Raw genomic sequence first — 140,421 nt, forward strand, 5'->3', positions numbered from 1 at the left:
CCCCTCCACACACAGCGTCTGCTCCAAAACGACCTAAGATGTGTGGCTTCTGCCTGCCCCGCCCCCACCTCCCAGGCCTTTGCACGTGCTGTTTACTCCTCAGGTAACAAAGACCCCCTTCCAGGCTCCTACTGGGTCTTACTGCTCCCTGCCCCCATTTGCAGCGCCATACTGGAATGTAGCCTTGAGCTCAGTGTTGCTGCCTTCGCCTCGCCGTGCAGTGAGGCGACAGTGTCTTCTTCTGAGTTTTATGGATGCTTAGAGGGGGCTTGGTGGGTGGCTAAACCTCACATCCAGCACAGAGGCTGCCGTTTTAGGGGACTTTTTTTTTTAGGGGACTGTTTTACCTGCCCCATCTGAATCCTCTGGCCTCCTCCTCCAGACAGGCGTCCCCAGAAGCTGGGGGTCTCTCTCCCCCTCACACCAAGGGTTCCTCAGACTCTCTCAAGACCTGAGCCTTGCGGGTTGGGCCATTTGGAGCCCATCCCTTGGGATCTCCTTGATCTTCAGCGGGAGACACACAGAGAGCCACGTTCCACAGAACTTCAGCGTGAAGTGGATCCATGGGAAAAGCGGTCTGCTAAAGACCAGGCAGCCCAAAGCGGTCAAGGACAGCCAAGTGCTCCCCAAAGTCAGGGAGTGGGGAACAATTTAGCCTTTCCAGGCCCACCAGAAATAGGCCAGAAATGGGTTTTCTTTATACAAAATTTATAAAAGCTGGGAGGAAACAGACCTGGGATTTGGGGTTCAGGGTGGAGAGAGAAAGGCAGAAATATCAGGGTTGGGGTGCCTGGGGGGCTCAGTTGGTTGAGTGTCCAACTCTTGGTTTTGGCTCAGGTCGTGATCTCACAGTTTCCTGAGTTCAAGCCCTGCATCTGGCTTTGCACTGGCAGCATGGAGCCTGCTTGGGATTCTCGCTCTCTCTCTCTCTCCCTCCCTCTCTGCCTCTCCCCTGCTCACATTGTCTCTGTATCTCTCAAAATAAATAAACTTAAAAAAAAAAAAAAAGTATCAGGGTTACTGGCTTAGTCAAACTTTGGAATTTGCACAGGTGTGCAAATGCAGGTGTGTTGGGGCAAAATGGGGGGCCCGGAGACCAAGGAGACCCAAGACCTGGGGTGAATGGGAGATACGCAAGCAAGCGTACTCCAGTCTTTGTGGGGAAGGGGTGTGTCCCACAAGGGTTCTTGGGTTTAGGATGGAATGTGTATCTCAAAGACAGGTGTCCCTGAACCAGGGTAGAACTGTAGGGCCCAAAGGCTGGGGTGACATAGTACAAATGAAGGGACTAGAGTCAGGAGACCTGGGATCTAGGATGGAATGAAAGGGTCCAGAAGCAGAGAGACCCAAGACCTGATTCATAACAGGGATCCATCAGGGAGAGGAAACCTAGGACTTGGGGGGAGAACACGGGATCCTAGAGGCAAGCATCCCTGTACTTTGGGGTCCTGATGCATGGGACAGAATACAGGTCTCAGGATCAGGGGAGACCCAGGACCAAGACCAGGCAGAATGCCTGGATCTGGGACATAATGCATGGACCAGGGACCACGAAGCCCTATGGAGCTGGCTGGGGAACCCCAGGGGCAAGGGAGACCCAGGGCCTGGGCGGTAATCCGGGAGTGGGGTCTGGGGGCGGTTCCCAGATGCAAAGCTGACTCTGATCCCAGGCAGAAGGGAGAACTCAGAGGGAGGGGACACATGAAGGTATTTCAACTTTGGGGAACCAGTGCCTGACAAAACGCGGCCATGCCTCTTCCAATTCCATCCACCCTCACTCACCCCCTTTCACAAGACACAAGGTGGCTTTTTTTTTTTTTTTTTTTTGCTTTTTTTCATTTCTTTTTAATACAAACTTGGATCTTTGGGTGTGTCCTGCCAAAACAGAAAACAACAACAACAACAGAAGAGAAAACCCAAAAGAGTGAAAAATAAGAAAGAAAGAAAAAAAAAAAAAAGCTCCCGCAAGAGGTTCTTCTCCCTCCCCCCTACCATGCGAATTTGCACACCACGGGACCACAGCAGGTTTACAGAATGCAATATACAATCCACGATTTATAATAAAACAGTATATACAATAAATAGGATATTGTTCATTTTTGTCAAACGACCTGTAGATAAATTTCTCAGTGCATACTTGCAGGGGCTCTGGACACCTCGGGGCCCCGCTCGCAACCTCTTGCACACGCTCGCTCTCTCTCTCTCTCTCTCTTTTTTTTTTGTCTTTTTCTAAAACTGTGTTTTGTTTTTAAGTTTTGTACATTTTTAAAAAGTATTTACAATTGCTGGTTTTGTGCAGAAAGGGCTCACCTTCGGCTTCTGCGTGGAGGAGATGGGCAGGGAGAGGTGGGGGGATGTGGGAGTGCAAGGGGTACCGGGGGGGTGGGGCGGGAGGCAGAGGGGCAGGCGCTCCTGCCGGAGGACAATGTGGACGCTGGGAGGGGTCTTGGCGTTGGTTTTCTGAAAGCTGCAAAGAAACACAAAAGAGGCAGAAGTCAGCTGTAGGCACAGACATGGAATTCTGAGAACAGGGATGTTAAGAGTGGGACCCCCCACCCACTTCCTACCAGCATCCTGGGAGAAGCTAATGACATCGTTCCTTCTCCCAGAAAACTCCAAAGAGTACCCCCGCCCCCACCGCCCCGGCGACAATGACTGCTTCTGGCCTTCTCTGAACTCAGTTTCCCCATCTGTAAAATAGGTTCGTATCTAAGGCCCGTACCACTGAGAGGTAAAGGAGAGGAGTCAGGGCTCCAGGCAGTGCAGTTGGTTAAGAACTTGGGCTCCTGAGTCAGACACAACCAAGTTCAAATGCTAGCACTACTACCGGATAGCTCTATAACGTTGAGCAAGTCGGTGAATCTCTAGGAGCCTCAGTTTGCTCATCTGTAAAAAAGGGGATAATGAAACCAGCCCATGTGTTTGCTGGGAGGACTCAGTGGTTTAAGGTAGATTAACCCTGGTACATAAAACATAATAAAGGATCCTAATTACAAGTCGTTATTATTTTCCTGGGACCTGGGCCAGCTAGGTGCCCCAAGCCTCAGTTTCCTCGTCCAACAATGAGTTTAGGAATTCTGTTCTGAGGAAGGACACGGTGGGGAAGACGGGGCTTGAGCACAGCACAGGTGTGAACTGCACACCCGTGCACTTTCGTTTCTTCTAATTCCAACCCTTTCTCAGCCCCCCCCCCCCAATGCTATTCTGTTCCTTACAGAGGCTCGAGGTGAGGAGGAAGTCTGTCTGAATAAAGGAATAAAGAAATTGCCCAGCACAATACCATCAGTGTTTGGCTGTACCCCTCGCCCTCCTGAGGCTCAGAAACTCCCAAGTTCCCAGTCTCTACGATCACTAGACATTGGAGGTCTGAAGTACCCCTTCTCCAGACTTCCCCATTCAGAACCCAAGGTTTTGCTGGGGCTAAGTGGGAAGATGCCCAGAGGGACAGGGATGGGCTGGGTTATTCTCAAGACCGGCAGTCGTTAGCCTGGCACTTTCTGAGTTCTGGGGGCCTCCTCGCAGAGCCCTGAAATTCCCATCCCACACTTGGTGAGTGACCCATCCCATCAGAAATAAGGGGTGGGGGGTTCTAAAACTGCCTTCTAAGACCCCTCAGCGGGCCGTCCTCCCTCCCCCACCCCTGCAGGAAACAGGCGGCCACAGAAAGCCTTTCCTCCCTTGTCCTTTCTTGGCTTCCCTTCGCAACAGGGCCACATTTAAATTCTGCTCAGCCTCGGCTGCTGTCTGCTGGGCAGTCGGCCCTGGGGAAGACTTTTGTCCTGAGGCTGGACTTGCCAGGACTCCCCCCAGGGCCAGGGGAGCCAGGTGGGCTCTCACAAGGCTGGGGCAGCCCCCATCCCGGTGTATCACCCAGGCAGGCAGCAAGCAGAGGCGGGAGGGGAAGGGCAGGAGCTGCAGCCCGTGAAGCCGTCAGGTCCCCTGCAGTGAGGGAGGGTGGTGGATCAGCCGCAGGGGGACGGGGTGCGCCTGTCAGGGGGCAGCTGTGTTAGAACTAGGGTGAACGGTGGGAGAGCAGCTCTTGGGGCAGGGGGTGCTGCTGGGAATGGATGTCAGTTCTCCAGTTAGGGTGGCAAACAGGAACAGCTGTAGGGATAAGCAGGGCATCCACGAGGGCACAGGACTACCGTATCTGGGGGAACGGGTGGGTTCAGCTGGGGCCTGGGGGTACCTATCTGTAGGGCAGCCTTGCTGCAGTTGAGGAACAGCTGGCAAGCTGAGGAACCGCCGTTGGGGAGACGGGTATAGTGTGCTGGGGTGACAAGTGAGGGGGAGATTCAGGACCAGCTGCTCCAAACCACTCAGCAAGTGGACCATACCAAACCCCAGTCTTCTCTGCTCCCCCTAAGGGCCCCGGGGCAGGCTGGGAGCCTCTGCACAAATCCCTGTCACCCCCGCCCCCTCCGGCCCTTAGCCACTGCCAGTGACCCTCTCCAAGCCAGGTCTCCATGGTGATCTCAGCCCAGCAGGCAGCTCCTGCCAGAACCATTCCCGTGGTGCCGGCGGCCAGGCAGCAGGGAGGCTTTCTCACCCCTCGGCTCAGCCCTCGCTGTCTCACCTTCCTCCTCCCTCTGCCCTCCCCAGCTTTCGGGACTGGGCCAGAATCTGGGGGATGGGGAGAGAATCAAAACCAGAGGTTCCTGAGCGAGGAGAAGGGAGGATGCTGTAGCCATGTAGAACCCTGACTTCTACAAAACAAAACGAATGCTGCCATGCCAGGCAGCCCTGTGCTGGGCACTGGGGACAAGGCAGAGGAGACAGATCTGAGCAGAGCAGAGCAGAGACTGAAGCAAAGCCGACCCCCAAAGCAGGCAATTTACAAATGTCGGGAGATGGGGGCTGTGCTAAAGGCAGCCGTTGGTGGGGTTGGGGGTGGGGGTTCAGGGAGCACAGAGGGGGCACCCAACCCAGCTTTGGCAGGAGGGACTATGGCTCTTCAACTCACTGCTGAGCGCAGCGCCCAGCACATGCCGGCGTCAAGAGTATGTGCCGACCCAATGCCAGAGCGACGACCAGTGTAAGTCCAATCAGCATGTCAAGGTCCAGCTCAGGTCTTGCACATCTCCAGGACGCCTCCTTAGACCACCCTGTTACCATAGCTACTGGTGCACTTGTCATTCCCTTCCACGCTCCTCCAGGGCAGAGACCTGTGTGTGGTGCCTCTACATCCCCAGTGCCAGCATGCACCTGGCGCCCCAGGACACCAGCCATTGTTCATGAGACTTAACCTTTTAGTGCCTCCATACTGAACAACTGCAGAACCACGTTCCACTGAGTCCTCGCGCTCCAGCAGTTTTACTGGAGTCCGAGGTGCCAAGGCATGAAATGGTCTCTGCCGGTCAGTAGGGGCTGGCACTGGGAGCATGGAGGGATAGCAGAGCAGGGATTCACAGTGCTGCAGATCATGCAGATATCAGGCTGTCCAGGCTACTCTTCCCCGCAAAGGAGCACATGTTTTGTGTTTTCGTTTAAGCAACCAGCAGACATGTATTCACACGAACTAACTCCCAGGCTGTGAGCCCTGGTCTAACCCCCCCCCCCCCCCCCCCGCTTCTGGTCTCTGCCCTCCAGGAGGGGGTCTCAACACCAAACAAGGCAGTGGAGCAGAAGGCACACAGAATGCATGGAAGTTTGAGAGACTGATTTGCTGTGTGACCCAGGGCAAGCCCTTTCCCTCTCTGGGCTTCAGTTTCTATGTAAAATTGGGGGTTGAATAGGTAATGGAAGAGATCTTCAGGCCCCAAAGAAAAGGGGTTAGAGGCAAACCACAGTTGCCCAAAGGCAACCCCTCTGACATCTTCAGGCAAAGTCAGGCCTGCGAGTCCCTCAAATGTAGAGAGGATACTGCTTCCCTGGGGCTCAGACCACACTTGACAGATGGGAGACAGTCTGGCGGGATGGACTGGCTATAGGGTGTGGGTGTGGCTCTCCTCCCCACTCCAGAACATTTTTTTCAAAATCTGTGTCCACTAGTGACCATAGGCACTCCTTAAATTCTGGCTCTGCCAGCCATTCTCTCCTTAGGGATCTTTCCCCACTTCCTCTACTGCTGGGCATAGAGGGGGAGGCTATGGGGACCAAATAGGGTTCGTATCCATGGTCACCCACCAAGCTTGTGTGTATCTCCCACCTTGCTGCTGCACACTGCTTACCAGTCCTAGGAGGCTCTATACCCAACACCCGTACTCTCTGCCTTCCTGATCAGAGGTGACTCCGCAGGCGGGCACTAGCGATGTGTATATGTTGGGCACGTGACCGAGTGATCCCCAAGGGCCCCTCCTGGCTCTGTCATTCCATGTTTCCTGCTAGGGTGGCTGTTGTGTCTTTGGGCGAGTCCCCCTCCCTGTCTGTAAACTGGGTGGGGTTGTACTTGGAGAACTCCAAAAACCTAGTTAGCCTGCAGAGTTCAGACTGGTTTATTCATACACCCCTCCCCTGCCCCATCTTAGGAACCTATGTGAGGACAGCAAGGGGGAGAGAGATGGTCTCCTACCGACTCCCAGTGCTCACCTTTCCCTCCCTCAATTCTCTATGGTCTACATGCTCCTCTTTGGTTTTTGTTTTGTTTTGCTTTGTACATGCTCCTCTTTGACTCAAGGCAAAAAACAATGTCCCAGGCACGATGAGACATCAGGGAAGGCAGGGAACATGCACAGAGACGAGCAGCCAGTCTAAAGGAGCCGATGAGGACGTGATAAGGAGGACATTCCCAGGAAGGGCTGTCATGGATGCATAAAAGGCTAGAGATTAAGTGCGCCTGGGAAGGATCCTGGAACACTTCTTGGAGGAGGTGATGTCTGAATGAAAGATAGGAACTGACAGGTGGGAGATGGATGGTAGGCAGGAAAGGGCAGCCCAGGCCAGGGACAGCCAGAGGAAAGGCACAGGGTACCCTGGGGAAAGGCTGCCCCGGAAAGCTCCCTCCTAATTCCACATTCTAGGGCTGGAAAGGGAGAGTGTGTGAGGGGGTCAGAGATGAAAAAAACCTGACTACCTGGAATACCAGGCTAGGTAGCTGGGCCTTTATTTTGTAAGAGTGGAGAGGATGCAATCAAAAGATGTTAAGCAACGGAGTCACAGGAGCAAATGTACTTGAATTAATTCATCCAGTAAATATTTGGCGGGGAGGGGGCTCCAGACACCATGCATCCAGAAATGCTGAGCAAGCACTTTGGTGGCCACAAAGGGGAGAATGCACTCGGGCTGGGGGCAGGACTTAGGGCAGAGATGTGGCAGGCACTGGTTGCACTGACCCAAGGCTACAGCTTCTGGAGCCTGAAATTTGTTCAAGACCCATTTTCTGCCTCCAGGAAGCTCTTGCTGCTCGCCCTGCTCACGGATCAGGAGGGCGGCCCCTGGTATATCCGGTGGGACTGTTTCAGTCCTTGCCCTGGAGAGTGATGCCCACATGGAGGCTTTCAATGAACACCTGTTTATAGGCTGTAAACTCCATGAGGGCAGGACATTGCTTGTCTTGTTCAGTGGTATCCTCAGCACCAGATGCAATACCTGGCCCAGGGCAGGTGTGGCTGGCTCGTGTGTGTTGAACACAGAATTAACCTACGTCCCCTTGCCCTCTAGCATAGAGGGCACTATGGCAGCAAAAGTCATGATGACAAAGATGGAAAATCTGCTGGGAGAAAAAAAAACCACGATGTATTACAAAGTCACAAGGCTATCTTTTTCAGATGATCTGCACTGAGAGAGGGGACTGGTGCGAAGAACCGCATGGGAAGCGTGTCTAGCTGACCTGGGTCATTTAGAAGTCTGGGTCCCGTTGCCCATCAGGCTTCAGAGGCCTTGGGGTGGAGCCTGTGACTTACCTTGTCTCTGCACCACTCCCCTCTCCAGGGACGAATCGGCCAAAAACTAGGTGGTGTTTGTTTCACAGCCTCCCACCAAAGGCCCCAAACCCACACTAGATACAAAATCCTTCCTAGGAGACAGCAGGGACAGCAGGTGAAGGAAGCCTGGCTACAAAGTCCGGAGCAAGGAGGAAAGGGTCAGAGGTGTGTGTGTGTGTCACATAGACTGGGTGACAGAATTCAGCCGGTGGGAGGCATTTATCCACTCATTTACCAACCACTGGCTACGTGCCTATTGTGTGCCAGGGACCGGGCTAAGGGCTTCAGGGGTAATCTCATTAATTCTACAAGATATGCAGCAAGGTGATGTGACTCACCAGGTCACATAACTGGTAAGGGATGGAACCAGGCCCTGCACGGAGGCTGGTCTGCACCTACACGCATGCTCCTTGCCACGATCCTCCCGTTTCAGGGCCTCACCCCCTCAGGTTCTTCCGGGTCCACAGGGATGTGGGGAAATGGGGGAGGAGGAGCATGAGAGGGCATGTTCACAGAGAGATTATATTTCCAGGAAATGAGGGCTCAGAATGAGAAGGCCTGGCCTGAAAATGGCTGTGCGAGAGGCAAGAGATAGGATGGGAGGGAGGACAGTGTGAAAAAAGAGCTCGCAAGAGGCCGGGGAGAGATGGCTGACCCCAGACGTGAGGGCTTCTTGCTCAGAGCCGGAGGCAAGATCAAGCGACCTCTTGAGGTTTCAAGACACAGAGAGACAAAGCACAGAACAGCCGGGGCCTGGCCCAGGTCCGGGCATGCCTCCTGACCCTGGCTGGCTTAGTGGCCTTGGTTGGAAACTGCTTCCTGCTCTGGTCAGGCCCCAGGCTGGTGTAACCTTGGAAGACCTGTGACATTTCTCTTGGCCTCAGGTCCAGGCCTGAGAGGGAATAGGGAGGACAGGGAGACTTGACATTCCTGAGCACCTTGGAGGGCCCTTCCTGATCCCATCCCCATCCCCAGGGTCTAGGTAGGGCTGATCTTCAGTCATGAGGGCCCAGTGTGGAGTCAGGCTCCCTGGCTCTGCTTTCCATCTAAGGGACTGGAGATGGGGCCCAAGCGCTCCCCACCCCCTACCCCTTCCCTCTCTGTCCCACCAGCTCAGTTCTCTGACCAAGGGGGTCCCACATTTCCAACTCTGGCTCCCCTGAGCTTTCCTCTTCTAACTCACAGTGGGGTGTGACCTCCCCTTGCCCACAGTTCCCTCTGCCTGGAATGCCCTCCCCCCCCCCCCAAGTCTCTGGCTGTCCAAATCCTGCCTATTTTTCAAGGTCAAGTTCAAATGCTTCCATAGAACCTCAAAATCCATTTAAAATGTCAGACCCAGAAACATTTGTAGGGAGTGTCCAATCTGTCATTTGGTGGATGGTGAGTCAGTGGCATGGGCTGGAGGGGGAGTGGCATGGCAGGGTACCCAGGTTCTGGGGAAGCAATACTGAGTTCAAATCCTGACTACACCATTCACTAACTGTGGATACCCTGGCAAGGTTCAGAGCTGCACCTGCTTCCTCGATTCTCTGATGGGGTGCCAGGGGGAGGGTGCAACCATTTCCTGGCCTGCTGTGAAGGGTCAGCGAGGCAGCAGTGCATGAAGGCCCCAGCACAGATATGTGTCCCTTTTTTTACCAGAAGTTCTGAAAGATGAATTCTGACCCTAACACCCACCTTCCTGGTACATAAGCTTTGTTTCTCCCTACGTCTGGGCACCTGCCACTTTCCACCAGGTACTGGTTTTAGCTTCCTGGGGTGGATGCTGAGCTCTGAGGACAGGAGCCGTGTCTGCTTTGCTTCCCCTATGCCTGGTACTGGGACGGGCATCGAGGGGCTCAAGATGTGAGGCTGAGCTGAACCACTACTTCTGATACTTGCTCGGTGGGGGGGGGGGGGGGGTGCGGGGCTGAGGTGGGGGGAGCCTTCTGGCGGAGAACTCCTCAGTGGTTCCCACTGGTCTTGGAATATAGTTCAAACTCCTTCCAATGCCCTGCCTGCCCTGCCTGCTCAGTCAGTGTTACTGTTCTCCTATCAGTTTTTCAAATCTGAGCTCCTTCCTACCCCAGGGCTTTACCCATCGCTGTTTCCCCTGCCCAGAATGTTCTTCCCACTCCCTGTCTAGCTGATGCCCCTTCAGGCATCAGCTTCAGGATCTGGTCAGCCTGCTGCAGGCTCCCACGGCCTCCTACCTTTTCCTCTTTTGCAGTCCTTTGTACAGCAATCGTTACCAAATGATTATCAAATGTCCTTCTTTCTAAACTGGAAGCCCCCTGAGGACCAGGACCTCCTCTGTGGTGTTCACTGTGGTGCCCCCCAGCCCCCATGCCTGGGTCACAGTGGGTGCTGGACAGATGTCTCTGGAGCAACTGAATGCATCAGTCTGAGGACAGTGCTGTCAACTCCCAGCCCTGAGTAGGGAGCGTGGCCAGAATGTGGGGCTGGATGGCATCCCAGTTCCTCCTGTGTTCAGGCCTCACTGGATGGCTCCATTATGTATCTCACTGAGCTGTGACCTGCTCAAACACCCAGCCCCCACATTCATTTATTTTCCCACCCAGAGCCCAGGAGGAACGGTTTTTGGATTATTTCACATTTCTGGATTATCCGTGAGACATCTCCCCTCCAGTGAGAAGGATCAAGAGTTTGACATTTTAAACCCTAAGCAGCTTCTCCCTGGCCTGCTTCAGATCTGCAGCACTGCTGCTTGCAGTGAGACGCATGGGGAATGGAAGGCCATTTTAATCTTGGCCTGGCTTCATTAGGAGGAAACTATGCTGCCAAAAAAAAAAAAAAAAAAAAAAAGGTTGGTCCACTGTCTATGCCATGCAGAGTTGGAACACCTAAAAGATGATCAAAGTCAAATTTCTTGAACAGATGGGGAAACAGAGGCCCAGAGCTGGAGGGAGTAAAAGCGTGGTCAAGGGCATACAGCAAGTTGATGGCCAATTGGGGAACGGTCCTTCTCCAGGCCGCCTGACTCCCACGTGCTGCCCTTTGCCACCTCTGGGCACCAAGGGACGTGGGGTCAGGCAGAAAGGGAATAATAAGTTTCCACTGACACAACTTCAGGACCCTGAGTCACCCTGGCCTCGAATGGCCTCCCCAGAGCAGGGATGGGACTTTCCAGGAGCCCTGCTATTCCTCCTCCAGGAAGAGACACTCCCAGGAGGCTGCGGTGGCAGCAGAGGTGGAGGGTGAAGGGCTGAGACAGGCCCCCAGTCCCCTTCCCCACCACCTACCACATCTGAGCCACTTTGGTGACGGGTCTGTTGTCCAAACAGTGAAGATCTGATGGACCAGCTGTGGCTGTCTTTCTGGAGCTGGTTGTGCTTCAAGAAAATGACTCTTCCAACCCTGTCTCTTTTTACCATTTTGGAGGCATTTCCCCCTCGTTTATTTTCCTTTTCTTAAACAAAATCTTAAGAATACTAAAATTTTTGACTCCACCTAATGAGGACACGGTGCCTAAACATCTAGCGAAATTTAGCAGAACTCTTGGAAAAGCATTCGGCTTCCGGAAAGGGACTGGTCAGGAAATATCCTGCCCGGGGATAGACCCACTGGGTGCGGGTGGTCAGGCACAGCAGGATCCCAGCAACCTTTCTCCACTCCTGGATCCCTAGCCCGCCTGCCTCTGACCACTCTGAGCCCACCTCAGGTCGAAGATATTGACAAATAATCTCTGGGTGCACCCCGAGGGACCAGGAAAGACACTTCAGGCCATTCTGTAAAAAGCCCTCGCAGAGTGTGACCAGGACATAGTGACCACACCCTCGGCCTGACCCCTGCCAGACTGCATCTCGGACTAAATGAAGCTCCTAGAGAAGTGTGGGAGGCTGGCAGGGGCCGTACCCTGGATGGGCCCTGGCAGTTAATTATCACCCTGCTTCACCTTTCCCTCATCTCCCACAGGGCCCTGCACATGCCCTCCCTTGCGAGAGGTCAAGTGGTAGGTATTTCCTGGGACTCAGGCAGTGCCCGCCTAGGAGCTGGCCTGGACAAGGAAGATAAACATTTGATGAACCAAACCAGATGGCCACATCCAGTCCAGGGTTCTCCAACCATTTCAGTAACTCAACGTCCAAGCCTCTTGCTGGGTTCCCCACCTAAGCACCCCATCCCTTCCTGAAGACCGTCCCCAACACCTAATCCCAGACTCCTTCCTGAATCCCAACTTCCTATTATCGGGTCCCTGAGCTTGTCCTTAAATCCTTCCTGCTCATCACTGCACCTCTTCCCCTTGTCCAAGCTCTAACGTCCTCATCCTTCCCACCCCCCAGGCCTCCGCCCACTCCACCCGCATCCCCAGACTCACCCAGGAACAAAACCTCGAGGTCCAGTCGGCACTTCAGTTGGCACTACAGGGAGGTGACGGTGAATGTGTCCTCAGGGTGAGGTTCCGCCATGGGCCCCAGGAAGCCGCTCTTGGGGCCCCCACCCAGGCCGGGATGCGCCTGCGGCATAAAGCCTGGATACCTGTAGGCGGTATCCTGCAGGGGCAGCAGCGAGTCCCTCGGCACAGGGGACAGGGTCAAGTCACTAAGGAGTGGGCAGCCATAGCCAGCAGCGGCAGCAGCGGGGCCACGGGGTGGGCCAGGCGGCCGGGCCATCTCCAGTGGCTCCTTGTCGGCCTTGGGCGTGGCCGGCGGGCTAGCCAGGTGTGGGGCACTGAGGCACGCGGCCTCCGTCCTGCCCAGGAAGTCAGCCAGCAGCCCCGTACCCACCTTCCCTTCATAGGGCGGGCTGCGGGCAGCTGAGCCTGGCGGGTACCAGTAAGCTGTGCCCTTGCAGCTGGGGGAGTCATAGTGGGGCTGGCCCAGTGGCAGGTCCCGACAGCTAAGATGGGCCTGGGCTGCAGCTGCGTGGCCCAGGCTGGCCCCCTGGAGCCCATGCTTGAGGGGCTCGCAGGCAGCCAGCTTTGTGGGTGGCGGCCGCAGCTCCTCCTTGAAGCCCAGTGTGGGTGAGCAGGTGGGTGAGTACGCCTTCTGCAGGCCAGCATCAAACACCGTGGGTGGGTGGGCCAGAGGCGGGAAATGCTTGCCGTCTAACTCAGGAGCACCCAGGCTGGGCGAGTCGCAGTGGAAGCCTTGGCCGAAGGTGCCGTCAGAAGGGGTGGACGGGTTCATGGAGTAGGGTCCCATGAAGTCACAAGGGTCTCGCTCACCCACACCAAAGGCCCTTGACTGGGACGGCAGTGGCGACATGCTGCTGTCTCCACTGTAGTAGTCCAGGCCAAGGTCCGGGCTGTCCTGGAACAGGGGGTTGACTGGCTGCGGCTTGGGGATGAACTTGGCTTTGGCTGCTGCACCGCCTCGCTCCTTCTTGGCTGAGCAGGCCCCACCACCCCGTCCACCTCGTGGTTGCCGGGGCCCGGTGCTCCGTTTGGACGGGTAGCCTGAGGCAGTGGCCGAGGCGGACGATGGAAAGCCCAGATGTGAGGCCTCGAACAGGTCCACCTTCTTCCGCCGTCCACGGCCCGGCTTGGAGCTGCTCTGGAAGAGGACGCTCTGGTTCCAGTTGTAGCCGGGGGCAGAGGACGCCTCATTCCAGTCCATCATTAGTTTCTCCAGGCTGGACAGGCTTGACTGGCCCTCGCTGCTCGAGGCCTCGCTGTTGGCACGCCGAAAACCGCCGCCGACCGGTTGATTGAACTGGGTGCTGTCGGAGGATGATTCGGAGAAGGTCTCGGACACGGCCGTCTGCTGCTTCACCTTCTGCGGCGTGTAGTTGGAGATGTCCAGGATCACGTTGGGCTCGCTGACGTGGCAGTCGAAACCGGGATTGTAGAGCTGACTGAAGGCCTCCGAGGCCCAGTCCAGGCCTCCATAGCCCTGCCGGAAAGGCCACTGAGAAGCCCCCGCAAACTGCCGACAGTTTTCAGGCGAGGGCTGGAAGGAGGAGGAGGAGGAGGAGGCGGCAGAGGCAGCAGAGGTGGCGGAGGCGGTGGTGCCCTTGGGTACCATGTAGCCGCCGGGTGAGACGGTGCTGGCCCGGCTGTCACAGCGCAGGGGTGTGGGGGCTGAGCCAGAGAAGGGGGCCCCCTCAGAGCTGTTGAAGAAGGAGGCTTTGCTGGGTGGCAGGCAGGGGCCACCAGTAGGCGGTGGGGCGTAGCCGGCGCTGTGGGCGCTGCTGGGAGAGGCAGGCAGGCTGTTGCCGCTGCCGTAGGCGAAGCTGCAGTCCTTGCTGTTAGCACAGTCCTGGCCCGTAAAGGGCTTAGCCGGGGCAAAAACGCTTTGTCCAGCCCCGTAGCCGCCATACTGGGGTGGGTAGGTGTTGGTGGGTGGGTGGGTGGTAGGTGAGCGGGCCACAGCTGAAGGTGGGGGAGCCAGTTTCGGGAAGGTCTCGGCTGCCCGGCAGTCTGAAGTGGCCGGAGTTATCCCATAGCTCGCTGCCCGGCCTGGTGGGAAGGTCTGGCGAGAGGGCAAGACGGGCTGGAAGGAGGGGTCCGCACCAGCCCCACTGCTGCCCACAGCCACTGGGCTGGCCTTGGCTCCCCGGCTGGGGAAGGTGGCCAGGCCCCGCTGGGAGGGCAGGGTGCTGGTGGGGGGCCCTGCGTAGGTGCCGGATGCCTTCCGGGACTCGGGGCGAGAGGCTGAGAGGGCAAAGTCTAAGAGGTCGGAGGAGTCATCCGAATCGAGCAGTGAGCGAAAATAGCCGGTGAAGAGGTTTTGGCGCTCCTGGCTGAGCTCGGTCTGACCCGCAGGTGCACCTGTGCTGTAGTAGCTGCCGCGGCCTGAAGCCCCGCTCTCTAGTCCAGTGGAGGCAAAGGCCTGGGCCTCGGTCCCCTGGAACCCACAGTTTCGGCCGGCTTGCCCGCCTGGGTGCCCATGGTGAGGGGCCCAGCCGCCACCCTTGTCCCCGGCCCACTCGGCGCCTGCCTCCCCAAAGCCTGGGCCACTAGGCACCTGTTCTGGGAACAGAGTCCCGTTCTTCCGGGACCGCCTCTTGCGCTTGGGCTTCCCAGTCATGGCGTCCACCTCCCCCCGGCCCCGTTTGCGTGGGTGCCCCAATTCGGTGAGGCTGGGACCCCCAACGCCAGCAGCTGTCACTGCCACCACTTTCTTTTTCTTGCCGATGCCCTCGAAGAAGTCACTGAAGGAGCATCGGGCTGCCTTGGCTGCATGGCCCCCACCCCGGCCACCAAAACCGCCTGCTTTACCACCACGCCGTCGGAAGCCCTGCACACGGTGCAGGAAGTGGGAGATGCTCTGGGTGTCGGGTGCCTGGTGTACCGACTCGGGCTCGCTGGGTGTCCAGCAGCGGGGGGGTGAGCACCGCCCAGCGCACTGGCTCTGGCGGTTCAGGAAGGCCAGCTTGGCGAGGACGTCAGAGTACTCGGCCTTACTGTCATTGGCGTCTGCTGCGTAGGATGGCTGGGGAGATGCCAGTTTCTGCTTCCGCCGCCGCCGTTTCTTCACCTCTGGCATGGCCATGGTGGCCGCTGCCACGGTGGCCGCTTCAGCCGCTACCACCGCTGGCTCCTTGGGCTTGCCGGGACCCAGAAGCAGGTTCTTAGGAGGGCGGCCGCGTTTACGCTTAAGAATAATGGGCATCTCCCCGGGCGGGAAGACCACCACCACGTTCCGTCCATTGTTCTTCATCTTCAGCAGCGGGGTGGGCTCGGCTGACACGCGCAGGCCCAGCTCCTTGCCCTCCACACTGAGGCTGCTGCTCAAGGATGACACCTTGTATGTGGTCTTGTTCCGCCGCCCCAGTGATACAGGGATTTTGGCCATCTTCACCACCATGCGCCGCACACCCCGGCACTTGCCTTTGCGGGTAGGGGCTACTGGAGTCTGGGAAGATTCTGGCTCCAGCTCTGGGACCGGGCCTGGGCCCGGCAGGGCAGGAGGTGGTGGAGGTGGCGGCGGCGGGGGCTCGGCCAGGGCAGCTGCCAGCCCTGTGGGCATAGGCAGGGGCAGCAGGCGGCCCTCCGGTCCAGCGTCTGCCTTGCGTCCCCGTCCAGCTTTCCGCCGGCGACACAGGATCTTTGGCCTATCAGTGCGCCGCAAGGCGTACTTGGGGTGACCCTCAGGCCCATGGGGGCCGTGGGGTGAGCACAAGTCCAGGCGCAAGGGCTCAGCCAGTGGGCAGGGCCCCAGGGGCTGCTGAGGCTCCAGACGGCGGCCAGGGACATCAAGCAACTTGGGCAGGGGGTCAAGTGCCTGAGGGTCAAGCAGCTGCGACTCCAGGGAGTCGGGCAGGGTATCCAGGGCCTGGAGAGCCAGGCCTGGCAGCCCCAGAGGATCAGCAAGAGGTTGCAGGGGTGGCAGCTCCAAAGCTTCCCCGAGCGGCTCTAGAGCCTGTGGGTCCAGGAAGCGGGGCTGGGGGTCCAGGAGCTGAGGCTCTGGCTCAGGAGATGGTGGCTCGAGGGCCTGGGCCTCCAGCAGCTGGGCCTCGGGGCAAGTTAGGGAGGCCAGCTCGCTAAGGATGTCGGCGTCAGCAAGTTCTGAGTAATCAGGGCCGTCTGGCTCAGGCTCTGGGGGCAGACCGGTGGCCGCGGCCGTGGCTCCGGGACTATGGCCTTGACCAGGCTGGGGGCTGTCCCTAGGCTCGGGCTCAGGCTCATAGAGTGGGTGGCTGGGCCTCTCGGACTTAGCATGGGGGGTGGCCCGCTCCTCAGGGCTGCGGATGCTGTTGGCCAGGCTGGGTGAGGAGAAGAAGCTGTACTGAAGGTCACCAGGGGGCGGGGCAGGTGGGCGGCTGAGTCGGAGGCCACCGCAGTCCAGGTGCACACCGCTATGCTGCAGGTCTTGGGAGAGTCGCGTCAGGTCCTTCATGATGTCAATCAGCTGCACCACTGGACGCAGGTTCACCCGCCCGTTGTCCCAGCGACGTCGGGAGCTGTTGCCGTCTCCCGCGGGTGTGGGGCAGCGGGCCTGTGAGACGGGACGGGCCGCCCTTGGGGGCAGCGGGTCGTCCCCCTTGGCAAGGACTGGTGGGCGCCGGGTGCTGGGGTCCCGGCGTGGGGGTGGGCGTGGGTTCTCGGAGAAGGTGTGGGCGAAGGCCTTGTCGGGTGGGCTGGCAGGGGGCCGGGTAGGAAGCAAGGGCCGTGGGGTAGGGGGGCCGCCGGGGTAGTACTTGGGCTCCCGGAGGTAGTCAGGAGAGCTGCACACGGCACTGGAAGTCACCACCAGGCCCTGGGGCTTCACACGCATCCTGACCTTGTCCTCCGCGGGCCGCCGGGCGGGGCCGGGGCTGACATGAGGGTGCGAGAAGCCGGGACCAAGACCTGCCGGGCAGGACAGGCAAGAGAGCCCTCACTCAATGCCCAAGACCTTCTCAGCTTCCCACGTCCTCAGTGAACCCCTGCACCTCTCCCATGAGTCCCTTCAAGCCCAACGTCCCGTTGACTCCCAGCCCTTCCCAAACTACCCCATGCACCATGAACCCCTCAGGGGTCCCAGTTCTACCAAGTAACAGCTCACCCACTTCCAGACGCTGGCTATGGGCTCAGGGAGAAGAGGATGCCTGCCTTTGAGAGGGAAGCCCATCGGCAGACTGGGGCGGCCACTCCAGATCAAACTTACGCAGAGGGCCAGGAAATCCTATCAAGGGCATGACCTCTTCCCTCTTGCCCCCATCCTCAGGACTCCAGGAGAAGCCTGGCCACTCACCCTCGGCTCTGCCGCCTGGGCTGTCACACTGGAGATCTCTGTGGACAACAAGACAGGCAACAGAGGATCTGAATGGTCTGGTGGCCACAGCCCAACCGCTGCCCGCTGGCCCAGTCTTCTCCGCACACCACCCCCGGCTCCCTCGGTGCTCCCTCCAGTGCACACACCCGGCTGACCTGGGAGAGAGAGGGCCCCCGTGCCTGGGGGCTCTGCCGGTTGCTGGCTGTCAGCTGGGGGTGCTGGGGAGCAGCTTCGGCCTGAGCCCAGGCCTCGGGGCGTGGACAGCGCCTGGAAAGGACCACCGCAGCTCAGGTTTAGTGAGCACCTACTGCGCGCCAGGCGCTGGGCTGGAAGCTGTCCAGGCATCGTTTCATTTAATTCTTCATACAAATCCTGTGAGGTAGGGGCTATTAATAACCCCATTTTGCAGATGAAGAAATGGAGGCTCAGAGATGAAGTCACATCATTCATTCATATACTCATTATTTACGGAGTGCCTACTTTGCACAAAGACCGGGTAGACAAACAGTGATCACATAATCATAACTGATTTAATTATTACTGGGATAAGAGCTGCAAAGAAAAAGCGAAGAGTGCCTCAGGTCAGAGGTTTAACAATCATACCAGAGAGTCAACAACAATAAAAGCTCACACTCTGGGGATACTTTCTCTGTTGCCAGACGATGGGCTAATAAGCACTTTTTGTGGGTGATCTCATCTAAGCCCCCTGCAAACCTGAGATCAGTGTGATTATCATCCCCTCTTTTACAGGTGAGGAAACCATCTACTGGAAGGTGGTGAGAACCACGAAGGCACTTTCAATCCAACACCCGGATCAGCACGTGGCCCACAGACATGCTTCAAAAAATATTTACTATTTCTTATGAATGAATGAACGAGGTACACAGAGCAATGAGCCCGGCCTTTTTCCATGTAGTTCTCTCTCGCCCCTCTCCAGACCAAAAGTGGAACCCAGGAAGGGTGCGGAGTGAGGGTGAGAGACAAGAATGTGGAAAGGGCCGTTGTCTGACCCCTCTCTCACCTTTATCAGACAGACCCTCTCTGACCCTCCACCGGCCCCACGCACCTCTGGCCACAGTCTGGCCCCTGCTACCTAGTCTCAGAGTTGTCTCCACATCCCCTTCATAGTATTTATCACAACTGCAAACAATTACTTGTATGACTGGCTTTTTGGTGTTGTCTCCCCCCAGAGCGTGGGCCCTTCACGAGCAGGGACTGTATGCGTCTTGTTTACCACGGTATCCCCTGACCTCAGGGCCTGGGCTTCGGATGCTACGTAAATATTTACTGACTGACTCCCTGAGCTGGTCAGGGCAGAGCTGGGATTTAAATCCAGGCGTGTCTGACTCCCAAGGGAGCCTGAAGACTCAGGGCCCTGACCACGGGAAGGGTCTTAAAAGGTGGACCCCGATCACTCCTTGATGTTTGGCTCTGACCTGATCCCGTGGGTCGACCCCCCACAGACACATGTAGACTCCTACCAGCTGCTGCCCAGTGCTATCATCCCACGGGAACACTGCAGAGCCAACTCAGGGACAGGATGGTGTGGAAAGGAACATTCTTTCACTCCCCTGCGGTGGGCAGCGATTTGCAATCTACAAAGCACTTCCACACATATGACCCATGGAATCTTCCCAGCAACCCAGGAGCCATGGTTTACGATCCCTGTGTTACAGAGGAAACAGGCTCAGAGTGGTGGTTGCAGAACTTGCCTGATGTCACATAGCTGCTTAAGTGGCAGGATTCCTAATTCTGCCCTAAGTCCGAAGTCTCCTTCCCCTCCAAGCTCCTGCAACTTTCCTTCAGCCACTCCTTCTTCTAGAGCTGTGGTCTAATTTAAGGCTGGGAGGAACCTTAAAATCGCCAAGCCATTTGGCTTCCAAACCCTGGGCCTGGGGAGCTGTGTAACATTCCAGATACCCAGGCCCTGGTCCAGGGGAGTCTGACTCACGGGTCTGAAGGGACATCTGGGAATCTGTATTTTTAATCAGCTCCCCCATGGGTACCCTGTTCTAGTGCCACCTTGTGCTCTTCCCATTTTACAGATGAGGAAACTGAGATCCAAAGAGGGAAAGGGACTTTGCCCAAGGCCACAAAAGAGCACGGAGAGAGCCCTTCTGTCGCCTATCCAGCCAGACAGAAAACATCCCTCTGTCCACTGTCCCTTTTCTCTTTGCAATTCCCAGGCCACAGCTGCGCCTCCCTGCCCTGCCTACTCCATCACTCAGGGTCCTACTCTCTCCCATGACTGGTGGTAGACTGTGGACTGGCCCCTCCCAGGCCAGGCTCTCTCAACTGTTGGTCTTGAAGGCAGGACTGTGGGTAAGAACCTCACAAAGGAGGGAAGGGGCTCAGACTGTGGAATCTCCAAGTCCTATTTCCAACAGTATGGTTGACCCATGGCTCCCTGAGAGTCTTTGAGATGTCTCCCTTCCTGAGGGTGGGGCTCACCAAACCTCCCTGCTCTGGAGACCTCCCACTTGGGGCCCAAGGGTGTGATCTTGGCAAAAGAGAAAACCTCCTCTCCAGTGGTTGCTTCTGTTCCACCCACCCGTGAGGACCTTTGGGCATGTCCTCCTGCCAGACCTCCTGACTCTGTCCACTGCTCTCTCTTGCAGCCTCCAGGATCTGAGGGAAGCAGCTGGCTCCCCTCCTCACCACACCCAGGCAGCCATTTTCTTGGACCCCTCCCAAGGGCACCACCTATCCCATGTCTGTGAACAAAGTCAAAAGGGTCCTTCTGTCTGACAGTCTGCTTCTGGGTCAGTGTGTCTGAGCCTGCCCGTGGGGACACCAACAGGCTGGGAGGGGGGCTGGGGGCCCCAACCTGCTGTGCACAGTGCCGGGAAGCGCCAGCCCACATCCTTGAGTCCCCAGCCCCACCCTCCCCCGCTGCGGCTGTGACCACCCCACCCCTTCCCCAGCCCGCCTCCCCCTCCCCCACCCACAGCCTCCCCAGGGGAGCCAGGCTGCCAGCCCCAGCTCTCACTTCCGGCCTCATGACCCTCTCTCCAGCCGGCACACTCCTCCCCCACCCCCCCAACACCATTTCCCTCCCAGCCTGGATTGAAGGCCCAGGGATGTCCTCAGAGGGAAAACACTGTATCAAAGGGGCTATTGCTACTGCTGTGGGCCCTTCCCCATCACCTCCCTTGGGGCCTTTATCCCCCAGGATATGCAGCCCCCCTCTCAATCTCCTTTAGCCCCCTCTCACCTACCCAACGGTGCCTAAAGATTCTCTTCCTACCAGACTCCAGCCCAAAATCCTACTAAGAAGAATAATGATGAAAATAATAACGGCAGCCATCACTTATTTGGCATTTAAATAAAGGCACAGAGAGGTTAAGTAATGCCCTTGAGGATAAACAGCCAGGACATGGAAGGGCTGGGGTCTGAATTTAGGTTTGTTGAGCTCCTCTGATACAAACTTCTACACTGTCCAGAGAGTGAGCCCCCTCCCCTGCATCCTACTCCAACAGTCCCAATCCTCATCACCAGTTCTAATTTTTGCCTTCTACTCTACCCCCTCCCACCTCAGTCATCCAAATGCACTACCCTCCCTTGCCACTAGGTGTCCCCTTAGAGCCACTGATGCCCCCAAGGGGAAGCAAGTCCTGCCTGGCCTCCTGGAGTCATCAGGGCCCCCCCACGGTATAGCACACCCCACCCCACCCTACCCCCAGCCACACAGAGCTCCTTTGTGCAGCCCTCGCCCACCCCCTTCCTGCCCAGAGCAGGGCACCTGGCAAGCAGGTCTTCCCTAGACTCCGCCCCCTGCCAGCCCCCTGCCCTGGGTGCCAGGTGTTGCGGGCACCACCGCCAGCTCTGGCTGAACCTGAGGGTCACCCTGCCGGGCGGCCCTCCCTTCCTCCCTCCGAGGTCACCCAGGGACTGTGCTTCCCGCCCTGCTCCACCCCCATCCCCTTCTGCCCTTGGCCCTTCCAGACTCCTGTCCTAGTCTTTCCTTCTGTCTCCCGGAGGACACCCCTCCTCCAGCCCCACCAGGCCCTCCCCGCAGCCTCTCACCCCCGCCCACCTCCTTCCCCTGAGAGCTCCTTGTTCCACCCCCCCCCCTCCCCGCCCAGGTCTGAAGAACTCCTCCTCCTGGAAAGTTGCTGCTGGAAAGGAAGTGACTTCAGCGATTTGGCCACAAGGCTGGGCACTGCTGAGCCCGGCTCAGCTGAAGGCCTGCCCAGCCCACCTCCAAAGCACAAATGGAGCCACATGCACACACCACCCTCAAGTGTACACCCAGAACCCTGAACACAAGCTTCCCCAGGGACATGCGGGAGAGATCCTGTGTGCACGTTCCACACCATCCCAGGGTGCCCACATTATCACCCCAGTGTGTCAGATTCTTGTCTAGACACCCCTCCAGCGCCCGGCACACATACACCATCCAGTGTGGTCCACACAACACTGCAGCATCCCCGCAGCTACCCAGTATACACTCTGGATCCTGCACACTCACCTCTCCAATGTAGTACATACCGAGCCCTCGAACGTCCCTTAGCCCAGTCCACTTATTTAACTCCTGTATACAGAACCCTGTGTACCCAAGGACAGAGCCCTACACACACCTGTTTGCACACAGCCTGAGTGCTGGCACACAAGACGCCCTGTGCATTTACAGTTGGGTACACACAGCCCTGCATCCTCCCATAGCCACACCTCCCACCCTTACCATCCCAGGAGGCCCCACCCCCAGACCTCAGGCCCCAGGAATGCTCTTTTGGAAGTTGGGTGGAGTCCCCAGGCAGGCCGGGCTCTAGGGAGCTTCCTGGAACCCCGGAGGCTTCATGTGTCAGTTCAGGGAGTTGCCTCTGCAGGGCAGGGCAGCCCCACCTGGCCTCTGTGGCTCTAGAGCCTGGGTGGGCTAAACTGGGCCAGAAGCAGGGAGTCAGGCAGTACCCCCACCCCGCCTCATCTTATGAGGGTAACCTAGCATACTTGAACGACCCCGGTCCTCCCAGCACCTCACCTTGGCCTCCCAGCTCTCTGCTTCCACAAACTCCAGTAGGGTTGGGGGGTGGGGGGAGTTCAGCTGCATACATCAGGCACTCTGGTTTCCATCTCTGCCCTGCGTTCTGGTCATTGTCACAACCCCTTTCTCTTCCCAGTTCTCTCATGTCAACAAAGTGTCGGGAAGAGTCCCCGGACTAGGAGGCAGGACTCGTGGGGACTTGCTGTATGTCCACGGGCCTCAGTTGCCCTTTCTGGATAATGGGGGAGTTTTGAGTAAGTTGGGTTAATTAATATATTTTGATTCTATCCAGGGCCTCTTTTTGGCCTAAGCTGGGGGTTGGGGGGTGGAATTCCTGCTAAAACTGGGAAATAAGTCCCCCCTGATCCCCACTTCCTGGTGGTGGCCCAGGCAAAGACCTGGCTTCCCTGTACACTGTTACCTGAGCAGGCTATGCAGACAAGGTCCGACTCAGCAGGAAAGGCCTGTCTTCACCAGTGATTCCAGGGTAGTCCCTGCGGCAGCCTGAGAGTTGCCCCGAAACCGGGGCCCTCTGCACGCACTTAGCTGGGCAGGCTCTGGGGTCCAGGCCAATGGGTAGACAGGTAGGCAAGCTCCCATCTGTGGAAGCAAACACAACACCCCAGGCATGAGCACAGTCACAGGATGAGCCAGCTAGAGGGACCAGGAGGCTGTCCTGGATGGGGTCCACTCTTGCAAAAAGTGGAATCAGGTACAATCTCATTTCGCTGGGGAACGGCAAGCCTGTCTCTTGAAACCCCAGGTTCCTACTGGGAAACAGTATCATTGGATATGTAGGTACCCACATGCATGAACATGAACACACATGCTACGGTGGAAAGAACCTGACCTTTGGGAGTCACAGTCCTTGGCTCAACCCTCACCATATGATCACGGACAAGTCAATTACCCTCTCTGGCTCTTGGTTTTCTCATCTACAAAATGGGGAGATCTTATGAATGGGGAGGAATGCTTTGGGGAAACTGTATATTGCTAACAGCTTACTTATAATGCAGGTGTGAGAATTGCTGTTCAAAGCGATGGTGAATGCAGATTTCCACGCGGGGTGTATATGCAGCTGGCGTGTACTCTTCTCCATCAGCAACTTGGTTAGGTCTCTTGTTTTCTTTAATAACCATGGCCCTTCTCACCACCCTCCTGCTTCCTGCCCATTTGTCTGCCTCCCCGAGGTCTGTACTGGAGCCCAGAGGGGGTCTGGGAACCAGGCCTCATGGACTGCTTACAGGTTCTGGTTGCCTGGGAATTTGTATGTGTGGTAGAGATCGTGCCTGTGTAAATGAACGTTTGTGAATGTTCAGCTGTCTGGGTAAATACACCTGTATGTGGGCTCCTGGGTCTTTTTGGCCTCTGTGTGTTTCTAAATGTCTGTGTGTATACATATGTGTTTAAGAGTGTACATGCAGAGGATCCTAGGTTTGCTCAGTTATAGTCTGTGTGGTCAGCCGTGTGTGTGTGTGTGTGTGTGTGTGTGCGCGTGCGTGCGCACGTGTGAAAGGCTGATGTGTACCTGGGTTCAGTATCTTCAGTTATACGTGTGGCTGTGTTGATCCGGCTCTATTCAGCTTTGTTTGTGTGTCCAGCTGAGCCTGTTTGCATGCCTATGAGGACATAGAAATGTGTGTCTGTCTTTGTGCGAGCACCCTGACCCCAGCTGTGGTTGGGTTTGAGTGTGCCTGTGTGTGTGCACATGCTCTGCCTGGCTCTCTGCATCGCGCTGTGTCAGGAGCTGAACCGGCTTCTGCCTGTCTCAGAGCTCTCTGGATGTGTGTGTGTGGGGCGGGGGGTGTCTCAGAGCTCTCTGGATGTGTGTGTGTGTGTGTGTGGGGGGTGCGCTTGGCTGATCTTCTGCTGTCCCTGCAGGTTTCCAATCTCGAGGCCTGTGACTGCGGGCACTGGTGTCACTGTGGATCAGTGTTACCTCCCTCCTACCTCTGCCTTTTTCTGGGCTTTCAGGGTCATGGTGTGACAGTGTGTCTGGTCACAGTGTCCCCGTGGGTCTGTTTTACTGTGGGTCAGGATGCGCTGGTGCGTGTGTCCACTCGTGTGTGTTGTGTAACCTCGTCATTGGGTGCCTGTGTGTGTGTCAGTGGGTCCTTGTGCCATATCACTGTATGTGTGTGCCAAAATAGCTATGTGTGTCAACATGTGTGTGAAGGTCTGTGTGCCATGGTGTGCCTGTCAGCACAATAGTGCCTCAGTGTTTGTGCAGTACCTTTGTGTAACTCCTCGGTGCGTGTCTGCGTGCATGTGCATTGCATGTGAGACCCTTTGTGAAACAGTGTGTGTCTGTGTCACTGTGTTTGTGTGCCTGCTTCCCTCCTCCCTCCTATCTCCTGCCTTCTCTCTCTCTCTCTCTCTCTCTCTCTCTCTCTCTCTCTGTAGGAGCCAGACAACTCCCCAAGCCTGGATTAGGGACAATTTATCCACAGGCAGAGAAGGAGAATTCCAACCTGCCAGAGCCTCCCTCCTCTGGTCCATCCCCCCTTTCCCCGTGGTTGGGTGGGCACAGAAATGCAGCCCGGCAGCTCCCAAGCCCTCTGGGAGCCCCCACCTCTGCAGCTCTCCAGAGGCCCAGGAGGGCGGAAAAGATGGAAATCTGGGTGGCCCCAGAGCCCTCCAGTGGGGGTGGACTGGCTGTCCCCCATCCAGGCCCCCACAGCTCAGCTCATCTTGGCCCTGTTCTTCTACATATGGTGGTGGTGGTTGGGGGGGGGGGGGGGGAAGAAGTCTGCATGGGGTCTGCCTGGCCCTGCGGGCTAGAGGGACCTAAGGAGCAAAGCTGCTCCCAGCCCCTCCACAACCTGATACTCCCCAACTGATAAATGCCAGCTCCCCCCACACCCCCTGAAATGGGAATAACTGGGGATCTTGCAACTGTGCCCGCACAGGCTGGGGGAGATGCTGGGAGGGGGGCAGTGTGGTGGGGGGAATGCAGGAGGGGGGGCAGGGGGGCTGAGCTGGGACTAAGGCTCCCTTCACGGTGCTCCAGGCGCAAGGCAGAATCACATGTTTCCCATTAGCTGCTCTGGCCTCCTTGTTCAGGGGGTGTTGGCTGGGGGAGATTTGTTCTGGTTGCAGACACCAGCCGAGACCACACAAGAGAGAGAGAGAGAAAGGAAGAGAGAGAGAGAGGGAGAAGGAGTGGGAGAGAGAAAGAGAGGGAGACTGAACCCCAGAGGGAAAGGAAAAGACAGAGAGGGACAGAGAATGATACACAGACACACAGAGGGAGAGAAACTGAGACAGAGAGACATGAGAGACAGACAGGCAGTGACAGACAGAAACTGCGTGACAGGCACACAAGAACACAAAAGCCAGAGAGGCAGAGACTGGTGATGGGGAGGGGCTCAGAGGGTGGGGGACAGCCACAGTGGACGGGAAGGTGGAGACGCAGGTCAGAGGCCCGGGAGTGGGTGTCCCCAGGCACAGAGTGTGAGTGAGACCAGGAGGGACAGAGAAGGGAGATCAGCACTGGTCAAGGGACTGGGAGGGTGACAGCGGGGCGAGATGCAGGGCACACCCAGAGAGGGACTGGGTGAGGGCACGGAGATGGCCCCGGTGGCGTGTGGGCAGGGGGAGTGGATGCTGAGAGCTGGCTGGGTGGGGGCGGCCAGCACGCCCGGAGCCTCCCGCCTCCTGACCCTCGAGCCTCGGCGAGATAACAGGCCGAATAGTGCTGACTTGCGGTTCAGAAATCCAATATCCTCCGCGGCGCACTAATCGACTACCTGAGCTCCCGGCCCGCGCTGAGCTGCCCCGATTAATCCTGCGGCTCCACAGCCTTAATTAGTTTAACAGTTTCAGGGGCAGAAGAGGCAGGGACTGGGGTCCCCCCACGCCTGCAGGGACACAGACCCCCACGCCAACCCTGCCTGGTGCCCCACCTCCCCAGTCACCTCTGTCCCAGCCCGAGGCCGCTTGCCACATCGTCTGAAAAACACTGGGTCCTTCCTTCTGGGAAATAGTCCCAAGGGTTGGCACATGGGTCAGAAGGCAGGTCATGTGGGACTCAGACACCCCCCCCGCCCCCCGCCGCCCTCACACTTGTCCCTGTGCTCACGGCTCTGAATGCTTCCCCTGGCCAGCCCTTTGGGGTCCTGTGGTCTACACGGGAAGGCCCCGCCAACTGTGGGCCCCATACCACTGGGCAACATGTTGTCTCTTTAGGGTGAGAGACAAGCTCCCAAGTTACTGACAACCTCCCAACAGCATGAGATAATCACACATGTCACTCCCCACAACAGCATGAGATGGGCACATGGTGACATCTCACACATACCCAACAGTCAGAGACAGGCGTATGGGTTGGTAACTACCCGCCTAACAGGATGAGCGAAGTACATAACCTGTCACTTTGCCCAAAGTGTGAGATGGGCACATCTGATACCCCCAGACAACAGGAGATAGGGACACAGGTTGTCACCCTCACAATGGTGTAACTAACATGCAGCCAGGCACTCCTACACCCACGATGGGATGTGAAATGCAGAGAACCTCTCTCTCTCTCTCTCTCTCTCTCACACACACACACACACACACACACACACACACACACACACACGCCTTACCTCCCAGGTGTGAGGAAGGTATAGAGGACCCCTGCCCACAACCTCACCCTTTCCCCATGAGTCCTCCCTTCAGACTGCTGGAGGGGCACACAACATATCACCCCCTTACTGCTTCAGAACAGGTGACAACCCACCCCCACTGCTCCCCCATCACTGTCGCCAGCCTGGGTGGTGCTGTCCTCTGCCTGCAGAGGCGTCACAGCTCACAGGGCATGAATGTCACCCCAGCACTGCCAGAGCCGGGCACAGCCGCATGTTGCCCCAGTGATAAACACCACTGGCCCCAGGAGGAGGTGGAGGCGCACAGGGCTCTGGGCGTGACCTTGGTCCCTGGACACCAGGAGGGGAGGCGCTGTGGCCTCCCTCCTGGGTAACCTGTCTGCCTGGCGCTGCGGTAGAGGAGTGCTGGGAAGGAAGCTGCCTGGCCACACGGACGACCTGGAAATGCCACCTCCCCAAGCTGCCACCCCTGCCCCATTTCTAATTGAATGTAGTGATCCTGGAAGGGGGCAGCATGAGTGGTGGAGGGACAGCTATTGCTGAGGCCTGAGGAGCTAGCCGTTCCTGTTAAGACTTCTCAGAGATGGGTGGTGGGGAGGTGGATTAGAGGCTGCTATTACCATGTCCTTAGGGCCCGGGACTGAGGAGGGAGTGTGATGACAGCTTCAGACCTGCACGGAGCCCCTAGTCCTTATGAAGGCCCCCTCTCCAAATTCAGGCCACAGAGCCTGACAAGGAGGCCAAAGTCCAGGGGCATGACTCACCCGGGGAACAGGCCCAGCCCGCTGGCCAGAGAGTGAGGGAGGCCAGGAGCCAAGGGGCCTGGGTTCAAGTCTGAGCTCCTCCCAGGCCAAGCTGAGTGACCTTGGAGCAGCAGCAGCTCAGTCTCTATGGCTTTTGGGGAGGGGGAAGGGGCAGCAGCGAGGGAAGGGCCAGAAAGAAGCTGAGGCTGGAGACCAGCAAGCAGAGCACTGGGGGCCATGGGAAGGAGGACACAGCAGTCCGGTCCCTGACTCCACGGCTTCCTCACAAGGAACCTCAGCTTTCTGTACCTCAGTTTCTTCAGCTGTAAAGCGGGGATGGTAATGTCAGCCTCACAAGACAATGTGATACGAAGCGGGCAGGTGCTCAAAAAATGGGAGCTTCTTACCGAGGGGGGAAAATAGACCAAGAGAGAGGGTAAGAGACTTGTCCAAGCCATGGAGCAAGTAAGTAGCAGCTGAACTCAGTCTCCAGCCCCAGTTTCCCACCTGGAGCTGTTTCTGTTAAGACTGCTTGGAGGTCAATAATGAGTTGGGTGGGAGGAAGGGGAGGCTGTTGGGGTGCTGTTGGCCACAGAGCTGCCCTAGCGTCAAGACCAAGGAAACTGACGGGAGTCTGCTATACATCCCGACCTTTACCCTAAACCCCACTTGGCTCATCTTCAAACACTGGACCAGAGGGCCAGATCTAAGGGAGGAGGCAGCCCACAAACCAGCCTATGACCAGCGCCTGGATCTGGTGCTTAGAAGGACTGGGGTGTCTGGGATGTCAGTGTGCAGAGTCTGCTTGTTGTCCAGGAGCCCAGAGAGGGACAGGCCTAGCCTGAGGTCACACAGCATGACAGCAGCAGAGCCCAGAGCCCTGGCCAGGGACAGTCTCAGAGCAGAGTCCCTCTAGCCCCTGGGGATGGCTGGAGCTGGGGGAGCCCTGGGGGACTGAGCAAAACGTGGCGACAGATGGCCTGCCGAGGCAGCGGCGATCTGGGCGGCTGGCAGGCATGCTCGCTCCCGCGCAGGGAAGCGGCTAATTTTAGCTGAGGCCTCGATGCCAGCTTTGTTCCCCCCCACCCACCCACCGAGGGGGCCCAGCATGCCTTGCGTGCAACCCGCCTCCCCCAGGCACCCCTACTCCCCCGCCTGGCCCCTTGTGAGTAGTGCCCAGACCTCAGGGTCCTAGAACTGTCTGCCTGACCAGGTCCCATCACACCCAGAGGCAAGGGCTAGGCCCTGGAGGCCTGGCACCCCCAACCCAGGGCCTGTTTCCCATGATTCCAAGCTCATTCCTTGAAGAGGGACAGTGAGTGGGAAAGAGGGCTAGAGGCCACTGCCCAGACTGGGAGAGAGGGCTTGACAGCAGGGGCTGGTAGTCCTGGGGGTGGGGCGGTGGGGTGGGGCACAGTCCCCTACTCATACTTAAGATGACCAGACCCTTATTCTACCCCTACCCTGAGACAGATTCCTCTGTGCTGGAGTCCCCGTGGTGTCGATAAGCAAGGGGGCAGAAGTTACTCTAACCCTTCCCTGTTCTGCATAGCTTTAACTTTGTTCCAGGAACCCAAAGTACTTTAAAGAAGTCAGAAATAGAGCTAGGGTAGTACCCTTGTGCCACTGGGGGAAACTGAGGCACAGTCGGAGACAGCCATCATTATAGCAGGGGAGGAAACCAATCCCAGGAGTTGGTGAGGCCCAGACATGCTCTTCTTTGAGTTCTTATAGCCAGGGGGATTCTTGGGCCAGCTCAGCCCCTGGAACTACTCTCTGCCCTGGCCTGGACTGGTAGAAGGTAGACTAGATGGATGGAGTCTGTGCTCTTAAAGCCTGGAAAGGCTGGCACTCTTGGCATCTGGCACCCCATCTCCTATAGGCTCTCTGACCTTAGAACCTCCCTTCCCCACCTCAGATCCAACTATAGATGCCCAACAAGGTACCAGCGCATCTGGCCCCTATTTGAAAGGGGACTCCTTTGGGGTGACTCTTGGGGGGGGGGGGCCCATCCCTGTTCCAACCCAGGGGCCATGAGGGAAATGACCAAATGGAAAATAGAGGAAGACTACTTGAAAGAAATCTATGTAATTAGAGGAGAGAGTCAGAAGAAGAGAAGAGGGAGGGCAAAACGAAGTAAGGAATCAGATTCAGGAAGAGAGAGAAAGAGGAAGAGCACGGGGGCAAAAGACACAGGGCAGAATGATGCTTAAAGAGAAGGAGATGGGGCAGGGAGGGGATGAGAGAGACAGAGGACAGGATGCTGGAGGAAGGAACACAGCAAGAGAGAACTCAGAAGAGAGGGACAGAGGAGGAAGAAAAAGACAAAGACACAGAGAGACAGGCAGGATGAGGCAGAGACAAAGACAGAGAGAGAGAGAGAGAGAGAGAGAGAGAGAGAGAGAGAGAGAAAGGGAGCGCAAGATCCACACAGAGGGGAAGAGATGGAGAAGGAGCCTGCCACAGACAGGGCAAGGCACAGAGAACTAAGGACACCACAGGGAGCTGGAGACAGACAGGGATTGACACACCCAGAGACCAAGAGAGACAGTCGGAGAGGGTGAGACACAGAGAATGGGGCGGGAAGAAGGGGGGAGTCCCTAAGTGATAGAGTGTATGTGTGTGAGGGGGGACAGCACAGAGTGAGGAGGGAGGGGGCATGAGGAGGGGGGAGATGTCGTCGCCAGAGCTGGGGGGGACAGAGGACAGAAATGGAATGTGGGTCTGGGCATGAGGCTCACAGATGCATCGGCTCCGGTTTCAGCTGGGGCAGTTGGCTGATGGGGGGGCGGTGGGGGGGAAGGAAGGAGCAGAGCTGGTGGGGGGGGGCTGTTGCCATGGCTGCAGGCACTGCAGGGGCACAGTCGGCTGGCACTTGGAGTTCTGGGCATGGTAGGGGGCTGACTGAGGGGAAAAGAAGGGGGGGGGGCGGCGATGAAGAAGCCTCGCCCCTGCCCTCGGGGCTCTACCAGGAAGAAAGTTTCCAGACAGAGGATGGAAGAGGTTGGGGCTGAGGAGGGCTCTGGGCCCTGCTCCACCCCATGGAGGCTGCCAGTGGGGCACGGCTCTACAGGTCGCCTGTGGGCATCCCAGGTTCCTACCCGGGCCTCAGGCTAGCCCCTGGGGACCCTCTGGCTCCATCCCCTCCAGTCTAGCTGAAGATCCCGCATGCTGCTGCTGCTGTTTTTGCTTGCAGGGGAGCAGCAAGATTGTGAATTCAGGATCTGTAATCCTAACGCAGAGCCCAGGCCTACCGGGCTCCAGTTGCCAAGGCGACGGAGGGTCAGAGGGCAGCGCGGGGCGCCCGCTCCTCCAAGTCAGAATCCCAATTGTTAAAGCCCAAGAATAAACAGCTGAAGCGGCCGTGGGGGGGCTGGGAGGGGGGCTGAGGTCTGCATCGGCTCAGTGTGGTGTTGTCAAGCGAGATGTCACTAATTGTCTGAAGGAACGGGCTGAGGCAGCTCTTAACTGCTTCTGTGCCACCGGAGACACCTTGGCTGCCTGGCCCCATCCCCCGGGCCTCCCAGCATTCCACTGGGCCAGCTTGGTGCTGGGATTGCTGGCCCAGCATAATCTCTGCCTCTCTTGCACTGAACCCCCACATACTTTGGCTCCCAACACTCCTCCCAACTTGGAACCTCCCACCTGCAAGCTAAATCTTTATGTCCCCAGAACCAGTACCCCCCCCCCAACTACTGGGCCCACAATACGGCCCTGAACTGCCCATTTGGCCTGCAAAACCCCTCCCTGCTCCCCCAGCATCTCCACCTCAGCCTCCCAGAAGTCAGGGATCCTGGTACAAGGTGTATAGATTGCAGAGATCAGACTCTGGGCTCTTCTGATCTTTGGAGGGTAGACAAAGGCCCTCCTATAGCAAAAAGGAAGGTCTATGGCATCTTTCTGTGCAACTCCTGACTCAGTCACACACCAGAACCAAAAACCCGAGTGGGGCCAAGAAACCCCATTTCTAGCTTTGGTTGTTCTACCTACTTTCTGCGTGACTTTTGACAGGGTCCTCTCCCTTCATCTATCATCCATCCTGAACATCTAGTAGTGCCTATGCTGAGCCAGGCTGTGTCTGGAGCCCCTGCCCAGAGGAACTCCCAATCCAGTGGGTGGGAAAGGCTCATAATACAAAGTAGAAAACAATCTGAGATCCATCAGGTAAGATACTCCATGAAAAACACAGAGCAGTTTGGTACGCAGTAAACTGATCAGTGGACTACAGCTAGTTAGTGGTATACTGGTATCCCGTTATTACAGAGAGTCGCTAAAAGGGGGGAGGTAATCAGAAAAAAGACGGGGGAGGGCGAGGCCGGTTCTGGAAGGCTTCCTGCAGAAGGTGGTAGCTGGTAAGATTTGGATAGGTGAGCAAGGTAGAGTGCTCCCTGTGAGAGGTCTTGTGAGCTCCTTCAAAGGGAGCTGAGCTCCAAGGTCTCAGGGTCGCATGCTCAGCCCCTCCCAGAGCAGGAAGGAGGAGGCCCTCTGTGGTCTCCCAGCCCCACACGCCAGGCCCTGCCTCCTTCTCCACCCACCGAGCCTCCGGATAGCAAGAGATTGGTGCCTGGAGTGGGGGCGGAGGGCGTGGGCAGGGCTCCTGGAGATTGGTAGCACCTGGAGTGATGTCACGAGAGGCGGGGTCAGGGTTTCGGGCACTCCCCCAGCCCGAAAGCCCCAGACCCCTGCCCAAGGCCGGAAGTGCGGTCCCCGGGAGGGGGCGCTCAGACCACCTGGCCACCCCTCATCAGGTGGCGGGCGGGGCTGGGGCGCTGTCCGTGGGCGGGGAGCTGGGCGCGGAAACAGGGGATCCCCCAGAGAGGGCCCAGCCCAGCCTGGGGCTGGATGCGTACAAAAGGCGACTTGTTCTTTCTTGGGATGCCTGCGCCTTCTCAAACATACCTACAGCCACACTCCAGGGACAGCTACACCCACACATTGCTGCACAAAGCCTGCCAGGGTGGGGAGTAGGGGGGCTGTCGCCAACCCAAGAGGTCACCTTTAAGAACCTTGCCCCAACCGCCTTTTGCCACAGGCTCAACACCATTCGTTTCACACCATCCCACCCCAAGTGACCTGGATACTCCCACAGCCACACACACAGCTCTGGGGACACTGATGCAGTCACATTCTCATAATTCCCCTCTCTCTCAGACCATCTGTAGCTCACCAACTCTTTCCGGCCCTAGAGTCAGACCAGGAGCTTCAACAGGGTCACCTTAGCAGACGGTCAAGCCCATTAAGGTTACTTTTTACTGAGCCCTTATTCTGTGCCCATCCTTACAATGACCTTTTGTGGGGAGTGGTATTAGTCTCATTTTGTGGGTGGGGAAACTGAGGTTTAGGTTTACTAGCTCACGTAAGGCAAAAGCAAGGATTTGAACCCAAGTCAAACTTGACTTTAGAGCCCGTGTTCTTCTGTGTATTGTCTCTACCAATCATACCACCTTACATTCTAACACCCCACCACACACACAACCGCGGACGGCAAAACAATCTGAGTCAAGGTGTAATTCTCCACCCCAAACACATGTCAATGTCACAGTCTAGTATCAGGCGGTTTCTCTCACTCATCAGACAGTGTACGTGTGCTGAGGGGGAAGAGCCTCTAAGCTTTGCATCTCCAAGGTTGGCCGTCAGTCATTATAAATGGGGCAGAGAGTGAGAGCAGGGCCAGAACAGGCTACCTCTAACCTTTCCAGCAGGCTCACCTCCACCTCCCCTGACCCCGGGATGACAAAGCACTGCCATGCTGGCTGGGGCACCAGGCCTGCAGCTCTCCCAGACCCCTTGGGCCAAGATCCTCCCTTAGCCCCCAACCCCTGCTGAGAACAAGTAGAAACAAACTCCTTCCTGGGGATGTCAAAGCACCTTTCCTGGGGGAGGCGGCTCTGTGATCCCCTGAGCCAGCTAGGGAGAAGGATCGGGTTACTCTTTCCCCAGCTGTGCCTGGACTCCTTGGGGCTGACCTTTCACCTCATCCAGGCCAGGACCCAAAGGGGGCCCGGAGTGCAACCCTCACCTCCGGTTAACCCTCTGCATTCCTAGTCTTTTCATTGTGGGGGTGGGGCTGGGGGTGGGGGTGCTACCAGGACCCAGAGGGTCTCAGGAAGCCCGGCTGGGCTTGCCAACCTTTCCCCACCCTCCCATCCTGGGGTCCGGTTTCCCAGAGCTTTACAGAATGCTCCTCCCTGCCCCCTGCCCAAGCTGCCCTGCCCTGCCAGGATCAGATACCTCCCTCAGCCTAAGCAGCTGAAAATGACCTGGGCTATTTTCGCTCTGGGATCGCGTTGCAAACTCCCCCTTGAGCTGGCAGCTTCCCACATCCCTCCAGACCATTGCCCCCCACTCCTCATCCCTAACCCAGAGCCACTGACTTATAGGACAGGAGGACTTTTAGAGACCACAGGCCTAAGCCCCTCAGATGGGGAGACTGAGGCCATGAGGAGTCAAGCACAGGGCCGGGCAAAGAACCAGGCTTTCTGGGGCTCCGCCCAGGCCTCTTTCTACTGTCTAGCACAGCCTGCTCTGTACCCTAGATCTCAGAGCCTCTGACCCAGCCAAAAACCCAGCCGACCTCCTCCAAGCACCGGAAAGTCACACTGGAGGCTACCCACAAGTCTCTGTGCCGCTCTGCATGTCAGAAACTGCTTCTGCCACACTCTTCTCTTTGTTTAGAAGTGGGACCAGGTCTGTACCTGTATCACAGCTATGTGGATCACGGGAATGTTTTGGCAGGTGCAAACTGGGAAGAAAGACAGGGAGACCGAGGCCCAGAGGAATGGAGGGTAGATTGATTCAGGCTTTCTGGGGTTTATGTGGCATAATGCTTCCATGTTCCCAGCAGCCCCTTGCTCCAGCTTCTTGGTACCCCCTCTCCATTCCTACCAACCCAGCCCCCTCCAGGCCCCTGCCCCTCCACCTCAAGCCCCAGTCCTCCTGGGCAGGAATGTGACTGGTCAGGTCTGAGCTGACCACATGAGTGGCTATAAGGCGACAGACCCCCCCCCCCATCCTCCTCCCATCCCCCCAGCCTGGGGGAGCTCACATACCAAGGCAAGGTGGGGGGGGGGTGCAGCTGCTTTAACCCTTTGCAGCCAGGCTTTTAGGGTGAAAAAGAGAGGTAACTTTATTTCCTATGGCCACTCCCATTTAAGTGGCGCAGAACTTGGAGTTCTGCACTTGGGGGATGGGGGTGCCGGGGGGCCTGGGGATTGCAAGCAGAATTGACTTCACTGAGGAGGTGGAATGAGGGCATTTGCCCTGCTAGTCCCTGTTAAGAAAAATTATCCTTTGCCACCCCAACTGTTTAATCTCATCTCCCATGACATTTGGAAAAACAGTCAGGAGCTGGTACTGAGGAGAAGGAAAGAACAAATCATGAACCCCAACCTCAGGAGCCCCTAGTCTGATGGGAGAAATATAACCCTGCCCTGGGGAGTCTGAGGGGGGGGAGAGCAGGCACAGAGGTTGGGACAAAGAGCTGTGAGCAGAGAAGAGCATGTTGCTGCGCAGGAGTGGGAGGAAGCCAGGGCAGGAGCAGAACAAGCCAGGTGGGGTCAGATCAGGCAGGCTTCCCGGAGGCCCCTCGGCCCACACCCCTCCCCCCAGGCTCTGGAATCTCGGGGGTCAGGGCTGAGGGACAGCCCCGCCCCCTGCTCCCCTCGGGCTCAGGAATTCCACCAGCCAAGGAGGGGGGGGGGCAGCTGCTTCGGCCTCAGTCCAAGTTGGCTCCCACTGGACCGGGAACTGCAGCTCCTCCTTGGGGGGGCCCCCCACCCCCACCCAAGCCCCTGGGCTGGCCCCCAGCCCCCTCCCCTCCCCCTCCCTGGCTGGCACTGTGTGTGCCAGGCGCTGGCAGAAAACAAACCCGCCGGGGTGGGTTTGCAGGGAGCGGGGTAACCTTGACACAGTTGCGGCAGTCGCTAATGGCAGACACACACTCCGCCTGTTCTGGGGGGACTGTTGCCGTTGCTAGGAAACCGGCAGCCGCGTGAATGGAAATGGGTCAGTAAACCTGGGGAGAGATAGTGTGACACTCGAACCACTGCAGCTGCTCCAGCCCACACCGAAATCCCTCCTCTTCAATATTTATCACTCCCGCCTGGGCCCTCAGCTCCTGCCAGACCCTGCACCAGCCTGGCCCTCAGCCCCCCCCCCCCAAAGCTCCACAGGGGAGGGAGGAGAGGAGAGATGGGGGGTTGCTTATCCGCTCCTTGGGGGGGCCCCCCAGGCGGGATGGAACTGGTTCTGGAGGAGATTGAACAGGAAACAGAGTCTAATCCTGTGGCGGGGAAGGGGTTAAAAGGTCAATTCACGCCTGTTCCTGACTTAGGCACCGTGGTAAAATTACTGCAAGTGTGAGCAGGCTAGCAACCGCCTGCTTGCCTACCTGCGGAGGCACTGATTAAGACAGGAGACCTCCCTCCCCGAAGAGATGGAGGGGAAAGAGGCACCCAAAACGCGGCCAGGATTCGCTCACAGCTTGAAAACACCTTCCTTTACAGCCAGGCAATCTCCCTAATGTAGCCTAAGGCTTTCTAACAGCCAGAAACGATGCCTCTCGTACAATCTGATAAGCACCCCAAATGGACAGGAGCTGCTCACTGCCTTACAATAAATACAGTCCCATACACACACCCCTCAAAACAGCCAGACACTCACTGTTCAGGAAACCTTGACGAAACCCCTACAATAGAACATGACAACTGCAATCCCGAACAGTGCGGTTCAGCTCAACACCTGTAAACAAGCCGACTAACCTAGGCACAGGCAAGACCGTACTGTGTCAGACTGTGCTGAATCTTCCGTCACTTCCCAGTAGGGCTGGAGGCTCCCCGCGCTGTCTGCCCGAACCCAGAGCTTCGCTCTCTGGTTCATCTATGTTTCTTTCTTTGCCACCGCCAGCTTTCTTGTCTTGCACACACCCCAATATACGGCCCCTTCGATCGCTCTTCCGGACACACCATCCCACAAGCTAGCTGCCTCGTGCACCGCACCCCCCATTCCCTAGAGGCTGACTGGTCACTGACACACACATTCCCTTCCCCTAGAAGCAAGCGGTCTCACAGCCCCGACTGACACAAGCTCTTGTTCTTAGGCACAGGCCTCTCTACTGACAAGAGACACCCTGGGAATCAGCAGTACCACTCGCTTGGGTGCCATGCCCCCTCCGCCCACCACAATCTCTGCCAGTGTCCCTGAGCAATGTGTGTAGGGAAGGGAGGCACTCCAGTCTTCTGGAGGTGGGGATACCTCCACAGGAATCTCCCATCTGACTGGGTTCTGTGTGCTCCTATCTCCTAGGATACATCAGTCAACAGAGTCTCGGAGCCTGTCAGAGCTGGAAGGTGCCTTAGGGAGTCACTAATCCAGCCTCCTCTGCTATGCAGGAGGAAATGAAGGCCCAGAGAGGGGAAGTGGCCTGCCCGAAGTCACAGAGCCCAACTGTGGCTACTGGTCCCTCTCTCTTCAGTCTCTCACGGAGAGCTCTCTATGGGTTGGAGAGAAATTGAGGGGGTACAGGAAGCCCAGGAGGACTTCCCTGAGGCGGAAGGAGGTGGGGCTGGATTAGTCAGGAGAGGGCGTCTACAGTCCTAGAGAGGAGCTTATAAGAACTGCCCAGCAGTGGGTTCAAAGACACGGACACCTGGCAGCCCTGGAATCTGGGCCACATAAATTTGCTCGAATCTGGACTATGCCAAAATGGTCTGGTGGACATTCATCCCCACCCCACTTCTTATCCCAGGGCCCCTGGCACCCCCACCCCCCAAGCTGCTTCCCCAAACCACAGGTAAAGAAAGGCTCTGTTCCCCATTGCTGGCCTTGAAAGTACATTCTAGGGAATCTCTGGCTTTTATTATTTAAATGAACCTCTGCCAGAAAGCCTCTGGGATGCTCCTGAAAGAAGTGTTCTGCTAGGTAGCTTTTATGTCCACTCCATTTTGCAGAAAAGCAAACTGAGGCTCACAGAGGCACATAGTTTGCTCAAGTTCACACAGACAACAAATGGAGCCTTGAGTTCCTTCCAGTACATAAGGAAGGCCAATCCAACAGGAAACAGGGAGAGCTGGAGGGGGGGAGGGGGTCATGGGGGGAGGGAAGGGTGGGAATTGACACAGGCCCAGGCCCAACATCCTGGGCTGAGGGGGAGCCAAAAGGGATCTTAATTTGAATCTGGGTATCTGGGTTCCACCCCCACCCACTCTAGCAGAGGTGGAGTGAAAGGTCAGCGCGGTGATGGGAGGGAAAGGAAAGCAGGATTCCACCAGACTCTCAGACTGCCTAGGCCATACCCCAGGGAGCCAGGCCAGGGGCTGCCCAGCTTCCCCTGGCCCAGGGCTCCCTGCCAGCCCCCACTCCCACTCCCAAGGAACATTAGAAGGAGTATTATGAAGAGACCTGGCCCCCTCTGTGGGCCTCAGTTCCTCCATCTGTACTAAGAGCTAGCTTAGCAGGAAGGACTTCTAACAGCCCTTGCAGCTTTAACAAAGTTTGGTGGCCAGTCCCCAGCACAAATTCAATGTCTCTTCCCTAGTCTGGAGCTAGCTGAGAACGTTAACTATGTGTTCAACGAATAAATGAACACCCAGTAAAACCAACATCTTTCCACCCTCCCCAGCTTGAGAGGCACTACTTACCTTGAGAAGCCAAAGTTCACAGGGTTGTTGGAGGGGAAGGGGATTCAAATACTTTAAGGGCTCTGAATGAGACTGTATGTTACACAGGTGCCCTTTATTTCCTGTCCTTACTACGTGCAGACACTGTGGTAATTGCTTTAAACATTGTGCAACTTGAAGCTCCACAAGGCCATGGCCTACCTACTATTATCTAGTTTTTCAGATGAGCAAAGGGACTAGCTCAAGGTCACACAACCAGTGGGTAGCAGAGGAGGGATTCCAACTGTACCCACCTCCACTGCTTTTGTTTAACGTGGTGAGGGTGTGCTGGGCTGGGGCAGGAAATGGAAGTTGAACAGGGACCCTTGGCAAGGGGAGAGGTAGTCCACCCCAGGCGAGGGAGGCGCCTGAGTTGCCAAACGGTTCAACAGTTTGCAGAGCGCCAAATGGTATTGGAACTAGCAAAGTGTGGGAAAGCATCCCTTCCCCTCCCCCACAAAGGGCAAGGTAGACCTCTTTCCCTCCCCCTTCCAAAAGTGAGCCCTGAGAGGTCACTTACCTACTCCCCTGGATCTCAGGGCTCCTGTAAAAGGAACCCCCTCCCTCCCGGAGCCCTTTTCTGGACTTCAGGACCTGCAAGGTGCAGAGCTGCCCCCAAAGAAAGCTGCCGCCAACGTCCAGAAAACTGTCCAGGATTTTTCCGGCACGTCCGCCCCCCACCCGCTCGGCAGTTGCGGGGGGGTGAGGGGAGTGGCGGGGGGGGGGTGTTGGGAGAAGACGGCCTCGCCTCCCTCCTAGAAGCCCTGGGGCTCCTCTTGCTCGAGCAGGAGGCTCTGGTCCGTAGGCCCAGCAGTTCTCGGGCCGGAACAGTCCGCCTCCGAGTTTTCCCGCCGCCGCCGCCGCCGCCGCCTCTCCGGCTACCTGGCAGGCCGGCGCTGCCCCCTGATCCCTGCCACCCCCCCACCCCCCTCCCAGATGAGGCCGTGGAGCTTCTGACTCCTGGAGGAGGTGACGGGCCGAGAGGGAAACCAGGCGGCTGGGGGAGGGGCGTTGCCTGCACCTGGCCCCTCTCCGCCGCCCAGGCCGGGAGGGGCGGGACTGGACCCCCGCCAGAGCCGCGAAGAGCGGCGGGGGGAGGGGAGGTGTGCCGCCCTCCACTCCAGCGGCCTGGGGGCGGGTAAAGAGATGTCCCCCCACGGCCCTCGCCGCGGAGGCGCCCCCTAGGGTCGGGCTTCGAGGCGCCCCTTCCCGAGCCGCGCGCTCAGCCCGCTCCCCCGGCCGGCCGCGCTCTCCAGCTGCAGGAAATTCCAGAAGCTCTCCATCATCCCGGCGCAGCGCGCAGTCCGGGCTGCCAAGGCTCCCCGAAGGAGAGCCACATGCCGGCCGGCCGCGCGGCCCGCCCTCGCCCCCCCCCCCCTCCAACCCGGCGAGGCAGCCACGTCGGGCCGGGCGGGGGCCGGGCCGGCCGCCCCTTCCCGCGCCCCGGGCCCGGCGGAATGCGTGGCAGCCCCGGCCGGGGGCTATTTTGAGCGGGAGGGGAGCGGCCCAGCCTCGGTGTTTTCGGCTTTTTCCTGGCCCCCGGCCCGCCCTCCGCCAGCCCGGGCCCTCGGCTGCCCGCGGAGTCGGGGGGGGGGGGGGTGTCACGTGGCGGGGGAAGGGGAGGGCCGCCGCGATCCGGCTCGGGCTCAGGCCCCGGCCCAGGCCCGGGAGGCGCCCGGCGGCGGTCCGGACCTGCGCTCTCGGGCGGGCGGAGCGGCGGGATTATTAATAGCGCGCCTGGCTCGGGCGGCGGCTCTAGGGCGCCCGCTACCTGTACGCCCCTCCTCGGGTGAGCACGGATGGCCTGGGCACTCCCTCCCCAGCGGCGGACTCAGGCCTCACTGGATAGCGCCACTGTGCACCAGTGGCCAATCATCGGCCTCGATTTCCTTACCTGTAAATTGGGGATGTGCTACCTGGCTTTATATGGTGGGTACCAAATAAAGGTTTTACTTGCTGTGTGCCTCTCTGGGCAAAACACCTTCCCTTTTGAGGGCCTCAGTTTTTCCATTTATAAAATGAGGGGGGTCCGAGAGAACTCTTTTCAGGGGAAGAACCCCTTGCATGTGAATAATGTATTTTCACTTACAACTCAACTGAACTTATCAACTACCCAATGGTAATAGCCAACACTGAGTACTTGCCCTGCATGTATTAACTCACTTCATTATAAGGTTCCCATAAAGTAGGTAATATCCCCTTTTTGCTGATGAAGAAACTGAGGCTCAGGAAGGTTAAGTGACCTGCTAAAGTTCACACAATGGCAGAGGCCAGAGTCAGATAAACTTTGGCTCCAGAGTCTGAGTTAACTATTGAAGTACAGTGCCCTGAGATCAGCAGGACAAACACCCTTCTTAGAGGGAAGGAAACAGGCTCAACGTGTGATTTGCCAAAGTTGCCTTTGGCCAGTTAGTGGCAGAGGTGAGCATCCAATGCAGATCTTCCAATTCCTAGTCTAATACCCCACGGCAACCCTCTGAATCTGTTCAGCTTCTGCCCTGGGGTAGCTAGCAGGTTTCCCCGGGATGGAGTCCTAGAAATGAGCACATAGGCACTATCCCCATGGCCACAAAGCTTTGTCTAGGGCCCTGGGGATCACCCTTGGTTCCCAAGGGTCTGACCCAGGCTCCTGGGCCCACAGGGTTCACTAACCCACCAAATTCTAGACTTAGCCTAGCCTCAGAGCCATGGGAGTGAAGGCACCTGGGGGTGAGGGGAGATGGCACAGAGGGGTAACAGCCTGGGACAGGGCATGGAGTTGCTTCCTGCCCCCCCCCTCCCTCCAGCAAGGAAGCACAAAGGCTGGCAGGCCCCCCACTCCGCCCCGGAAACCTGGCAGTTTATTTCTGTCTCTGGGCCCCCTGTTTCCACACAGTCAGTCCAGGAAGGCTGGCAGCAGCTGGCTTGGAGGGGTGGAGCTCCTGCTCCCTCAAGGGTCCAGCTGCTACCCTGCCCCACCCCCACCTGCCAGGCCAGACCAGACTCCAGAGTCGGAGGTGACTCTGGGATGAGGGAGGGAAGAGCTGGAGTCCACTTGGTCAGGACTGCAAAGGAGGGACCCCCTCCCAACTCCCAACCCAGAGCCTAAATGCTCCCCTAGGGTGAGCCAGTCTACATCCACTTCAAGTCCGCTAAGAGTATAACCCCTGGCGTGTCCAACTCTATTCACTCCAGATCATTCTGGCTCATGACTCCTCTGGATCCTGGTCCCAAAGAAAAGCCCATTTCTAAACCTGTGCTGCCCAATATGGTGGAAACTAACTTGAGCACTGGGAACGTGGCTAGTTGGAATTAAGATATGTCGTAAGCACAGAATATGCATCAGGTTTGGAAGCCTAAATACGAAGAAGAAGAAAAAAAGGAAACTATTTTATAATGATTGTATGTTAAAACGGTAAGGTTTTGGGTATATTGGGTTACATGAAATACATTATTAACATCAATTCATTTATCGCTTTTAATTTTGTTTAATGTGACTACTAGAAAATTTAGATTACACGTATGGCTCCCATTACATTTCTATTGGACAGTGTTGTTCTAGATCATATGGTACTCTGGCTTAGGGCCAAGACTTTGCCTGCTCTAGATCAATATCTGTGTGGCTTTAGCTCACCCACTTCCCTATATTCAGACCACAACCTTACGTGTTGGTCTAAATCTCACCACCCCACACCACCCCACCCCAGCTTTCTGTGAATCTAGGCTCAGCCAGAGATTACGGCTTAGTCTGCTTTAAACCACTGTCTAACACATGTCTTGTTCACCAATTTTCAATATCTAGATCCCAGCAAGAGTGTGGTATGGACTGTTTTCCATGTTAACCGGCCTGATAGCCTGAGGCCACAACCTTATTTGCTTAGATCACTGTCTAGTAACATTTAAGATCTAGACATCCTTAGGAAGAATGAGGTTCTAGATCAAGAGTTGGCAAACTATGGCCCAAGAGCCAAATCCAACCCGCTATCTGTTTTTATAACTCAAGTTTGATGGGAACACAGCCATGCTCATTCATTTATGCATTGTCTATGACTGCTTTCAAGGTACAATGGCAGAGTTGAGTAGTCATGACCAACACCCAATGGTCTATAGCCTAAAATTTGTATTATCGAACTCTTTACAGAAGGTTTGCCAACCTCTGTTCTAGATGGCCAAGTCCAACCCACCATAAATCTAGATTCCAGCCTAAGGCTATGCCCTAGTCTAATCTAGATTACCTCCTTCCAGATGGTACTGCTGACCAGGGTCTAAACCAGAGCCTAACATGCACCACATGCTGCTTGGGTCCAGATTCCACTCTCATCTCAGGAGATGGGCCCCAATACTCTTTTCTGGGATGGAAAGGGTGTCTCCACTTCCGAGCTCCCCTAGAGGGATCAAAGCCCACTGGCCCTTCCTAATGGCCTTGGGAATGGGAAGGGAGGGTAGATACCAGAGATTGCACTGGAGGCTGAGTCAATGAGTCAGGAGTAAGTCCTCTCTTGCCAGGGGGGCAGAGCATAATCTGACCTAGAAGACAGAGCAGCCCCATACCCTACTTCTTCCCAGCAGTCTCCAGAGCAAGTCACTTACCTGGGAGTCATGTGGGACAGGTACCCTCCCCCAGCCCCCCCCCCCCCCCAGAAGCTAGACCAGGGAGCTTCAAATGGAGTCTTCATCTCTAGCTCCTCGCTTCCAACCACCTATCACCTCGGGACTGAGTGGTACCACTCTCCTTTTCCACAGTTCACCTCTAGCTGTGCGTTTCCACAGCTTTCTTTGAAAATCCTCCCACATCTGACCCCTCCCTGCCATGTCCCCATCCTCCATACTAGAATCCTAGCCTTAATTTTAGCGGTGATGATCTTGGGCTCTCGAGCTGACAGACCCAGGCTCCAATTCCAGCTTTGACTTTGGGCAAATCACTCCACCTCTCTAGGCTTCCTCAGTTTCCCCATCTGTAAAACAGAATAATAATAATGGTACCTACCTCACAGGGTTGTTGAACAGACTTCACAAGATCATGATGTATACCACTCTGCCAAGCCCCTGGCCTGTAATAAGCATGTAATGCTACCTGCTATTTTTATTACTATTGATCACTTAATTTGGTTCCATGGATGGACTTTGGCAGATCTGTAAACCTCCCAACATTGTAACCAAAAATTTTTTTTTGTATTTTTCTCAAGAGAAGTTCCATCATCTTCTCAAAATGGATCCTTTGCTCAAATGTTTAGGGAAAAAGAAAAAAAGAGAGGGGGTGGGGAGTCTTTAGTTCAATCCAAATGGGGAAATAGATGGGAAAGGACTAGCCCAGGGCCCCTCAGAAAATGTGAGGCAAAAAAAAAATAATAATAAAATAATAATAATAATAATAATAATAATAATAAAGTAAGAAAGAAAATGTGAGGCAGACCCAAAGCTAGCGGTCAGGAATTCATCTCCCAGGTCCCTCTTTCCACTAGTCCAAGCTGTTTCTCCAACCTGACCTCGCCATTTCTTTCTTGCTCAGCTATGACAGTCCCCCAGTGGGCTCCCCACCTCCAAAATGCCTCCACTGAACCTCCTCTGCCTAGTGCCACATTTGTCTTCTTCAGTGTCATTCTCGTGACACAATGTCCCTGCTCCAAAACCTGTAATGGCTCCCTACTGCTGCTGAGGTCTTTAGCCTGACATTCAAGAGCCTTCACAGCCAGCTCTGGCCCCCGCCAACCTCCTTCCTCGTTGTGGCCTCTTGTCTGGTCAGTGGAGCTAACTTCTTCCTCTCCTCTTTCCCCCTCCCCACAGTCTCCATACCACCCACACACTCACTCAGTTCTGGACAGATTCTGCCCCTTTGCTCAATCACACAGTGTCTCAGGCCCAGCCTGCTGCCCCCGCTCTGCCCTCAGGGCTGCCCCTGGGTCCAGCCACTCTCTGAACTCACCCTGATCAGGCCATGCTGGGGTATGCTGACTGTACCTCTGGCTCCAGGAAGCAGGCCTCTGCCCCTGCTCTCCAGTTCAGCTCCATCCCTGGTCACTGGCCACTGCCCATATCCTCCCCCATTAACCCTTCTCTCCTTCTGTCCTCTAGACTCTTGGGAATAACACTCTCTTGTCACCCGGAGTCCTAGGGAGCCAGCACTATCCTCACAATTGTGACTCCTGGGTCAGATTCTTCTCTTTGAGCCTCAGTGTCCTCATCTACAAAAGGGGGACAGCAACACCTACACCTTGAGTGATTCTCATGAAGGAAAAACACCTTATAAACTGGAAGGTGCTTTTTCTACTAAAACCCGCTATACAAATAATACTAATAATAATCTCCATTTATAAGTTTACTTAACCCTGCAACCCTGGCCTTCCCCAAGCCCTTTCCCTGTTTCATTTTTCTCCTTGACACTCATCAACATCTAACACACCATGTACTTTACTTTATTTTGGTGTTAACTGTTTCACCCTCTAAATGTAAGCTCCTTGAGGGCGGGGGTTTTTCTCTACTTTGTTCTCTGCTGTGCGTCCTAGGAAAGTACCTGACACTAAATGTGCACCTGGTAGTTGGGGAATGAATGAATGAATCGAGTGCTTACCGTGTGCCAGGCCCTGTGCTAATCCCTTCTCACAGATTGTCCCATCTTAGGTGGGTACCGGCATTACTCCTCACTTTGAAAATGAGGCCTCAAGCAACTTGCTCTGATCGCAGCCTGGCTAGGATTTGCCTCCAGAGCCTGCCCTCTTGATCACTATGCTCTGTTTCCTGTCCAGACGGGGGGGTTATTTCTATTTCTATATTAGCTAAGCCTCTTGAATCTGTCACCCTCCCTATTTCCCTGGGGCTGTCACTCTCCCTAGGCCCCTGAGGCCACCAGTCCTCCCAACCCTCATTCTGACCTCTCTTAGCCATTTCCTCCACTTCTCAGCCCTAAACCATTCTTCTCATTCTCACCTCTGGGCCTTTGCTGATACTGTGGACTATGCCTGGAATGAGCTGGCTCCCCATCGTTTTCAATTGTGCCCATTTCTCAAGATGACCTCTTCCAGTCTTCACTTGCTCCCTACCCTGAGCTCATACCTTGTTTACTGACGGGGAAAACCACTGGGGGAGCATATACTGACTTGGTCCATTCCCTCATTGTTTCCTGAATTTGGAGGCCTTGCCCACTTCTGTCCCTCTCCTGGCAAGGTCTCCCCCTCCTTCCTCTGCTGGATCACTGCCCCCACCCTACAACATCTCTTAAGCAGGTTTATAGCTTTGTGATTTAACAGCCTGGCTTTTGAGTCTCTCAATCTCCAGCTCTACCCCTTACAAGCTGTGTTTCTCTGGGCATGTCACTACACCTCTTTGAACTTGTTTCCTATCTGCAAAACGGAGATAATACAAGTACCTGAGCTAATGTGCCTGGCACATAGTAAGCACTCAATAAATATCAGCCTGCTGTTACTTCTACAACATTTTATTGTGTCACTCAACTCCATTCTAAAAGCCTCAGCCTCTGCCTCCTCCCTGAATAGCCACCCCCAATATGAATAATGATAATAAGATTGCTAACATGTATTGACCACTTATTATCTGCAGTGAGTAGCAATATATTTGGTACCTAGCAGGTACTCAATATTGCTTACTGAATAAGTGAATTAACTAGTTTAATCCTCATAATACCCTGTGGGGGGTGGGAAACACTATTATAATACCATTTTACAGATAGGAAAATCAAGGCCCAGAGAGGGTAAGCAACTCGTCATGTTTGGGATTTAAACTCAAGCAGCCTGACTCCAAAAGTGAGATTCTCATTACCCTCCTCATCCTTACCGTTCCCATCCTGATCTGCTCCAATACCAGCCCCAGGGGTGGGACCCTTTCCTTCTCCAGAGATTGGCTCTCAGCATCTACAGATGGATGTTCACTGAGCCCCTGGTCCAGAGCACCCTTCACACTTTATCTCCTTTGAACCTCATAAAACCCTATAGAGTCAGTGCCATTTTTATTTCCCCTTGACAAGTGAGGAAACCGAGGCTTAGAAAGGAGTCAAGTAACTAAGGTTAGTTACATGGGTCCAAAGCTCAAACTCTTTTTGTCTGCATCATGCTCTGTGATGTTTTTCTCCTGTTGTCTTATACAACTATTGGTAACTGTTCAGACACATCTGCCTTGTTTTCCCAGACAGCAAGCTCTCTGAGGGCACAGTCTGAGGCCCACCTTAATTGTCCCCCCAATCCTCCCCCCCACCCCCACCATGGCCAGCACTGCAGCCCAATCCAGGCTCCACCCAAGGCTTCCTAATTGTTGACCTGTGCCTTCCAGCCAGGCCCACCTGATGCTCTGACTGCTTCCCCCACAGGGGGATTTGTCTTGATTTGTGGGATCTGTCTGCCTTAGCAGACTTGGGGTTGGCGAGGGTGGGGCCAGATCTCCCTTTCAACTTAGACTAGAGACGCCCCAAAGATGCCACATCTCCAGGGAATTCAGGGCTCCCATCTCCCACCTACAGCATTAAGAGGGGAGGGGAGTATGGTAGTTCAGAACAAGGACTCTGGATCCCAGAGTTCTAAATGCAAAAGCTGTCCACCAGGTACTAGCTATGGGACCCTGGGCAAGTTACTTAACCTTTCAAAGCCTGTTTTCTTTTTTAAAAAATTTTCTTATATTTATTTATTTTGAAAGAGAGAGAGAGAGAGAGCGAGCGCGCACAGGTGCACAAGTGGGGGGTGGGCAGAGAGAAGGAGAGACAGAATCCCAAGTAGGCTCTGCATCATCAGCACAGAGCCTGATGCAGGGCTCGAACTTAGGAACCATGAGATCATGACTTGAGTCGAGATCAAGAGTTGGATGCTTAATCGACTGAGTCACCCAGGTGCCCCTTGAAGCCTGTTTTCTGATATATAAAACAAGGATGATCATCATAGGGCTGCTTTAATGATGAAATGAATATCCATTTATAAAGCTAGAAGAGTACCTGGAATATGGGAAATGCTGTGTAAGTGTTTGCTAAATAAAAGTAGGGCTCCACCTAGCCATGGAAGGGCCCCCCTGGTATGGTACAGTGCAAGTGACAAAGCAAACCCCAGTTCCAAACAGACAACTGAAGACACACAGGGAAATGGAAACAGGTGGCAGAGACCTCACACCTCGGGAAGCCCCCTGTGGCAAGAACCCACTGCTCTCCCCACATCCTCCAAAGCCAGAGGACCCCATTTCCTGGCTCCATCAGTCTTCTGACCTAATCCCCCCTACCCTAATCCCCAAGCCACTTCCCTTCCCCTCCCTCCCCCTGTTAACTCTTTCTACGCAGCCAGAGGGATGACAACCAGAATCCGGGCCCTGATTCTCTTAGTTGCTGTGTGACCTTGGGCAAGTCACTTAGCCTTTCTGGGCTTCATTTCCTCATCCCTACAAGGGAGGTCCATCCTAGAGATTAACTAATAACTGAAAACATGCTGTGGATGTGTTTGCAGGTGGGTGGACACGCTACGGTCCTATAGGCCTGACCACACAAATGTGTGTGCTCTTTGGGCACTGGAGTGGGGAAGGGGGCTGCCATTCAAAAAGCAGACCTCCACTTTGAAAGTTTCCTAAGCCAGTCTCTAAGTACTGCTTGGGTTGCATGCCAAGCTCCCTACCCTCTAAACCACCACCCTCTGACATTAAAATATATTTACTGGGGCATAGGCAGGGGCCTTGGCCTCTCTTTACTTCACATGAAGCCCTGAGGCCAACCTGGGGAGAGAGGAGTAGGAGGCATCACAAGTGAGGAGTGTGGGGGTGGGGTGGGGGGGGCTTTTGGAGGAGAGCCAGGGAGAGTAGAGAAGACCCCGGGTTGAGAAGGGCAAAGACAAAAAGGAACATACCCCCAGGGCTCTCCCTCTCCCCCATAGCTGACTCAGCAATCACCTGGCCTGGCCTTCCACCCCTCCGAAAAGAAGAGGAGCCAGCAGCAGCAAGTTATGATAGACGATTACCGCCGTTAATTAATTAAAATAAACAGCAAATTAAATACAGCAAAATTAAAATAGTACAGGAAATTAATTCTCTACCAGCCCCACCTCACAGGTGAGATGCTTAAAGGGCCCTTTGCAGCTAGGATCCAGGGCAGCTGGGGGGTCACCAGAACCTGCCTTATACCACAACTCCTGGCAACCCCAAATATCAATGGTGGAGCCCACAGGCATTTACCTGCCACTACCCCCCCCCCCAGATGGGCCCCCTGGCTCCTCGCCCCCAGGGGACTCCAAGCCCAGAGCCACATTCCGGAATTCCAGCCCTGCTCCTCCCTGAGTGGGCAGGAAGGGTCCTGACACCCCTTGGGCCAGGGATTGGGCACTGTGCCCTCCTGGGCACATGGCCCACATCTACCACTACAAGGGTCAGGGCAGGAGGGAAGAGGGACCTTGGCCTTCTCTCCTGGGTTACCTCTGGGACTTGGAGTCTGATCCTGGCAAAGATGCCTCTTTTCCCTGTTGAGCTCCTGGCCCCTCACTCAGAAGGCCCCAAATCTGTCTCTGGGGAACCCCTCATTTTGTTGCTTTCTTTTTTGCTCAGAATGCTCAGGAAGAAAGCACTGCTGAGGCCCAGAATTCTAGGCCAGATGATGCCCTGCAAAGTTGGCTAGACCAAACCCTAGGACATGATACCAGAATTCCCTCCTACTCAAGACTAATCACCTCATCACACAGATGGGGAAATTGACACTAAGGAGGGCACAGTATTTGTTTGAGGTCACCCAATGGCTTCGCAGCAGAACCTGGAGCACAGTCTCTAATGACCACATTCCGTGTCACCACCAACAAATCAGGTTTCTAGAGTGCGGCTCAACCCCATGCTGACCACCCCTTTGCCGGGGCCGCTGGTCACCTGGCCCCTCCTCCATAATCCCATCCCAAGACTCCCCAGTCTGTGTCCCGCACAACAGCCAGATTAGACTCCTTGGCCTGCCCAAGGCCAACATGTGGCTATTGTCCACATGGTTCCCTTTATCTGAAGCCCCTCCCTCCACCTCTGCCTGCCCAAGTTCAACGAGCCTCTTTAGGGTCTGGCTCAATGCCAGCTCCTTTGTGAGCCTCCCAGAGCCCTGACGGGTGCTGCCTCATCCTCCTTTAATCTTCCAGGGTGCTTCGCCCGCATCCCCACGTTCAGCCCTATCTTGTCTGCGTGAGCCGTGGTTACCAGGTGCTTGGGCTACCCAGAGCTGCAGACCACCTCACCTCTGGGCCCCAGCCCTGGCAGAGTACCCAGCACTCAGGAGGGGCTCAGTGCTCTTCATCCGATGTCCCCGTGCCCTACTGTTAATGACAACAATGGCTATCACTGATTGAACATTTACTACAAGCCCAGGTCCTGTACTGTCCCACTCTCGCAGGATGGACCCAGCTTAGAGGTTGTGTGACTTTCCTGAGGTCACGCAGGAAAGAATGGGGAATGCCACAGGTCCTTGCTCCTAAATGAGCCTCCTCTTCCATTCCACTTGCCTCTTCTAGATCAGACCACCATCATCTCCCATCTGTACCACGTAAGCCTCTCGACTAGCCTCCCTGCCTCCGGTATCTTCCTACCTTACTTTGTCGCTAAAGACTTCCCATGACTCCTTGTGGCTCACTAGACAAAATCCAAATCTGTGATCACAGCAGCTAAACTCTGTGACATCTGGCTTCTGCCTTCTATGCAGCGTCTCTTCTCAACATCACCCCATGTGCCTACCATACCATACCATACCTTGATTTATTTCCAGGCTTTGCATATGCTGTTCCCTCTGTGTGGAACACCTTCCCCATATGTTTCCTCTTGTGAATTCCTACACATCCCTCAACATACAGGACCCAGGGTTACCTTAAAATCTCATCAGGTGAGATAAGCAACAAACTGGTCACAAAACTGAGAGCTCTATGAGGGAAGGGCCTGTGTCCCCCGTGTCCCCAGTGCTTAGCCAATAATCCATGCTCAATCAACATTTGTTGAACGACGCTCCGTATATACGTGTTGGCTCAACAGAGAAATGACAGAAGAGTACCAGGCCACAGCGTACAGGGCTGGAGGTGGAGGGGAAGGGACTGAGGCCAGGCAGGCCAAGGACGCGGTGGAGAACAGTGACAAATACTGTCAGGGGCTGCTCTGCGGCAGAGCTACACTCTTGGCAGAGGGAATGTTTGTGAGAGACAGAGGAAGGAAAGCGATGGTGTGAGGGAGGCTCTGAAAGTGTGTGCGCGCGCGCGCACGCATGTGAGAAAGTGGCGAGGATGCATGTCGGGGAGCGGGTGTGTGTGCTGCATTTGTGAATGAGTCTGTGAGAGAGAGGGTGGGGGATGTCAAGGAGCGCACGTATATGGGCCTGGGGGGGGGGGTCTGTGTGGGAAGGGGAGGGTGCCCGTGAAAGAGAGCCTGCGTGCTGGGTTCGTGTGGGTCTGTGCGAGAAAAGGTGAGGGTGTGTGTCACAGGGCTGTGGGTGTAGGTGCTCGAGGTCGTGCATGTGTGCTTGGGGTGGCGGGGGGGAAGGTGACAGAGAAAGACAAGGAGCAAGAAGGGGCCATCTAAGGGGGGGGGGGTGAGTGAGAAACTCTGTGTGGGCATGGCGGGGGGGCAGGGTGCTGTAAGCATGCGCAGGGGGAGACGGTGTGCCTGTGTGTGTCCAACAGGCAGGGTAAGGTAAGAGATGTCGCAGCTCTACTGAGGGTGTGGCTTCCATAGCCTCGGCCATGGGCCCTGTGCCAGAGGTGGGGGCTGGCCCTGGGCCCAGGGTGGGGGGCTCTGAGAGATTCCTCAGAGTTCTCCCCGGAGCCACAGGCGCCAGATTACTATGTCCCCAGGCAGGGAGGCCGAGGAGGCCCAGATGTGCGTGCTCCTTACATCTGTCCACAGCAAAACCTCTGGGCATTTATTTGTCTTTGTCTGTGTCCGGGTATGCACGCCTGTGCTTGTGTGCGCACTGCCGGCTGTGTGTCTGTGCCTGTCTTTGTCTCTGTATGTATCTGGGCCTTTGTCTCAGTGTGTGTGCCTGTTGGTCTATGCCTGTCCGCATGACTGTGTCTGGGTTTGTGTGTGTCTAAGTGTATCTGTGTCTACGGGGCACTGTGTGTCCTTGATCTGTGCCTGTCCAAGTAGGGCTGCCGGCGTCCCCCCGGACTGCCTGTTTGTAGCTGTGGGTCTATGTGGCCTTGGTGTGAGTGAGGGAATGTTGTGCTTTTGAGGCTGTGTGTCTAGATGTGAGTGTTTCCTTGTACCTCCGTGGGACTGTGCTGTGTGTTGTATTGTGGAAACGTTTATCTGTGCCTGTGGGATGTGTGTTGTAAGACCAAGGATATGTGTGTCTCTGTGCGTGCGTGTGTGTGTGTGTTGGGTGTGAGGGTGTGAGGGGTTTGTCACAGACTGGTGAGCAAGTTAATCTCAGACTCCGTGACACGTGGAATAAAATCACGCTCCCATAATGGGATCATTCGTCTTCCTGTCCAAGGAGAGAACCAACTCTTCACCCTCCGCCCTGGGGGAGCCAGTGGGGCCAGGGCCGGTCTCAGCCCCCATCCAGGCCCCCTCTGGCTTCAGTACCCCACCCCCACCCCTCCTCATCCGCACCAGGCCCATTCTGCCTCCAGAGTGCCCTGGTGCCCACTGCGGGCTGGGCTGGGCTCCAGGACATGTGACCCAGAGCCTTAGAGGCCTGTCCTGGGCCCCCCAGCCCCACCCACTACCAAGGAGAGCCCTGCCCCAAATGGGAGGGGGAATGCAGGAAGGAATCTTTGGGCCCCTCCTCCTCCCGGAGGGGAGGGATGAGCTGCAGGCCGGGCCGGGATTTTCCATCTCTCAGCAACAAGATTCCTGGTGAGCAGGCTGCGGGGTTTGGCAGGGCGCCTGCTGGAGACCCGCCCTCACCCGCCAGGACGCCTGGGTCCCCAGGGCCAGGCAGCAGTGGGTTCCCTGGGGAGCCAGGAGGGCCCCAGAACTTCAGCTTACTGCTGCCCAGGCCTGTGGGAAAGCCAGACACTTCCAGGCTCCCCCCCCACAACCCCCAACCAAAGATGGCTCTCCAGGCCTCTAGGCGAACCATCACCCTTCCTCTGGCCTCCCCCTAGCCTCAGCCTTTGCTTCAGAAAGCCGTTCAGCACCACCCACTCCCCACCTGAACCTTGGCACAGGCCCAGCCTGGGTTCTAGACCTCACCTCTGGGTTTGAGGGCTCCCAAGGCCAGGGCTGTGCTTCTCATCTCAGACTGGGGCTTCTGAGGACAGGGCCATGTGTCCTGCAGCTGTGAGATCCCTCTTGGACTTAATGCTCCTTCCTGATTGAGCGGACAGGCATCAAGAGAGGATTTCAAACTCAAGGCTGGGGAAACTGAGGCACTGAAGCTCTCTGCCCTACCTACCCCTATGAATCAGAGGCCAAATGCAGTAGTCTGGAGACACAAGATCCTAATTTTGTCCAACAGCAGTGGCTGCCACTCTCTTCCCTATAGGGGGTACAATGTCAGGAGGGGCTGAGCATCAGTTGGAGGGTAAGGGGAATGAGAAGGTGGATTCCCTAACCCCCCAGCCTTGGATGCGCAGCTGGAGAGCAGGTTTGGTAAGAGATTAAGGTCGAGGAGGAGGAGAAGTGAGTTGCTCCAAGATTTATGAGCCTAATTCTTCTCCCTTAAATTCCCCTCCAAGCCCCCAGCCCCAGCCTGGTCCCTCCAGGGTCATGCTGTGGCCCCAGGCCAATGTCAGGGCCCTAACCCATCGATCAGCTGTTGCTAGGGAGTTTCCACCCCAATGGGTTCTAAAGGGAGGGGCTCAACTGACACTAGGGACCCAGATTGATTGGGAGGGGGCATGGCCCTAAAGAGGCAGCCGACAGTCCCCTACACCCTCCCAGTTGCTGGGGGCTCACAGACTCCAGGGAAGAAGCAAAGGCTGGTGGGTGGGGCCCAGGAGGAGGTAGCCTCCCAGCCAAGGCACCACACCCAGCCCCGCCCTTTCAACAGGCCAGGAGACCTGGGATCCCTTGGGGCCCTACAGCTCACTGGGTGTGTGACCTTGGGCGGTTGCTGCTCTCCAGGCCTCAGCCTCCACACCGCACAATGCAGGAAGTGGCTCACATATCCCAGGTGTCCCCTCTTCAGCTCAGTTCCCTCAACACTTAGCCCTGCCCTCTCTCTAGTCCAAAATCTGGGCCACATGGGGTGAGTATGGGGCAGCTACCTGGAGGAATCCCTGAAAGCCGTTCAAGTCACAGCTGAGAAGCTTATGGTGATCACCCCTCCACCAGGCATCCGTTTTCCAGAAGAGTGAAACTGAGGCCTTGGAAAAGGGTCTTGAGTCTGGACCAAGAGTTCTACTGAAGTGTTACTGATGGGGTGGTTAAGGGCATGGTCTCGGGACAGGAAGACCTGAATTAAAATTCCAGCTGCGCCAGAAACTATGTTTAAGTCCCTTGCCTTCTTGCAGCCTCAGTTTCCTCATCTGCAAAGTGCGTAACGGTGCCTCCCTCCTTAAACTGTTGAGTGGAAATGAGAAGATGCACCTCAGGGTTTGGTGCAGTGTAGCAAAAGCTTGAACAATGGCTAACTATCATGATTGCGGTAATACTAGCATAAACCCAAGCAGTCAGAGGGTAGGGGAGGAGGGGTCCCAATCTGGCTGGAGGATGGCTCGTCCTCCAGCCAGTTTGGGACCCCGAGGGCCTCAGCTCTGGAGGGCCAGCCAAATTCCTCGCAGCCCCCAGCTGCCTCCCCTATTTGTTAAAGGCCTCTCATTAGTGAGCCTGGGCACCTGCCCCTCCACACGTAATAAGCCTCATTAGTATCTTAGCCCCAAGCTCTGCGCCCAGAGTCTATGTGTGTGCACACGCATGAGGGTGGGGGGCTGCAACAGGCCACCAGCCAGGAGACAGCATCCTCGCCAACCACACCCCCTGCCTGTCATCAGCAGGGCCCGTCACCACCCAGCTTGTCACCTGCCTGCCTCGCACCCGCACCACCTGTCACCCACCCAGCTCGTCACCCACCCAGCCCATCACCTGCACCACCTGTCACCCACCCAGCCTGTCACCGAAGCTGCCTGACAGGCATCTGGGTGGGGGACAGAAGATGGGGAGAAGACCACAGGGGTGTGGAGCTGGGGGCCCCAGAGACCCTGTAGGACCCCCACTTCAGCTCGGCATCCTGCAGCATCGCCATGGCAACCTCTCAGCCGCAACCACTTTCCCAAACATCCCCCGCCCACCCCACCCCCCAGGCCCTGCTCTTAGCTGAGCTGAAGCTGAGAAGAGCCTGAGTGACAGCAGAATGGGGCAGGAAGGAGGGGTTCATCAGCTGGCTGGCCTTGGCCATCCTTCCCTCTCTGGACTCGGTTACTCCATCTGCAAAATGGAGGAGCCAGAATGGGTAAGGCCCCTGTAGAGCAGGACAGCCATCTCCAGCCTGGATTGGCTGAGCCAGCTGCTAGTTAACCTGTGAGGGCTAGGGGGTGGGACAAAAGGACAGGGCTTTCTGGGTTCTTCCACGGCCTGGCCCAGAGAGGCTGGGCCTCTGGCCCAAGCTCACACAGCAAAAGAGGAGGAGCAGGCTGGAAGGGAGAGGGGCTCTGCCACAAGACTGCCAGCTGGAGACGCCACAGTGGGTGACCCAAGGTGACCGGGGGCTGAGCCGGCCCCCACCTCTGAGCTGCATTATTTATAATACCCGGAGCTTGGAGCTGAGCAACAGCTGGGGCGCTGCCCCTCCAGGGGGCACATGCCACAGTGGAATGGAGAAGACCAGGTGCCTCCTCAGGGAAGACCCCTGGGGTCCCTGGCGCCCTCCACAGCTGGCTGGGGCAGAGGCTGAGGTGGGAAAGGGGCAGCAGCTCCATCCTTTCCCTCCCTGCCCCCTCTCCCCTCCACTCCTCCAGGCAGGCAGCGATAGGATTACTTCTGCATGACTGCCCGCTCCACGGGGTTCCAGAGACCCTCCTGCCTGCAGCAATCTTTAAAATTCCTCCAGCCCAACCTCGCTCTCTTTCTCCCCGCAGTGAATGCTCCGGCGTCTACCGCAGTGTGCCCGCCACTGCCACCACCAAGCAGGCTGGGGGCCAGGTCCCTGGCACCTATGGGCGGAGGTGGTCCAGTCCTCAGAGTGTATATAGTCCAGCGTCTCTCAGAACCCTGAGGCCCAGGCCCTGGCCCATCCCCTCCGACCCCCAGTGCTGGTCCAGCCCCACAGAGCATGGCTCAAGCTGGGAATCAGGCTTTCTAGTTGCACCAAGGCGGATGGGCACATGCGTGCAAACACACCTGATGGGTCTTGGCATGTCTGCCCACGTCCTCTGCTGCCAGAACCTAGTTGCCCCCACCTCTGCTCTGACCCCCCCCTTCTACCTCACCAATCCCCTGCTACCCCTGGGGTGGGCAGACAGCTGGGCCAGGCCAGAGTCTGTGGCTCCCCAGGGCAAAGAGGCAGGCAGGAGATCGATCCACTGAATTTTTTAAGGCTCTAATGGAGCCTGCATCCCAGGACTTGGGGCCTGGGACGCAGGCAATGTCTTGGGGACCCCTCCCTCAGTATTGCAGTTGCTTCCTCTTTCAGGTCTTGGGGGTCGGGGGAAACTTTCTATGAGCCTTTCCCCAGCAAGAGAAGAGGCATGAGGGGCCCCTGGGAAAGACATGGGATGTTGTGGGGGGGGGGGGCTGTGAGCAATACCCAGAGCACCCCCCCCCAAGTCTCCCCAGCCCTAATGCAGGCAGAAGCAGCTCAGCCTCTAAATCACTCCCCTCATGCTGCCCTCTGAGGCGGATTCTGTGCATCTGTAATTAGGGGGTGGAACAGATGGTGGAGATTCCGTTTAAAATCATGCATCTAGTAAAGTAACCTTCACTGTCGGAACTGACTCCCAGGGAGACCAAGCCCCGAAGCCAGATCTGGGGGGGGGGGCAGTGAAGGTGGGGGGGGCAGGGAGTATGTCAAGCCAACACCTCACCCATCTCTCCCCCTGAAGCCCCAGGCCCAATGTCCCTCTCAGGTAAGCCAAGGTGGGGGGTTGGCAAGCACCTGAGATTGTGCAGGCTGGGGGTAAATCCCCCTGCACCCCCCCCCACAACATATATGCCGGATCCAGGGCAAAGCTGGGTACTCAGAGTTCTTGGCTGTGAGACCAGGGTGACCAGGTGCCAAGAGCCCCCAAAGAGGCCCCAAGCCCCCAAAGCCCAGGCCAAGGTGTCCAGAGCCCAGGGTCTCGGGTGGGGCAGCTTTGAAACAGATGTACAGGCTCACTGTCCAGGAATGAAAGGCCTGGGGCAGTGAGGGAGGCGGAGGTGCCTCCCCAGGCAGAGGAGGCCCCGGGAAGTTGGAGGAGGGGGGTGCTGGACAGCAGAGGAGGGAGAGCGCACAAGAGTGAGCAAGGGTGTGTGCAGGGCTGACTGAAGCTGTCTGGGAGGGTGTCTGGGGGAGGGGGCCCCCCAGAGCAGAGGTTGGGGGGGGGAGCCGTGATGGAGAGTGCTGGGGGCGGGGCATGTTTGGGGCTGGGAGTGAGGGCTGCAGAGCAACTGAGGTGGGGTATGCGACAGGGCAGGGAAGAGCCGCTTGTGGGCTCTGGGGGGGTGAATGGGCTGTCACCAAGCTGCTGCTATGTGTGCCTGGAGAGGTGTAGGGCTGTCCCTGGGCCCCTGGATGGCTGAGGAAAGGACTGGAGCTGGGGCTTACTGGGGATATACAGAGGACTGCCTGTTGGGGTGCTGGGTCTATGGGGAGTATGCGTGTATGTGCATGCCTGCGAAGGTACGAGAAGCTGGGGGGACATCATCTGTTTAGAAGTATACTAGAACTCAAACCATGTCTGCGCGTCTGAGGTAAATGGTGTGGCTGCAGGGAGCGTCCTTGTGTGTTGAGTGGGCAGTGTGCGTATATGTGATGTGGGTGGGGGGAAGTTGTGTGTTTGGAAAGGTGTAGGGATTGGATTGGTGTGTTTGGGGAGGTGCTGGGCTGCAGGTGGGGGAAACATTAGGGCTGCAAGGAGTCTGTGTATGTGTCCGGTGAGGTGTTGCTGCTCTGAGAGTTTGAGGAAGCCGAAGGTATTAGGGCTGCAGCAGGGTTCTGGGGGGATCTGGGCAGGTGCCGGTTTAAAGAGGGAGTTGCTAAGTGTGTGGGTGTTGGGTCTTGGGTGTTTGGGAGTACGCTGGGGATCATAACAACCTGGGTTTGGGTTCACTGCTAGGGCTGTATCTATGTGTCTCTGTGGGGAGGTGGGTGGCAGTTGTGTGTTTGGGGGCATGACGGGGCTGTGTGTGTATATGGGGCAGCTGGATGTCAGAAAAGTAGATTATGTGGAGAGGTGGTATGTTTGTGGAAGTGTTGGGGCTGTGTTATAGGTGGGGCAGTTGTGTATTCAGGGGCGTTGGAGCTGTGAGTAAGGGAGGGGCAGCTGTATATTCAGGTGTTGGGGGCTATAGTTGGGTCCCTGTGCTCAGACACATGATGGGGCTGCAGGAGGACAGGTGTCCCTCCGGGGAGATGATGGGCAGAGTCCTAACCTCTGCTCAGAACTGCCTGCGAGAACCCCTCTTCTGGGGGCGGGGATGCCAGCCCACCCCCAGACCCTGTGCGGGGGTGTGGAGAACAGAGTGGGGGTACGGGGGGGGGGGGGTTGTCCATCTGTCTCAGCCTGTGCCCAGGCCAGAGGAGCAGAGCCGCCTCCTCGCTCCCTGGGGGGCAGCAGTGGATCTCAACCCACCCATCTGCCTTCAGATGGTTGAGGCAGGAGCCTCCACAAAGCTGCCTGGAGGGCATCACTGTGTTTGAAGAGGCACAGGCTGGGGGGTGGGGGGAACTGCACAGCAAACAGTCCTCATGGAGGCTCCTTTGAAAACCACTGACGCCAGGAGAGAGGAAGAGGGAGGACAGGGGCGGGTATGTCTGTCCTTGTGCGTCTGTGTGGGTCAGTGCCCAACTGTGAGCCTTGGAGCCCCTTTGCATGTGTTCATGCTGATGGCCTCTGTTCAAGCGGCATCCTGGCCTTGGAAAACAGCCCTCCAGCCCTGGCTGCAAGCTCACAGCCTCACACAGGCAGCTACCCCTGTGCATACTGCCTACACCCCCCTACACCCCCGCACCTTCACATCTGCATAACACTGCACCCTCACATACATGTAGCTCACCCCCAGGGCCCTGTACCCTCACGTACAAGTGCTACAAGTCCCTACACCCACTAGGTACACTCCCACTCTGCGAAGCCAGGTTTCGCACCTGTCACATATACATACATGCGCATGTACATACCTGCCAAGTAGCTATCACACATACACCCACAGAGTCCACGCACCTTGGATCTCCCCGTCGCACCCACATCTCCCACCTCACACGCGCTCCTCTCTCACACACACAACAGATACTTGCCATCTTGTACCTATACACATGTGCCCATGTGTGTGTACGTGCGCACACTCACCCTGACCAACTTTCAGACAGCTCTTTGACACCACCCAACCCACCAGCCAACTCCCTAGGAAGACTCCCAGTGGCTGAGAGGGCCGCCAGCCTCCCCACCCTGCCAGCTGGGAAGGACGGGGAGGGCATACCACCCCCCCACCCAGACACCTGCGAACACTGATCTTCACCTCCAGAAAGAGCCCTCCCTCTGCTCCGGTATGAGTGCCACTGTATATGGGTGAGAGTGTGACTGCGTGTGTGTGCGTGTCAATGTCCTGACATCCCATGACGAGGCATGTATGTCACTGCCTATATGGGTAAGGAAGCACAGGCATGAATTCCCCAGTTACGTTTCTGAGACGTGGGGTGAGTGCAAGGGTGAGATTCATATGTCACAAAGTGTGTGTGTGTGTGTGTGTGCGTGTGTGTGTGTACAGATATGAGTATGGGGGTGCATTTACACAAGGAGCTGCACACCCAGTGAGTGGTGAGTGTGATGTTTTCTGACACAAGAGGGGTGTCCACCCTGGGATAGGGGTCAGAGCTGGGGAAACTGCTCCAGCAACTCCTTCCCCCACAAAAACAGCAGGGAGGAGGGGGTCTCTGCGCGCTTCTCTCTTTCTTGTTCTCTCTCTTTCTCTCTGACCTCTTTAGCAGCTGGAAACTGAGCCGGGGGTGGAAGGAATGGAGACTTGGCTGGCCCAAGGGTTTGGGGAGGGAAGCAGGAGAAAACACCTTCCAGATTCTCATCAAATCCCTGTTTGTGGTCTGTAGCCTCAAGCCTCTCCGCCTCTCCCCTCTCTCTTTCTCTCCGTCTGGGTTTCCCCCTTTCTTTATCTCTTCCTGTCTCTCATTCTCTCCCCATGTCTCTCCTCCTCCTATCTCAGTCACCTCATCTCCCTTCTGGTATCTCTGTGTCTCCACGTCTCAGTCTCTCTGTCTGTTTGTCTCTCCCCAGGCCCTTCCATTTTTCAGACTCCTCCTCTCTCTGCCAGCACCTCTGTCTGTCCGTCTCTCCCTGTCCTGGTCCATCTGTCCGTCTCTCTCCGTCTGCCTGTGCGTGGGTGTCTCTGTCCATCTGTTCCACCACCCATCTGTCTGGTTGTCTGTGTTAGTCCTTCTAAGGGTGCCCACTCGCTTCCCAAGGTACCCTCCCCCAGGTCAGCAAAGGCCTCTCCTGGCTCAGGGGTGGGGAGGGGATGCAGAGCTGCAGCTTCTGGAAGCTTCAGTAGCAGCTGGGCTGAGCTGGGAGTTCGGGGCTAGCCAGCTGCAGAAGCAGCCCCTCCTCTGGGCTCCCAGGCCAAGGACCCCAGAGCAGAAAGGGGAGAGAAAGCGGGGCCTCACTGCAGCTGAGTGTGTGTATGTGTATGTAAGGGGGGAGGCAGAGGGCCTCACTTTACCCTCACTTCACCAACCCCTCTACCAAAGCGGGGCCAGGCAGGAGAGGGATCCTCAGTGCCCACCTTTCTTGTCCTCTAGCCAATGGCAGAGATGCTGGGATCCAGGAAGGAGGGGTTGGGGGGGGGGTGCTAGGTCTTGGGAGAAGGAGGGGCTAAGAGCCACAGCTTCTTGTCAGCTGGGTGGGAGGGGGGGTCCTTCCCTCCTCTCTTCCAGGCAGTCCCTGGGGATGGTTCTAGTTCTGGTCTCAGCTCTAGGCATGCAGGGCTGCACAGGCAATTCTCACTGGCTCCCACAGGGGTTATTCCCACCTCCCAGCTTCTCTAGAGCCTTTGACCCATAGGGATATAGGGGGAATATAGCAGTATCTCCCCCTCCTCAAGTGGAGGTTGGTTCTAGACATGTGGGCACTGTGATCCTGTCTAGGCACTGGCCATCCTGAGAGGCCCCGGGAAGCTCACCTACCATTGCCAGACCAGCACCTCATCCTTTCTCTCTCCCTCGCTCTCTCTCTCTCTCACACACACACACACAGTGTACCCCAGCATTCCTGGCCTGCACCCCCACACCTCCACTTGGTAACTCAGAGGACTTAAGAGGGACAGTGACAGGCTCCCAGAGTACCTCCGGCTCACGGTCAGGAGCTAGAAGTGACATCCATCCCTCAGGACCCTCCTAGTTGGCTCTGTGCCCCCTACTCCCTCTCCAAGAATAGTCCAAATCCCACAGGCTCACAGGGGATGGGGAAACTGAGGAAGGGAGGGGAGAACACAGTTATTCCTCCTGAGACCTTGGCGTGGAATCCTAGGGAAAGAAAGGGACGCTGACCTACCACAAGCAAAGTCCATATTGGCTGCTCCCTCCGCATAGCCCTACCGCTGGGCCAGGGCCAGAGGCTGGCTCCCTCCCTCTAGAGCTCTCCTTGCCCCCGGCTGGGCCCCCTCCCTCTCTGAGCTTCTGAGCAGTCCTCCCTGCCCTCTCCCTCCCAGCTCTGGCTCTCTCATCCTCAGCTCTTGGAAGCCTGACTCACTGTTTCCCCTCCTCTCTCCCCTCCCTCCCTCTCTCTCCCGGCAGCGGCGCCTCCCCCTCCCCTGGGGGGGCTCTGGCCACAAGGGTGCCCGCCTGCTCCTCTCTCCGGGCTCCAGTCCCCCACTGCACCCAGGAGGCCCCCTGCAGCTGTTCCTATTCTCTAACTACAGAGTGGTAGAGTGCAAAGAGCCTAGGTCCCAGGCCTGGCACTGCTGAGTATTTGTGACCCTGGGCAAATGGCTCCCTTCTCTAGACTTGGTTTTCTCCTGTCAAACAAGGTTGGGGGAGGGGGTCCAACTGATGATGCCCCTGACGTCTCTAGAACCCTAATGGTCCCTGCCTTTAAAACCCCACGTGCCTCCTGGCCTAGAGTGTGTGCACAACCTGTGGGGCATTGTACCTGCTTCAGGCCCCGCCCCCAGGTCCAAAGAATAGCTCTGCTCTGTTCCCAGACATTTGGAAAAGGCAGAGAGGAGCCGCTGCCCTGGGCACGACCATTAGTCAAGTGACCCCTGGAATCCCCCTGTCTCCCTATTCTCCCTCCTCCTGTGAGAGTCTTTCCCTCTCTTCCTATTCCACCTGTCCTCCTCCCTCTTCCCAGAGACATTTGCTTGTCTCTCCTCCAAAAACAACGCCTCATCATTTCAGGCTGTAGGGTCGGGAACAGCACGTGCCTAGGCCTTCTTGGTCCCCTGGGCCCCACCTCCAGGGGCTGTGATACTGGCTCTTCTCCTTGCCTGTTTGCTCTCTCACCCCCTCATCGCTGGCTTCTGCCACCATCTTTCCCTCTCTCCACCTGGCATGTGGCAGTCCGGGTCTCTCTGCTCCCCCCACTCCCCTCCCCCAGCTCTCTCCCTGGGGCGGGGGGTGGGGGGCACATGCTGGCATTAGCAACAATGTTATCCTTCCACCCTCCTGCAGTCCCCATCCTGGCTTCACCCTCTCCAGAGCTGTCCCAAGAGACCCAGGGGACCCAGAGACAGGGCTGGGCTCCATCCCATAATAGTGAGTCCGCTTGACCTCACTCAACCAGACCAGAAGAGTCTGGTCATCTGGTATGAAGGCATGGCATGGCACCCCCTGGTCTAGGGTGACTGGCATGAGACGCAGAGCTCTGTATTCCACAAACAAACAAAAAAGTTGGCCTGGGGGTGGGACGTCGGGGGTTTGGAGGGAAATAAGGGAGATCAGGTTTGCCTGGAGAAAGCCCCTATCCAACTGGGAACAGAAGCAAGTGGAGGGAGTGGCTCAAAGTCAATGCTCTAGACTGATCTGAGAACCAGCAATGTCCCTCTAGGGCTCTGCGAATCCACAGCAGCAGCAACCCCCCCACCCCCACCCCTTCCCACAAGTTGCCAGCCAGGTACATTTGGCCCCTCCAGCCTGCAGAATAGCCACAACCTCAGGTGGAGATCCCATCCCTTAATCTCCTGTCGGGTCCAAGGCCAACCTCCCAACAGTACACCTCCACTTAGCTCAGCAGGGCGTCCAGAAGCCTCCCTGCCAAGATCTAAGCAGGTGGAATGGGGGAAACAGCCCCCCAACTCCCAAGCCCCCTCATCCAAGTCCCAGTCAAGGGCTGGGAAGCAATGCAAAATAACCATGGACCACACATACTGCCAAACTGAGACGTAGCACTGTCCATCCACAGCACCTGGGGGTGTGGGGCTCCCTGCCCCCCGACCCTGTTCCAGACCCCCCAGCCCAGCAACCGTAATAAACAGCAAGCTCTTTTTCTTTATGACACCAAATTTCTCCAAGCCCAACAGCTCCTTCCATCACTACCTCAGCCATAGATCACATTAAAAACTCACAGAGGGCAACTTAAACACATCACATTTGTTTCTCTCTATATTATTTCAAAAGTAACGGCATTAAAAATGGATTTTACTACAGAAAATAAATATCAGCACGTGGGCCCGGAGCCCAGGCAGGAGGAGGGAGCCCACCAGGAGAATGTCCCCGAGGGCTTGGGCACAGCTTAGGCACTGACCAAGGAGGTGACTGTGAGGCCAGACAACACCCTGGGGAATAGAGGGGATGTTTGGGGAGGGGGCGACACCTGCCCACCCCACACCCGCCCCAGTGCCAGACCAAGAGAAACAAGAGTCACTGGTTTGGACTGGGGCCCACTGGTCCCCCTAAGCTCATACCCTCACGGATCTCTGTAACCTCTGAAGGGTAAGAGCTCTGGGGCAAGAAGTTCACCAGTCTCTGGGGGTTATTCCAACTATTGACACAGCAGGAGAAAAAAAATGAATTCAACTTACTATCCAGTTTGATTTTCCATTGCTATAAAAATAAATATACATCTGCTCAAAGGAAGGAGATGGCAAGCAGCGTGCACATGCCACCTGGGGGGTCCCCCCACAGCTCACCACCACAATCCAGCCTCCAAGCCAAGGGTGGGGGGGGGGATGGACAGACTGGTAATCTTTCACTTAAAAGCCCCAGCTCACACAGTTACACACACACACACACACACACACACACACACACACACACACACACACACACGGGGCCACAAGGAACAGGAACAAGCCAACAATAGAAACACCCCAAATACTCCTGGCAGGACTCTGCCCAGGCCCGGGCACATGCCCCCGCCCCGCCAGCAGCAGCAGCAGCAGCAGCGGACAAAATGTGGCCACCCTGACCCGGAGGCAAAGCTTGTCCTCACACCCTGAGCTCTGCCCAGGGAGCTGGGGCCAAGTCCCGCCTGACACCAACTGGTCCGGCGGGAAACGCCTGCCCAGCCAGACAGGCACAGGCCCCCCAAGGGTCCCTCCTTGTGCTCAGGGACCAGGCTGGTGCAGCCTGGCCCTGCCTCCCAGGGTGACGCCTGGGCCCAAATTCAGCTGGCCCTGCCAGTCAGGCACTGGTGCAGAACCGAGGGCACCAGGCTCAGCCCCTCCCAGCCCAGCCCCAGGGCCCCCAAGCTAGGAGGGAGGGGGGACTCCCCACCCCTCCACATCTGGCCCTGGCCCCCAGGGTCTGCGGTAGAGAATTCCCGCCCCCGCTTCTCTCTCTCTCTTTCTCTCTCCCTCCTCCCGCTCTGTGCCCGCTGCCCGCCTCAGGGACAGCCCCAGCTCCCGCCTCCGGCCAGCAAGGCCCACATCCTTCCTCCCTCAGCTGGCCCCTTTGCCTGGCAGGAGGCTGGGGGGGTCAGGCTGCTAGGGAACCCCTCCAGCTCCCATCAGTCCTCATCCCCAGCCCCCAAACTCTGGGTTGCTGTCCCTTTTCCTGTAGAACAGGAAACAAGGTTATTTCCTAGACTCAGAGCCAGCCCCCTGCCCCTCTGGCTCTGCCCAGGGACCAGGACCCAGCAGGAGAAGGCGCACTCAGCCAAAAGGCACAGGGATTCAGCAATTCACCCCCAGCTTCGGGCCCAGGGGGCTGACAGCTGTCACTCAGCACCCCACCCCCTGGGGAAGAGGGGGCCCGATTCAATCAGAGCCCCAGAGGAAACGCATTGATAGGCGATTATTTATTTATTTATGCAAAAGTGAGCCGACTTTGTTCGCCAGGTAACCGGGCATGCGGCCCAACCCCTCCGGCCCTGGCCACCCCCAAATCCCTCCTCCGCCCCACACCCCCTCCGGGTCATTAGGTCCCCGCCCCTCAACTCCCAGAGCACCAGCGGAACCTTGGGATTTGGGGGTTGGAGGGGAGGGGCTCCTCCCTCCGCAGTCTCCCCCTTTCCCAGCGCCGTTCCTAAAATCCAGCCTTGTTCTCCGCTCCCACGGTCCCCCCTTCATTCCCCCCCCCCACATTCTCAGCAAGCTGGAGAGCAAATTGCAGTTTTAAATCCAAAGACCGAGGGAGGAGGAAGGAGGAGGGGGCGCGCGGCAGCGCTGGGCGCGCACCTCGCCCCCGAGCCGGGGGAGCTGCGGGGCGGCCAGGAAACCCGAGAACCCCCCCTCCCCACCCCCCCTTCTCGTCCACCTCCCCCTCCCCCTTCCCGGCGCTGCCTGCCAGGCTTCGAGCCGAGCCCAGCCGAGCCGCGGGCCCCGGTGGAAACAAAGACCGATCGCACCGCGGGCACCGCAGCCACCGGGTCCCGCGGACCGGACCGGGGCGCGCGGAGGGGGCGCGGGCCCCCCCCCCCCCCGGTGCGCTGCACAAAAGAGCCCGGCCGGCCGGTCCCCAGCGGGGTCTAGGGCTGGGGAGGAGGCGCCACTCACCGGAGTGCTGGGCTGCCGGCTCCGTGGGTCCGAGCCAGGCGAGGGGCTTTGGGGGGCGTCTGTCTTCCGGCGGCGGCAGCGACGCGGGAGCCCGGCTGCTGGGGAGAGGAGTCGTGGAGGAGCCCTGAGCCGCCCGCCGTTGCTGACAGCATGGCTCGCGTCTCGGCTCACATTCTCCGCCGCTAACTCCGCTGGACACGGCCCCCCGCTCCCGCGGCGCCCCCCCCACCTCGATCACTCCTTCGCTCTCTGTGCCCCCCTCGCTCCCCCCGCCGCGCACACACTCTCACAGCCCTGGACACCCCCGCCCCCACCCCCCCATTGCAAACCTGGGAGGGAACGCGCCCCGCGTAGTCCTCCTCCTGCTCCTCCTCCTCCGCCCTCCTCCCTCCCGCTCTCTGGCTGTCTGTCTGTCTCTCTGACTGTCTCTATCTCTCGCTCTCTCTGCCTTTCTCTGCTTTCCGAGCTGGGTGGGAAAAGGAAATGAGGACAGAAAGCAGACGCTGGCTTTGGGTGGTGGTAGCTGGATTCCCTCTCTCCCTCCCTCCTCCTCCTCCCCTCCCTCCTCCTGCCTTCTGCTCTCTCCGCTGCGAGCGGGGCTGAGCGCAGCCTGGCGGGTGGCTCGCTCTGCCCGCCCGCCCGCCCGCCCGCCTGTCTGTCTGTCTGGTCTGCCTCGCTCGCTCCCTCCCTCCGTCTCTCGCCCTCGCCCTGCCTGCCTGCCTCTCTCCGTCTCCGCCGCCGCCGCCGCTGCCTCTGCGAGCTCGCCTTACCTTCGCCGCTCACCATCCGGAACCCCAGGGGGGAGCGCGCGCGCGGCACGCCGGGACTTGTAGTCCCCACCCCGGCCGCTCGGCGAGCGGGGCGGGCGGGGCCGCGCCGGCTGCTCCGACGGCGCGGCCCTGGGCCCGCGGGGACAGCGCGCGGGCCCTTCTGGCGGGGGTGCGTCCTCGTTTACCAAGGGTGCTGGTTCTCCCCAAGGATTAGGGATGTTTCCCACGTTCCTTGTTCTCCGCGGGAGGCTCTGGCTCGAGCGAAGGTTGCGGGTGGGAGCGAAGGGGCGGGGTCTGAGAATGGAATGAGTCGAATAGGGAATCAAGGGATTAGCCAAAGGGCCTGCGACTTTCTGGGGCGCCCCAATTAAATGATAGACGGAAAAGAGAGAGGGGAGGACTCGCTTTCTGAGTCTGAGGACGTTCTTCGTCTCTGAAAAGGTTTCCTATTGAGTAAAGCACAACGGTTTTTGACGGGAGGGCTGCTCCAGAAACCTCAAAGCCCACCACTGCTTCCTCCTCATTCAGGGACCCCCGTCCCAAACTCTGAGCTCTGGGTTTAGCCCCTCCACCTCCTAGTTTTCCTAGAAGTCCAAGGGCGGCCAGGGCACCAAAGTCCTGGATAATCAACAAATGGCACCCCTCCCCCCTTCCTGAATTCTACTGAGCATTTTGGTTTTTTCAGGAAGCAAGATTCGCATTCAACAGTTCAGAACCCCTGCTGCGGCCAGGGGGCTGGGTTCAGCACTTTCACCTACCTCCTCTTCAGGTCACATCTGTTATCCAGCCCCTAGCTCTGGGCCCCCTGCCTGGCCTATCCCCACAGATGAGAATGTGCCCTGCCTGGGCCTGGTTACCAAGGGGAAGTAGCTGGACAGCCCAGGAAGGAAAACTGCTGCTGCTGCTGCTGCTGCTGCTGCTGCTGCCATTTACTGGACACAGCAGGACCCTTCAGTCCCAAAAGGACCTGGTGAAATGGTGCTGTTACCATTTCCACTTTAGGGATGAGGGCAGTGAGGCTCGGGTCCCCTCATTTGGAACTGGTAGAGCCCAGCCAGACCAGGCAGGAATTGTCTGATCCCAAAGCCCACTTCTTAATCTCTGAGCCATGACAGGGAGTTGTGACTCCCAGGTCTCTGTCTGACCTTCATTCCCAGCATCTGTGTATCCTCCCTCGGTACTTTAATTCAACACATGTTAACTGAGATATGCAGGGCTCACAGGGGACACCAAAATGAATAATGCAGGATCACTGTCCTGTCCTCAGTATCTACCAACATCAGCCCTGACTGGTACTCTGCGAGTCCCATTTCATCTGTGTGTCTGACATTCCTTTGCCCTGTGTCTGCTGGCTTTGTCTGTCTTGCTCCATGTCTGAAGTTCCTCCAGCAGTGCCTTTGTCCTTGGCCCACCTGTTTCTGACTCCTCCTTTGGCCCTGCCGTGTGATGGCCAGCGTGTGACAAAGGCAGGTGGTGACATTTCACCAACTGTAGCTCCCTGTCACCACCTTCCCTACACCTCTTTAGGACAGTCTGAAACCCCCAGAGGGCAAAAGAAGGGGGTTCTGGGGGCCACTCTCTATTGGCCCTTTGATGGGGGAGGGCGGGGAGGGCAACGGCAATGAGACAGACCTAGGACTCTAAACAGTGCACCTATTGATCTGGCATCATGGGGCTGGCATGGCCAGCTGGAGAGGCCCCCATTTGGGAGCAGCTCCTCTTTGCAGGCAAGCCTTGGGTTCAAAGATTTATTCATTGAATGGGAAGTATTATAAGGTCAGATATTAATGAAAGCAGTGGTTTAAGTTGTTAGGGGCTCTTTGCAGGTCCAAAGCCTGATTCTAAAGTTATCACAAGTAGATGAGGCTTTTTTGCATCTTGCTCTAGCTGGTCCCCCATGGGAGCGACTTTAGCATTGGGAGGGTGGAAGAGGCTCAGGTTTCCCTTTCTTTTACACCTGCCGCCCCCCCCCCCCACCATCCTTACTCACTAGGCTTTGCCACAGAGCTGAAGATCCCACCCTGTCTGAATCAAGTGTTGGGAGGAAGTTGGGTGGGGTAGTACCGGATGGTTTAGGGGAGATGAGAAACCCCAGGTAGATTGAGATGAAGGGGAATTCGCGAAAGACATGAGAGGTTTAATGACGAGGTGCAGAGGGGAAGATCAGCTGGGCAGGCCATGGCAGAGAGGAATTGCAGTTACGTTGTGTCTCCAAGCATGCACCTTCCACCCCAGGCTGCTTCAGGCTGTCCCCTCCCCAGAGAGGGTGGGTACTATTAGCACCTAAGGTATTGAACATCACTGGAAACCGAGCATTACCAGGTTTTCCAGTCATTTGGAGGCTGGTGTTTCTCTTGGAGCTTCTCTAAATCTCGTGCGGTGTTGGGGGGGTGGGGGTGGGGGGGGGGGGCTTCCCAGACAAACTCAAACTGATTCTTCCCGTGGGCTGCTGCTGCCACCTAGTGTCTAATCTCCATGCCTGCTCCAGTAGCGGCAGTCTAAAAGGGGCTACCCAGTCCTCTGAAATAGTGTCATGGTCACTACTGGCTGGGCAGGGGAGCTGTAAGCTCCCCCCGCCACCCCCCCCCAAGAAGGCAGATGTGAAGAAGAGGACCCAGGTTCTGGAAGAGTCTGCATCATCCCTTTCTGGGCTCAGCTCACTACAACCACTTCTGTTTTAATGTACACAGTAGGTGGTATACCTAGATCCTAGGAAGTGGAGGGGAGAGTCTAGGGCTAAAACCGTGTGGCAAGACAGTTTGGAGGCCATGTGGGAATAGGAACCAGACAGATCTGGTTCTGCTTCTGCTTCTACTTGTGTGTCCTTAACCTCTCTGAGTCTCAGTTACCACATGTGTAAAATGGAAGAGTAATTCCTTCCCTGTCTTCCCGGCACAGCCAGGGAGATTTACTGGGCACAAGAATTCGCTTTGAAAACTGACAAGGGCATGCTGAGGGATTGAGTCATGATAATAATAACGACAATAAATGAGAGGTCACAGCAGTCTGGAGCCAGGCCCTTGGTTGTTGGGGCTCATGGGAAGGGCAGCGTGAAATGAGCCTTGGGTAGGGATGGGCACTGCCTTCCCTGATGACAGAAGTTCTGGGCCTAGCCTCAGACTTGGAGCTCACCTCAGGGGAGGTGTGGCTTGTTAGAGGGTGGTTCAGCCCAGTCCACAGAAGGAGAAACTGAGTCCCAGAGAGGTTGAGGGACTGTTCTAAGTCTCTGAGCCACAGATCCAGGATCAAGAGGCCCATTATGGCCTTGGTCTTCCCCTCCCCAGGATGGGAACAGCTCAGAGCGGGGGCCCAAGAGACCATGGAAGCAGGAAGCCCCGCCTATCATGGTACAGTGGGAACTAAGGCCCCCAGGCCCCCATTATCCCTCCTCCTAGGCTAGCCCCACCCCCTGCAAGTCCTCCCACATTCCTCCAGGCAACAGGAAACCCCAGCTGCAGTCCAGACTTCAAACAGCTCCTCCCTCTGGGCAGGGGGTGTGGGAGGAGAGGCCAGAGGCCAGAGGGCAAAGGTCAGCTTTGTTCCTGCTGGAGGTGATGAAGGACGCTGGGGGGAGGGGGGGGGGACACAGAAGGGGGCAGGGTAGGGTCCTTGACAGCCACACTGCGTGCACGTGCATGTGTGTGTGTGTGTGTGTGTGTGTGTCACTGTCAGCCTATGTCTGGAGGTTAATGTGTGTCCTTGGTTTCCCTTGGGCTTGTGTACCTGAGTTATGCGTCTGAGTGTACATCACTATGGAATTGTTCGTGGGTGCTCAGCCTGGGATCCCACTGACATGTCTGTAAGTGACATCACATGTATTGATACGTACAGTTCACAGACCTGCTCAAAGCTATGTCGTCTCCTATTAGTGTGACCTGGTGTAGTTCTTTGTGTCCGAAGGGATATCCCTCTTCTGACTCTTCCCCTGCCGCACCCCCCCCCCCATTCCTTCCTCTGCATTGGTCGCCAAAGGGTTCATTCTGAACAGCGAATCTTTGTTACTCCCCTGCTCAAAATCCTGTGGTGTTCCATTGCCGAAGGCTTAGAATCCTAGCCTGAGCACCTGGCAGACATGACCACTGCCTACCTGGCTATCTTCATCTTTAGCTACTAATGCCCCTGAAAATTTACACTCTAGTCACACCTCCCTAATTGTAACTCCCTGCACGGTCCCATTTCCTGCCTCTGAGCTCACTTAATTCTGTCGAGTCTAGAATGCCCTTCTCTTTCTTCTTTGCCAAGCAAACTTTCGCTCCTTTTTCAAGTGTCTGGCGAAGCAACACCTCCACTGAGACGCCTTCCAGACCTCTCCCTGTCCAACTGAGTCCTAACTATTCTCCCATGCATTCTTTATTGCCATTTTCAGCCTGGGTATGTCCCATTCATCTATCATTAAACTGTGAGCTCTCTGAGAGCAAGAACTGTGATTTGTTTCCCATCCTGTGGTGGGAAGGTCCTGAAGGGACCTAGTCTCCCCATCCCAGGGGAAAGTTTCCTGGAGCTCTAGGTGTAGTACCCAGAGTGGACACGAGAGGGAGTATGGACATCGCTGCAGGACAAACCTGGCGCTGTGGTGTGTGTGTGTGTGTGTGTGTGTGTGTGTGTGTGTGTGTGTAAAATAGGGCGTGGGAGAGAACTACTGGAGTAGATAGTCCACTCAGCTCAGTCCTGGAACAATAGGATCGAGGATACACTCACCCCCAGTAAGTCCTGGCCACCCCCCCAGATTTCTGCTCTGGCTTCTCTTCACAACTCAGGGGCCATACCTCTGGATTTCTGACCCTCCTACCCTTTGCCTCTGATCTTCCAACCTTCTTCTGCCTGCCTCATCTGCACCCTCAATCCTCCCATACATAATTACTTGCACTTGCCTGACTTGGCCTTGCTCTACCATACCTCTGAACCTTTGCACATGCTGTTCCCTCCATGGGACATGATCTCACCCTCTGGCTGCTTCATCAAGCAGATTTCTCGTTCACATCCTCAAAGAAGTCTCCCTTGGCCTCCAGACTGACCTTGCCCCTAAGTGTTGTAATTATTTACTGTTCTGCCTCCTGGACAAGACCAGCCTACAGGAGACATCAGTAAATGTCTGCAAAATTAATAAATGACTTAGTTCTGTTATGAACATAATCCTCAGCATATGTGGGGTTACTCCAGACACCTAGCTGCACCATGCCCTCCCTGAAGTTGACTGTGGGTTAGTATTATACGTTTCCATGCTGCCCCATGAAATCAGGGAATGACACAGTAGGATGCATGAGATTTTAAGTCAAAAGGCTCAAATCCTGACTCTACCATCCAGCTGTATGACCTTGGGCAAGTGCTGTAGCCACTCGGAGTCTTCATTTCCTCTTTTGTAAAATGGGAATAAACACACTCGACCTCGTGGTGAGGATCAAATTAGATGATGCATGTGAAACACCCGGCATTAGTCAATTAGGTGTCCTCCTCCCCCACCATGAACTTGGAAATAAAATTGCCCTCTGAGTCTTAAGCCAGTAAAATCCACACAGCATCACGGAGGAGAGGAGCCAGGTGGGGGAGTGAATGAGGCGAGAGATGGTTTTGTAAACGACTGAAGAGTTTTGTGAACGGTGGAAACCCGCAATCAAGGTGACCCGCCTGTAATCTCAGGGAGGCAGGGCGAGGATGTGATTGAAATTGAGAAAACAGAGGCCTAATCAATTGCATTGTGCTCTATCTGAAGGGAACAGAAGGATGCACAGAAAAGGGGGTGCAAAGGAGAATTCATTCGGCTGAAGCAGAGGGAGGCACAGGGAACCAGCAGATACAGGGATTCCAGGCTCAGGTAGCTCTGGTCTCTGCTGAGGAGCAGTGAGGGCCTGGTAAACTCCAGGAGGTTCACTACCCTGCTGGGCCTTCACTGAAACTAAATGGGTGTCCAGGTACCAGGCATAGCCCCATTGGATAGACAAGAGTATTCTGGTCCTAGGAGAAGACTGTTGAGGCTACGAACACTAATTTTGGGGTCAGAGGATCTGGTTCAAGCCCCCACTCAACTACTTAAAAGTATTTACTCCACCGTGCCTCAGTTTCCTTATCAGTAAAATGAAGAAGATCAATAGCCTCCTCCTCATGGGGTGCCGTGAGGATCAGATGACAGCACGCACTTAGCAGGACGCCTGGTGTAGAATAAATAATTCGTAAATGGTAGCGACAAAGAGAACTAACGTGAGTTGGGCATTTTATTGCCATTTCACAGGTGAGGAGATTGAGGCTTGGAGAGATTAATAACTTGGCCCAAGTCACAAAGCTAGTGAGTGGTGGAGGCAAGATTCACACCAGGCACTGAAGTTCCAAAGCTGGGCTCTTATCTGCTTACTCCAGGACAGGCAGAATCACTGGGCCTCCAGCTTGTGCGTCAGGCCCTTGTGAGTTTAGTCAGCCAGAGACTGGCTCTCAGGAAGCCATGGCCCGAGTTTGAGTGTGCAGAGCTAAGTGTCCTGCCCCTGTGACCACCTCTCAGCAGCCACTTGGCCTCTCTCCATCTTACTGCTCCCATTCAGCAGTCCCTAGGGCTGAGCACGAGGAACTCTCAATCTGCATTGGCCACCTTGTCCCCTTTTCTTAGGACACTCAACCTGGGGGCATTTCCAGGGAATCTTTCTACCGATATCCAGAGGGAGGAGGATCCTCCAAATACCTACCTGGGGCAGATAAGATCACTTCCCAAAGCCCAGAGTCTAGAAAGATCATGGGCCTTGGTATGAGACCCGAGTTCAAGTCCCAGCCCTGTCACGTGCACCTGTGTGAACTTGGTACATCATGTAACCCCTGAGCCTCAGTTTCCTCATCTGTAAATGGGGGCTAATCATAGCATCAGACTCAGAACCGGATTAAATGAAAAGACGGATGTAAACACATCTGGCATGCAGCAGACACTTAATAAGTGAGTTATTATTATTACTATGATTTCTCCCAAGTCTGGCTGTGATCTCCGCCGGAACAGAGACAGGTCTTGTTCATGTTGGTTTTCCTGGGGTCGTGCCTAGCAAAGGACCCTTCCCAGAGTTAATGCTTAGTAACTGTTTGCCAGACGCAGCTGCAGTTCCTAGCTCCCAGACTCTTTCCCCCATCCTTTCCCTCGGTAAGTTAGGGGTCAACAATTTCCTGATGGGAGAGGTGGGAACCCTTATTCCCTGTTCCTTTTGTTTCCACTTGGAGGCACATCAGCTGCCAGTCTCTCAAAGCTGCGGCAAGGGCATGGGACAATTCTTCACTGCACAGGTGCGTGGCGGGTTGTATAGCACCCCTAATCCCTGCCCACTACACGCCTGTAGGAGCCCCCCAGTCACTGTGACAAACAAAACTGCCTTCAAACCTCTCCAACATCCCCTAGCAGGCAGAGATGCCTGGAGTGAAATCCAAGGAGCTAGACTGGCTCTCAGACCTCTCCCTTCCCCTCCCTTCTGTGCCTTTTTGGGGAGCTGCAGAGAGTCCACTGTCTTCCCCATCACCCCTGTCAGAGGAGGCCTAAGGTTCTGCTCTTGTGCCTGTGATGAATGGTGTATCTGCTGAAATCAAGTAAAGAATTAGCAAACCCACGGCACACAGATGGAAAGCCACTTCAGTAATGAAGGGGACATTTTGATCTCCAGTTGCCTATCTTCTGTTATCCATCTCTCAACGTGTCCTAAATTCACATGGGGACAAACATCAGGACTTTTGGGTATCCTAAAACACACTTTGAGTTCCTTGTGTTTAGTAGGCGTTAGGGCACTCTCTCGCCTTTCCCTCCTCCCAGCAGCCAAAGCAGTCACACTCACCTTCCTCTGGCCACCATTTGCCCTAACAGAAGGGATTTTCATGGCTCAAGGATTCATATTATCACTTTTCTTATTTACAAAATCAATAAACACACACATGATTCAGAGAGGTGGTGAGCCCTCAGCAAGCCTCTCCCTCACCCTGGGCTTGGACCCCCGTCCCGGACTACAGTGTCCACCCAGCAGGAAAGACTTTCCCTGTCTTTGCAAAATACAGACACAAGAGAATTGAGTTGGAGGTGAATTCAGGGCGGGATGACAGGGTAAAAAAACAGGGATAGGAGGAAAATGAGGGAAAGGATTACAGTTTTATAAATAACTAGACTAAGTCTCAGCATTTCTGTTAGAGGAGAGGTGGGAAGAGAGTTGAGAGGTAGGGGTCTAAGTGGGAAGGGGGGAAACAGTGCTTGGGGCCAGAGTGAGGGATGATCTCCAAGCCTCGATTTACCCCACCTTTAAAATGAGTGGATTGGCCTCGATGGTGTCAGAGCAAGCAGGTTGCTCTGACCTGCTAGGACCCTGTAGGGTTCTAAGCCTGGGGCTTTGGGACCGGAGCCCTGGGGATTGGAAGGGATTGGTGGGTACCCTAGAAAGGTGACGGATGCTCAAACAGGTTATGTCTGATCCCCAGGCTGGTACTGGGGTTCTGTGGAGGTGAAGTAGTCCTCAAGGAAGGACTGCAGGTACTCGAAGGTAGGCCTCTCCTCTGGGTCCAGACGCCAGGTCTGCTCCATGGCCTCGTACAGGGACGCTGGGCAGCCCGGAGGGCATGGCATGTGGTACCCATGCTCCACCTGTTCCAACACTTCCCGGTTATTCATGCCTGCAGGGTGGGGCTCTGTCAGTCGGGGGATCTAGCCCCTCCAGAAGAGGCAGCCGGGAGGAAGCCCTTCCCGTGACCACCCACCCTTCCACCTCCCCACCCCAGCAAACCTGGGTAGGGAACTCGGCCCTTGCTGATGAGTTCAGTGAGCAGGATCCCAAAGGACCACACATCTGACTTGATGGTGAATCTGCCAAAGAGAGCAGCCTCGGGGGCTGTCCACTTGATAGGGAACTTGGCCCCTGGAGAGATTGGGAGAGAAGGGAAAGTTATTGAGGGGGTCCCTGGGAACAGCTGAATTAAGAGAATGGCGTGCAGGGGTGCCTGGCTGGCTCAGTTGGAAGAACAGGCGACTTTTGATCTCGGGGTCATGAGTTTGAGCCCCACGTTGGTTGAAGAGATTGTTTAAATAAACTTTAAAGAGAGAGAGAGAGAGAGAGAGAGAGAGAGAGAGAGAGAGAGAGAGAATGTTGTGTTTAGGATTGGGGGCCCTAAATAGAGAGGTCTCTGAGCATTACAGAAAGGACCTGGTATGTAGCCAGCACTTACTATGTATCTAGTATAGTATTGGGTACTTCACAAACATTGTAATAATTCTCTTAATAGTAACAGCCAACACTTGTATGGCCTTTACTACATGCCCGCGCTGTTTGTTTTGTTTTGTTTTGTTTTAAAGTTTTTATTTATTTAAGTAATCTCTACATCCAACATGGGGCTCAAACTCATGACCCCGAAATTAACAGTCACATGTTCTTCCATCTGAACCAGCCAGGCCCCCCTGCCAGGCACTGTTTTAAAGTGATTTACATGCATTAACTCACTGAACCCTCACCAAAAAACCTATGGCGTAGATACTATTATTATCCACATTGTACAGATTTGGAAAAGGAGGCACTGAGTAGTTAAGTAACTTGCCCAGATCACATAGCTTACAAGTGGCTAGGATTCGTTCCTGGGCATTCTAGTTACAGAGTTCCTATCGTTCCACTCTATTGCCTTTCACTTGAGAATTACGGCAGTGCCTGGTGTATATCTGCTGGCTTACTGTTGTCTGGATATTTTTATTTTATAGATGAGAAAAAACAGCTCACAGAGGTTAGGTGACTTGCCCAAGGCCACTCGTCTGGTAAGTAGAGGAGCTGGGATTTGAACTCAAGAGTTGCCTCTTATACTACATCAGGATGGGAGTACCCGGGATAGTCTGGGAGTGGGGGGAATCCCTGTGTACGTGGGGCCTTGCGGCAGCCCCTCGGTATAATAGGGAGTTCTTGGAAGGTAAGGAGAGACAGGCCACCTTGCCGGGGGTTGTACTCATTATCCTCAATGAGACGGGCCAGCCCGAAGTCAGCGATCTTGCACACCAGCCGTTCCCCAACAAGGATGTTGGCTGCCCTCAGGTCGCGGTGGATATAGTTCATGCGCTCCATGTAGGCCATGCCCTCAGCTACCTAGGGGGGCCAAGGTATGGATAGAAGGGAACATTTGTGTGTGGCTTGCGTGAGAGATCATTTGAAAAACCCACTTTCCAGATGAGGACACTGAGGCTCAGAGATGGGCAGTGCTCTGCCTCAGGTCGCACAGATGATCCCGTGGATGGGGTTGTACTTCCAGGGATAGGGTAGGTGCTCGAGGGCGCAAGGATTTGTGGAGAATTAATAGGGGTGGAGTCTGAGATAAGGGCTGCTGCCTTTTACCTGGGCTGCCATGTCCACCAACTGGGGCAGTGTCAAATCCTGGCCCTCCTGGTCCTTGAGGAACTCCAGCAAGCTACCTGAGGAAAGGAACTCAGAAAATCAGCTGCAAGACTACCGCGGGTTCCAGGCCAGCCTTCTCTCGCTTGGCCCCGCCCCCGTCCAGATCCCTTCTCACGGCTCTTGGCCCCGCCCCGTTCCCAGCCCTCTCACTTAGATCCGTCCCCACCCAGGATCCTGCCAGATGCCTCAATCCCTCATAGGTCTCACCCAGGCCCAGGTCCCACAGACACCCGGACTCTGCCTACAGCTCATTTCTCGTCCTCCTCCGAACCCCTAGACACGCCCCAGATCCCGCCTCTTCACAGATTCGGTCTTTACTTGCCCAAGCCCCACCCACCAGCTGACACTCCCCGCCCCCCCCCCCCCACCGCGGCCGAGGCTCCACCCCCCCAGACCTAGCCTCAGCCCCGGCCAGTCTACCTTGGCCCCGCCCCACTACCAGCACTCACGCGGTTTCACCCATCCCGGCCTCGCTCTCTGACTCTACCGAGTCCCCTGTCCCGTCGCGTCACAGATCGCCGCTCAGGACCCTCCCCTAGAGATCCTTATTTGAACTTCCTCCCAAATCCCGCCCTCCCAGACTCCGCCTCCTGACCCTGCCCCTCACCGTGGCACATGAACTCTGTCACGATGTAGATGGGCTCCTCCGACACCACGGCGTACAGCTGCACCAGCTTGTCGTGCCGCAGCAGCTTCATGATCTGCGCCTCCTCCAGGAAGGCCTTCGGGGACATGGTTCCCGGCTTCAGCGTCTTCACCGCCACCTTCGTGCTGCCATTCCACATGCCTGCCAGGTGGCCGCGGTTCGTCAGCACCGGCTCACCGACATCCCAAGCCCTCGCCCAGCCCCCAGGACCTCGGGACCTGCGTACCCAGCCACACGTCTCCGAAGCAGCCGGTGCCTAGCCGGCGCTGGAGCGTGATGGAGCTGCGGCTGATCTCCCAGGCGTCCTTGGCCAGGCCCATTGTCTGCGGCTTCATGGTGGTGCAGGCCGCTGTGAGCAGGTGGCATAGCCCATCGTTCACCTCTGAGGAGTGGGGTGGGGGGTGTTGAAGGTCACAGGCAGGCCAGGATGCCCCACACATTCCTCATCCCATCCCAGGCTCCCCCCAACCCCCTCTGAGATCAGTGGAAAGGAACTAGGCCACAGGTGAGGTCACAGGCTGGGGCAGAAGACAACCTGACCCACTGAGTAGGTGAACATGTTCCTGTCCAAGGAAGGAGGTGGCACCAAGAGGGAGAGATGATCCCTGCAGGGACGGGGTGGGGGTGGGGGTGTCCTTCCCATAGGAGGTGGCCTCCAGCTGGGCCTCCAAGGTAAGGTGGGATTCTAACAGGTAGAAATGGAGTCAGGGATTCCAGACAAAGATGTGGACATGAGGCCTTCACCCTTCCATGGACCTCGTCTTTGGCCTAATCAACCAAAGCAGAAACCTGAGCATTGATTCCCAGCTTCTTCTCAACCCATCAGCCCATCCTGCAAGTCAGGCCTGTTCAGCCTCCTACCCAGCTGGGACATTAGGGGGCACCCTTTGGACGTGGACAGCCTCACCCCTGTTTCCTCTGGAATCCTACAGAGCAGGATCCTGGGCTGGAAACCCAGAAACTGGGGTTCCAGTTCTGCCCCAGGCACTACTGCTTTGGGAGCCCCTTTCCTTCTCTGGGCCTAATTCTCAGCGGGTTGGTTCAGGGATCCGAAGCACACACCAGCCCTGAGGGCCAGCCTCACCAACGTAGTGCTGCACCAGCTCCTGCACTGAGTTGAACTGGGCCCGTGTGGTGATGTAATAGCCACCCGTGTCCAGCTTGCGGATTTTGTAATGCTTCACATGGTCGCCTCTGGCCTCGTCCCAATCTCGGATGGACAGGGAGTAGGCACCTGTGGGAAAGGGTCACCTTCAAGCCTGCTCTCCTCCCCACTCCTGATCCGGGAGCCTGAGAGGCTCAAATGCCTGAGGACTGGGAATGTGGATGGCCACATCCCTTGAACCCGGTCCCAGTCTTATCTCTGCCCCCCCATCCCTGTCCCAGTCTGGGCCCTGGGCCTTGACCCAAGCCTCTCACCACTTCTCCTAGCCCCACCATAATAGCCCGGCTTCCCAGTTGCCCCTTCCCAGGATCCTACCTTTGGTAGTCTCACTCTCACGAACGAGGAAGGCCCCCCGGGCGTTCCCCGGGGAGAGCAGCTGCCTCTCCGCATCTTTCCTCCCGATCTTTCCAAAGTACCACCTGTTGGGAAGGGCCAGAAAGAGGCAGATCCACCCAGTTCAACCCCCAACTCGGCCTCCTGTGGGGAAAAGCCACCTCAGGAGCCAAGATTCCAGCTCCTCACCCATGAAACGGGGCTCATACACCTGCTTTGCAGCCTGGTCATGAGGAGCATGGAGACAGGAATGTAGAATTCTTGGCTCACAGGAGTGCCCAATAAAGGTTAGGCTTCTCCTCATTCTCTGGGTTTCTCTTCAATTAAAATCGCGAGGACCCCAGTCGTCCGTGACCTCATCAGGGTGCCACCAGTCCCTTAATGTATCTCACTACTGATCCTCTAGGGGCTCATTTTGCAGATGAGGAACTTGAGGCTCAGAGAGAGGAAGTGATCTGCCCATAGGACTGGCTGATAAGTCTACCTGCCCAGCCTAGTTCTTTTCTCACTACCCAGGCAATCTCTCAGATCCTTCTTCCCACACTCCTCCCTACCCTCAAACCCTTTCCTCCTGTGACTTCCACACGACAGCCACTCCTGCTTTTCTTCCCCTCTTTCTGACTGCTCCTGTCTGGCTCTGACTGCTGCTTTTCCTCCACATTCTTAAATTTGGATATTCTTGGGGCACCTGGGTGGCTCAGGTCATGATCTCATGGTTTGTGAGTTCGAGCCCCGCGTCGGGCTCTGTGCTGACAGCTCGGAGCCTGGAGCCTGCTTCCGATTCTGTGTCTCCCTCTCTCTCTCTGCCCCTCCCCCACTTGTGCTCTGTCTCTCTCTGCCTATCAAAAATAAATAAAAATGTGAAAACAAAATAAAAAATTTTAAATTTGGATGTTCTTCTAAGTCTCAACTTCAACCTCAGGCCCAAGCATTCCTGCTCTCTCTTGGATATTCTTCCTGGGACCAAATGATAGCTTCAAAAAAAAAAAAAATTGGCGGGGGCACGTGGGTGGCTCAGTCAGTTGAGTGTCTGACTTCAGCTCAAGTCATGATCTCACAGTTCATGAGTTCAAGCCCTACATTGGGCTTGCTCCTGTCAGTTTAGAGCCTGCTTCGCATCCTCTGTCCGCGCCCCCCTTCCCCCTCCTCTCTCTCTCCCCGTCTCTCTGTGTCAAAAATAAACAATTTGAAAGAAAATTTTAAACTTTATTTATTTTGAGAGAGAAAAAAATAAACAGAGCACACAAGTGGGGGAGGGGCAGAGAGAGGAGACAGAATCCCAAGCAGGTTCTGCGCTGTCAGTGCAGAACCTGACATAGGACTTGAACCCATGAACCTTGAGATCATGAAGTCAAGAGCTGGAAGCTTAACCGACTGAGCCACCCGGACGCACCCCAAACTGCAGTTTTTAAAAAATGTTCATTTTATTTTTGAGAGAGAGTGAGAGAGACAGAGTGCGAGCAGGGGAGGGGCAGAGAGAGAGGGAGACACTGAATCCGAAGCAGGCTCCAGGCTCTCAGCTGTCAGCACAGGGCCTGACGTGGGACTTGAACCCACGAACTGTGAGATCATGACCTGAGCCGAAACCAAGAGCTGGACGCTTAACTGACTGAGCCACCCAGGCTCCCCCATTTAATTCTTATAACATTATGAGGTAGGTACTTTTGTTACACACACACACACACACACACACACACACCATTAGACAGATGAGGAAATTGAGATACCTAGTGGTTAAGCAACTCACCCAAGGCCACACGCTCTTCAGCTGTGTTGCCAGAATAGGAACCCAAGCTGTCTGCTCAAGAGCCTGCACTCTTAACCACAGCACTGCTCTTAACCATGACACTGTAGTGAGTGAGCTCAGAGCTTCGTGACACTGCTTTGAGGGTGTGGACACAAGCGTGAACCCCCCAAACCTCCTACCTTCTGCATCATCACCCATTCTGTCCTCCATGACTCCTACCACTTCGCCCAGATGAGGCCTCACTCCTCCCCGAGCTCTGGGCCCCATCTACTCCCCTCTGCTCAGAGACATCTCTCCCCTACCAGCCAGCCCACACATGAAGCCTCTCCATCCCACCAACCTCTACATATGCCCATGTTTCTTCCTTCCCCCCAAAACTGTTCTAAGCCCTAACTTGCCATCAACATTCTGTTATATCTCTCACCTCCCCTTCACTTGATAAAGCACTTCACACTTGGGTCTCTGCTTCCTCACCTCCTACTCCCTACCAGGCCCTGCTGTCTGGCCTTCGCCCCCCTCTTCACACAGAGAGATCCCTCACCAAGGTCACCCCCATTGCCAAACCCAGTGGCAGCCTCTGACACTCCCTTTCTTGTTTCCTGCAATCTTTCCTCCACCCTCTTGGCTGTTCTGACTTGGCTTGGCCTGGTTTTCCAACAGCAACTTCTCCTTTAAGGCAGCTTTCTCCAAAGTTGGGTCCCAGGGCCAACCTCTTTCCCACTCTCCGTCTCTTCCTTCACCCTCCTATGCAGCTTTAATTGTCACCTCCATCCTGAAGAGCCCCAGATTTCCACCCCGGCCCAGCTGTGCCTCTGCAAGGGCCACAGCAAACGAAGAGCCTTAATGCCAACTAGGAAAAGATACCCCTTCCTCTGGGCTAATTCAGCAGCCTGGCTTGGCCTGGGCGGGGGCCCTCTCCTACAAAGCACAGCCTAATCCAACTCCTGGCAGGGTCCTCCACCTGGCTGTTCCTCTCTACGAATCTCACCCCAACGAGTCCCCCACCCCCAGAACCCAGGTACCTATACACGCTCCCATGTTCCCCACTTTAGCAAATGGCACCCTCACCCACTCGGTTCCTCAAGAAGACTTTGGGCCATCCTTGATTCTTCCCACTCCCCATCACCCAATGTCAAATTAGTCACCAAGTCCTGGTCTCTCCAATCTTTTCTTTTCCCATATATGTATATATAGGTGCACATAGATAAAAAGTTTTTACGAGCCTCAGTTTTCTCATCTGTAAAATGGGGACAATAATAATATCAAATGTGTACTTGTGAGAATTAAATGCCTCAAGGTCGGTAAAGCACCTGTCATCACATCTCGGGTTATAATAGTACACCACGAATGATACTCCCCTGCCTCCTTAACAGAATTAATTCTAAGTAGTGTCCCCTTGCAATTGTTCAGTGTTTTACAATTTTTTAAAGTGCGTGTCCTGTTGTTATCACGGAGAGTCAATATGGAGAATGCTTAGCAAATGCAGTCAGACTATCTGGGTTCAAATACCAACTCCACCTACTTACTAGCCATGTGAACTTGGGCAGGATATTTGATTTCTCTGTGCCTCAGTTGCCTCATTCATAAAACAGGATAAGATTAGTTCCTAACTCTGTTAATAGACAGAAAGCACTTTGACGAGGGCCCAGAACATGATACGTGCTACATAAATATTGTTTACTGTCATTATCATCGCTGTTCTCTTATTCACAAAATGACCTCACAGAATTGTAAATAAGAAGATAGGCTCAGAGTGGGGCTGTGGCTCAGAGGTGGCCTTGGACTCCAGGGTCCTGTCCTGTCCATAGGGATAGCCACCCCCCCACACACACACACCCTACTCACTCTTCAGCCTGGATGGAGTCCACAGGGGCCACGTAGTTGCTGGGAATGTAGCCAGTTTGTCCAGAGCTGAGAGACCGAGCTTCCCACCAGTCACCCTCACTGCAGGCACAGGACACAGGCTGTCAGTGGCAACCCGGCCCCCTGGAGCACCCTGGGGCCAGGCAGGGCAGTGCAAAAGGTCAGGTGGAGACTAGCCCTGCCAGCCCCTCACTGTGGACACACACACACCCCAGGGCTTTTGTCTGCTCTGCCCTCAGCCACTGCAGCTGCCCCAGAGACTTCTCCCTACAGAAGCAACATGTCTGGGGACACGTAGGACTCCTGGCATCCTCCTCTGGCTCCTCAGCTGGGCTGGGGTTTGGGTAGGCAGTGGACAGCTAATTCGGTCACTTACCCACTGAAAAATCCTCAACCACCCCCAATGACTGCATATTTCCTTCTGGATAAAATCCAGATTCTTCAACATGGCTTAAAAAGCACTGCAGAATCTGTTTCCACCCACTTCTCTAGCTTCTGCTCTCTCCATTCTACACCTCGTACTTTATAATCCACCTAGATTGAACCACCGGGTGGTTTCCAGAAGTCATCACGGATTCTCATTCTCTCTCACTCTCTCTTCCTCTTTTCTCACCTCTTCCCTCAACATCTATTCATTTTTTCTAGTCTCACCTTAGCAATCACCTCCTCCAGGAAGCCTGCCCTGATCACTACTATCCTGGAGACCACATATAGTGTTCTTTCTGTGCCCCTATGTTCCCATGCTCCCCCTACATAGCAACAATTACTCAGGGTTGTTATTGTCATGTATCTGTGTCCCCAACTAGGCTGGAGGTTTCTGAGGGACCAGGTAGGATTCTTATCTGGGTCGTGTTCCCAGCCCAGGCCATGTCCTGAGCTGGGGGACCTGGTTACTTACGTGTTATTCAGGATGTGGAACTTCTCACCCTTGGTGAAGGTGAGGTCATCCTCTGTCCGGGCCTCATAGTCATACAGAGCGGTGAACAGGGTCACCCCAGCCCCTGCAGAGTCAGGGCTACTCAGCAGAGTTGGGCATGGGACAGGGGACTCCAAGGTGACTGCGCCCCCAGAATCCTGTCCCTCACACAGGCTCTATGCCTCCCCACTGCTGCAGTGACTGGTTCCAAAGGCCTTTGGAGTCCAGTGGATTTCTGATTTGGGCCTCACAGCTTGGCTCCACGTGGATTCAGGACACATGCCCTCAAGCCCATCCCACCCGCCCTGGGGAGTTCCAAGTCACCCACTCCTCTTCCCCGCCAAGACTTCCCACTTGGGTCCGTCATCAGGGTCCCTCTCTCAGATGGGAACAGAGCTATGTCTACCCTTGAAACTGGGTTTCTGAAGGTAGGCCTGTACACTCTCCCTCTCAGACTGTGCTCTGAAAGCCGGGCTGTGTTTCCCACGTCACACTGGAGGCTCCTAAAGACGTTTCCCTTTCCCCCAGGTTTTCCCAGGATCCAGGCAGCGCCTGCCTCCCACCCACCGGACTCACCTGAGATGCCCCTGATGACGCCCCCATCGAGGAAGGGGGTGCTGGTGGACTGAGTGGGGAAGTTGTTGTAGTTGGGGATATGGACAAAGGAGGACACAGGCCGGGCCTGAGTAGGGTCAGGGCCGTAGTGGTCCACAGCCCCACTGCCCCTGAAGTCCCCTTGCAGGCCAACATCCTCCTTGGTCCCCGGCTCCAACTTCTTGCAGAACACACAGCCCATTCCAGGTGCCCTGCTACAGAATGGGGCATGCCTCACTCTGGGGCCCCTGCCAGACGTGCTGCCCTATGCACACACGCGTGCACCCGTGCACACGCACACTCACGCAGGCATGCAGTTTCCCCTCTCCGGGTCCCCCCCCCCAGTGAGGGGTGAAGGTGGGGCAGGGCTACCTTTGGGTCTATCTCCCCGCTGCTTTGTTCGGAGAGAGAATGTATACCCTCAATGCGCTGCTTTGGGACGCTGCTGGGTTGATTCATGTATTTTTGCCTCCCGTTCCATCAACGTGTTGTGGTTTTGTGACACTCTTCAGAGTGCTGGTGCATGTGCGTCTTTTGTGCGTCTCTAAGTATTTGTGACTACACACATTTGTGGGTGTGTGTCTATATGTGTTTGTGCAGCCTCTTGTGAGTGTGTGTCTGTGCAGGTATGAGTGTGGGCGCGTGTCTGTGCATGTGATGGCTCCGGGTGTGTTCATGTCTCATCAGTTGCACACGTATGTACGTGCTTCTGTGCAAGTGTGTGCGTGTGTGTGTATCTCTCCATGCATGCAGGTGGTCTGTGTGAGTAGGTGCCTCCGTGTCTGTGTGTCATGACCAGGTGTAGAGCCCTGCGCGGGAGCATATATGCCTGTCTGTGTGTGTCCGTGTGTGTGTGTAAGTACGTCTGGATGTCTCTGGGTGTATATGTGTGTCTCCCTCTGGGTATGTGCATGTCTACGTATCCAGGCGTATTTGCGTGTGAGCCCTGTGTGAGGGCTCTGTGTGTCTGCACCTGGAGATTCCCTGCGGAGGGGGATCAAGGCCATTTCCTGTTGTGGGTCCAGCCTCTGGCCTCTCAGGCTGCCTCTTTATGGTTCCCCCATCTGTTACCTAGCAACAGGGCCCACGTAGGAGGAGGGGGCTGTGATGGGTTGTGGGGCTCGGGAAGGCCACCCCACCCCTTTCCCTGACCCTGAAAGCCCTCAGTCCCCGCTCTCCCCACTCACCCCTCAGGCCCCTACTCCTGGGTCAGTGGGGCTGCGGCATGGTCCTCGGGAGGGGCCAGAGACCTGAGGGCGAGAGAGAAGGACGTGGAAGACGGAGGCTCGGCCAAGGTTCTTGGAAGCCAGCTGCCCGATTTGCCCTCTTCGGGAAGCCAGGCCTGGGCTCTGTCCCGGCATGACTTCTGCCTTCATTTTCCTTCCTGCCGCCCCTGGCAAGCTGACACATCCACCCTAACGCAGGACACATCACCCACACCAACTCTCTCACACTCACATCCACCTGACACACCGGCTCACCAACACGGACAGTAACACGCCCCGGCACAGAGTCACACACCAACACCCACCACACACACTTGCGGTGTGTTGCCAACACCAACACACTCACACGAACCAGCTCTCACACGAGCCCAAGCTCTCACGCGTGGACACACACACACGCGTGCACACGCGCAAAGGCACACAGGCTGCCTCTCGGGTTGACAGACTCGGAGTCAGATGCTCATATTTTTGCGCTAGACTGGTCCCTCTCATTGGATTTCTACCGAGCGGTGCTCTCTCACTCATAGGCCCCCAGTCCCTGGCCCTTCCTCTGCACGATGCCCCCGTGCCCACCCCGGGCTCAGTAAACCCCCAGCAGCCCCAGGGTTACGTCTGGTGGCAGACTGAAGGGGGACACCTACCTCCAGAGCTGGTTCCTACCCCCACGTCAAAAAAGGCCCAGGTCACAAGCCAGGGCCACCAGGATCCCTTGGGGAGCCCCTAAACAAGCCAAGGCTTTCCCGGTAGCTATGTCCTCTGAGCAACAGGGCCGGCAGATCATTGAGCAAGGGCTCCCCACGCCCCGCCAGAAACTCTGCCATTGCAACACTTAGAGAGGAACTGCTGGGGAGAGGGCTCGGTTTCCTAAGATGTGAGAGGAATGGACAGTTGTAGGGTGGGGCCAACCCAGTGAACCCTGATTTCTCCCAGAGGGGCTGAGGACCTTCGTGACGGGTGCCCTCGTCTTGCCTTTCTTGACCCCTAAGTCCAGTTCCCTTATGGATAGCCTCCTCCTCTTCTCTCTGGATCCTGCCCCTCCTACTGAGCACACTCACCTCTTCCAGGAAGGCTTCCTGGCTCCACCAGATCCAGCTGCCTAGCCGATGGCTCTGTCACATCAGTGCCCCGACCCCCACTCTAGACCTACCAGCACCTCTCACTCTTCACCGTAACTGTTCTCCTGCGTGTGTAGGGGAGGGACACCCATCTGGTGAACTGCGAAGGCGGGCTGTGGTAAGAGCCCTAAAATAGCCCGTGCTCACTAAGCCATTGCTGCGGATCTTCCCCTCGGGACCCCTCCCCTGGGGCGCAACCACTGTGTCTGAAAGGCCCCAGGACACTGAAGGCTGGTCAGAGCTGGGGAGAGAATACAGGTAGAGGGTGAGGCCACCCAGGGCCCAGGGAGGGAAAGGATTTCAGGCACTGAGGGGACAGATGGGGACAAGATGAAGACAAAGGTTGCAGGGTGAGAATGGAGGTCTTCTCACAGGAAGACACACACACGTCTCAAATGGCACACGGGGCCTACGCCCAGATTCACACAGCCCTCCTGACACATTCTTGGACGCGCACATTACCTCGCCTACACACAGCACCTCACAGAGACTCTGAGCTCTTCTCCACACATACCTCTTCAAGGATACCCACTCCCCACGTACACACACCTCCGGCCCTCACCCATCTACGCACGCACACACAGCCATACACACGGCCTCTCCACAAGAACGGCGTACCCAGAGTTTACGGCCCTCACTATGCACCAGCCACCGCGTTAAACACTTTACGTATATCCCCACGTTTTATTCTCATAACACCACCACGAGATACTACTAATATCAATAAGGCAACCAACGCACAGAGAGTTTGGGCCCAAGGTCACACAACAGGATGAATCCTGACATTGGGCTCCAGCATCTGAACCACCTCTCTCCGTTGCCTGGTCACAGACACGGATAATTACAGCCAATCGTGCAAGCACGCACAGATGCACGGAGCCCCCAGAGGGACACAGATCTGCAGACCCCTCTCCCCAGTCACAGACCCACACAGAGCGCGCACAACCTCTTGGGTCCCCACATAGATACAAGGTTGCCACTTCCGACAATGCCCAGATAAATATTACCACAACATTTTTATTTTTATTTTGTTTAATTCTTTTTTTTTTTTTCAACGTTTATTTATTTTTGGGACAGAGAGAGACAGAGCATGAACGGGGGAGGGGCAGAGAGAGAGGGAGACACAGAATCGGAAACAGGCTCCAGGCTCTGAGCCATCAGCCCAGAGCCTGACGCGGGGCTCGAACTCACGGACCGCGAGATCGTGACCTGGCTGAAGTCGGACGCTTAACCGACTGCGCCACCCAGGCGCCCCAATTCTTTTTTTTTTTAAGGAGGCTCTACACCCAACGGGGGGCTCAAACTTACAGCCCCGGAATCAAGAGTCACATGCTCCACTGACTGAGGCAGCCAGGCGCCCTACCGCAACGTTTTTATTTTATTTTATTTTATTTTATTTTATTTTATTTTATTTTATTTTATTTTATTTTTGAAAACTTAAAAAAGATTTTTAATGTTTATTTTTGAGACAGAGAGAGAGAGAGAGAGAGACAGAGCGTGAGCAGGGTAGGGGCAGAGAGAGAGGGAGACACAGAATCTGAAGCAGGCTCCAGGCTCTGAGCTGTCAGCACAGAGCCCGACGTGGGGCTTGAACTCGCGAACATTGAGATCATGACCTGAGCCGAAGTTGGATGCTTCACCGACTGAGCCACCCAGGTACCCCCTACCACAACATTTTTAAATCAGCCTAATGGGAGCCCCAAATTCTGCATGACTAGAATGGGGTGGGAGGGGTGGTTTAGGAACCGTCAGCCTCTAGAAAGAGGCAGAGGGCTGTGTGGGCTGAGGAAGACGTGACAGTGAAGGGCGCAGGCAATGAGGAACAGCTCTCAGGACTTGGAACTCCCCGATGGGGACTGAAGCCCAGGGCCAGGCATGGCTCTCTGGGCACCAGTTTGCCAAGGGGTTTGGGGGAGGTGAGGTGAGGGGGCGGGGCAAGGGTTTGGCATCTGCACGGCCCAAGGCATTGAGGGGGCCACACTGGATGTGCCCTCACTCAGGAAGCTTTGTCAGAGGAAAGAAAGAAATGGGGGAAACCAAGAAAGAGAAGGCAGAGACAGAGACTGAGAGATACAGAGAGACAAGGAGAAAGACAGGCACAGAGAGAAACAGTGCAGTGTGCTGGTACACTGATCTCAAAAGGAAAAACAAAAGGTCCTGATTTGTAGCATTTGCTGATTTCCATGGTATAAATATTCCCACCATGGCTGATTTCGAGTAGCCGAGGTGACTTCCTGAACACTGGGCTGGGAAGAGACTCACACAGTCAGCTCCCCAGAGCCAGTCCTGGCTGGCTCCAGCAGCCGGCTGACAGCAAGAAAGAAAGAGACAAAGAGAGATAGAAATGAGAAATAGAAAGATAACAGAGAGCCAGAGACAGAAAAAGCGAAAGGTAGGAATGAAGAGAAAGACCGAGAACGAAAGATTCCAAGGCAGAGGGAAAGAGGCAGAGGAAGCAGGTTGGGTCCTCCGTGCTTGGGTATCTGCATACGGACAGCCCCTAGGACTCTCCCGCAGATCCTAACTGGTGCAAAGCCAAGGGTATTTGACTTCCTCGAAGTCTGGCTAATAATGATTATGCTTTAAAATGTCCAATTGATTAAACACTTACTCAGCGCCTGGCATTGTGCCAAGCAATTCCCATGCATGATCTCATTTGGTTACCTGAGGAAGTAGGTTTTATTACTACCCCCATTTTACAGATAAGCAAACTGAGTCACAGAGATGTTTAGTAACTTCCTCAAGATTACACAGTAAGTAAAGGGAGACTAAAATGCAACCCCAATCGATTTGGCTCTAATTCCACTGTAGGCACCGTTCTATTTTGTAGCCCTGGTAGAAGCAATAATGTGTGTCCCTTAATGAGCACCTACAATGTGCTGGGCCCTGTGCTACACGTTCTAAGTCCTCACTACAGCCCAGAGAGGCGAAGCCCAGGTTCTCTTGGACAGTTGTGATTTTCACAGCTGTAGAATCTGAACCCAGGCTTTTCTCTTCTCAGAGCTGAACTGGCTGCCTGCTAACACCAGAAAGGGAGCCAGCAGCTCAGAGAGGGGCCACAAGCATTCTGGCCACCGCAGGAACTCGGGTCGGTTTATGAGTATGCCCCTTAAACAGCTGGTCGACAGGAGTGTCTATAGCCACATCTGTGTCAAAATCAGGTTGTGGGTACCAGAGCTGAGGTCTATTCCTAGACCAAGGTGTTCCTGCCTTCAACACCTCCCTCTGTGTGGCCTTACCCGACTCTGTTCTTTTGCTTTTTTTTTTTTTTTTCAATGTAAGCTCTATGCCCAACATGGTGCTTGAACCCACAACCCCCAGATCAAGAGTCACATGCTGTATCGACTGAGCAAGCCAGGCGTCCCTGTTCTTTATGTTATTAGCTCTGGGACCTTGGATGAATGATATAAGCCCCTCTGAGCCTCAGTTTTTGCATCCGTGCAGTTATTCGGAAGGCTTGAAGAGATGTGGCTCTTGACCAATGTGCAGTGGTCAAGTGAGGCTGAAAACCACAAGCAGCAAAGCTAGAAGGCCCCCCAGAGACCATTTATCAGTTCATCCCCCTCTAGTGTGTAGGGGGGGAAGTGACTTGCTCAAGGTCAAACAGCCACACAGGGGATTCAAAGCCAGGACCATTAATTCAGGTCCAGAGTTGAGTTCACACCGTGGCTGCATTCTTCAGAGCCTGTGCAGGAGGTCATGCTGTCCCTGACTCGTATACGTCATATTTCTAGCCCCTGGCCAACTGAACATACCACCCCCGCCATATGGCAGCTGGCCACGCAGCAGGGAGCCTGCCTCCAGCCTAGCCCTACTCCTGGACACAGGAGCCCCGGGCCCACCCACCCTCTCTTGAGGTCCACACTTCTCCAAGCCATGTCAGGGCTTTGATGTAGACACAGGATGTCCTGTTCCCCCCACCCCTCCCACCCCCCCCAACCCCTGCCAAGTATCCAAGTGGGACCTGGAAACAGATTTAAGCTGAATTCTACACAGCCTGACAACTAGCTCAAGACATTGGGGAAGTTGGTTCACCTCTCTGAGCTGTAGTTTCTTTGCCTAGAAAATAGGAATATAAATCTCTACCTCGTGGGGTTGCTTCTGAGGATCAACTGTGAAAGCACCAGGCGCACAGCTGGTGCTCAGTGAACTTTCACTTCCGCTCCTTTCCCTTGAGGAAGCCCCTCCAGGGCCCAGGGAGGTGGAGCAGGCAAGGGTGGAGAAGAAAGAGAAGTTCCCAGGGTGAGGTGGGAGGGCTGGGCTGGTTCAGTCAAATGGGGGGGGGGGGGGGGTTTCAGAAAGAGGGAACTGGGACTTTGGGCAGCGGCCGGAAACCACCATCCTGCAAGAGTTCCGGCTACCCTTCAGGGCTCTGGGCCAGCCAGGGGCAGGACACAAGTCTTGGCCCCACTGAACCCCATCCCCTCACCAAGACCTGACCCTCCTGAAGGCGTCTCTCACCTGCCAAGGCCCTGCCCCCCCTCACTGAACTCCAGGGTCCTTACTAACCCCCATCTTTTTCACTGAGGCCTTGGCTCTCATTGAACCTCTAACCATCCCACACCTCCTTTCTTGAGGCCTTAACAACCCCCTACCTCTGAACACCCAGGGCCTAAGAAGACATACCTCAGTCAGACTCTATCACCTGGTAGAGCCAGGTGGAGGGGGCGGGGGGGGGTGGATGTGGAGGAGGGGGCCTATCTTTGTCATACTGCTCTTACTCCACATGATCCTAAATGTGTCAGCTGAATTTTCTCCATGTGTGTGGGTAATGGTAGTTTCTCATCTATTGCTGAAAAGTCACCCACCAGCTTCTAAAATAAGGGTCTTTAGGGATTCAAGGTTTTGGGGAGATGGGAGCCATGGGTGGTTCAGGTTCATGCTGTCTTCCAGACAGGAAGCCTCCTTCCTGGTTCCACCTTAAACCAGCCCAAACCCTTAAACTAGGGGGTCTGCTGGCCTGCTGGTCTGCTTGGTGCACAAGGGGTCCTGGCTTCTCTTTCCCCAGCTCTGAGGTCCCCCCTACCCAGCCTCCCAAGGTCTGGCCACTTCCTTTGCCACATTAGCCCCAGGTGGCTGTAGAGAACACCCTAACACCCACACATATGCTCACAGGCTCATGCACATTCAAAGTCCAAACCATACTCACAAACATCCTGACACCTCGCTCACAGCTTCGGGCCCACTGGGGAGCAGGAACAAGCCATGCAGCCCAGGAACACCACACCATCTTCCACCATTCCCCAGTCACCCACTCCCCTCTCCACAGGGCCGCAGGGGATTTAGTAGGAGTGAGGGGGGGAACCGAGGCCTCAGCTCTGGCTACTTCCTTCACCACGTCAGGGACAAGAGGCCCTGGATTCGAATCCCTACTGCTGGCCCTGTCAGTCTTTCACCGCTGAAGCTCCATCTTCCTGTCTGTAAAGTGAGAACAGAGCCCTGCTTTTCCATGGCCCCACAGATGGAAGGATGCCTAAAGGCTCAGGGGTCACTGGGGGTGGCATCATAGGGGTCGGGGGACCGAACCTCAAACCTGCTCACTTTCCCAGTATGGGGCTTCAACAGATCCATAAACATTTATTTACTAGATGTCACTTGTGTGCTGCTCCCGGAGACCCTGTCAGGCTTTCTGTACCCCCTCCATGCTTTTGAGAAGGTGAAGGAAAGCATCCCCCTAGGTCAGTAATAATTCATAACCCCTCTAAGGACACTGTGCAAAAACTGCTTTCTGCACCCGATTCTGGGGATTTGGGATGGATGGGGGGATGGGGGCTGAGTGGGGGCAGAGGTCATTCCCCGCCCCCCATAATTCAAATGAGGAAAACGAGGCCCAGTGAAGCCCTGTAACCGGCCCAAAGTCAGACAGCAATCAAGAGCCCAGTCTGGCTCAGTTCCCCCCGACTGCAGATCCTCACCCCAGAATGTCTGAACACTTAGCATCATTGCCTTACTCCTCTGTCCAGAAGCCTGCCCCTGACTGAGGACCCAAAATGGGGGCGGAGGGGGTACCAAAGGGGACTGCGTGGGCAACGCGCCCAACAGCAGCCAAGCGCTGGTCTCTCCCTCTCCACCCTCTGGTTGCTACGGAGACAGCCCCTCCGGGCAATCGCGGTCAAAAGCAGGATTTCCGTCGGGGCTGCCAGCAATTCCCGGATCCCGAGGGGAACGCGGACCGAGACCGCCACTGGGGGGGGGGGCAGGGGGGTGAGCAGGGGGCACCCAGAGGGGCCCATCCCTGCTGAGGGCGGGGACTTCCCCAGGAAGCCGGGACCCACGCCTCTAGCGCCTCGGAGGAGTCCCCTAGTCGTCCGGGACCCTCCCACCAGTGCCGGGGGCGGGAAAGTTTAGGGGGCTGCGATTTCGGCTGCCTCCCCGCCCTCTGGGCTGCAGGCCTCACCCTCGACTTCTGCTGATTTGGGATAGGGGGACTTCCTGGACCCCCAGAATTGTGCCCCACATTGTGCATTCTCCAGAAACGGTTCTCCTTGACCTCCTCCAGCAAACTCTCACCTGGTCCTCCCAGCACCCTCCCCCACCCCCAGTTCCCCGCTTCCAGACCCTCCAGCTTCTTCCCAGTTCCTCACTTTCAAGGTCCCCTCAGTTTATCCCCCAGCCCCTGTTGGGAGAGTCCCCTTAGTCCCTCTGCCCTGACTCAGCCCCCTTTCCAAATTCTATTACTTTCACTCTACAGGTTCCCTCCGTTTTCCCTACCGTTTTGGGGGGGGGGGCGGGGAGAGGGTCCCTTCGGTCTGCTTTCCCCAATATTCCTTCAGCCCCCCCCCCCCCCCTAGATTTTGTCAGTCTCTTTCTCCAGGTCTCCTCAGTTTTCCTCCTCAAGTCCTTCTCCGGGGGGCTGGGAGGGGGGTGAGGTCCCTTTGGCCCTCGGCTCGCTCAGCTCTGCTCAAGTTCAGCCTGCCTCCCGCAGCCCTCCGTCCAGGGCGCGGGCGGGTCGGAGGCGGGGCGCCGCGCTGCCCGTCCGGCCCCACCTGACGGCCGCCTACCTGGTCCCAGGGGAGGCCGCCTCGGACAGACCCCGGGAGAGCCAGCCGGGCTCCCAGCAGCCGCGAGTGCCGACGCCGTGGGGGGGCGGGGGCGGGGAGCTGGGGAGCTGCCGGCCTCAGACCGCCGCCCGCTCTGGGCCCGGAGGAGGAAGCCGCCTCGGACTTCTCTTATTGCAGCCCTGCGGCGGCGGCGGCGGCGGGGAGAACTCACAGGCCCGCCCCAGCCCCGAGCCGACTGCCCGGGGGGGAGGGGCCCTCAAATCCCGGGCCCGCCTGCTCCCACTTCCCGCCTCCCCCGGGTTACCGGGGTTCGGCTCTCCCAGCCCTCGCCCTGCTCCCCAGCTCCTCCCCCAGACCCGGACCCCGTAGCACAGCCTCCCCTAGCACTGGCCCCTCCAAAGGAGCAAGTTCCTCACCCCCTAGAAGCACCTGCTCTTTTAGACTGATTGGAGTCCAGGTGAAGAAGCAGCTGTTCTCTATCACTGAAGCCCACCCCCCACCCCCTTTTGCAGCTGGGTAAACTGAGGACCAAATGCAGGCAGGCTTTACCCAAGTTCTCCACAGCCCGCTGACTTCAGATTGCTGTTACCGGAGCCACCGCGGATCCAATCGCCTTGACTTGCCTATCTCAGGAGCCGGAGACTTGGGGGCACAGGGATGTAGGGCGGTGGGGAGGGCGGGGACCCTTCTGGGAAACTGCTTGTCAGAGGAATCAGCCCTCAGGCCACACTGAGGGAGGGAAGAGTGTCAGCTTCCCCCAAACACCCAAGATTTAGAGAAACTTGAGTGTCACCCTCAGTTCCAGCCTTTCTGAGTAGGAGGGATCCCTGACCCCTACACACACACACACACACACACACACACACACACACACACACACACGGGGTTGGGGGGGAGAGGTTCAATCCTCCCTCCCCCCACTGTTAACCTCTTCAGCCTTAAACCAAGGACCAGGAAAACCCCTCCTCTTCTGGGGAGGAGATGTGTGTGGGAGGGCCATTTGGTGAGGTAGGTGTGTTCAGGATATGGTGGGAAGGCAGGGAGGGTGTGTGAGCCCAGGTGTGTGTGTGTGTGTGTGTGTGTGTGCGCGCGCTTGGGTGAGTGATTATAGGCAATGAAATCGATGACTGCAATGTTGGAATCAACAACTGGGACACGTTTTGCAGGCACATGTGTTTCTATGTACGAGCAGGGATGTGTGTGAATGATGTGGGTGTATGTGTGTGAGAGTGTGCTTGTGCACACACGCTCAGGTACGTCCCAGTGTGATTGTGGGATGTAGGTAAGAATGCTTTTCTCTTAGCAAAGGGAAAGCAGCGATGGGAAGGAAGAAACGGAGGAGGCAGAGACACAGGGACTTGGGAACGGTGGTCTCACGTTGGCTGGGCAGCTTCACAGCCAACAGCAAACGCTACCTAACTGGCTATTGGTCCACATATTCGCTTAACAAACAAACAAACAAACAAACAAATATTAGTTATTGCCTGTCAGGTACCAGGCTTAGGGAACGCAGAGATTAATGAGACTGGTCCCTGTCCCTAAGGGATTCCCAATCTATCAGGCTCCCTCTGTCATCCGTCCAGTTCTGGCTCCTCAGGAGGCCTTCTCTGACTGCCACCCCCACTGGCAGCACCTGCTACCAAGGGCAAGTGTCTGACTCTTATCAATGCTCCCAGCACCTAGAGTAGTTCTGGCACAGGGTAACATGTGCTCCGGGCACAGGAATGCATGAATCCATCAAGGAACAAAGGAATTAACAGGTGAACAAATGAAAGCCCAATGGAAAAATAAATAAGTGAGGGTAGGAATTAAAGAATGAATGAAAAATTCAGGAATCAATGACTGAATAAGCAAATGAATAGAAGAGCAAAACTGCTTATGCTTTTATGTGTTTTAAATGTCTATTTACTTAGGGGCGCCTGAGTGGCTCAGTCGGTGAAGCGTCCGACTTCGGCTCAGGTGATGATCTCACGGTTCGTGAGTTTGAGCCCCGCATCAGGCTCTGGGCTGACCGCTCAGAGCCTGGAGCCCACTTCAGATTCTGTGTCTCCCTCTGTCTGCCCCTCTGCTGCTCGCACTCTGTCTCTCACATTGTCTCAAAAATAAATATTAAAAAAATTAAATATAAATGTCTATTTATTTAAGTAATCCCTACACCCAACATGGGGCTCGAACTCACAACCCTGAGATCAAGAGTCCTGTGCTCTACTGACTGAGCCAGCCAGGCCCCCTGTTTATGCTTTAAAATACAAATTGGAGGGGCACCTGGGTGGCTCAGTCAGTTGGTCGTCCATCTTCAGTTCACGTCATGATCTCACGGTCCATGAGTTCAAGCCCCTCATCGGGCTCTGTGCTGACAGCTCAGAGCCTGGCAGAGCCTGGAGCCTGCTCTGGATTCTGTGTCTCCCTCTCTCTCTGCCCTCCCCCCCCCCACTCTCTCTCTCACTCTCAAAAATAAATAAACATTAAAAAAAATTTTTTTAATACCAATTGGACCACATAAGTTCCTTGCTTAAAATTCTCCTGTGTCCTCCCTCCCAGTTTGCTTGGAGTAATAAGAATAAAATGAAATGCCACAATAACAAAGAATAACAAAATTCAAATGCTTTGCCACAGCCCCCTAGGCTTTGTGTGCCTTGTCCCTGTCCACCCCTCCAGCCCCACTTGGGCCATCTTCCTCCTCGGCTACACTGGGATCCTTCTCGGTTGCCAGAATACATTGAATTTTTGCTTCAGGGCCTTCTCACACGTTGTTCCCTCTTCCTAGGACACTCTTCTTGCTTTTCACAGTTACTGGCTCCTTTCCATCTTTTACCTGAAGTACCCTCCTCAGAGAAGCCGTCTCTGACCACCCCATTCAGGGAGGGTCCCCTTATTTTGGCCCTTGACACCCAGTTTGTCTCCTTCATGGCCGTTGTCACAATCTGAAATGGTTTATTTCTCAGTTCATTGTTTATCGCCTATGAATCTCTCTTGACCAGATCAGGACTCTGATCTCAAGAGATACCTGGCATCACTCGGGACAGATGGACAGAGTCTAGGACTCTCATTTACCCATTTAGAATAATCTGGTGGTAGGGACACAGACTGTGGCCCAGACTACTTGGTTTGTGGACCAACTCTGCCTCTTCCCAGCTCTATAACCTTGGACAACTTCTTTTACCTTTCCGTGCTTTGGTTTCACCATCCGTAAAATGGGGATACTAGTAGACCCCACTTTACAGGAGTCTTGGGAAAAATCAATGAGCCGTTGGCACATAGTAAGTGCCATAAAAGTGTTTGCTATCATTCACTCATCCATTCGATCAAACCTCAGATCTTCCCTGTGACTACCCTATGCCAGGCTGGGTGCTGGTGTCTCAAATAGGAATCAGGCTCCAGTCCTTGACCTCTGTGTGGCACAGGAGACTGGTGGGCACAGGGGCAGAGAGGCCAGAGGCCATAGGAGGGGACTGTTGAAACCCCCCACTATCCTTCTAACCCCCCCTCACATTTTCCTTTAAAACATTTCTGAAAACTCCGAGCAAAACCAAAAATCCAAGTCCAGCAAGCCTGCTGAGACCTGCCATCCATTTCCCATCTAGCCGTCACTCTCCTCCTGTTCTCACTGCTGCCTTCAAGCAGCCTAGGTAGTGTCTGTTGTCAGTCCCAAAATCCTTCTTGGCAAAGACCGTGCTCTGCTTTGCCTCCCTTCCCTTCCAGTGTACTTGCCCAGAAGTCCCCAAGCCTGCAGCAATCCAACCACCCACCTTCTGTGGGTACAGAGGAGACAACCACCTGCTATGCAGGCAGGGTCACAACTCCCAGGCTCAAAAGGACATGAGCCAGCCCCGGCAACCATCCAGTGCATTTCCTAATAAGCTGGCCCTATAGATCTGCCCAGAGGACCAGTTCACGCCCTTTCTTCTGTCTTTCACCTTCCCCCCTCTTCCCTCCTCACTTGTACTCTAAATGCCCTCACCTTTTGCATACCTCCCACCTTCTGTAACCCCTTCTCAAGCATCATCTATCTCTCCCTCCGCACAGAATTATCCTTGCAGCATACAAATAGGTTCTAGAATTTCCCATTTAAAAAGAAAAAAACAAAACAAAACAAATATCTTCCCTCAGAGAATTAAGCATTTATCCTGCTTTCTTAGGAGGATCTGCGGTTCATTCCTAGCGGATGAAGGAAAGCTTTTCTTTGCAGAAAAAAAGTGCCAACTAATACACTAGAAGGGATGTGAGAACTAGAAAAAACCCATTTTGCAGCCTCAATTAGATAATCAATTTAGGCAAAAGAATCATCAGTGATGTGTGAGTCAGCTTGGGCAGTCGTCACAAAATGCAGGGTGGCTCAAACAACAACCTATCTCTCACAGTTTGGTAGGCTGAAGGTCCCAGGTCTGGTGGGATTGGCTTCTGGTGAGAGCTCTCTTCCCGGCTCGTAGACAGTCACCTTCCAGGTGCATTCTCACAGGACAGAGAGAAGGTGAACCCTTTGGTGTCTGCTCGGATTCCAGCCCCACCCTTATTACCTCATTTAACTTTTAATTACTCCCAGAAGGGCCCTATCTTCAAATACAGTCAAATACAGGGATTAAGGCTGCTGCGTGTGAACATGGGGGGGAAGGGGGACACAATCCAGTGCATTGTAGATGCCAAAAATGCCCGGTGAAAGGTTTTAAGGGACAGACAGTTAACACGGTGCTGGGAAGGAGCACGGCACAGCCGATCTGTGATTTGCAAAAGGGATTTCTCCTTTTTAATGGAGAAGTCTGGTAGACGCCTCGTAACTAAAGTAAGCTGGCACCATGTGACTCCTTGGGTGATGACTATTAAGGATGCGTCATCACTGTGGATAATTCTTGCTACAGAAGCTTAACCTAAAAGCAATCAAGGGGTCAGCAAACTATTGGTCATATATGACCTCTGCCTGTTTTTGTGCATCCCCTGAGCTGAGAATGACTTTTGCATTTTTAAGTGGTTCGAAAAATCGAAGGGAGAATAATACTGCTTGACATATGATAATTAGGGTAAATCCAAATTTCAGTGTCCATAAATAAAGTTGTATTGAAGCACAGCCACGCTCCAGGGGCTTTCGTATTGTGCGTGGCTGCTTTCACATTACAATGAGGGTTGAATAGTTGCAACAGATGCTGTATGATCTACAAAGCCAAAAATATTTACTTGGCTTTATAGAAAGTTTGCCAATCCCTGCTCTCGACCTGACTTCCAGGTACAAGATACACAGAGCTTAGAGGACTAAGGTAAACAGCGTTATGAGGGGAACTTCAAACCCATCTACAGTGTGAAACATCCTATGAGAACACTGGACTGGTCACTTTAAAAAGTTGCTGCCATTAAAAAAAAGGGGGGCAGGATGGGGGGGTGACTGTTCTATACTGAAAGAGACCAAAGAGACATCACTACCAAATATAGTGTGTGAACCTTGGTTAGATATTTTTGGAGAAAAACCCGCTAAAGCCAGTAGTGGTTGATATGTTTTTCTCTTTCTCTCCTAGATTTCCAGCTCCAGTAGGGCAGGAGTTTTGTCTCTAAGTCTACCCAGCACCTTGCAAGTGCCTGGCACCTGGTAGGTGCTTGATAGACGCTGGTGGCAAACAGGAATGAAAGAAGGAATCACTTTCGCTTGAGGGACGGGGATGACCTCACAGAGGAGGGAGTGTCCGAGTGGGTTCTGAAAGATAAATAGGAGACTGCCCACAGGAGAAACTTCTAATAGAGCCCCCTGCTCAATGGCTCTGGGGCCAGGGATGACACCCATTCTGTGGGCCCCAGACAGCAAGCAGAACTCTGACTGGTGGGTGGAGGCTCAGGCAGGCAGGCAGAGTTTCAGCTCAAGAGCAGAGGAAGAACGACAATGGTCAGGACAGCTCAGCAGCAGAATGGTTGGTCTCAGGAGGCGCCAGAGTGAGCAGGTGGAGGAAAGCCACATGCGGGCAGGGGGTGGGCCTCCATGGGGATGCACAACCAGTCCCACCACCAAGCCTTTGCTCCATGGTGCTCCCCATGTGGTGGCCTCTCTCCTCTTTTTCTTTTTTTTTTTTTTTTTTTTGCCCAGGCTCAGCCTTCTAGGCAGGTGGTATTTTCTCCCTTCCCTGAACCTTGAGCATTTCTTGTCTGCACCGTAGGGGGCGTTTCACATGCTTGGCCTTTTATGGGCAGGCACGTCTTCACCTAGTTAAGAGGCAGGACCTCTGACCCACTGTATGACCTTGAGAAAGTGCCTGTCTCTGCCCTTCTGTTTCCTGATCTGTACAAGGATAGGGTGGGACAAGACGTCCAATGAGGGCTGTTCAATCTCCAGATGTCTTGCTTGAAGTCTGCCTGGTCCTCTTGGCCTGTATATAACTGGGGACTCCTGGAGGACAGGTTGGGTACTGGCTGAAGCCCCTCTGCCAGGACCCCCAGGAAGGGACCCGAGTCATCTCTGCACAGCACAGGAGCCAGGGGTGGCTGTGGGGTGTGTGGTGATCCTCTGACCTCCTTCCTTGTCAAAGGCAGCGTGGGTCATTCAGGCCCCACAAGTTACTAACTGTGTTGTCTTAGGCAAGTGATTTAACAATTCTAGGCTTTAGTTTCTACATCAATAAAACCAGAACAGTAATAGCTATCTTCCAGAATGTGGAGTAAAAGAAATGATGGCTTTGAAAGCACCTTTACCAGATGTACAAAGAGCCATCAGGAGCCAGGGAGGGGGGTCAGATCAGTTTTAGAAGCTTTCCCACCGCTCCTTACCCTAGTCCCTCCATTCTCATAAGGTGATTGATGCAGGGAGAAATAATAAATACTTTCTATGTCTAAAGCAGGCCCGGCACATAGTAGGCGCTCAAACGTTTGTTAAAAGAAATATTCATTCTATAACCACTATCTCGCTTGAGCCTTGAAGCAAAATGGGAAGGGGCAAGATAATGGTTTTCTCTGCTGCAAGGGTAAAGCCACTGCAGCTCAGAGAAGTAAAGCGATTTGGCAAAAGTAACACAGAAGAGCCGGGTTTGGAACCTAGTACCTTCTGCTTACAGAACCCATAATTGAGATCCCCTCCCATGCAGCCATCTGTGGTCAGGGACTTGCCAGGCTCTGCCTATACTCACTGTCACATAAGGGCGACCTGGTGGGTGGCACTTGGACAAACACAGGGCAGGGCGGGTATGCCCTCCCCGATCCAGGGGCTCAACTCTGCTCTTTGGTGGCCCGGAAGTATGCTCCTTGGACAGAGAGACAGCTTGGCCTTGGCTCAGCTGCCCATTTATCAACAGATCCATGGAGCCACAGGACAGGTGTCCCAGAGCAGGACAGTGGGAAAACTGGTACAGTACGGGGCTGTCTGAGACTGTGGGACTGTCTCTGGGCGGCTGATCCAGCCAGGGGGCTCATGACAAGTTGACGTGGGAGGTCAGGGGTATGCCACCCCAGGGCCTAGGTGCTCCCAACTTCTGTGAGGACTACCATGTTTCCGGTTAGTGGGGCTCTTATCCTGGGGCGGGGGGGGGGGAGTGTTTCTAGAGGAGGGCAGTACTTGGCTGGGAGCATCGCGGGGAAGGCAGTGGAGCCATCTCACAGATTCCTCCCACCAGAGGTGTTGACGTTGGACTTCACTGATGTCCAGGAGCCATCTGAAGCCCCGGAGGACGTGAGAACCAGCAGGAGCTGACTCAAGTACTACCACTGTCCCTGAGGGCAGGACAGAGCATTATGGAGGTGCTGGGTTTCAGAGTAGGCCTGGAGTGTTCCTGAAGGGGCAGCAAGATTTTCACTAGGGGTGGAGAGCTCTAACGGGAGGGAGGACTAGGGTACTAAAGTGAGGTGCAGAGTATTAGGCGTGTTGGTATGTTTCAGGGGGACTGGGGTATGAAAGTTGGGGCACACATTTTAAAGTTGAGCTGGGGTTGGGGCGCCTGGATGGCTCAGTCGGTTAAGCGTCCCGACTTCAGCTCGGGTCATGATCTCACGGCTCATGAGTTCGAGCCCTGTGTTGGATTCTGTGCTGACAGCTCAGAGCCTGGGGCCTGCTTCGGATTCTGTGTCTCCCTCTCTCTCCGCCCCTCCCCTGCTCCCACACTGTGCCTCTCTCTCTCTCTCTCTCAAAAATAAAAAATAAACATTGAAAAATTTTAAAGTTGAGCTGGAGCCTCACAGCAGGGTCTGGGGTACTTCAGAGATGATGGACTCTGGTACAGTGGGGGTTACAGGACTTCACTGAGGGCTGGGTTGTTTCACAAGGTGTGAGAAGATTATGGAAAGTGAAGAAGATTTGGAGTATCTCAGAGGAAGGCTGGAATATTACGGAGGAGGCTAAAGTCTCCTGGGAGAAGCTCGATTATTTGAGGGAGCAGGGGTACTTCAGAGGGGGCCGGACTCTTTTACATGGTGCGACGAGATTGTCTCAGAGGTGAGCGAGTATGGTGGTGGGGACGGTGTGTGACCCTGAGGTTGTCCGGAGAGCCCCCTTAGCCCTGAGTTTGTAGTCCAAGGATTCCAGGAGCGTCCCTGGGAGTCCAGGCTCGTGCTCTCTCCTGCCTCCTCCCACGGCAGGCCATCACCTCCATTTCAGCCACCAGCAGTCCTGACGTATGGGCTATGCTGGTGACCGTGGCCCTGGGAGCCAACGTCCGCTGTTGACTCCAAGTCAACGACACCAAAGAGAAGCCAGTCCCAGTGCAGAATCCTGCCTGAGCTCTGGGGCTTCCAGATAAGGGTCAGGCCAACTTGACCATTCCTCTGCCTCTGGGCAGGACTTCCTTCCCCTCTTCAGCAGCCCTCTCCCAAGAGTTGAGGTAGGGGGCATTGATGGACACAGACCCTTCTGGTTCCAGGGGTCTCTGCAGTCTAGCCACAGTCCCTTCTGCACTGATGGGGGAGGGCATACTTATTTCCCGAGTATGGGAACCCTGTTGGGGTAGGGGAGCCTACTCTCCTGCAGCCCGTGAGATCTGAGGCCCTCGGGGGGCCAGGAGCGCTCAGTGCTCGAGAGGGTGTCAGTAGGTGGTGGGCGGAAGAGTGTGTGCCAACTCTGGGTGGCCTCAGGCCCTCAGGGGCCAATTCCTGTTTGTCCTACTATGTACAGCTTCAGCTACCTACTGGGCTGTCACTTCACCAAGTCTCAGCTGGACTACGCCAACTTCTCCAACTGCTACACATGACACCCTCCCCCTTCCAAAGGGCGAGTGGCCCCAGCTCACTTAACATGGGACAGAGCCCCAGACACCCTCCCTGCCCGAGCACCCACATTTCTACCTTCTGTGTCCACACCCCCGGCTGCACACCCTGTACAATGAGGTGGCACAATGCTGTGGTTTCTCATCCAGCGTCAGGCCTGGGGCTGGTATCTCGCGTCTCTGAATGCCCTGTGTCTCCATCAAACTGAAGACTATCCTCTTACCTGTCCCCCGCCCCAGCAGACTGAGGCTCCCTGGGAATGGAGAATTTGGGGATGGGGGTGGAGGGCTCCCGACAGTCCTCTAGGCCTTATCAGAATGGGAAGAAAGAATGCAAATACTGTCTCTGAGACAGCTAGGTCAGCCTGGCCTGGCATATGCCCAAGCCTGGAGTCCCTGCCAGAGGAAGGAGAGAAGAAAGGGAAGAGGGATCACCTTTTATCGAGCACCTACTGTATGCCAGGTCCTATTCTAGACATTCTACATGCATAGAGTTTCTGTTCCTTTTTTTAAAAAATTTTATGTTTTTTTTTCATTTTTTAAAATTCAGTTTTGCCCTTCCTCACTGCCCTCCAAATCCCGCTGTAGCCATTGCCTCAACCACGATGCCGAAAGGAAAGAGGCAGAGTCAGCAGCAGCCGCCGCCACCGCAGCAGCCCCCGCGGGAAGAGACTGGAGACGAGGAGGATGGGAGTCCATAGGACCACCCAGCCTTCTGGGCCCTCCCCCCGTGGCAGTGGAAAGCCTGGTGGCCCCAAGTCAGCCCATACTGGGATCACCCACATGTCCACCATCAGTAGAATGGATAAATAAGTTGTTGCGTGTGCATGCGATGGGATACTACACTGCGACGAAAATGGACGAACTCCTGCTACAGGCACCCAGGATGAATCTCACAAACACGATGTTGAGCGAAAGGAGCCAGACAGAAAGGAATGAAGACTCTCTTCACAGAGGTCCTCCAGGCTCAAGGGGACCAATGCTTCCACCACTGCTGAGTCTCCCACCTCCTCCCCGGGGCAGATGCCCAGTTCGGGGGGGCCTAGGCCCCAGATGTGGCCCATATGGTCGTGGTTGGTGGGGGGCCAATACTGGACCTCCTTTTCCTGGACCAGGCCATGGGGGTCCTTCCAGGGGAGGCTTTCACAAAGAGCAGAGAAATCCTCGAAGGCTCAAAAGTTGGTCTCTTATCAAAAATACCTGCCCACCCAAGGATGGCCCCCAAGTTATGGAAGACAAATCCAACCGCCCTGACACTTTGCCACAAAGGGTCACTGTCGATATGAGGACCTCTGTGCCTTCTACTACCCAGGCGTCAATGGACCTCCTCTGTGAGACTGTGCCTTCCCAACTGGGCTGGAAGGAGCCCTCTGTGACCTAGCGGCCATATATTTCCCTGTGACCCTGGGATGGCTACCGGGAGGCTGTTCCACCACCACCCTCAGTCAGTGACACCCACCCCCATCCGCCACCCTCCCCATTTGGGGTCCAGAGTTGTGTTTCATCACTGGGGCCCAGGGTATCGTCTTTCTTCTGATCCAGCCTCAGTGACTCGCCTTCAGGACCCCATCTTTGCTCCCCTCAACTGCCTCCTGGATCCTCTTCCCCCTCACCAGCGGACTGCTGAACAGGAAACCTCTTTGGTGCTATTTCTTGTGCACCTGCCCACCCAGCCCCTGGTACTGCCCTCGATTCCAGAAAGCTCTGGAGCAGCTTCCTACCATTGCCTTCTGGCTGCTTAAGCCCTTTTTTATGTGACAAACCTTACCCTCAAAGTTGCCAGTTACTCCGTGAAACTCACCAGGTTGACCTGGGGTCAAGTATGGATGACCCGTGTAGAGTTACTTCCTGAAAGGCCACTCTCCCTGCTTTTGGATTTTGTAGTTTCTGCGTCAGTAGCACGATCCCCACCTCTCTGGTCTGTGATCACTGTGCTTTGTGAAACTGTGCATCCCTTCGTACGCAGCCTCTCTCAGTGTCCGTGGCATCTTTGTGGCTTCCCGACACTAGAGTCAGTTTTTCTGCCCAAACGAGTGAGACTCGGTGCCCTCTAGACTTTCCATACCTCCCAACGGTGGGAGAATTGTGAACCTTTCTGCAAGACTGCCTCCCTGGTCTCTCCATCCTGGTGTCAGTTTCTCTGGGTTTGACACAAGCCCATGAGATGTCCTCTAAAGCTTCTGATGGGCAACCCTATCTCCTCTCCAGCCCATTTTAGCTAGACTATGTCATTGTGAGGCCACCAGCCCTTTCGTCTGAATTCTGTGAATCTCTACCCGGCCTACCTTTGGGTGGAACCTGGACAGTACTGTCATCTTCGTCTAACCTTCTTCCCTGCATCCCTGGCACTGGTTGTTTCCTGTGAAAGCGGCAGTGAGTTTTGAACTGGCCCTGAGGAAATGGGTCAGGGGTTGTGTGGCCAAAAGGGAAGGATGAGAGCCGTTGGGGAACTGAGAACGAATTTTTTTTTTCTTTTTAACATTTTTTTAATATTAGCAATAAATGCAGTGGAAAAAAAATATTTTTGAGAGTAAGAGTGTGAGTGGGGGACAGGAAGAGAGAGAGGGAGACAGAAGACCCGAAGTGGGCTCCACACTGACAGCAGCGAGCCCAACGTGGGGCTCAAACCCACCAACCGTGAGATCATGACCTGAGACGAAGTCAGTCGGTTCAACCAACTGAGTCACCCAGGTGCCCCAAGTTTTTATTTATTTATTTATTTATTTATTTAGAGAGAACGAGCGGGGGAGGGGCAGAGAGAGAGAGAAAGAGAGAGACAAGCCCAAGCAGGCTCTACACTGTCAGTGCAGGGCCTGATGAGGGGCTCAAACTCATGAACCGTGAGATCAGGACCTGAGCCGAAATCAAGAGTCTGTCAAGTAACAGACTGAGCCACCCGGGTGCCCCTAGAGTTGCTCTTCCTTTTATAGGGATAGGGAAACCGAGGCCAGAGAGCTCCAGAGACTTGCCCAGGGTCATACAGCTAGTGAATGAGTAAAAAAGCTGGGTTTGGGCTCAGGGTCTACCCGAACTAACACTGCCTTCTCTCCATAACCCTGATGTGGGCCGCTAGACATATCCTCATTTCGCCATCTATTGGCTGAATGACCTTGACCAAGTTGCTTAACCTCCTGAAGGCTTAGCCTCCTGATCTGTAAAATGGGGGTATTAACAAAATCTGTGTTCGATGATGAACTGAGATTAATGCATGTGAAGTGCCTGTTGTATTGTATTACCGCGCAGAGTAAAGGGTAGATAACGCCAACATTTGAAACATACGGAAGAGACATGGTCCAGCCCCGAGTTTGAAGGAAGAGACAAAGCAAAACGGCAGAAGTCACCCCATTTATAAGTTCTCCAGGTCCAGGGGAAGGGAGAAGACATTAACGCATATGGACCACAAGCTCCCAGCCCCGCCTTGCCCTTAAGCACTGCACTCAGTTACTTGAAGTGTATGTTATATATCAGCCTTTTACACTGGACCCTTGGGAGCCTGGCCCAGAGCTGGCATCTCTCAGTGCTGGTTACACCGAAAAACGACATGTTTATTTATTGAGTATTTACAAGGAGCCAAGGGTGATGCTAAGGGCCTTCTGTGCATTAGCTCATTTAGATCTTCACAATGACCATGAAAGAGGGCACCCATTTTACAGAGAGGGAAAATGACATTAGAGAAGATAAGAGCTGGGTGTCTGGCACATAGCTGGTGCTCTTGACTTTTGCTCTGAAAGGCTGAACAAACGGATGGATGAATTAAGAAGGGGGAGGTGGGAGCAAGGAGGTCAAGGTCACAAGTGTTCATCTCTCCCCTCATCCATCTTTATTAGCTGCCACAACTGTGTCCACCACACCTTGTGCCTGGTCCCCCATCACCTGATGGACACAGTCCTAGGGAGCTGGCAGTTCTGCAGGGCCCGCTGAGATCCTCTGAGCCGAATAAAGGAGCAATCTCTCCTGCCAAGCATCTGGCCAGTGTGCCTCTGCCTGAGAACCTGACCTGGAAATTCCATGATGAGGGCCCATCTCCAAATCTCTGACAACCAACAAAGAGTATAGGAAAACGTCGCCCAGCTGCTCTCTCAGAGGTCCCAGGGAACTAAGAGGAAATTCATTCTTTATTGTAGCAGGAGTGATTTCAGCTAGATTGCAGAAGGGACTTACCGACAGAGAGGGGGAGCAGATCTGGGATTCCTTACTAGAGTTAGAAAATGACACAGTGGTCCCTGTGGGTGGCTCCACAGGCTGAGCTGTGAACAAGGCAGACACAGTCTCTCCCGTCTTGGAACTTAGAAGGGGGAGGAGACAATCAACGCATATGTAATATCGAGGCTGATATATACTTTGAAGAAAGGTAAAGCAGGGAAGGGGACAGTGTATGGTGGCATTTGCGAGTCAGGGCTGCTTTTGATTTTATTTTTTATTTTTTTAGGTGAGAGAAGGCCTCTGCAGAGGCAACTTAAAGCAGAGATCTGAATGAAGTGAGGGAACAGCCAGTGCAAAGGCCCTGAGGTGGGAGTGTGCCTGGCAGGCTCTGGGAACAGCAGGCCGCCTGTCCGAGTGAATGAGAGGCACGAACCAGAGCTGAACGGGGAGAGATGCTTGCACTCTGGTGTGCACTGGTCAGCCATAGCATGATATGTGACTTTGTTATAAATGTGATAGGAAACCATTGGAGGGTTTTCAAGCAGGAGAGTAATGTGATTTGTGTTAAAAATAATTTTTAATGCTTTATTTTTGAGAGACAGAGAGAGAGACAGAATGAGAGTGGGAGAGGGGCAGAGAGAGGGAGGAGACACAGAATCTGAAATGGGCTGTAGGCTCTGAGCTGTCAGCACAGAGCCGGACGTGGGGCTTGAGCTCTTGAACCGCAAGATTATGACTGAGCCAAGTCAGATGTTTAAACTGACTGAGCCACCAGGTGCCCCTAAAATAATCTTTTAAAAGATTTTATTTTTAAGAAATCTCTACACCCAGCATGGGGCTCAACTCACAACCCCAAGATCAAGAGTTGCACACCCCACTGACTGAGCCAACCAGATTGCCCCCAAAATAATTTTTGATTTAATTTTTTAAAGTAAGGTCTAGGCCCAACATGGGGCTTTGCACTCGCAATCAAGAGTCACATGTTCTACTGACTGAGCCAGCCAGGCGCTCCTTAATTTATTTTTTAAAACAGATAATACATCATATGGTTCAAAGAGTAAAATATATTATGAGGCGCCTGGGTGGCTCAGTCGGTTGAGCGCCTGACTCTTGATTTCTTTGGCTCAGGACATGATCTTGGGGGCGTGAGACTGAGCTCCATGTCAGGCTCTGCACTGAGCGTGGAGCCTGCTTGAGAGTCTCCCTCTCTCTCCCTCTACCCTCTCTCTCTCCCCTTACTCTCGGTCTCTCCCTAAAAAATTAAAAAGCCCCAAAATGCAAAGTATTGTTCCCCTTCATGCCTTTATTCCCTTCCTTCCACCAACCACACGTGTTAGTTTCTTGATCGTCCAAGACTTCTTTACACAAACACAAGCATATATGTAATTAACATTTATGTTTAACATTATATGTGTCAGACCTTATCTTATCTTTATTCTTTTTAATGTTTTATTTATTTTTGAGAGCAAGAGAGAGCATGAGCAGGGGAGGGGCAGAGAGAAATGGGGAGGACACAGAATCCAAACAGGCTCCAGGCTCTGAGCTGTCAGCACAGAGCCCAACGTGGGGCTCGAACTCACAGACCGTGAGCTCGTGACCTGAGCCAAAGTCGGACGCTTAACCGACTGGGCCACCCAGGTGCCCCCTGACCTTATTCTTATCTTTAAAAGATTTAATCTCATTTAATCTTTATGACTCAACCCTATGACCTAAGTCCTGTTAGCCCTACTTTACAGATGAGGAAACTAGGGCACTGAGAGGCTAAATTATTGCCCCAAATTACACAGCTTTTAAGTAACCATATTAGTTCTCTAGGGCTGCTATAACCATAACAAATTACCATGAACTGGATGGCTTCAAACAACAGAAATTTTTTCTTTTTTTAAAAAAATATATTATTTATTTATTTATTTATTTATTTATTTATTGTATTTTTGAGAAAGAGAGAGAGAGAGTGCACAAGCAGGTGGGGCGGGGGGACTGGGAGACAGGGAGACACAGAATCTGAAGCAGGTTCCTGGCTCTGAGCTGTCAACACAGAGCCCAACATGGGGCTCAAACCCACAAACCGGGAGATCGTGACCTGAGCCAAAGTCAGACACTCAACTGAAGGAGCCACCCAGAAGCCCCCAGAAATTTGTTCTTTCATAGTTCTGGAGGTTAGAAATCCAAAATTGAGGTGCCAGCAGGGTTCATTGTTTTTAGAGGCTCTCAGGGCATTTGTCCCATGCCTCTCTTCCAGCTTCAGGTACTTTCTTCCAATCCCTTGGTTTGGTAGATGCGTCTCTCCAATCTCTGCCTCTGTCTTCACACGGCATTTTCTACTGTGTGTCTGTCTCTGGGTCCAAATATTCCTCTCCTTATAAAGATACCTGTCATGATGGATTGTAGGGCCCACCCTAATCAAGTATGACCTTAACTTCATCCGCAAAGGCTCTATTTCCAAATGAGGTCACATTCACACGTTCCAGGTGGACGTGAATTTCGGCGGGACGCTATTCAACCCACTACAACACGGGAATGTGTATTTGAACTAAGGCAGTCTGGCTTCTGAGTCTGTGCTCTTAATCACTGGTTATGCTGCCACTCAGTAAGGTCACAAATATAGAGACATAAGAAAATATTAAAACTCTTTTTCTACAGACAGTGGAATATCACATATGTTTCTCTGTACCTTGCTTTTTATTTTTCACTTTTTATTATTTTTTAGTAAGTAGAACTTACTAAAGTTCTACACCCAGTGTGAGCTTGAACTCACAGCCCTGAGATCAAGAGTTTGCATGCTCTACCCAGTGAGCCAGCCAGGTGCCACATACCTTGCTTTTTAAACTTAATGTCCCCTGCAAACTTGCCCTATGAGGACACACACAGATCTCCTTCATTCTTTTCATGGTTGCATAGTGTTCCAGTTAACGGGTGGACTGTCCTCTACCTAACCCAACACCTTACTAATGGACAATTGGGTTATTTTGAGTCTTTTGCTATTGTCAACAGTGCTGCAGTGAATAACGTTATACAACTTCATTTCTCACTTGTGCAAGTGCATCTGAAGGATAAATTCCCAGAATCAGGACATCTGGAGGCATTTAGAATTTTGATAGAATTTGCCAAAATGCCCTCTTGGGGCCTGTACCGATTTATATTCACGTGCGTGAGAGCACTCTGTGACAGCACATACAAGAGTGTGGTTCCTTACAGAAATAGCCACAGACTAGATTATTAAACTTCGGGATTTTTTTTTTTTTTTAACAGAGAGAGAGAGAGAGCAGGAGAGAGGGGCAGAGGGAGGGAGAGGGAAATCTTAAGCAGGCTCCGCACTCAGCACCAAGCCCAATGCTGGGCTCCATCCCAAGACCTGGGGATCATGACCTGAGCTGAAATCAAGACTCAGAGGCTCAACCGAGTGAGCCACCCAGGCAGCCCTAAACTTTGAGATTTTTTGCCAGACTGATAAGGAATGGTATCCCACTGTGGTTTCCCAGATTTCCATTTCTTCTGAGTTTGAGCTTCTTTTCACATGTTGAGAAGCCATTTCTATTTTGCTTTTCTGGGAACTGTCATTCATATCCTACGCCTGTTTCTATTAGGGTGTTGCTCCTTTTATTATTTTTTAATTATTTATTATTTTTGACATTTATTCATTTTTGCGAGACAGAGAAAGACAGAGCTAGAGTGGGGGAGGAGCAGAGAGAAGAAGACAGAATCTGAAGCAGGCTCCAGACTCCGAGCTGTCAGCACAGAGCCCGACGTGAGGCTCGAACTCACAGGCCGCAAGATCACGACCCGAGCAGAAAGTCCCACACTTAACCGACTGAGTCCGCCAGGTGCCCCTGTCCTTTTAACGAATTTCCAAAAATGCTTTATCAATTAGAGAGATGATCCTTGTCTATGATCCGAGTTGCAAATATTTTCCTCTAGCTTGTCATTTGTCTCATGACTTGCTTTGTTGTGTTTTAGCTTGTGAAAGTTTTTTATTTTTATGTAGCTGACTTTAGCCAATCCTTTTTTATGACTTTTTGGGTTTGAGTCACGGTAGACTTTCCCACTATGAGATTATAGTGGGTTTTTTTTTTAACATTTAAATCTTTGATCCCTTTGAAGTTATCCTCAGTGAAGTACTCAATGTGACATACAGATCTAATTTTTCTTTTCCAGTTGGCTACCTAGTTGTCCTAACACTGTTTACTAGTGTCCATTCTCCACTTTGAGACGCCGCCTCTATCAAATACTAAATAACTGTCCATTGAGTCTATTTCTGGACAGTCTACCTTCAGTCCCCTCGGTCTGCTTGTCTCCTCCTGCACCCAAATCAAATTGTTTTAATTACTGACGCTTTAAATATTACCTATAGTAGTTAGTGTAGTGGTGTCCTCTCCCCCACACCCTGAAAAGTTTTCTGGTATTCTTTTCCCTTTTTTTTTTTTTCCTGAGGGTGGGGAACCTCAGGAGATCTCATAGGACTTATACTCTATAGGGGAACAGACATAAACAGTATTCATGTGTCGGGGTTCCCCGGGGGACTCAGTCAGTTAAGTGCCCAAGTTCGGCTCAGGTCATGATCTGGCAGTTCGTGGGTTCAAGCCCCGCATCGGGTTCTGTGCTGACAGCTTGGAGCCTGGAGCCTGCTTCAGATTCTGTGTCTCCCTCCCACTCTCTCTCTCTCTCTCTCTCTCTCTCAAAAACAAACAAACATTAAAAAAAAAACAATACTTACATGTCACGTGGTCGTGCCAAGAAAAACAACAAAGCAGATAAAAGGACAGAAGGCATGTAGGGAGTAGTATTTCGATGGGCAGCCAGGGAGGGCTCCCCCGGGGAGGGTGGATACACCTTCGCGAAGGGATGGAGGCCACAGGGATACCTGGGGGGAGACAGTCCCAGCAGGACCAAGGACAAATGCAAAGGCCTGAGCCAGGAGCATGCTTGGCATGTTGAAAACAACAAGGCAGCCGGTGCCCCTGGAATGGGGAGCTCGGAGGGTGAGAGTGGGAGGCGATGAGGTAGATCGTGCAGAGGCCTTGCAGGTCACCAGCAAGGACGCTGGCTTTTCCTTTGAGATGGGGAGCTATGGGAGGGGACTGAGCGCATAGTGACATGTTCTGACCTCTCTTTAACAGGATGGCTCAGGCTGCTGTGTGGAGAACAGACTGTACAGGTGAGGGCAGCAGCGGGGGGGGGGGGGCAATAGAATTTGGGATGGGTGAGTGGATTGTAATCTCAATTTCCTTGTCCGTCTCCCCCACTAAACTGAGCTTTTACAAGGGACAGGCACGGCGCTTATTCAGTGATCTATGCCACTGAGTAGGCATGGGTAAACATTTGTGGGAGGAAGAAGGCGGGGAGGATAGATTGGAGGAGGCAGGAGAGGGCAGAGTCCCCTGGGGGAATGGCTCTGCAAAGGCCACAGACAGTGGAGGGAGCAGATGTAATTGACGCGAGCCAGCTCCCAGCCAGGGTTGAGGCTGAAGGGGGGCAGAAAGCCAGGAAAGCTAGTCCTCCCAAGCTGGTGTCCACCCAGCCCAGGATCTATGACCCCCATCAATGACAGGCTATGTGCAGTTTATGCTCGAGTTTTGCTACCACAGGGACCCTGGAGGGGGGCTCTCTTTCTCAAGGTGAGAGGGTTCAAGGGTGAGGTAGCCTGGGAGAGAGAGCAGCTTTCCTTAATTCTAGCACACTGAGGCCCTGGGAAGGGATAATTGTCCATCTTCACAGATGATAAATGATGGCTCGAGAAGGAAAGGAATTCACCCAAGGTCACACAGCAAATAAGTGGCTCAGCCCAGTTCCGGGGCTTGGTGTCTATACGACACCTCTTGGCCACTGCCTAATTTTGTCTGGGTCCTCTGCAGTTTTTGGGGATAGTGACCAAGGGCAGAAGGAGGAGGTGACTCCTGGCATTACAGCCACGCCCGAGCTGCTGCTCAGGCACAGTTACTGATGCCCCACTGGGGGTAGGACCCAGCTGTAGGGAACAGGAGAATGGGGCCCTTCAGGACTTTACGATGCTTTGAGCAGAATGGGCCTCAGAGCGCAGCAGGTAGATGAGAGGCACCAAACTAAGGGACGGAGGAAAGAGGTTGGGCTTTGAAATACATCTTGGCCTTGCCACTATCTCACTGTGTGACTTTAAGTAAATTGCATCTGTCCAGAAACCTCAGTTTGTGCATCTGTAAACTGAGGACAGCATCTCTCCCTTACAGGGCTGGCGTGCAGTTGAATGAAGCAATAGGGGTCCAATGCTACCTGAAAGTGCTTCCTTCCTGACCTTCCCCCACCCAGACCAGGGTGCTGGTGTCCCTGTCGCCAGCAGAGGCTGATCCACTGCTCCTAGGTGAGAGGGAAACATGAGTGGTGACAGCGTCTCAAGTCCCAGGCCTACAAATGGATCCAGACTATGTGGGACCTGGCCAGTGCTGATACCTATGTGCCCTGTTAGGGCCAGGTGAGCCCGCAAGAGCCCTTAGGACAGCTGGATCGTCCCTGGCTCTTCACCAAGTATCTCAAAGTACTTGTTCACTCTGGGCCTCAGTTCCAGGGAATCTCTTGAGCACTGGTTGGGGGTGGGCAGGAATTGGAGGCCTTCTATGGGGCAGATGGAGTAGGCTGCTTCAATCGTCGTGAGCTCCCTGTCTCTGAGGTATGTAAGCAGAGACTGGACAAGCACTGGGCAAGGAATCACTCATCAATGGACATTAGAGAGGGGCAAGAAAGTGGGTACTTGGTATGGTAGGGGCTGGCCAAGGACTTCTGAGAGCTGAAAGGACAAATATGAGTAAAGTAGGGAAGAGAAGCATGTTTAGGCCTGAGAGAACAGCAGGTGCAATGCCTGAAGGCAAGCGAAAGCCCTGCATTTTCAAGGAGCTGAAAGTTTAGCATGACAGGAGGGTAGGAAGCGAAGGGCAGTGGCTGAGCTGGATGAGTCAGAAGTCACAAGTCCTCATCTAAAAGGGGACCCATCTTAGGGGTCAGGATCCACTCTGTCCCATGAGGGACATGAATGAGGAGTTGAGCCAGGTGAAAGAAGATGGGGCAGAGAGGGAATCACCTGTGCAAACACCCAGAGAAGAGGAAAGACGGCTGAGAGGAGATCAGTCTGACTACAGCCAGGCTGGGAGAGGGGGAGGAGGTGTGACTGAGACTAGAGGACCCAGGTATGGCCTTGTGGGTCTGCTGACTTGCCTGAAGGCCACCGGCAGTCCCCAAAGGGTTTTACATGGTGATTGGAGGGGGGTAGTGGTGGTGACCCAACCCCAGTCAGTAGAAAACGTTGAGGAAGGTTGTCTGGGATGCCCTTTAAGGTCCCTGCAGACCCCCTAAGAACCCCGCAGAAGCTCTGGGGAAGTCCAGCTCTCTTAGGCACAACCTCAGAGGCATCTCAAGGAGGATGAGGAAGTTCATTTGTCAGAGGAACCACATAGAAAGTGACACCTGGAGGTGAGTGAGGTTCTGGTCCTCAGCTCATCACTGATTCAATGACTCAGTAAATCTTAGCTCTCAGACCACAGGGGCTGGAAGGACATCTCTCATCACAAAATGCGGAAGTGAGGCCCCCCACGGACGGAGGTTCAATGAAATCGCTCCAGACCACAGAGCAAATCTATGGCAGGTCAGGGTCAGGGATAAGGAAGCTAGTATCTGCAAAGCACCTAGTATGTGCCAGTCCGGTGCTAGGCACCGCATACACCACATCACTGACTGCAAGTACAGCTTCATTTTGCAGATGAGCAGACTGAGGTGCAGATGGCATGACTCTTGTGCCAGGTCATGCAGAGCTAGGGCTGGAAACCTCGTCGTGCAGCACTTTCGGGTCTGCGTTTAAGGGGGAGGGGGGCGTGTCCAGGAGAGTGAGAGGACGGCGGGGCTGTGTTTTCTGGGACTTTCCTCTCTGAGGTCTGAGGCCTGAAATAGTTGCGCTCCAGTGGGCGCCCCTAGGCTTGGCCACACTATCTGCCCCGCCCGCTGCGGGGAACGGTCTAGACACAGATCCCCTCTCCCCGCATAATGGCGCGAGCCTCGCCAAACGCTCGGAGCGACGTGAAACGGGCCCCCGGGGTACCCCGGCGCGCTGAAGCTGGCGCCGCTGCTGCGACGCAGCCTTGTGGCCGTCTACGGGGACGCCTCGGCTCACTCCTCCGCCTTCCTGCGCTCCCAGCGCAGCTACTCCCGACAGGCAGCGGCGCAGAGGGCTGGCTGCCGCCGCCCCGCGCCAACAATCGGAAGCAGAGGCGTACTCCGGGCACGCCTCCCCTATGACGTCACGCGGCGCCGCCAGGAAGCCCCGCCCGGTGGCCTTACCTGGGAAAGGTCTTGGGAGCGGGCAGTGGTTGTGGGCTCTCGAAGGGTGAAAATAACCGCCATGTGAATCGCACACATTATACCTGCCCTGAGAAATACAGTCAGGGTAAACAGTTTCCTAATTTTAAAATGTGCTTATTCCCTGAATCGCTCTTCACCACCCATCCATCCGTCTGTCCATCCATCTGGACCATCCACTCAACCATAGCTACTGGACACCTCCTGGGTGCCAGGAACTGAGCTGGGTGCTGGTGATAAATAACGAGGAACCTTGTGCTTGTGTTCACGGAGCTCGGAGGCTAGTGAAGAAGTCTGACAGTAACAATGCTTATACCAATCATGCTTTTATTACAATCGTGATCCATTCTAGGAACATAAGGTACAGGCTGCTGGGATAACGGAGTGTTTAATTTAGATTGGGGGCTCGGGTCTCTGGAGAAGTTACGTTCGAGCTGACTCCTGAAGCAACAAAAGTGTTCCAGGCAGAGGGAAGAGCTTGTGGAAAGGCATTGAGGTTGGCAGGCACTTAGAGGGTTCTGGAAAGGAAAAAGAGGCCGGCATGGCTGGAAAAGAGTTGGGGGAGGGAAAGCGAGGTGAGAGAAGACTCTGGAGCTTTGGAGGAACAGATGATTCCAGACCTTGAAGACCAGAGTAAGGGAGTAGAATTGTATTTTAAGTGTGATGGGCTTAAAGCTGGAAGGGGCGGGGGGGGGGGTGTCACTTTTTCTCGCTTTGTTTTAAGATCTTCCTTGCTCTGTGTGGATAATAGACAAGAGTGGACACTGGGAGACCCATTAGGAAGACCTTGTAGGTGTCCTCTAGGCCTGAACTAGATGATGAGAGGGGGGCCATGTGGGTGGAGAGTCGTGAACAGACTCAAGAAATAATTAGGAGATAGGATCTACAGGCTGCCTGGTTGCTGGATTGAGTGCAGGCGGATGGGTGGGACCGAGGAAGATTAGATTAAGTACCCTTCATCACACAATTATTTATACAGTCTTCTCTGGGTGCCAAGTACTGTTCTAGAGAGACTGTCGAGATTCAAATCCTGCCCCTGCCACTTGCTAGCTGTTTATTTTTAGGGAAGTCATTTAACCTCTCTCTGCCTTGATTTCTTCATTATAAAATGTGGATTCTAATAACACCCCAGAGGGATTGTTGTCAGGATTAAATGAGTTATAAATGTAAAACCTTGGATCTGGAGGTCTGGGACTGGGCTCTGGGGCTCGGTCTTGGACTTGGGGCTGAGTGCTTGCGCCTGCTTCTTGGAGTAATCAAGCCTCCATTTCTTACTGGCTTATACAAATGAACCTGCCCCTAACTTGACTCTCTTCTCAGTGGCTTCATAGCACATGATAAGGGTGTGACCCTACCTGTCTGCACTGTTTGCTCCACGGAGACCTCAGAAGGAAGGGAAATAGAAGGCTGCTCTGGGCCTCTTCATGGACCCTTTCTGGGGCCCCTATTTTTTTCTGCCTGAGCCAGGAAGCCCACACTCCCTTATCTTCTGCCCCTCCCCCCACAGCCATCTGCTTAAAGGAAGTGGCTCTTTAGTTCTTCACAGGAAGCCACAGGCCTCCTCTGCTTCAGCTCCCTCCAGCTACCGCTGACCCAGGCCCTTTGCTGGCCCAGGCCCCCTTCAAGGCTGAGTCCAGAGATGCCCTGTACCTGGCATCATTCTCTGCTACCCAGTCAAGGAGGACTGTTCTTTTCATTTCCTTGTGTGGACTGTTCTTTTCATTTCCTTTCAATCTCTGTGGCCCAGGTCTGGAAGCACAGGCTGTAGACCTGGAGGTGAGACCTGACTGTAGAGGGTCCTGAAGCTGTGCTCGGGCGTTTGGAGATCCCAGCCTTGGAGGACTAAGGGCCTGCAAGGGAGAGGAGAAGCAGGCCCTGCAGGGATCCTCAGGACTGACCATTCCGTGAGCTTCGGGAGCTCCTTCTGTAAAGCAGGGGCAACGTCTGATTCACTTTGGTCTTCGGCATCCATGGTGCCGTCCGCCCCAGGGAGAGCTGTGGTAATTGGGGAGCGGCTTCAAGGATGATGCAGGCAGAGGGAGATTCAGGGTAGGGACTGTACTGCCACCTGGTGGCTATAGCCGTACATAGCACCATGGGATGGTAGGAGGTCGGCTCTTACAGGGAGTGAGGGGGACTTTCCAGGGTACCAACCGGGCCAGGAAAGCCCTTAACGAATAAAAGAAAGCCCTACGGATTTTATTAATTTATTAAGAGAAAGACACCCCAACTTGAGCGCTTGGGAAAGACAGTCTAGGTCCAGATGAGAGTCTCACTGCTCCCCTCCTCCATTCACAGACTATGACCTGAGGCCCAGAGAGAAATGATGAGGACAGAGGACCTCAATGCTGTTTTCCATAAAGTCAGCCACACAGATGGGATCTATTTTTGGACTTGCCTCAGGGTGTGGTCCCAGAGTGAGGATCTGCCCTGCTGGTTTCTAGTCACCCTCATTTGTGACCAACATGGCATCCTCGACACCATCACCCACCTTAGTCACCAGAGTTGGCACCACAAGGTGGCTTTTGGCAGCTTCTAAAAATAAAATCCACTCTCAGAGGGCCTGGATCAGACAGGACCGAGAGGATTCCGAAGCATGTGCTTCAGACTCAGCAGTTTTAGACCAGGAAGGACCTCAGAGATCATAATATCTGAGCCCCCTTATTTTAAAAGCAAGGAAGCTAAGACTCAGAGAGGGCAAGTAAGCTGCCAGAGGCGCCCCCACCCTGTTGCTGGGCCGGGACTCAGCTTTTTGTCTCTCTGAAGGCCATTGCCAAGGAGGGGTCTAAAAGTGCATTAGCATCTCCTGACTTGCTGCCATTAATGAATTCGGGTTTGTGTTCATCATTCTGCCTCACACGTTGTAGACAGGATGATGGTGGTCCATGATGGCTAACAAGGGCCAGGATGGGTGAAAGGAGACAGGGGCAAGGAGGTGGTGACAGGGAGGGAGAAGGAGTCCATGGATACTTTGGGGGGGCTCCTAGTTTGTGCACTGTGGGCTCCAAGGAGGTAGGAACTGGGTCTCTTTCACCACAGTGTTCTCAGCAGCTGGCACAGTGCCTGATACAGACTGAGTGCCCAGGAAATGCCCGCAGAATGAAAGCAAGGAGTTATCCTGCACAGACCCATGGGATCTTGTGGTAAGAAGAGTGTCCCCTTAGAGATGGGTAATTTTCAGTGTCATTCAGCCTGAGAAGTGCTGAGGCCTCAAATCTGAAATCCTGGGGGCAGAGCTGTCTCTCTCTGGCCTTGACGCTGTTCAAGGCAATAAGATGCCAAGGGAATAATTGTGTGTGTGTGTGTGTGTGTGTGTGTGTGTATGCTCCTGGGGGCAGGGCGCCAACACTTGGGAGAAAGGAAGAACAGGGTCTGTGAGTTCCAGAAAGTAAACCCTGACCCCCAAAGTCACATGATCTAGTTCCTGGTTGTTATTTGGCTATTTCCTCTCTGCTTTCTGCTCTAATCTTGCAAAGGAGGAAACTGAGTCGCACGATGTGACGGAACTCGTGTTAGGTCTGTAGGACTCCAGAGGGAATTCCTAGCTACTATGCTTCACTGCCTTATGTGAAAACCCCAGCCTCATCTATGCTGGAAAATGCTGAGTAAAAGGTTAGGGGCCTGTGTTTACTCAGACCACAGTGTTAAAAGGGGGTCAGGCCCCTCATCCCCAGGCCTACATGGGAGTGACAGTGAGTATTATCAAGGGTCCCCAAGGGAAAGAACAAGAGGTCCAGTCATCCTCCCCATGAGATCTGGTGAGGGTGATGGGACAGACAGGCAGATGGAAGGACTGACCTCAGGTTCAATTCTACCCACATCTATTAGCACCTATACGAGGCCTGTCCCAGGCATTGGGGAGAAGAGACAAATTAGAGACAGCACTCTCCCCGAAAGTGTTGAGGGACACACATTCATGTCTCTGGGATATCAACCTTATAGACAAACTGGGGTGCAGCCTTCAGTAGAGTGTGATGCTTGAGACCCCGCCTTCCTCTGTAGGCAGAAGTCCGCTGTCTACCCGTCTGTGGACGGCCCCAGCCGAGGCGGGACTCCGCAGAGGTCCTATGGTAAGTATCAGGGGACCCAGCCCAGCTTTCGCTCTGGGACACAAACCACGGAGAGTGTGTGTGGAGCAGCTGGTGCCTCTACTACCTGTGTGCCTTTTCCACGAGCAGTGCTTCTCGGGGCCTGGGGCAAGCCGGCTGGGGCAGACAATTGCCATCTGCCCAGATGGCGTTAGATCTGGGGGCAGGAGCAGACAGGAGGGGACCTCTTCCCCGCCCACCCACACACATTGCTAATTGAAGACGAGTTTCTGGGTTATAAGTGGGGCGAGCTGGGGGAGGCCTGAGGACAGCCTACGTGGCCCTTTTGTGACAAGATGTCGTGGTTCGCACGTGACGGCTTCCCAGGGATGCGGACCTCCCAGGGAGGCCAGTCTGGCATGGCAGCTGGTGTGCCCACTCATAAACCAGAACCGGGGCTGGGACCCTTCTGTCCTCACTGCCACTTGATTTCGAGGGCCTCTTTGGCCTCCCCCTACCTGGGTCCAGGCACCCAGGTTCCCCTGGACAGGACTCGCTAACTTCAGATCTCCCCCCTAGGTCTGGTCTGGCCTTCCTTTCCCACCCAGAGGGTGTAAAGCCTCCGTATGCCAACTGTCCACTTTATCCCACTTTATCTTGGAGGGAAGGAGACCTTGCCGAGGTCCCTCGAAAAGCTGCTGTCACACACTTCCCCGAGGCAAAGGTCTGGCCTATATTCTCCACCTAGCGCTTCTTCAGAGAATGGAGATCCAGCTTCTCCATCTCTGCCTCATCAGAAAAGTAGCTGGAAGCTTCTCCCACTGAGAACAGGACTGAGCTCTGCCTCCCCAGGCACCCTGTGAAATTGAGCCTGAGTGTTCACGCTGTGGCAGGAGGCTCTGCTGGGAAGGAATCCCAGAGGAGGGGATGTCTGAGCTGGGTTACGAGCTTCAGAAGGACATTCTAGGCAGAGAGAACAGCATGTGCTGAGGCCCAGAGACAAAGCCACCTGGTGGTGTTCCGGGAGCTGCGGTTGGCTTGAGGGGAGAAAGGGGTTTGGAGGTGTGCGGATGAGGCAAATTGGAGCCAGATCTTGTTGGGAGACTCACAGAACGGCAGAGTGTTTTCTGACAGGATTTTATTCTGCTTTTCCACTTAGGTCATTGATGAGCGTGACAGAAAGCTCTCGACTACAATTGGAAGGAAGGGTTTCCTGGGAGCCTCCGCCTACTCCTCCTCCTCCACTTCCTCCTCCTTCTCCCGGCTGTTTTCAAGGAGTTTGTGGACAGTGTAGCCCAGAAAGGCACCAATCTTGCCCATGAGGGCACTGCCACCACTAGCCCCTGTAAAGCAAATATAGTCAGGTCACTTGGGGCCCAGGCACGAGGCCTGGGAATCCAAAGGTCTGGAAATCATTAGTTAAGCCCAACCTCTTTATTTCCAGTTAGAGAAACAGAGGCCCCGAGAGGGGACAGGAGTTCTGCAAAGTGAATCCTATTTCCCCCTTGACTTGCCGTCTCAAATCAGAGACGTGTTCCATAGAAGAAAATACACAGGGGTGCCTGGGTGGCTCAGTCGGTTAAGCATCCACTCCTGGCTCAGGCCACGATCTCACGGTTCGTGAGTTCGAGCCCTCATTGGGCTCTCTGCCGTCAGTGCAGAGCCGGCTTCAGATCCTCTGTCTCCCTCTCTCTCCGCCCCTCCCCTGCTCATGCTGTATCCCAAAAATAATAAAAACGTTTAAAAACTAGAAATTAAAAAAAGAAAGAAAAATACGCAGGTAACAGCTCATCTTTTCACGTCTGTGGTGAACACACAGTGTTATTAATAATGCTAATAACAGCCGCCTTTGTGGAGACCTCCCTGTGGGGGCTGGGGGTTCACAAGTAAGAGATTTCATCGTGGTCACAACGCTGTGATGTGCATGAGTGCGAGCACCTGACTGTTCCTAGCCTTGCCCCCACCCTACCTCCCCCACTGTTGGGGTGTGGCTTCCCTTCTGCCCCCTCTGAGAAGGGCTCTATTCTTCTGGGCTGGTTCTCTGAGCTTTTGTCATCCAGAATTGAGAGCAGATGGAAGGTTCAGGAAGGCAGAGGGGAGTCAGTCAGGGGCAACTTTTCTCCAAGATTTTGAGGCCTCAGAGAGAGAGAGAGAGAGAGAGAGAGATGGAAGGAAGCAATGAAAAAGAAAGGAGTGGAGGAGAGAAAGAGAGAAGTAAATGCACATGTTTTTTAATTTAAAAAATTTTTGATGATCTCTATACCCAACGTGGGCCTCAAACTCACGACCCGAGATCAAGAGTCTCATGATCCCTTGACTGAACCAGCCAGGCACCCCAATGCACATTCTTTCAGAAGGGTCATTCTGAACTCTAGCTTTTCCTTTCATGGTGTTCAGGAAATACAGTTCAAGACCAGGGTTGGTATGAGATTGAATTGAGTGGGTCACTCCACCTTTCTTTCCTCTTTTCTTTCTTTTTTTTTTAATGTTTATTTATTTTTAAAAGAGAGAGATTGAGCATGAGCAGGAGAGGAGCAGAGAGAGAGGGAGACACAGAATCCGAAGCAGGCTCCAGGCTCCGAGCTGTCAGGACAGAGCCCACAGGGGCGGCTGGAACCAACTAATGGTCAGATGGTGACCTGAGCCGAAGCCCCACACTTAACCGACTGAGCCACCCAGGAGCCCCTAAGATTTATTTTATTTTAGGTAATCTCTACACCCAGTGTGGGGCTGGAACTCACAACCCCGGATCAAGAGACGCATATCCACCGACCGCGCCCGGCCAGGCGCCCCTCTCTGCCACTTCTCTTTGCCACTCTGGCTCTCTGAGTTTGAGCAGATTCGTAAAATGTTACACTGAGGATGGTCATCCCCCGTTAACAGATGAGGAAGCTGAGGCTTGTTGTGATCTGGCCAAAGCATCAGTGAGGCACCCCGCTTTGGTGGCGAAGAGCGAGGAGCCCGACTAGGTTCGAATCCTGGCTTTGGTGCCAACTGACGGGGAGCATTTGAGTAAATTACGTAATCCCTCGTTGCCTCGGTTTCCCCACTGCATGACGGAGATGGTAAGGACACCCGGCTCATGGAGTCACCTGGCCCTGGCATCCCCGCCCGCGGGCCCGGTCGCCCACTCACCGAGGCTCTGCAGCACGGCCACCAGCCCCCGGCGGGCACACCGCCCCCGTTCGCCACCGCGGAGCAGCTCATCAACCAGGCGGCCACAGAGTTGGCGGCGATGCCCGTGCTCGTGAAGCCCAGAACGGGCAGCCCCGCGGCCAGGAGCCCTGGAGGAAGGCGAGGCGGTGAGGGAGCGCCCGCAGCAGGGGCCCCCACCTTCCGGAGCTTTCCGCCCTCTGGACCCACCTCCTCCGACAGCCATGTAGGTCAGGGCGCCCCAGACCCCGGAGCCGCCGTCCTCCGAGCGCTCTTCTTTTGCCTGTCTTCTTTTGCCTATCGGGAGGGGACAGAGTGGAACGCGGAGCAGGGTTCCCTGTACTGTGCCTGGTGCTCAGCACCACCCCATCCTTCCATTTCGGGGAGCCTCGCCGAAGGGAAGAGATTTCATCCAAGGCGCGGTGCCTGGCACATAACTGGCACTGAGCACACTTGGGTGGAATGGAGGAATTGATACGTAAGGAGTCGAACCTGGGACTCTGGCTACAGTGACCTGGAGCTGTCCACTGTCACAGCCCTTCTCGTCCCGGAGCCAGGGTTCCTGAAAGTCTACGCCGGGCTTCCGAAACTCTCGGTGTGTTTATCTCACAGCCCTCCCTTGCGCCAGGATGCTTACCTGCCTCCACCCCGCCGCAGGCGAAGAGTAGCAGGTGACACAAGAAGAGCGATACCGCCTTCCGCCGCATGGTGGCGCCGCGCGCAGGCTTTGTCACTGGCCCAGAGAAGGGGGTGGGGAGATGAGTCTCCAGAGTCCTTTTGGACCCGCGTGGTTGTTTTCCCTTTCTATTCGTGGAGGAGTCCATAAAAAGCAGCAAGGTGCTCTGGACTGAGCCCAGGACCCCCTTGAGGAGCCGCGGGCTTTCGGTTCCTCCTGCCAACAACAGTCACGCAGCAAATAGTTGCCGCCTAGACAAGCACTCAAGACTGTCGAGTTCAAACCTCATGCTCTTTCCATCGTAGCACAGAATAGGAAAAGGCGTATGCCCCCAAACTCACCTCCAATGTGATCTTTGTCCGTTCAGTGCCTTTTCCTCGAATTAAGAACAACCTCCCATATATTGAGGACTTCCCACTTTATGGCACGAGGTCAATTACACCCGTAAGAATCCCTTGAAATACATGCCATTGTTCTCAACCATGTGTTATAGATAAGGAAGTTGAAACCGGGTGAAGTCAAGTAACATTCCTAAGTCTGACCAGCTAGGAAACCGGGTGAAGTCAAGTAACATTCCTAAGTCTGACCAGCTAGGAAGTGGCAGTCAGGATTCAAACCCACACTTGACTAATGCCCAAACCCACACTTTTTAAAAATGTTTATTTTTGAGAAAAAGGGGAGGGAAGGGGCAGACAGAGGGAGACAGGATGGCAAGCAGGCTCTGCGTTGACAGCCGAGAGCCTAATGCGGGGCTCGAACTCACTAACCTGAGCCGAAGTCTGGGCTTAACTGACTGAGCCACCCAAGTGCCCCCCCAAACCCACGCTTTTAACAACCACTCCAGATACCTTCATCTGCCCTCAAAGATAAACTCACTGTCACATTAGATCCTGCGTTAAAGGGGTTTCAGACACAGTCCCGTCCTTTGGGCAGGCAAGGTAGCTTGATCTCCATTTTACAGATGACAAGCTAAAGCCCAAAGAAGTGAAGTGCCAGGGTTAAGGCCGTAGACTGCTGCCTTGGTGCCTATAACCTAAGTCTGGGGTTTGGCACCCCAACCCCCTAAAAGCCCCAACCCACCTCCTCAGACCAGTCTTAGCCCAGGGCACTACAAGGGACCCAGGGGTATAGCCTCCCTGAAGAATGGGTATCGTGGCTCTCGGGGCATAAGGCTCACAGGCAGACAGCCTGGCAGAGGTTGGCATCTGACATCCATACTTCCTGGCTTTTGGGTTTACCTTGGAGGAGGGGAGAGGAGGAATCTTCCTTCCCGGAGCCTGATGGTAGATGGGAACAGCAGTGAGGTTATTGCTCTGGGGCTGAAGGCTGGCTCTTATAATCACATTTGGACTGCCTCCTCTCCTCCCCAGGCAACCAACCAATCCTTGTCAGACTTTCCATTTCCTGCACTCATTCTGTAGTTTCTTTTCTCTTTTCCTCCAGCTCTGCTCAGTGACAGAATCTCTACCGTATCCATTAACAGAAACATGTAATTCAAGCCAGGGATTTTCTGAATAGCTGAGAGTATTCAAAGCAGATCATGCTAGAGCGGAATCCATGGTCCTGCTGGGCTTAGTGAAGCCGGAACACCAGCTCCTCTTGGGGCGCAGAAGCCTTTCACAATTCACTTCAATTCAATTCATAATTATGCCTACCATTTATTGGGAACTTTCTGCATGCCAGGGCCTGTGTAAAATGCTCTATATACGTGATCTTTTTCCTATGCCACAACAATCCTGTGAAGTATCTATTGTTTATAATCCTCATTCTGCAGAGGAAGAGATTAAAGCTTGTGGAAATGAAATCACTCGATTCCGTGTATTCTTTGAACCTTTGGTTAGTAATGCCTGTAGAAGCACTATGGGTAAGAAATGCAACCTATGGTTGGAGTACATAACAATTCTAAAAATTTTTTTAAACGTTTATTTATTTTTGAGAGACAGAGACAGAGCATGAGCTGGGAAGGGGACAGAGAGAGAGGGGGAGTCACCAGATTCCAATGCAGGCTTCAGGCACCGAACCGTCAGCACAGAGCCCGACGCAGGGCTCGAACCCAGGAACCATGAGATCATGACCTAAGCCGAAGTCAGCCACCCAACCGACTGAGCCACCCAAGCACTCCAAGTACATAACAGTTCTAGTAAGGATGAATCATTGCCTTCCCCAAAGTGGAACGGGTCGGGGTGCTGATATAACTGACCTGCCACCAGATGGCTAGCTGTTCTCCCTGACTTTTGTTGCTACACTGCTCCCTACCGTTGGCTATTTGTTGGTAGTTGCTAGATTAACTTCGCTGAGAGGGAGCCCAAGTTGGAGGGTCCAATCATAACCTCCATCTTTGCCACCATGGCCATTCTTTTACGAGTCTTTTGCAAAGCAATAGAGTTGCTAAATTTAGAGACTGGCTGACATCCACAATACGGGACATATGACCATCTGGCTGGACAGCCTCCTTTGCAGTAGATGGTCTCTGGTGAGCATTAATATGAGACACAAAGATCTGCATGTCTCGTGCCTGCTCGTATGAGTCCATCTGTATGCCCCTTACCCAGACCTGTTTTCCTTCGAAATTCTAACCTTGCTTTTCCATGCCCTTGACCAACTAGCTAAGCCATTGCCACTTGTTAGGAATTAGTGTCTGTCTGCACCTCAGTCCACCTCTTCCTCCATACAAAAGGGGGACTACAGAGTATGCTGCTCATAGTTTGAGCCCCTGAGAGGATCTACCACCGTCCAAGGCTACCCCAAATGGGCTGTAACAGAGTAGTCCATTCCCAGCTGGTGCTAAAATATCATACTGACCTATCTGTGAAATGGGTTTGACTTCTTTCCTCTTTTTAAAAAAATTTTTTTAAATGTTTTATTTACTTTGAAGACAGAGAGAGACAGAACACGAGTGGGACTGGGGCAGAGAGAGAGGGGGACACAGAGTCTGAAGCAGGCTCCAGGCTCTGAGCTGTGAGCACAGAGCCCGACGCGGGCTGGAACTCAGGAACTATGAGATCATGATCTGAGCTGAAGTTGGACGCTTAACCAGTTGAGCCACCCAGGCGCCCCTTTCCTCTTTTTTTTATTAAAAAAATTTTTTAAGGTTTATTCATTTATCTAGAGAGAGAGAGAGAGAGAGAGAGAGCGTAAACGGGGGGAGGGGCAGAGAGAGAGAGAGAGGGGAGAGAGAATCCCAAGCAGGCTCTGAGCTGCACCAGAACCCTATGTGGGGCTTGAACTCACATATCGTGAGATCATGACCTGAGCTGAAACCAGAGGTCAGGCGCTCAACCAACTGAGCCACCCAGGCGCCCCGACTTCTTTCCTCTTTTATAAATTGGTTGCAGGGAACCCTTCATGAGACCATAGGTATGGGTTAAAAGAGAGGTGTCAGATCAACAGAGTTAGATGCCATGGGAGTCTGAGCTGTCTATTCATTTGATTTACTTGTGTCTTCTGAACCCTATGAGCCCAGCCCTGAATTTACCACCTTCATCATACGGGATTGCTGCTCTGCCTGTCTGATAACATCTAGCTGAAGACATACAGCTACCCGGCATCCAGAGATCACATTGGGGCCCAGTGTGATCAGGACCTTTTTGTTCATTATGTTAACTAACTTGGATGTAAATTAAAAAAAAAAAAGTAAATAATAGAAAAAAGTGGGGGAGGGGCGCCTGGGTGGCTTAGTCGCTTAAAGGTCCAACTTCGGCTCAGGTCATGATCTCATGGTTCGGTTTGTGAATTCGAGCCCTGTGTCGGGCTCTGTTCTGACAGCTCAGAGCCTGGAACCTGCTTTGGATTCTGTGTCTCCCTCTCTCTCTGCCCCTCACCCATCATGGTCTGTCTCTTTATCTCTCTCAAAAATAGATATAAAAAAAGTGGGGGAAAAATGGACCTTTTTGTTCAAATGGACCATGGTGAGTAGTATGTCCTTACTCCAGAACCTCAGGAGTCCTCACTGCAGCTCTCCTTTTTGAACTCCCATAAACTCCCTATGGAAACGTTTTCTACCACAGGTGCCTCCAGCCACATTGTATCTGCAGGATCGTGTAATCCACTGGATGTAAGCTAAACTCCATCTATCACCTGGCCTCTCTTCGTTCCTACTCTAGCCAGAAAGCTATGTTGGTGCTCTGTGTCTCCTAGTTTCTGTGTCAGCGCAGACTCCGTGTCTTTAACGATCTTTGAAAATTCTGAACATTCTTCTTCTCCTAACGCACAATCACCCTGGCAAGTGGAAGCAGATCCCTTTGAGGAAGGATTGGAGGAACATTTACTATATGTAACTATGGTATGACTCACTTCAGAGTTGTTCCTTAATGGGGCAAGGCCTTTTCTATAGTCAAGGGGTTCTGATTCTGTGAACTTAGATCTAGGATCTGGATGAGGGACTGTGATTTCCATTGTGGAATTAATGTCAGTCTTCTGCTTATCAGGTCTTGATTGCTCTCGATTTTTTTTACTATTCCTTTTTTTTTTTTTTTAGAGAGAGAGAGAGAGAGCACAAACAGGGGAGGGGGGTAGAGAGAGAAGGAGAGAGAAAATCTTAAGAAGTTTCATGCTTAGGAGGGAGCCAGACGCAGGGCTCAAGCCCATGACCCCGGGACCATGACCTGAACCGGTTAAGAGTCACATGCTCAACCTGAATGAGCCATCCAGGCGCCCCAGCTCTTGATTTTTTTTTAAATTTATTTATTTATTTTGAGAGAGAGAGAGAGAGTGCACACATCAGGGAGAGGCAGAGAGAGGGAGAGAGAGAATCCCAAGCAGGCTCTGCACTGTGAGCATAGAGCCCAACGTGGGACTTGATCTCACGAATCACGAGATCATGACCTGAGCTGAAATCAAGAGCTGGACACGTAACCAGGTGAGCCATCTAGGCTCCCCAGGTCTTGATTTTTTTTTTTCAATGTTATTTATTTATTTGGGACAGAGAGAGACAGAGCATGAACGGGGGAGGGGCAGAGAGAGAGGAAGACACAGAATCGGAAACAGGCTCCAGGCTCTGAGCAGTCAGCTCAGAGCCCGACGCGGGGCTCGAACTCACGGACCGCGAGATCGTGACCTGGCTGAAGTCGGACGCTTAACCGACTGCGCCACCCAGGCGCCCTTGATTTTTTTTTTTAATGAAAAATTGACATCTCTCTGGCTCAGTCGGTAGAGCATGCAACTCTTGATCTTGGGGTTGTAAGTTCAAGCCCCATGTTGGATGTAGAGATACTTAAAAATTAGATATAAATAGAAAGATAGATAGATACTGAGAATTACCCAGTCTGTAGAGATTACTTAAAAATAAAATCGAAGGAGGGTGCCTGGGTGTCTCAGTCAGTTAAGCGTCTAACTTTGGCTCAGGTCATGATCTCACGGTTTGTGAGTTCAAGCTCCATATCAGGCTCTGCACTGACATTGCAGAGCCTGCTTGGATGGTCCTCTCTTTCCCCTCTCTCTGTCCCTCCCCTGCTCTCTCTCAAATAAATAATACATAAAACAAACAAATAAATAAACTTAAAAAAATAAAATCGAAAGGGGGCACCTGGGTGGCTCAGTTGGTTGAGTGTCCAACTTCAGCTCAGGTCACGATCTCATGGCTTATGAGTTCGAGCCCCACATCGGGCTTGCTGCTGTCAGTGCAGAGTCTACTTTGGATCCTCTGTCCCTCTCTCTGCCCCTACCCCCGCTTGTGCTCTCTCAAAAATAAACATGTAAACAAAACAAATAAATAAACAAAACAAAATAGAAGGGCGCCTGGGTGGCTCAGTCAGTTGAGTATCTGACTCTTGATTTCAGCTCAGGTCATGATCCCAGGGTTGTGGGATCGAGCTCTGTGTCCAGCTCCATGCTGAGCATGGAGCCTGCTTGAGATTCTTTCCTCTCTGCCCCTCCCCTACTTTCTCTCTCTCTCTCTCTCAAAAAATAAAACAAAATCATATATATGTATGTGTATACACATATGTGTGTGTGTGTGTGTGTGTGTGTGTATAGAGAGAGAGAGAGAGGGCTACCCAGTCAGCTGTCCATCCATCCATCCCTCCCCATAGTCAATTTGCCATAGGTCCCTGCGGATCAGGGCACCCTCATTGTCACTTTGAGCTTGCTGCATGATAGAAATCATATTGACCTGGCCTTGGATGCCACATTTGCCATTCTGGAATCCCAACATGACTATTGATATTAGGGATCCCAGTTCCACGGCATCATCTCCTACTCTTCTTCTCAGCCCACTGAAGACAGACACCACTGAGCTACTCAGAGATGCTGCTGTCCCCTTTCTCAGTGAACCCCTTATTGCCTTAGTAAAAGAGAGTGTCCTCTGGGCCCTTCTAGAGAACATAGTCAGGTGCTGAGCTCTTAGATCTTTCATTCCCACCTCCTTGAAATTTCTTTCTTTCTTTTTTTAAGTTTTATTTGTCTAAGTAATCTCTACATCCAACGTAGGGCTTGAACTCATGCTCAAGAGTAGCATGCTCTTCTGACTGAGCCAGCCAGGCACCCCTCTCCCTGAACTTTCTGACCTCTTCTTAAGCACTCTACCATGGAAGTCCTAGCATCTTGACCTCATTTGTTGTAAGCCATCATCCTGCTTTACGGAACAGCCCTTGCAAAGTATTAAACCATATTTCAATTATTTCTTGCTGAATAACAACCCCCCCCCCCAAAAAAAACCCTTAAAGACGTAGAACAACAGCAATTTATCATTTCTCACAATTCTGCAGTCTGGGTTAGGCTTAGTTGGGTGTCCATATGCTTCATGTGGTGTTTGCAGGTGTTTGTGGGAGAAGAAATATCCAAGGTGTCCTTTTCACTTACACAAATAGCACTTCAACTGGAATGGATGGAACACCCAGGGACTGGTCAGTTATCTCTCTTAATATGGTGTCTCCACATGGCTGGCTTGTACTCCCTCACAGTATGAGGGTCTCAGTGTGGTTGGACTTCTTACATACATGGTGGCTGGCTTCTAAGAGGGAGGAAATGGGAACTGCTGATCTTCTTAAACCTTAGGTCCTGGAACGAGAACAGTGTCACTTCTACCATATTCTCTCTCTCTCGCTCTCTCTCTCTCTTTGAAAAGCACTTGATAGTAGTTAATGACCTCCCTCTGTGTGGCTTTAAGTTCCCAGGACACAGGTGCCCTCCACACCTTTAATCTTCTCCTTGGCTCTTCTACTGAAGAATTTGGCCTTCACGAAGATGGGCTGTTTGGGGAGCTTGTCCTTTCCCAAAACTCTGTAGTAGCCCGATCGCACCACATCGATGCAAGGACCAGCTCCTGTCTTGTTTTTGGCAGACATGGGTATGTCTGCTCAAGGACCAAGGTCCACAGTTTATCAAGGTTGACAGTTGGGCAGAAGCTCTGGTTCCTCTCTAAGTGGTGATGCCTCCTACCAACTTTTCCAAAGTAGCCTGGGTGATATTTGTCAAGGTTGATCCTGTCATGATGCATGCCACCAGCATGACCCTGGCCTCCTGGGTGTTTCTGGTGCTTGCCGATGTGGCCATGGCCATGGCTCACGTGGCCCCGAAGTTTCCGGGTCTTCCTCAGTCTGGATGGCGTATTGGCAGCCCAGACGAAAGAGCTGCCATATTCTGTTAGTTAAGGCAGGTTACAAGGCCAATCCAAGTTCAAGGAGAAGAGGAAAACAGACTCTGTCTCTTGATGTGAGGAGTGGTGTGTATACAGAGGAAGGGAAGGAATTGATGGTGACCATCTTTGGAAACTATCTACCAGAGACCAGGTCTAGCTATCCTTGCAAGATTATTGAAGGCTGAGGGGCACTGGTTGGCTCAGTTGGTGGAACATGTAACTCTTGAACTCACCCTTACGGGTTTAAGCCCCACATTGGTTGTAGAGATTACTTCAAAATAAAATCTTTAAAAAATATATTGAAGCCTGAGTTACGGGACAGTGGTCCATGATGATGTGTTCCTTATTAGCCAGTCTTCTATTCTGCCATGCTGCCCCTCACTGCCATGTCCAAAACCCCCAAGATCCCTCCTACATATATTAGCTAGGTCTTTCGATTCCTCTGATGTGCAGCTTATTTTTCCCAGGTCTGGACTTAAGTTTTCCCACTCAGGATTTGCCAGGAACTGACCCTAGTTATTTGAGGAGGTAATGGGAGCAGGTTTTGAGGAGAATAAATGTCATCTTATGAGGTACCTGCTTCGTGTGAAATTATTGCATAGTCTCAAGGAAAGGGGAAATTGTTCTTCCTTGGCAAGAGGGCAGGGGTGGCTCTCCCACCCAGGAAAACTCAGGAGAATTTACGAGATAAAGGCTCTTAGATTTGTCTACCCTAATGTCCCTATCCTGGGTCTCAGGGTCCTACTCTTTCCTTGTCAGGACCTTGACTCTGACATAGGAGGTGGGCTAAAGTTGCACATTTAGACTTCTTTGCAACCATGCCACTTATCATCTGCCTGATCCTGGATGTAGTTTTCTACCTACTCTTTCCTTCACCACAAGAGAAAGCTTTCATAACTGTGATGCCCGCTGAAAGCCAAGGTTAGTACCACTGCACGTGCTACCAGCAATGAGATCCCTACTGCCTTCACATAAGTGAGAAGAACCACCACAGACTCACACTCTGAAGGCCTTTTTTCTAGGACCTCTTCTGGTACTAAATGTCAGCCTATGTTCCCTAGAAAATGAATTGAAGCCTGAATTGAAGGTTGTATGCTAATGCTTTCTTGGGAGTTGCAATCCCCAAAGCCAGGGGAAAGGAGAAGTGAAACGGAGAAGGAAGGAAAGAAATACAAGCTAGCGCATCACTTAGCTGGCCAGGGTCCCACAAAAATCAAAGCCAGTTGTTCAGTCCACGTGGGATCTCTTCAAAGAGGTCACACAGAGCCACCATGTCTTAGAATAGTCCATAAGAAGGAGGATAGGGAGGAATTCACCTCTCAGCAATTTTTCATTTTTCATTGTCTAGTCTCATGGTCATGAACAGGGTCCTAACAGTCTGAGCTTTGGAATCGTGTGAACTCATTCCACTGGGCTGTTTCTGGGCAAGCCAGAGCCTTTATGGGTCCAGATGGGTCAGACGTGAATGCCAAAGCTTCTCTGATTCCACTATAGCAGGCTTACTTGAGTTCATGCCAAAGGCTAGCATTTGCCTCCTGATGATGCTGAGGCATCCGGTAACGCCTGGAGATGGGGCAAGGATATGACCGCTGGGAGACATCTAAACTGAGTCTGGGACAGTTAGAATAAGACTAGCATTTACTTAGAATGAGATGGGAAGGATTTGAACAGAGTGACATGTCTGGCAAATTTTAACAGGTTGACTGGCTGCCCAGGAAGGCACGGACAGAGTCAACTGCAAAAAGTCCAGGTATATTGACCAGGGTTGTATCAGAGAAGCAGAACCATTAGGAGCGATATAAAATTGAGGTTTTATTATAGGTATTTAACCTTACACAATTATGAGGGTTGGTTAAGCGGTTTCCACACAGTTGTTACTTGTGTATCCGGTGTTGAGCTAGAAATCAATAAGGTGGTTCTGAAAGATGGACACGAAGTCGTGGATGTCAAGGTCAAACTGGACCCCTGAAGATGAACTGGAACCCACAAGGACAAGCTAGGCCTCCTATTGGTCTCTCCTCACCTTCAAGCCTCCATTTTGATGACCATTGATAGAAGCTGATGCCCTTCATAGACACACACAGTTAACCCTGGAGCTGGAGAAGCGGAAGGTAGAGAACCAGGGGTTGCTAGAGGACATGTGGGCCTGGCTGCTGCCTTACACTGACCAGGGGAGCCAGCAGATCGGAGAAAATGTTCATGAGCTACAGCAGCATCTGACCCTGTACCAGCCTTCCAAGAGTAAGCTTGGCCGCAGCCTCACTTCTGCCTCCAAATCCTGCCTAAATCTCTCTCTCGGGGGCAAATTCTCACCCAAAACTACACAAGAAAGGGAATTCTGGGAAACACAGTTCCGGCTCAGCCAAGTTGACAAAAACAAATTCCACCACACCAGGCAAGCAATTAGGATGGCTTGAACCCTAGAGTATTGGGAACAGGGGTGTGAGAAGTGCTTGAATTCTGGAGGTATCTTGGATATCCTCACTATTCTGAATCCATTTGCTTTCTGAGCTGGGGTGGTGAGTTCCGAGGGAAAATTAGCATGTGTTGAGTGAAAAGGAAATGTCCACCATTCACATCTACAGAGCCTGGGACAAAGGTGTAAATGCACCTGTTACATGTCTAAATATTAAAAAATTCCAAATGAAGACACAACCTATCATTTGAAATATATTCCATCTTTATAGCTTAATAGACCTTCATAATGACAAAATAAGAAATATGTGTAGACCTATAATTTTTATATGAGCGAAAATCTATCAAAATAAACGCCTTTCATTATCATACCACCTATCTGGGTGTTCTCGTGATGGACTGGAAATATTTGGACAAGGAATAAAGAAAACATACACATAATTAATAAATTATTTTATATTTATTCCATATAAAAGAGAGAAAGGGCTGGCCTGTAGCTCACAGCTAGACCATGTTATTGAACATGAATGATCTCACAGAATACCAATCTCAGATGTTAGTCTGAGACCATGATAAGATGAGATAAAACAAGGCTACTTTATATTTTATCTTAACACAGACGACAACAAGTCACTGTGCCTCCCACAAAATATCAACCTACCCTTTTTCCCTTCGCTAAAATGAGGGACTGCTACATCTTTTTTAAAAGCTTTTTGAATGCTTATTTATTTGAGAGAGAGAGAAAACATGAGCAGGGGAAGGGCAGAGAGAGGGAGAGAGAGAATCCTAAGCAGGCTCCGTGCTGTCAGCGCAGAGCCCGAGGCAGGGCTCCAACTCATGACAATCATGAGATTATAACCTGAGTTGAAATCAAGAGTCGGGGATGCTTCACTTGATCTTAGACAAAAGGCCGAGAAGCGATAAGAGAGTCGGGGATGTTTAACCGTCCGAGCCACCCAGGCGCCCCGAGTGCTGCTACTTCTTAATGGTTAGTTTTACCCTTGTGCTAGTCTCCTATCCCTATGGATAAGATTTATGTATTGAGATTCCCAGTCATAGAATTGCCCTTGCTTTTTAACATCCAGAACGTGACCACCTTGCTAGACTTTCCCCCAAGTCATTCACCACCAGGCCTGATCCTATAAAAGGCTATTTGTAGGGGCGCCTGGGTGGCTCAGTCGGTTAAGCATCTGACTCTTGATTTCGGCTCAGGTCAGGATCTCCCCTGTATGTGAGATCAAGCCCCCCATCGGGCGGAGCCTGCTTGGGATTCTCTTCCTCTCTCTCTGCCCCTCCCCTGCAATACCCTGTGAGATATCCCATGATTCCCAGTGGTGTCACTTCTCACTGCAATGAGTAATAAATCCAATGTGTTTATCTAGAGGTGTGTTTCTACTGGTCTTTGGCTGAAGAGCATTAACATACTTAGAATATATTTTTCTTGATTTCTTTCATCAAAATTACTAATCTTTTTAAAAATTTAAATATATATTTTTTAAACATTTATTTATTTTGAGAGGCTGAGAGAGGCAGAGCACAAGCGGGAGAGGGGCAGAGAGAGAGGGAGACACAGAATCCGAAGCAGACTCCAGGCTCTGAGCTGTCAGCACAGAGCCCGACGCGGGGCTCGAACCCACGAACCGCGAGATCGTGACCTGAGCTGAAGTCGACGTTTCTTTGTTTTTGGGTTTTTTTTAATTTTTTTAACGTTTATTTATTTTTGAGACAGAGAGAGACAGAGCATGAACGGGGGAGGGTCAGAGAGAGGGAGACACAGAATCTGAAACAGGCTCCAGGCTCTGAGCTGTCAGCACAGAGTCCGACGTGGGGCTCGAACTCACAAACTGTGAGAACATGACCTGAACCGAAGTCAGACGCTTAACCGACTGAGCCACCCAGGCGCCCCTGAAGTCGACGTTTTAACTGACTGAGCCACCCAGGCGTCCCTAATCTATCTATCTTTCTTTCTTTCTTTCTTTCTTTCTTTCTTTTCTTCTTTCTTCTTTCTTTTCTTTCTTTCTTTCTTTCTTTCTTTTTAAGTTTTTATTTAAATTCTAGTTAGTTAACATACAGTGTAGGTGCACCTTTTGTGCTCATGCTCAGTTCCTGGAAATCCCCTTGTGGCTTCTGAGCCAGCGTTGCGGCCAGGCCTTTCCTGTTCTGTTGGCCCTTAGAGGTCGCTCTGAAGGTGTGGCTGCTAACCTCCAGGTGGCTCGTAGGGTATGGCCGGGATCTGCTCTATCCCTCCTCGCTCATGCCTAACTAACTGCCTAACATTAGTTTCAGGTGTACAATATAGCAATTCAACACTTGCATACATATAATACCTGGTGCTCATCACAAGTGTATTCCAATATTTCTTAATCATCAACATTTTCACATAATGTGTGTTCTTTTCGTTTAAAAAAATGTTTATTTGTTTATTGGGGGGGGGGCAGAGAGGGAGGAGAGAATCCCAAGCAGGCTCCTCGTCGTCCCTGATCTCATGGATCGCTGAGATCATGACCTGAGCCGAAATCGAGTCGGATACTTAACCGACTGTCACCCAGGCACCCCTAATTTGTGTTCCCTTCACAGCATTGGCAGCGATAGCCTATAGGCCAAATCAGCCCTGCTGCATGTTTTTGTAAACAAAGTTTTATTGGAACACAGACACATTCATTCATTTGTATATTGTCAATGGCTGCTTTCATGCTACCATGGCAGAGTAGTGACAGAGACCATAATGGCCCACAGTGTCTAAAATATTTACAGTCTATCCCTTTACAGGTAAGTTTGCAACCTCTGGTCTAAAAAAATCAAAATTAAAATGTAATTATTTTCCCAGTCACTGGAGCCTGGGGCTTTTGATCTTAGGGTTGTGAGTTTGAGCCCCACATTGGATATAGAGACCACTTAAAAAGATAACCTGTAGGGGCGCCTGGGTGGCGCAGTCGGTGAGCATCCGACTTCAGCCAGGTCACGATCTCACGGTCCGTGAGTTCGAGCCCCGCGTCAGGCTCTGGGCTGATGGCTCGGAGCCTGGAGCCTGTTTCCGATTCTGTGTCTCCCTCTCTCTCTGCCCCTCCCCCGTTCATGCTCTGTCGCGCTCTGTCCCAAAAATAAATAAAAAACGTTGAAAAAAAAATTAAAAAAAAAAGATAACCTTTAAAATAATAAATTAATTTCCAATATAAGTATTTTCAAGACACAAAATTTGAATATATTTTGTCAAAAAAGTAAAAATAAATACAAAATTAAAAATAAAATCTCATATATTTCAAAATTCAAAAATTACTCCAAAATGTTTACTTATTTTAAAAATTTACTTATTTATTTTGAGAGAGAGAGAGAGAGAGAGCACGTGCACAAGTGGGGGAGGGGCAGAGAGAGGAGAGAGAGAATCCCAAGTAGGTTCCAAGCCATCAGCACACATCCCAGTTTGGGGCTTGAACCCATGAGCCATGAGATCACGACCTGAGCCGAGATCAAGAGTCGATCGCTTAATTGGCTGCGTCACCCAGGCGGGCCACTCCAAAATATTTCAATCATCCATTAAAAATAAAAAGCAGGGGCGCCTGGGTGGCGCAGTCGGTTAAGCGTCCGCCTCAGGCCAGGTCACGATCTCGCAAGTCCGTGAGTTCGAGCCCCGCGTCAGGCTCTGGGCTGATGGCTCAGAGCCTGGAGCCTGTTTCGATTCTGGTGTCCTCCCTCTCTCTCTGCCCCTCCCCCGTTCATGCTCTGTCTCCCTCTGTCCCCCAAAAAATAAATAAACGTTGAAAAAAATTAAAAAAATAAACAATAAAAAAGCGGGGGGCGGGGGGCGCCTGGGTGGCTCAGTCGGTTAAGCGTCGGACTTCGGTTCAGGTCATGTTCTCAGAGTTTGTGAGTTCGAGCCCCACGTCGGGCCTCTGTGCTGACAGCTCAGAGCGTGGAGCCTGCTTTGGATTCTGTCTCCTTCTGTCTCTGACCCTCCCCACTGTGCTCTCTCTGTCTCTCAAAATAAATAAATGAAAAAATAAATAAAAAACCAAACCAAGACAAAAAGCCGGATGCCTGGGTGGCGCAGTCAGTTGAGTGTCTGACTAGGTCATGATCCAGGGTCATGGGATTGAGCCCCGTGTCAGACTCAGTGCTGAGCAATGAGCCTGCTTAAGATTCTCTCCCTCTCTCTCCCCAACCACCCCCCCGCTCTCCTTGCTCACGCTCTAAAATAAAACAATAATACAAAGAATAAAAATTTAAAAAGCAAGCTATACACATTAGTATAACATTTAAATGAAAATTTAAAGCTGATATATTGTTTTTGAAATTTTTATCAGATCTTACTAATTTTTTTAAATTCGTGTTCAATATCCATCTAACGCCAATAGAAAAAATTGGTACTGTGCTTCACACATGCTACATCTAGATCTACGCATACCCAGGTGAGTAATAAGATTTGTTCAGTTGGAAAACATCCCTCAGCTGCCATGTGTAACTGTTGTGACTGCCAAGGTAATTTACGAGCATCTCCAGTTTTTGAACTGAAACTGGAAGAGAAACAAGAAAATGGACACTAGGCACTCCTGGAAAATGATATTTTGTTGTGCCATAATTTATTACATTCATGCTATCAGAGAGAAAACTTTTGGCACAGCAATTAATTTGTCGTTCTCTTACCTAAGCTCTATCCTTCAGTCTCCTGCAGACGCTGAAAGCCGTGTTTCTCTGATGTTGGCAGTGACACAACCTGTAAACCTTACAGCAATCGACGCAACTCGCTTTTGTTTTGCAACACAGGACACAAGATTTTAGAGGCATTCTCTGGGGCCTGACTTGTGCTAATACTAGATGTTTATGATTTGGGTTGTGCTGTGCCAGTACTGAGATTCAGATCCTGAGCAGCAGAAGCACTCATATGTTCTTTATCTGACGTGTGTTTGTGATACGCAGCGTCTCTAAAACACAGGGCTTAGATCTAAGGACTGGTAGGAGTAGTAAGGTCTCAGATGTTGAAGGATATTTAAAAAATTTTATTTTGTGTCTCTTTGGTTTCTGAGTTTTAGATCACAGGAGTTCACTAGCGAGGGATATGTGGTATTTCAATAATAGAACCGATCAATAGCATTACTGACAGATCCGATGTGAGGTAAGAAAGGGAGAAGTCGAGAATGACACCAAGATCTGTTGACCCAAACAACTGGAAAAATGGAACTGTCGTTAACTGAAAGCGAAAGTCCTGCAGACGGATGTGGACATTTTTTTGGAGATCCTAAGTCTGAGATGCTTATTAGACATCCAAATAGAGATGTCAAGTTCAGGGGAGAAGCCAGACTAGAGACAAACTTCAAGTCATCAGTGGTAGAGAAGCCAAGAGCTACCTGAGATCTCATAGGATAAGTGGAGAAAAAGAAGTCCAAGGGCTTTTACATTCCTCACCAGCTGTACCCCACAACGAACTGGCCTCACTATGCAGACACTGTAGCAACTCACTAGAAGCAACTCACTAGCTTGTCAACATGGAGCATAGCCACCGGCTGGCCTGGACCATTCGTCCTTAGACCATTATTGGTCAGTTTCAGCTGCTGCAACAGAATACCCTAGACTAGGTGGCTTATAATCCACAGAGATGTATTCTCACAGTTCTGGAAACTAGGAAGTCCAAGATCAAGGTACCAGCAGCGTTGGTGTCTAGTTAGAAGCAGCTTCCTCGTTCCTGTCTTCCCACTGTGTCCTCACTTGGTGGAGGGGGAAGGGAGCTCTCTAGGGCCTCTTTTATAAGGGCTCTAGGCCTTTGTGGGGCTGAGCCCCATGAGCTATCACATATCAAGCCTCCACTTCCAAATACGTTAGGTTTCAACATGTGAATTTGGGGAGGACATAAAACTGTCCATAGCAATTATATTAGAGAAAAACAAACTTCTACCTTGTTCCAGCCACTGAATAATTTGTTCATTCTTATTGTGCAGAAGCCTAGTCTCACCCTAAGTGGCAAACCTCACAAGGGGGTCCCTATACCCAACATAGCCCAGGAGCTACAGACAGGAATGGTTGATGGTGTGGCTCTTCATGCTGGAGGGAGGCGCAGGGAGCAGTGGGACATTTTCCCCAGTCACCTTGAGCAGAGCGGGTATGGCACATATCGCTGGCAGACATGAAGGAGGCCTTGTGGTCTAGATGAGGAGGACATGGCAGCGAGGCCACATGGACAAATGACTTGAACACCAGATGGGAAAGAGGATGCAGTATGGACAGATGACAAAGACTAGATGATCCTTCCACCTGTGTTTGTGGCTTAAAAACCTCCCAAGGGGCTCCTGGGTTAAGCGTCTGACTCTTGGTTCCAGCTCAGGCCCTGATTGTCATAGTTTGTGAGTTCAAAACCCCACATCGGGCTCTGTGCTGATAGTGCGGGGCCCACTTAGGATTCTCTCCTTTTCTCCCCCTCTCTCTGTCCTCCCCTACTTGCACTGTCTCTCTCAAAATAAATAACTTAAAAAAACAAAAACACAAAAAAACCTCCTAGAACTTAGATGCAGCCCCTGGGGAATGTGTGGGGCAGACTCTAAATCATTTGTGCTGCTACTGTTCACGGTCAACTTTTCAGCTTGTATGCTGGATCCCATCCCCACTCACCTACTCAAGGCTTTGTTCCTGCAAGTTTCTCCTGCATCATCATCTTCCCCTTTACTGTAATAGCCCCCAGTGAGGAAAAAAAAGGTAAATCTTCTCTTGACCCCACAACCTTTTTAATTATCCTTTTGTTGTTGTGTTCCAAATCCTCTAAATGCTTCCCTATACTGACTGACTCCACACCTTCCTCACCTCCCATCTTTCTTCCTTTTTTTTTTGTTTTTATAGTTTGTGCTTTCGTTTTTTAAGGTTATTTTTTATTTGAGAGAGAGAGAGAGAGCACACAAGCAGGGGAGGAGCAGAGAGAGAGAGAGAGAGAGAGAGAGGAGAGAGAGAGAATCCTAAGCAGGCTCTCAGCTGTCAGTGCAGAGCCTGACTCGGGGATCGATCCCACGAACTGTGAGATCATGACCTGAGCTGAAATCAAGAGTTGGTACGCTTAACTGACCGAGCCACCCAGGGGCCCCTCTATCTCCTTTTTTCTCCTGCCCCCTCTGTCTTTAACCAACCTCAGTCAGGTTTTTCCTCATGCCAACCCAGTGCAACCACTCTTGTCTGGGTTACCAAACATCCATCCCACCAAGCTCTTAGCAGGTTTTTACCACAAATGATCACTTCTTCTTCTTCTTTTCTTGAAATTTACTTATTTTACTCAAGCAATCTTTACACCCACCGTGGGGCTCGAACTCACGACCCCGAGATGAAGAGTTGCTCTCTCTTCCAACTGAGCCAGCCAGGTGCCCCCAGTGATCATGTCTTTCTTGAAGCCCTTTCTGCACTTCTGGTTTTCTTTCTAACCTCATTGCATCTTCTGACCTCTCATTTGCTGGATTACCACTCCCTCCCTCCTCCATCCCATCCCTCATTTAGGTGCTTGCTCATGTGCTACCTTCTCAGAGAAGCCATCGCTGACCATTCTACCTAAACAGAGCTTCTCCCATTATTCTCTTCTCCCTTTTCCCTGCTTAATTTTTTTATCTGAGCCCTTAGCATCACCTGCAATTATATTATCCATTTGTGTACTCCTATATCACCTGTCTCCCTCACCCCTAGAATGGAAGCTTTGTGACAACAAGGACTTAGTCATATCTGTTGCTGTACTTTTTTAAAGTAATCCCCACTCCCAATGTGGCACTCGAACTCATGACTCCAAGATCAGAGTCACATGCTCTACTGAATTAGCCAGCCAGGTGCCCCTTGTTGCTGTACTCTTAAGG

General features: G+C 53.8%; 4 protein-coding genes and 1 pseudogene across 14 annotated transcripts; 1 reads left to right on the forward strand and 4 right to left on the reverse strand.

Annotated features, from left to right (window-relative positions):
- Positions 1–1,807: 1,807 nt before the first annotated feature.
- AHDC1 (AT-hook DNA binding motif containing 1) lies at positions 1,808–66,042 on the reverse strand. 8 transcript variants are annotated; one of them, XM_030325184.1, is made up of 7 exons: positions 65,729–66,042; positions 65,400–65,494; positions 22,909–23,087; positions 17,659–17,770; positions 17,483–17,520; positions 12,181–17,097; positions 1,808–2,467 (listed from the first exon to the last, which is right to left on the reverse strand). In XM_030325184.1, the coding sequence occupies exon 6, from the start codon at positions 17,021–17,023 to the stop codon at positions 12,224–12,226; it is 4,800 nt and encodes a 1,599-aa protein (XP_030181044.1). In that variant the 5' UTR covers positions 17,024–17,097; positions 17,483–17,520; positions 17,659–17,770; positions 22,909–23,087; positions 65,400–65,494; positions 65,729–66,042; the 3' UTR covers positions 1,808–2,467; positions 12,181–12,223. The 8 variants fall into 8 exon arrangements, with proteins under 8 accessions (XP_030181044.1, XP_030181042.1, XP_030181046.1 ...); XM_030325182.1 differs by having other exon boundaries at positions 65,400–65,497; XM_030325186.1 differs by having other exon boundaries at positions 17,659–17,875; positions 65,400–65,497.
- A 7,704-nt stretch (positions 66,043–73,746) lies between these two features.
- Positions 73,747–93,268, reverse strand: FGR (FGR proto-oncogene, Src family tyrosine kinase). 4 transcript variants are annotated; one of them, XM_030328188.2, is made up of 13 exons: positions 93,143–93,268; positions 84,988–85,050; positions 83,783–84,012; positions 83,189–83,291; positions 82,273–82,371; positions 78,663–78,766; positions 78,267–78,416; positions 77,409–77,564; positions 77,144–77,323; positions 76,477–76,553; positions 76,077–76,230; positions 74,893–75,024; positions 73,747–74,782 (listed from the first exon to the last, which is right to left on the reverse strand). In XM_030328188.2, the coding sequence occupies exons 3-13, from the start codon at positions 84,000–84,002 to the stop codon at positions 74,574–74,576; spliced, it is 1,584 nt and encodes a 527-aa protein (XP_030184048.1). In that variant the 5' UTR covers positions 84,003–84,012; positions 84,988–85,050; positions 93,143–93,268; the 3' UTR covers positions 73,747–74,573. The 4 variants fall into 4 exon arrangements, with proteins under 4 accessions (XP_030184048.1, XP_030184046.1, XP_030184047.1 ...); XM_030328186.2 differs by having other exon boundaries at positions 83,783–84,015; positions 93,143–93,267; XM_030328187.2 differs by lacking the exon at positions 93,143–93,268 and adding an exon at positions 85,668–87,180.
- Positions 93,269–102,893: 9,625 nt separating this feature from the next.
- LOC115521744 lies at positions 102,894–103,638 on the forward strand (annotated as a pseudogene).
- A 16,273-nt stretch (positions 103,639–119,911) lies between these two features.
- IFI6 (interferon alpha inducible protein 6) lies at positions 119,912–123,079 on the reverse strand. The gene is given in 6 exon segments (XM_030325664.1): positions 119,912–120,133; positions 121,926–121,949; positions 121,952–122,074; positions 122,154–122,240; positions 122,581–122,676; positions 122,961–123,079. Coding segments are annotated over 5 exon segments (420 nt in total). The 5' UTR covers positions 122,651–122,676; positions 122,961–123,079; the 3' UTR covers positions 119,912–120,017.
- Positions 123,080–129,719: 6,640 nt separating this feature from the next.
- On the reverse strand, positions 129,720–131,708 carry LOC115519692 (60S ribosomal protein L27a-like). The gene is given in 3 exon segments (XM_032594070.1): positions 129,720–129,904; positions 129,907–130,197; positions 131,699–131,708. Coding segments are annotated over 3 exon segments (486 nt in total).
- Positions 131,709–140,421: the final 8,713 nt, after the last annotated feature.

The sequence above is a fragment of the Lynx canadensis genome, chromosome C1 (genome assembly GCF_007474595.2).
Source record: "Lynx canadensis isolate LIC74 chromosome C1, mLynCan4.pri.v2, whole genome shotgun sequence".
Lineage (NCBI taxonomy): Eukaryota > Metazoa > Chordata > Mammalia > Carnivora > Felidae > Lynx > Lynx canadensis.

Excerpts from the sequence above, each read along its gene's own strand:
- AHDC1 (XM_030325184.1), bottom strand. The coding sequence starts at position 17,023 with ATGCGTGTGAAGCCCCAGGGCCTGGTGGTGACTTCCAGTGCCGTGTGC.
- FGR (XM_030328188.2), bottom strand. The coding sequence starts at position 84,002 with ATGGGCTGTGTGTTCTGCAAGAAGTTGGAGCCGGGGACCAAGGAGGAT. Across the intron at positions 83,292-83,782 it reads CGTCATCAGGGGCATCTCAG|GGGCTGGGGTGACCCTGTTC; the intron begins GTGAGTCCGGTG and ends CTGACTCTGCAG. Across the intron at positions 76,554-77,143 it reads GACAGAGTTCATGTGCCACG|GTAGCTTGCTGGAGTTCCTC; the intron begins GTGAGGGGCAGG and ends TCCTTTCCTCAG.